General features: G+C 40.4%; 3 protein-coding genes, 1 long non-coding RNA gene and 1 pseudogene across 7 annotated transcripts; 4 read left to right on the top strand and 1 right to left on the bottom strand.

The window, feature by feature from the left end:
- The first annotated feature begins 6,171 nt into the window (after nt 1-6,171).
- LOC121394475 (uncharacterized protein K02A2.6-like) lies at nt 6,172-10,085 on the top strand. The gene has a single exon (XM_041565632.1). It carries the CDS (start codon nt 6,186-6,188, stop codon nt 9,450-9,452), a length of 3,267 nt encoding a protein of 1,088 aa, XP_041421566.1. The 5' UTR covers nt 6,172-6,185; the 3' UTR covers nt 9,453-10,085.
- Nucleotides 10,086-24,704: 14,619 nt separating this feature from the next.
- On the top strand, nt 24,705-37,327 carry LOC108715257 (rab5 GDP/GTP exchange factor-like). Of its 2 annotated transcripts, none has more exons than XM_018260267.2 (9): nt 24,705-24,857; nt 26,670-26,902; nt 27,761-27,927; nt 29,349-29,497; nt 31,570-31,639; nt 31,913-32,048; nt 32,767-32,858; nt 34,548-34,804; nt 35,432-37,327. In XM_018260267.2, exons 2-9 carry the CDS (start codon nt 26,676-26,678, stop codon nt 35,747-35,749), a joined length of 1,416 nt encoding a protein of 471 aa, XP_018115756.1. In that variant the 5' UTR covers nt 24,705-24,857; nt 26,670-26,675; the 3' UTR covers nt 35,750-37,327. The 2 variants fall into 2 exon arrangements, with proteins under 2 accessions (XP_018115756.1, XP_018115765.1); XM_018260276.2 differs by having other exon boundaries at nt 29,352-29,497.
- Nucleotides 37,296-111,587, bottom strand: morc2.L (MORC family CW-type zinc finger 2 L homeolog). Of its 2 annotated transcripts, none has more exons than XM_018260255.2 (27): nt 111,415-111,587; nt 110,737-111,147; nt 101,206-101,259; nt 88,334-88,368; nt 87,169-87,237; nt 80,212-80,302; nt 79,571-79,679; nt 73,965-74,124; nt 71,398-71,509; nt 70,691-70,816; nt 69,624-69,703; nt 68,499-68,581; nt 65,478-65,563; nt 64,510-64,650; nt 61,972-62,126; nt 61,644-61,772; nt 53,739-53,844; nt 53,330-53,462; nt 52,685-52,756; nt 52,240-52,611; nt 51,634-51,777; nt 51,000-51,048; nt 47,470-47,611; nt 46,338-46,511; nt 42,694-42,787; nt 40,198-40,386; nt 37,296-37,617 (listed from the first exon to the last, which is right to left on the bottom strand). In XM_018260255.2, the coding sequence occupies exons 2-27, from the start codon at nt 110,805-110,807 to the stop codon at nt 37,549-37,551; spliced, it is 3,045 nt and encodes a 1,014-aa protein (XP_018115744.1). In that variant the 5' UTR covers nt 110,808-111,147; nt 111,415-111,587; the 3' UTR covers nt 37,296-37,548. The 2 variants fall into 2 exon arrangements, with proteins under 2 accessions (XP_018115744.1, XP_018115724.1); XM_018260235.2 differs by having other exon boundaries at nt 51,000-51,090.
- Nucleotides 54,517-65,233, top strand: LOC121394493. Of its 2 annotated transcripts, XR_005961728.1 has the most exons (4): nt 54,517-54,568; nt 55,055-55,124; nt 56,007-56,051; nt 63,883-65,233. It is a non-coding gene; the product is annotated as an uncharacterized LOC121394493 (long non-coding RNA). The 2 variants fall into 2 exon arrangements; XR_005961727.1 differs by lacking the exon at nt 54,517-54,568 and having other exon boundaries at nt 54,791-55,124.
- LOC121394489 lies at nt 102,400-103,595 on the top strand (annotated as a pseudogene).
- Nucleotides 111,588-144,179: the final 32,592 nt, after the last annotated feature.

The following is a 144,179-nucleotide window of genomic DNA, read 5'->3' on the forward strand; positions in this document are numbered from 1 at the left end:
TCTCACTGAAACATGGGCACACATCAGAAGGTAGTTGGGTAGAAGGCAGAGACACACTTATTCTATACACAACTGCTTAAAATGAAGGCTTCTGGGATGGCTACATCCTTTTGTACTTTGAACTTATCCCTACTTTGGTTAGTGTAGTTGGGCACAAATGAATTACTACTGATGCATGCTTTTCTTTTTCTATACGTATATTTATTTTTATGTTTTACTAGTTTTGTAATCCTGTAATAATCCAATCACATACTAAATATTTTTCTACAGTTAATTTCTATGCAAAAATCAAGATTTCTGCCTAAAAGTATTGTAGTGTTCAATTTGGGTCACCATATGCTATTTGATTATTGTAAGATTTTAGAAACTGTTTGGGTACATTAGTTATTCTCTATAAATATTTACTGAAACTTTATAGCCATAATTTCCAATATATTAATGGGGCTATTTATTAAAGGTCAAGTTTGTGAGGTTTGTGAGGTTTTTTCTACCTCAAATAAACTCAAATGTTTGCTTATTTATGAAAAAACCCGAGTTTGTAGGCTAAGAGTTGTTCTCTATGGATACTCTTTTCTCTATACTTGGAAAGGTCAGTAAAGGGTAGTGATGTGTGCCCTGATTGGAATGTATTAGTGCAGAACACTGTTTATTTGTATTACCAGTCTACACCAACATGGCATTGGATGATAGTTACCATTTACAAATTAATGCCAGTCTTGAAGTCTAAATTTGTCGTGGTACAGCAAACCTAAGGCTTTCTCACCTTCTGCCAGTAAGAGTGGTCGATTTCCTGTTAATCCATAAAAGAGTATCCTGTTGATACTTTTTGTCTTGACCCACAGATGTTACCTCTACTCCCACTTCCATGACTTGGTATCTCGGAGAAGTATTCCCTGTCCCCACAGACTTAATAACCACAGCACACAAACAACATACTGTCACACAACACCACTTTTCCTTCTTTTGAATAAACTTATTAGGTTTTCAGGCAAAGCCTTGGGTGGCATGCAGTGTTTTATCTGTCCGCATAGATATACCAGCAGAGAAAAGACTGCCCTGTTCTGCCCATATTTGATCCACACTGACAGGCAAAATTTCATAGTTTATTTTTTAGTTTTATTTCACTGTTTCATTCCAAAATCCACCCTGTGCCCTTGCTGAAATGCCAATGCAGTTCTTACACAGAACGTGGCATGGGAGCAGATCTGATTTTCTCCACACATCTGCATTTTCTCCTATGGCAGTGGAAAAGGTGCTGTTTGTGCCACTGGCAAAATGCCCTTTACTTACTAAAGCATTGCCTGAAAACCTAATCTATCCATGCCAAAGGAGAAACATTGTTTGCCCCACTGGTGTAATGCAAACTTAATGGTTCATCTGTTGTCTAATCTATTTTAATATGTGATCCTCCATATTGCTCCCCAGAGTCTTTGGTTCATTTTGTTTAAGCAGCCTTTTAGAAATAGTCCCACAACTCAATGACTTCTTCGTTAAAAGTTTGTATGGCCCACTTCTCATTTTTTTTGTAGGAAGACTGAGAGAAGGCCTGAGCACAGCTACATAAAGAGGAGTGTGAAAATCCATGCTTCGCATTTTTTGTGCCAATTTCATTTGTACTTTTACTGGTACTTATAATTACTTATCTTTCTTTTAAGGTCATCTCCTATTCATATTGAAGTCTTTTATGCAAACCGCTCCTTGGTTGCTAGGGTAAACTGGGAAAAATCTAGTAATCAGATATTGGCTAAATTCCACAATGGAGAACTGGTAGACAAAAAGCTAGATTTAAAAATAAAATCCAAATTATCTCAGATTATCACTCAGAATACTAAAAGTTAATTCAAAGGTGAACTACTCCCTTTAAATGCTAAAGTCACTGTAAGACGAAGTAACATTATTTCTGTTGGGGTTAGTTCAGATTCACTCTACAGGGAATTTTCTTTGTAGGTGGTCCAGTTACTGATTTATTTATTCACCAGATATCCCCTGTGCCTGACCCCTGCAAGCAAAAGAGTATTCTCCAGAGAAACTGGTGTTTGGTTCTGAAAGGCTCCCAGGAACATTAGCCTCTACTGAGCTAAAAAAACGATGGTGTGGCTTTAAGGCAGTGGTTGGTAAACTGTAGGGCTGGCCCCCTAGGGGAATCCAAAACAGTAGAAGGAGAACCCAAAGCAATTCGGATGGGGGAGGGGCAGCTGCCAAGAAATTAGTGGATAGATGTTTATTTACTGCACTGGATATTCAAAGAACCATAGGTAACTAACTGATGTTTTAGAAAGGAACAGATCATATGTTGAAATGCAAAGGGAGGTGGAACCCAAAACAAGTACAACTTAAAGAGATACTGACACCAGGAATTTTTTTACATTTGTCATAATATTGTCTATTTATAATTTTGCCATAAAAGTATTTACAGATGCTTTTGCATTACCCATCTGATCCCCCATGTTCTTCTCTGATGGGGCTTCCATATTTGAGCTTCAGTAGTCTGTTAGCATTAGAAACTCTAACTGACATGTTGAGAAGGGACAGTCAGGTTGGCAAAACAGTCAGGTTTAGAAACTTCAAGTAACAATTACTTACAAAAGTAGCCATATCAATGAAAAACGATCAACATGAGCTATAGATAACTTTTGAGGTACATTAATATTTTGAATAATTATTTTCTAGTGTCAGTATCATTTTAAGGTACTGCTTGGGGGTTCCAGTGAACCTGAGAATGAGCAGTCATATTGTACAAGGTAAAGCTACTGTAAAAGATTTGTGCAGGGCTACTTACATTCTTTTGATCACTCAGAATTCCACTGATTATTCAAAAGTGATACACAATATTTCATGTACATGAACGCAAAAGTAAGATGCATAGTTTTCAAGGGTATTTTTACAGATACATTTTGAAGGAACACCCATATCAACATTAGTAAATATTATATATAATATATTATATTTATGGGCAGCAGAGTTGCTCAATGGGTAGAAGTTTCATTCCTGAGTTCAATCCAAGCCTGGGCACTATTGGCAAGGAGTTTGTTTGTTTGCCCCATGTCTGTGTAGGTTAGCTCAAGGTACTCTGGTTTCCTCCCACATCCAAAAATAGACTGGTTCTGACTAAATTGCCCATAGCACATGTGTGTGGATATGATAGGGAACTTAGATTGTAAACTCCACTGGGACAGGGACTAATGTAAATATGATGTATAATCTCTGTAAAACGCTGTGAAAATGTGTTGGTGCTATATAAATACCAAAAAATATATAAATAATGGAAAATAAGGAAATTACAGATCAGGATATTACTTGCTCAAGAATATTGTTAGCCGTTTTTTCAATATAGCAGCACAAGTTTGGTATTCTAAAGGTGGCCATACACGGGCAGATTTAAACTGCCAATTCAAGCCCTTAAAGGACCAGTAACATCAAAAAAATTTTTTAAAAAAATCGTTAGTACACATCAAAAAAAAAACACCACCACAAATTATAATTTAAAATCACAAAGCCTTTATTAAGAAATAACTTACAGAAACTGCACTTCCTGTCCTGTACAGAAACGGCGAAAGGGCGACCATCCATGCTGCTGGGCTCGATTTCTCCTCCCTGGCTACTCTGCTGACAGCGTGTGAAGGAGCAAGATGGATGCCTCATGTCTGCGATGCGATGAAGTGACTGCTCGAGCCCCCTCCTCCTCCTGCACTATAGATGAGAAGCGCCCACCTGGACACTGGAGGAAGCGGTGGTAGTGGAGGCGGTGGAGGGAGCTGTAAATCAATGTTGGCAGCGGCAGCCGCTACTCATCATCAGTCACTGGCCAGGCCCCTCCTCCTCCACCGCTCCCTGCCCTGGTCGCTCCTGCTCCGTTCCCTGCCAAGAGGTGTGCTAGTGCTGCAAGTATAGCACGTACTGAGTTGTGGGAAGCTTCCCCCCTCCCCATAGCATTTGTTTGAAACTGTCTGGCGCAGTGTATGCGGCAATGAGATGAGGCGACGCAATTTATACTGTGCCACAAAGCTGCCAGTGTATAGCGCTAGTGCTTCCGCTCTTCCGCTCAAACTTGCAGAGTTTCCTGCTTGGGCAGCAGCTGAAAATACACTAGCGCTATACACTGGCAGCTTTGTGGCACAGTATAAACTGCGTCGCCTCGTCTCATTGCCGCATACACTGTGCTGGACAGTTTCAAACAAATGCTATGGGGAGGGGGGAAGCTTCCCACAACTCATTACGTGCTATACTTGCAGCACTAGCACACCTCTTGGCAGGGAACGGATCAGGAGCGACCAGGGCAGGGAGCGGTGGAGGAGGAGGGGCCTGGCCAGTGACTGATGATGAGTAGCGGCTGCCGCTGCCAACATTGAATTACAGCTCCCTCCACCGCCTCCACTACCACCGCTTCCTCCAGTGTCCAGGTGGGCGCTTCTCATCTATAGTGCAGGAGGAGGAGGGGGCTCGAGCAGTCACTTCATCGCATCGCAGACATGAGGCATCCATCTTGCTCCTTCACACGCTGTCAGCAGAGTAGCCAGGGAGGAGAAATCGAGCCCAGCAGCATGGATGGTCGCCCTTTCGCCGTTTCTGTACAAGTGCAGTTTTTGTAAGTTATTTCTTAATAAAGGCTTTGTGATTTTAAATTATAATTTGTGGTGGTGTTTTTTTTGATGTGTACTAACGATTTTTTAAAAAAATTTTTTTGATGTTACTGGTCCTTTAAGGTCGAGTTGGCAGCTTATCTGCCTATGTATGGGGCCCTCCAATTGGGCTATCCGACCGATATCTGGCCAAAAAAATCGGGCAGATGTTGATCTTGATTATCACATTGGATTGCATTCGCTCGTTGATGTAGTCCTCAGCCCCAAGGCCCCTATTCCAGTTGTAGTAATTCAATCATTTGGCCCTAGTGCTCACCTTTAGTAGGCATATAGGGGGAAAGATCTGCTTGTATGGTGACCTTGGCAAACAAGCAGATCGTATAATGTATGGCCACCATAATGACTGTATTTACTGAAATTAAACAGATTCTGTTGTGGGGTAATAAATATAGATTAAATCTTCTACCAAAGCAGCAAACAGAACCGAAGGGGGTCTGAAATCCTCCTTCAGTTGACAGCAGGTAGTCTGTTAAATATGAGTTAAAGTAATTGTGCCTGTTGAATCTGCTGATGCTGTTCTAGTACTAGAGTCTTATGTATAAGGCTTCCTGTTGAATCTGCTGTTATGTTTTCTATGCTACTTTTATCTTACTGAGTTATGGAGTTTCCTTCCTGTTAAGCATTACACAATTACTCCAGCAGCTACTTGTCTGTGTGTTTCACTATATTCCATGGACATAACAGATTGGCGACGAGAATGGGATTTTAGGAAGATCTGCTAAATGTGAGACACCAAAAGCTGCAGCTAAAAAAAAAAAAAAAAAGACACAGAACAGTGGTAAGTCCCTGCAGAGAGAGTTGTATGCTATCTGGAAATATGGCTGGACATATTGGGAAAGTGGAAGCATTTGACAGCTCAATAGAGGACTGGGCTACATATATAGAGAGACTGGAACAGTATTTGGAAGTAAATGACATACCCCTAGAGAAACATGTGGCAGCATTACTCAGTGTAATAGGGGGCAAAACGTACAGCCTTGTGCGCAACTTAACAGCACCAGAAAAACCATCTTCTAAAAGCTTTAAAGAAATAGTGCAAATTGTTCAGGAACACATGTCACCTAAGCCCCTGGTTATAGCAGAAAGATTCAGATTTCACAAAAGGAGCCAGCAGGAGGGTGAGACAGTTTGTGTGTTTGCAGCAGAGTTAAGAAAACTGGCAGAACACTGTGATTTTAAGGATGGACTGAATGATGCACTAAGGGACAGATTTGTATGTGGTTTATGCAGTGAAAACATACAGAAAAGGCTGCTAACAAAGGATAACATCACATTTAAACGAGCAATAGAAATTGCAGTAGCAATGGAGACCGCTGCTAAGGACACATTAGAATTACAGAACAGAAGCAAAGCAGAAACACTAGAGAAAGCAGCAACTGATGTGCATAGAGTGGTGGCAGGTCAAAATAAAAGATATTCTAATCAGAATTCTGGATCTTGCTACAGATGTGGGAAAGGATTCCATAATGCATCAAATTCAAGAATGCTTACTGCAGAAAATGTAATAAAAAGGGCCATATCCAAGCAGTATGCCTAAGTGACAAAATGAGCTTCCCTGTTTCAAAACAGCCTTTTACAAATACACATGATGTTCATAATGCTTGTTTAGCTGATAGCACTGATTCTGAACTTGGAAGTATTGATGTGTATCATGCAGATACCGGTGACCGATCTGTCATCTGGCTAACACCAAAAATAGCTGGTATTCCAGTTAAGATGGAATTAGACACAGGGTCTGCTGTGTCAATAATAACACACCCGGAATATAAAAAAATATTTAAAGACACACCTCTTCAGAAAACAAAACTGCTACTAAAAACATACACTGGACAGAAGATAGTGCCACTTGGAGTTTTAAATGCTGAGGTAGAGTACAACAATTTTAAATGCCAGCTGGACTTATATGTGGTGGAGACAGGTGGTCCTGCATTATGGGGCCGGGAGTGGTTACACAAAATACCCATTGACTGGAAATCCATAAAAATGTTACATTCAGTGTCTGCTGATAACACCAAACCAGTGGAACAATTAAAGGCCATTTTAGCTCAAGCCTCAGAAGTATTTAAAGAAGGCATGGGTACTTTAAAACACATCAAGGCTAATATATGCCTTGAGGAAAATGCACAGCCCAAATTTCACAAAGCTCGTCTAGTGCCTTATAGTATTCGTCCAAAAGTGGAAGCAGAATTGGATCGTCTAGAACAAGATGGAGTAATTTCAAAAGTCTCTTGGAGTGACTGGGGCACACCTATTGTGCCTATTATAAAAAGGGATGGTTCAGTTAGAATATGTGGAGATTTTAAAGTTTCCATTAACCCAGTTCTACAGTCTGATAAGTATCCCTTACCTTTGATTGAGGATATATTTGCCTCTCTTGCGGGTGGACTAAAATTCAGCAAAATTGATCTTGCTCAAGCCTACTTACAAATGGAGGTAGTTGAAAATGCCAAACACTACCTTACAATCAACACGCCAAAAGGCCTATACCGATACAACAGATTAGTATTTGGCGTGGCCTCTGCACCTGCCATATGGCAAAGAGCCATGGATCAAGTTCTACAAGGCATTCCACATACTAAATGTTATCTGGATGACATAATTGTGACAGGCACAGATGATACAGAACATTTGGAAAACCTAAAGAGGGTTCTAACACGGCTGGAAGAATATGGGCTAAGAGCCAACAAAGAAAAATGTGCCTTCTTTAAGGACTCTATACAATATTGTGGACATATTATAGATGCCAATGGCTTGCACAAGTCTCCAGAGAAAATCCAAGCAGTGTTACAAGCACCACTGCCCAAGGATGTAACACAGCTCAGATCGTTTTTGGGATTTATTAATTATTACAGCCGGTTTGTTCCAAATCTTGCAACTGTGCTATACCCATTAAATCAATTGCTGCAGAAAGGTCAAAAATGGGAGTGGACTGTACAGTGTGACAAAGCCTTCAAGGAAGCAAAGACATTGGTCACGTCTGATGATGTACTTGTGCATTTCAATGCTTCCTTGCCATTAAAACTGGCATGTGATGCTTCCCCATATGGCATTGGAGCTGTGATATCTCATGTTCTCCCAGACAAAAGTGAAAGGCCGATAGCATTTGCTTCAAGATCACTCACAAGTGCAGAATGCAACTATGCACAGATAGACAAGGAAGCACTTAGCCTTATCTGGGGAGTGAAAAGATTTAATCAATTCTTATATGGCCGTAAGTTTACACTCATAACAGACCATCAGCCATTGGTTGCAATACTTCACCCAAAGAAAGGAGTTTCTGCAACAGCTGCTGCGCGCATGCAGCGCTGGGCTTTGTTTCTTGCTGGTTATGACTATGATATTGAGTTCAAGAGGACAGCTGCACACGCAAATGCAGATGGACTGTCACGTCTGCCACTACCAGATCAAGACAGTTCTGAGGAAAATTCTGAATATGTTAATGTACATCAGATTGATTGTCTTCCTCTAACCTGTAAAATGATTGAGAATGAAACCAAAAGAGATCCCACTCTAGCATGTGTCTATGAGGCAACTCTTAAAGGATGGAAGTATACATACAAGGCCCCACTAATTCCTTACTACTCACGTAGACATGAACTGACCATACATGAAGGATGTGTAATGTGGGGAGTTCGTGTTGTTATTCCCACAAAGTTGCAATCAAGAGTACTAGATGACCTGCATGAAGGCCATCTAGGCATAGTAAAAATGAAGTCACTTGCAAGGAGTTTTGTGTGGTGGCCAGGAATTGATCAACAAATAGAGCAACTAGCAAACAAGTGCATTGGATGTCAAGAGGTGCAGTCTATGCCACAACCAGCTCCAGTTCATCTGTGGGAATGGCCCTCTGCTCCTTGGCAACGTATACACATTGATTTTGCTGGACCATTTCTGGGACTGATGTTTTTCATTATTGTGGATGCTCATTCTAAATGGCCAGAGGTTTTCTGCATGAAGTCTACTAGTACCTCATATACTATTGATATATTGAGAACCTTGTTTGCAAGAACTGGAATACCTGAACAGATTGTTAGTGATAATGGTCCTCAATTCATTTCTGAAGAATTTCAATTGTTTATGAAACGCAATGGAATTAAACATTCTACTTCAAATCCATACCATCCTGCAACAAATGGTTTAGCTGAAAGATTTGTACAAACTATGAAACAGTCACTGCGGTCAATGGCACATGACAGTGGATCCCTGCAGCATAAACTGGCAAGGTTTTTGTTATCCTATCGGAATTCAATTCATACAACTACAAGCTGTACACCTGCAATGTTATTTATGGGCCGCAATCTTAGGTCTTGGTTAGACTTGCTGAAACCAGATCTCAGTCGTCATGTGAGAAACCACCAATTTAAAATCAGGGGAGGAGAGAGGAGAACCTTGCGGCAGCTTAGTGTTGGGCAAACCGTCTTGGCAAGGAACTACAGAGGGCCTAATAAATGGCTACCAGCAATTGTCACTGCTCAAAGAGGTCCATGCAGTTACACGGTAAAAGTGGCAGGCAATCTATATTGGCGTCGTCATATTGACCAGCTACGTAATACTGCAGTTACCACTGAGCAAAACCAGACACAAAGCCTTGTTGGAATTCCCTATACTAATGGGGTACCCCTTGAGCCCCAGATTGTGACATCACCAGAGGTAACAACCCCTGCAAGTCCAACCGAAATGGAGAGTACATACTCTGAAGCATCGGTGGTACCTGATTGTTCCGAGCACCAGTTTCCTTCCATAGAAGAGGGCAACATTTCTAGGCGTTACCCACAAAGAGAGCATCGACCTCCTGATAGACTTAACTTATAACTTGTGACTTTTATTAACCATTTATTTTACAGGTGTTACCACCATGAATCTTGATGGGGGAGAGAACTGTTAAATATGAGTTAAAGTAATTGTGCCTGTTGAATCTGCTGATGCTGTTCTAGTACTAGAGTCTTATGTATAAGGCTTCCTGTTGAATCTGCTGTTATGTTTTCTATGCTACTTTTATCTTACTGAGTTATGGAGTTTCCTTCCTGTTAAGCATTACACAATTACTCCAGCAGCTACTTGTCTGTGTGTTTCACTATATTCCATGGACATAACAGTAGTCATGTAAAAAAAATACAGGCTACTTTGATTTGTACTCTTATCTCTTCACTTAATTGAGTGAATATGGTTGGGGCAGATAAATGGAAGTTACTGATCCACACAGCAACATCATTTCAGAACATTTTTCTTAAATATGTATTGAACATGCTGATCCCACTGGGCCCTCTGTGGACTACCGCACTCACAGTCATTGTAGTTATGCCCCTATTTATGGATTATGTATTGGCACACAAAGTGGCTGTCACTGACTGGACTGGAGTTAAGCTGGCCATAGACATGCAGATTTACCTTCACATCGGACGAACAATCGTTCGGTGCCATCTCCTGACCTGCCACTAACCATTCAGATTAAATAAAGTAGTAAAAGAACAGATAAGACAGTGTTCTGCCCCTGACAGCAATCGTACGAAAGTTAGGTCCGACAAAAGCTGGTGACAGTCTCCCACTGATATCATCAGATAAACAACACATGCTGAGATATTATAGCCGACAGAAAGTTTCTAACCTGTCCGATTGTCTGAACGACCGATCACCATGGCACGAAAAATGTTGGGACACTCCACAAAATAATTCAATTATTTGCACCAATAACACTGTTAGATTGTTGGTGACGTCATTTTGCTGCCTTTTTTGAAAGGAAATTGTCTATATAAACCACATTTCAGTCACTTGCACTTTATCCTTGATAAAGGCCCCAACAAGGGCCGAAACATTGGAATACACGAGTGATGTATCAATAAAACTGTTTGACAAAACTGCTGGAGTGCTGGTCCATTTTGAACTATATATATATATATATATATATATATATCATCCGTTTGTGGAGCGCACACCATAAAGTAAATAATAGCCTGGGTGCCAGCCTGAAAGAAAATCATAGAGTCAATGCAAAAAAGACGGCACTCACAGGCAAAAAAAAATCAAACGATCAAATAAGGTGAAACCATGCGGTTTATTGTGATCCTACGTTTCGGTTCCTTCTTGGAACCTTCGTCAGGGAAAGAAAACAGCTGGGAACGTAGGATCACAATAAACCGCATGGTTTCACCTTATTTGATCGTTTTTTTGCCTGTGAGTGCCGTCTTTTTTGCATTGACTATATATATATATATATATATATATTATTTTGTGTGCAGGGTTCATAACCTATGACTTAGAACCCATACAATTTCGGGCCCTAAATACAGCCCGCCAGACAATAGTTATTAAAACAACATGCATGGATAATTCTAAGAATCTTGGGTCAGAAATCTGTTTTCCACACTTCATCTGCTCCCAATCAAAAAGGTTGAGAAACCCTTCTATAAGATTTATGAAGACTAAAAGGTGAAAACACTCAAACGAAATGTTTCATACAAAATCACAGTGACATTTAAGTTGGTGCTTCTTAGTACTGGTGCTCACTTTTTCACAATCCCTGTGGGTCATTTCCTAATGGCTACCAGGCAAGCTGGGTAAATCGGCACTTAATCACAGTGATCCCACATATGATGGCACTTTTATGCTGTACTGTAGCCCTACTGCTAGGAGTCACTTAACCTGCCTGTATATTTTTTACTAATGTTGGGTGATCCTTCAAAATCTATCTGTAAAAATACCTTAAAAACTGTGCATCTTAATTGAGTTATATTTTTGTCTGCTAGCACCATTGTGTTACTGGACTGTGTTGCTCAAATATGCAAACAAGTATAACACAGCACTGCCTCCATATGTTTAGTACAGACTACTGCAACTGACAGCATTCCTTTCCCAAAATTATCTGTGTACGAGCCTGTGATAAATAATTTAGATACACAGTGGGGCACATTTACTATTGGTCGAATATCAAGGGTTAATTAACCCTCGATATTCGACCATCAAAGTTAAATCCTTCGACTTCGAATATCGAAGTCGAAGGATTTACCACAATTCGTTTGATCGAACGAAAAAGCGTTAAATCCTTCGAATCGAACGATTCGAAGGATTTAATCCATCGATCGAACGATTTTCCTTCGATCACAAATTGGCTAGAAAGCCTATGGGGACCTTCCCCATAAGCTAACATTGGTGCTCGGTAGGTTTTAGGTGGCGAAGTAGGTGGTCAAAGTTTTTTTTAAAAAAAACAGTATTTCGACTATCGAGTGGTCGAATAGTCGAACAATTTTTAGTTCGAATCGTTCTATTCGAAGTCGTAGTCGAAGGGCGAAGTAGCCAATTCGATGGTTAAATTAGCCAAAAAATACTTCAAAATTCTAAGTATTTTTACTTCTAATCCTTCACTCGAGCTAAGTAAATGTGCCCCAGTGAGTTCATTTCATCACAAATTGTACTATACATTTAAACAAGAGTACCTGTACTGTTCTTTTCCAGAAATATAATGTTTATTCCAGGGTCTTTGATTTCAAATACCTCCTGTAACCGATTGCATGCCAGGGAATGTAGAATCTATGGAGCTGATACAAAAGAGGTGGTGATACAATAAATGCTATTATAGCAGTGTTTCATTTTGATTTATTCCATAATGTAAATTTACCGGCAACATATGATAAGGCAAGATCAAACGGTACTGGTGCAAGGGGTGAAAGGTTTTGTTATTGTAGTAATGGGTTTAAGATACGTGCAACCACTGCTAGAAAATGCTTCTTATAAGATACTTATAAGAATATCATGACATAAAGCAAAACTGGTGCTTTGTGAGTGATAGAAAGTAGACAACCATTTAATTACAATGACCTAAGCAAAAGAAAGGTGGGCATATAATGGTTAAAAATACAGCACTGAGGTCATTTCTGGTTAGGACACTAGGAGGTTATAAATGTTCATACTTTTTTCCCCCTAAAAATCATACATTTTAAAAATGTTTAAAAAAAAAACACACACACATTTTTAGATATTTAGTAAGAGGAAAAACATGAGATACTTGGAACCTTGGAATTTAAACAGCTTGCAAGGTCAAGAAGAAGTTAATGGAGCTGTCCTAGTCAAAAAGTAAAATACTTATGCAACTACATTCATTATATTCAGTTTTTTTAATAAATAAGTAAACATTCAAGTTTTTTTTTAAATTCCTAATTTGATAAATATGCCTCAAGATGTGTGGAGTTTGTGCAGTCCTCTGCATGTTTGTACAATCCCTTGTTACCAATATTGTAACTACTGGAGGTGTGGGGGTGCGATTGCACATGGCTGGCACCCCCCGAGGCCTGCCGGAGCAGTACAACTATAGGGAATGTGTGGAAAATGCGTGTCTGCTATGTGTGTCTGCTATGTAACGCAGTTTATAATTTATGACAGCTTTGAGTTAACCTTTAGTTTGATGTAGAGTGATATTGTGAGGTGATTTGCAATTGGTTTCCATTAACTCATATTTAGCTTTTTATTCAGCAGCTCTTGAGTTTGCATTTCCAGTCATTTGGTTGCTAGGATCCAAATTACCCTAATAACTATGCATTGATTTGAATAAGAGACTAGAATATGAAAACATCTAAAACCTGCCGAATTGCTGTTTTAGCCTATGGGGGACCCCCTAGATTTGGAGTCAAATGGTGGACTCTGAAAAATCAAAGTTCTTTTTGGGAAAAACTTCGAATCGAATTTGATCGAATGCACTATTCCTTCGATTAATATGATTCGAATTCTGACGAATACGGACCTATTCGATCGAAAACTGACCTATTCGACCAAAAAAAACTTCGACTTCATTTCGGTTGGTCTTTTTGAATTTGAATTTCAAAGTTTTTTCAATTCAAAATTCGACCCTTGATAATAATGCCACTTAAAGTTGCATTAAAGGTGAAGCACCCCTTAACTAGTTTTTTTTTTTCATCCTTATGAATCTTCTTCTCCAACAGTACACTACCATACTAAATATTAGACATTGTTTTTAGGGTCATTGTGGGCTATATAAGAACTCCAGTGTGGACAGTTTGTCAGTGTAGCAGGCAGTTATTAATTCTCCTGGTGTTAAATATATTTGCTAATAAATGTAAAAAAAAACTTTTTTTGTGTGGTTAAAATCTTTATGCAACTAGAAGACCAGTAAGGGTAATGAATTTTAAAACACTTCATCATCATCTGTCTTTACGGGGAAAAACACAGTAATTCAAACAAACTTCCCCTCCAGGAGCCTCTTCCCATTCACTTGAATTGAAGATAAGGTGCCAGATGCTTACCTGGAGGGGGGTGCAGTTTCGACAGGCAATCCTGCAATCTTCCTACCTGGTGATGGTAAAAGAGAGGGAGAGATTTAAATGTAAAACCAACAAAAATCTAAAGATAGACTCTGTCTGCACATCTGTAACAATATATCTGACTCTAAATATGTAACAAATGAGAAAAAAATAATAATATTATAATATTATAATAATATAACGGACCAGAGACCCACAGCACAATGCTGAGTATGCACAGCAACAAAAATAAACATACTTTAGGTTGCAAAGCCAAAAAAGGCTTCTATGAACAGTACTATATAACAACAGTACACTGGCCCCAGAATCATTCTTTTCAATTTACTTCTTACCTCCAATATGCCTTTAGGTTTTAAGAGAAAACCTCAAAATATGAATGAATTAAGAATAAATTGCATTTTTTTTCCATATGGACTGGTTGGAAGCATCCTTAAATAAAGTTACTCAACCTGGACCACATACATTCTAAGTCTCCCTTCCGATATTAGACAATTCACAGTTTCCACCTTCCGTTGTACCCCATGGCATGACTTAGAATGCCTACAAGGCACGAACCTATTCCTTCTAACCACAACGACTTCATATTTGCATCCAGGGAAAATAATGGGCAAGTTTAATTTTAAGTTAACTATTTTGTTTGTGTTGTTGTTATTGTTTAAAAAAAAAACATAATCTCCAGCATATATATATTACTCAGATGTGATGGTGCATATAAAAACGTAAACAGCATCACCTCATCCTAACAGATCTTGGATTTCACCATATATCTTTTCTTATATGGTTTCTTAACAACGGTTCATGTTATATATACTGGAAAAATTGAACCTTAAAGATTTTTATATAAATCAATATCTTATTGGATATGTATATGTATATAACCTTTAACAACATGAATGAATCATTGCAAAAGTGAAACCATTTGTGCTGGTCTTCTAATAAAAAACAAAAAAAAAATATGAACGAAAATAGTCCATACAAATTTTCATGTCTGAGAGGCCCAACAAACAACTATTGGTCTGGAGAATTAAGAATGAGGGGTTTTATAACTGCCAATTCTGCATAATTAGTTGAAAGCAAATTCTTGGGTCCTGAAACTGAATACTAGTTTGAATCTGGGACCTAAATATAAGGATTGCATATAAGATGAAATGATGTTGCACTTGTGAAATAATGGAAGTGCAAAAGCACAGATGAAAGCTAAGAATCTCATAGGGGTTAAATCTGATAAAAATAAGCACTACTGGGCTCCCGTGGTGTCTCTCTGGTGAATTCAGTACAATGTTCCAGGAAGTTGTATTCACTGATATTTTAAAGTAACCTTTGAAGACAGCAGAATGGCAAAGGCTCAGCATTATGTTGTTTAGAGTTTGAGACGGGAATCTAATACAATTTTGTTTCTTATTCTGCCTTCCTTTTATCAAGCAGTGTTTGATGATCAAAAGGCACTAAAAACACAAGAACTCCAGGAGCACACTCAGCATTTTCTCCACTGGCCAATCTGGAGGTCTGACAGGCATTGCATTGACCCATCAGCCAGGACCGGAACTAGGGGTAGGCGGCTGCCTAGGGCGCCATCATCGAGGGGTGCAATTTTAAGGGGATTTTTTTTCCATTTTACTTATTTAATAATTTATTTAAGTAGTAATCCTGGCCCGGCGTGGGCTGAATCCATCCATCCATCACCTCCCTCACCTTCTCCCTCCCTCTTGCCGGCAAGTAACAGCTTCTGCTGGTGCGGCGGCGCGACGTGCGTACGTAAGTCAATGATGTCATTGACACAGTTTGCCGACAGAGAGAGGCAGAGAGCTGGCGGCCTAGGCGTGTTGGTGTGGTTTGCGTGCTTCAGTGCTCTGTCTCAGCATTCACAGGCAGTTGAAGGAAGATTAATATTCTTCTATCAAGACGCTAGTCTGTGACGCTTTCAGATTTGTGGGCCATATTTTTCTATTGCTGCTTGGCTGGGCAATGGCACACGTAATAAATACTTGGGGGACAGTATGATGTGATCACAGACAGTGATCTGATTTATGCTTGGTTCAGATGCTGCTGGCACAGGTACATAATGTGGGGGCAAATTGGGCATTCATTCTGATTTATTTTTGGCTGCTGCTGGCACAGGTAAAGATTGGGGACAATATGTTGGCTGCTGGGCTTATGTGCCAGGTGCAGGAGGGCTGTATGATGGGTGGCTGCTGGGTATTCTGGCATAGGTGCAGGGGGCTGTGTGATTTATGGCTGCTGGCACAGGTACGGGGCTGTATGATGGATAGTTACTGGGCATGCTGGCACAGGTACAGGGCTGCATGATGGGTGGCTCCTGGGCATGCTGGCACAGGTACGGAGGGCTGTATGATGGATCAAATTATGATACTTTTTTGTGTTTTTTAAATTTTTCAGTTAAACATTTATTATTTATATTTATATAATGAAAAGTTTCATTTGTTAATGTGTTTTGCACTCTCTTGCTTTCTTTATTTAAAAAAGGACATGGTAAGGTAGGACATGGTAATGCAGGACGGGGGCTGATTTAAGTTCTTGCCTAGGGTGCCAGACTACCTTGGCCCGGCCCTGCCATCAGCACACACACGGGTGGATTTCAGCATGGAAATGCATAGTATTGCATTTACATGCCAAAAATCGGCGCCATGTGCTGACGCCATGCCTGACGGTGTGCACACATGAGGGGCGTAGTTTTCAGTAAAAACTCAAATTTTTGGGTTGAAAAAAAATCTAACATTTTTTAAGATTTATTATACCCGAGGCTGGAAATAACTTCCTTGTTTTGTGACAAAAAGTCACGTGAATTCCCTCTCTGTCCCTAATTTACATATGCAAATTAGGGTTAGGTTTGGCCAGGTAGAATGATTCAGCCAAATACGAATCCTGCTGAAAAAGGCTGAATCCTGCCCAAATCCTGGATTCGGTGCATCCCTAATTTGAATAAAATGGAGTCTGTAATTCTGAGCTTTCTGGATAATTGGTTTCCAGATCCCATCGCTGTACAAAATGTAAATGGTTTATTAAATTTTTTATATTAAACCACCTTTATCTACCCTGTTAAAATGAAGATCAAATTTCTATCTATCAATTGCTATCAGGGATAGATATCCCCGATCGTTTTCCCAGCTCAACACTGCCTATTTACTAGCTAATTAGGGTGAGTTTCAGGCAGGGGTTAACTGTCATTCAGGTGCAAATGACATAATGTGGGTGATGAAGCTATTGCTGCAGGTGACCAGGGGAGGAGGGCAAAACTAGAGTCCCGAAAAATCCTTGTGATTGACATGTCTGTGAACTGCATACATATTAGTGATAAATAAATGTTTGTGGAGCAGATTTGCATCAAGAACAGCTGTACATGAACAAGAAACATAAAATGGACAGAATATTATATTTTTAGCCAGCCCTGTGCCATTTTCTCTCATTTTCGACAGTAGGCAGTTTGTGGAGGAAAGAAGGACCTTAATGTTGTACAGCAGGTGGGATTCTCTGGCAGCAAAAACTTTGCTGAGAGAAGAGCAAGTGTTTAACGGGCAGCTCAGAGAACAAGACCCAGACACATCAAAATAATGGTAGCTTTTTTATGGCTGACAGAAGCTGAAGCATCAGAAGCTGTATGTGTAAAGAGAGGCATCACACATAAAAAGGCCAATGTTTCCTGTCAAGCAAGATAACAAGGATCAGTCAGTACAGAATAGTGAGCCTCTATAGTACATTAACAATCATAACACGTGCACCAAATGTGTGGATAACAAGATACACTAAGATTTATATTCAAGTACTGCAAGATCATAAATCACACACTGTTCGATTGCTAGCTCTCTGGAACAGAGCTTCTTTCTCCTTTCATTCAATTACAAGGACATCCATTTTACTTGATTTGCTTGATGGTCAGTTTCTGACAGCAGTCACAGCACAAAGCAGAGTTTTATGTTTACATTTCCTCATCATATTCAGAAGGGTTAAAAGTGATCCTTGTCTTCAGTGCAACGGCTACTAACATATTCAACATTTGAATAAGCTGCACGTGGTTCATAGCTCAGGTATACTGGGTACGAGGCACAAGAGGGAGAAATTGCATAGGGCACACATATAGCAAATCATATCATGAGTTTTAATCTATGCATTTTAATGACAGCAGACTGACTTTAAACATGCTGAAAATGTGCATTTAAGAACTAAGCAGTACTGTTGTTTGAAAGCTAATTATTCTTGACTCCAGACTCGCAGGACTAACATTAGTACAAGTGTAGATAAAGCAGCCGCCTCTGTCTGCTGGAGACTGGCATTACTTGGCCCGGCTAAGTCTGTTATCTGCATTTGATTAGTGTAGGCTCATTAGAGAATTAGTAACATATATTTTCAACCCCCAAATGAATAACTATGCATTTATTTTCACCAAATCCCTCCTGATAAAAGCTGGCCTGAAATGGTAAGATTAATCTTGCTTATTTAGCAATTTGTTTGATTGGCCACTTAAAATTTACAAGTACAGGCCACTATATAAACTAAACTAAATACATAGATACAGATCCATGCATCAACAGCAACTCCCCTTGATAAAACCATTTTTCCTTTTTAAAAGTGTTTAACATTACAGCAGTTTTAAATGCATTAAGGAAAATCCAACTGTGTGTATTAACACAGTGTTAATGCACTCTCCCATTGTTATCAATATATATATACATATATATATAAATATAAGTGATTGTAACACACTCTCAGTATTGAGGAAAATTGCCTAGGTGCATCCAAGAGAAATTATGACATGACTTAGTGAAAAAAAAATATTTTTTGTCAATGTTTCGGTCCTGCTAAGAGGACCTTTCTCAAGACACCCCAAACTCACTGGTGTTTGTCTGGCATCTTACAGAACACCCCCAAGAGCTCATATTCACCATTTACTACATTTCACTTTGCCCCCAGCCCTGTGGTTTGTGCCCCAAAGGAGCCATTCTGTACTGTATTCACAGTGGGTGGTTGGCAGGGCATAGGAATTCTCTTGGGCACCTCCTAGCTTGAGCGTCATTTCAAACCATGTAAATTGAATGTTAAATGCGTTCAAAAGTGTTTTTAGACCCATACAATATGTGCACATCATGATGGGTATGAGCAAGTAATATGCAACAATTCTGCATGAGTTTAAAATCATCCATTATCTAGGTCACATATTTTGTGAATATGGGGGGGTTTGTGGATGCACACCTAAGGCCAATTTCAAAAAGTATAATTTCAAAAAGTATAAAGCCCTGTCTAAGTAATTCAAGTAAATATGCCAGTGCATGTAATTTTGAAACAGGGTTTTTTTGTTACAAAGTTATGATCATAATATTGATAAGCCACCATACCACGTCACCATACCACGTCACCATACCACGTCACCATACCACGTCAAGCCACCTTGACGTGGTATGGTGGCTTATCAATATTATGATCATAACTTTGTAACAAAAAAACCCTGTTTCAAAATTACATGCACTGGCATATTTACTTGAATTACTTAGACAGGGCTTTATACTTTTTGAAATTATACTTTTTGAAATTGGCCTTAGGTGTGCATCCACAAACCCCCCCATATTCACATATTTTGTGAACCTTAATGATTTTTATCATTGACCATAAACTCTGTAGGGTGATGGTGCCTACACAAGTAACAAGTAGAATACACGTATAACCTGCAGGATGCTGATGCACTTCAAGGAGCACTGAATAGCTCAAATTCCTTCATGGAGTTTGTATCAGAGCTCCACAGTATAAGGGTCTGGCCACACAAGCAGACTTGTGGAGATTAGTCGCGCCAGCTTCTTCGGGGCAACAATCTCCCCCGAACTGCCTTTCCCCTGCCCTCCGCTGGCTAAAATGAAAATTGCTTGCGGCAACGCACACGCGGCACTTCGTTTTCTGAAGTTGCCTCACGAGGAAACTTCGGGTGACTTCGGGAAATGAAGCGCCACGTGTGCATTGCTGCAGATGATTTTCATTTAGGGAGGTCAGGGGGAAGGCAGTTTGGGGAGATTGTCGCCTCATTTACTTTGCAACACCAAACGCTATAGTTAAATGGCATCTCACATCATTCAGCAAATTCTGTTTTTTTCAATTGCCCATAATCAAGAATATGCTTTATCACTATATCCTCCTTTGTAAAAGAGTATTCCCCTTGATAGTTGTATTGAGAAGGGTTATTTTGGGTTCTGTAGTGAAAGTGACCACTCATATATTTACATAAAACAGAAGATAAGTGATTTATTGATGTTTAGTACAAAAGCTGAGGGACTTCCACACACTGGCTCAGCAGAGATTCCAACATAACCAGGCACTTTCCAGTCCAGGTAGAAGTCTACCGACTAACCCCCAGGAAAAGCTTTATATATGAGCTTTATAGATGATAATAAAAAGAGGATACATAATCCAGGTTGCATACTATATATGGAAAATATATGTGGTTTGTCACATCCTGTAATAGCAAGAGCCTTTAGTGCCATCTTTAAGGTTCTTAATAAGTGAATGACACATTTTACCTACAATAGTCTAGGAACCAAATACAAGAATAAAGCTGTGTGTGCATCAAGACACACTGACATGATTTGACCGTTAGCACTGCTAGATACTGAATTAAGGACAAGAAAAAGACACTAAGGCTGAAACTTTTTTGTAGCAAAAATACCGGCCTTGGGTTGGGGCAGGCAGTGATGTCATTTGGTGGCAGGGTGATGATGTAACAGGGCATGAAAACGGGTGTGGGAATGGGTGGATGGAGCGGTGAAATGGACAGGGTGGAGTGATCAGTCATGGAGAAGGTCAAGGAAGGTTAGGATTCATAAGTAGGGTTGCAACCCTTACAAATATATTGCCAGTCATTTTTTAATACCGGCACCAGCCTATACTGGTATAACTAGGCCAGGGAAATACCAGCTGGTTAGCAACCCTCCCCGACATGCCAATATGTAAGTCATCCAGTGAATAAAATAGCTGTGTTTTTTCCTCTGGCATTGTTCTCCTTTTTGGGAAAAACTGCACTGGCCTAGGGGAAAAAATTAGAGCAGTAATTTCCAATCATTAAAACAACAGTTTAATACTTTCATATAAGCATTCTCTGACTTTCATATAAGCATGCTCTCCACTCTATGACCTCTGTATTTACTAGATATAGTGGGGAATCACTCTCCAAATGATGGTAGCAGCAGACCTAAATACAGCCCTGATTGGCTGCAAAGAATGTTCCTGTGTTTTGTTTGTGAACAAATCTAGCATAGTTCACCTAGTGTAATGGTACAGGAGAACTGTGCTTTTCTGCAGTAAACATGCTGAGCAAGATTCCTGAGCTCACAGAATGAATATTTAACCAACACATACTTTATTTCATAACTGACCTATACCAAACTAGCATATGATTCATGAAAATATAGCCCTTTATATATATTTTACCTTCAGCCTCTATTTTGTAATGTTCTGGTAGAGTTTAAAGGATAAGTCACCTTTAAAATAACATATTTAGGGATACAGGTACTGTTAATATGAATGCATTTTGTTACAACAGCACCACCTGCTGGCCAGACTCTGATCATAAAGTAGTGAAGGAAGTTGTGAAGTAGTGGAGGAGAAAGAAAGAGGGCTGCTCTGACATTCTTCTGGTTAGATAAAACATTAGAAACTTCAGGTAACTTTTCTCACATCTTTCCTAAGCAAAAGGACATGTGATCAGCCCTCTTTCTGTAAAATTAGGAAAAACTTCAAATCAGGATATGTAAAATTGAACAAAAGGCTAAATCACTGATAGACCATAAAAAATTTAAACAAAGCGCAATTGCAAACTATCACTTTCTATATCATACTTAAAGGGGTTGTTCACCTTCCAATACGTTTTTCAGTTCAGTTCGTTTTAGATAGTTCACCAGAAAGAAAGAGTTTTACAATTACTTTCTATTTTCTGTGTGTGACTGTTTTTCTGATATTGATGTGTAAATCTAATTTTTCACCTTTCTAAAACTGCTCTAGGGGGGAGGTTGCAGACCCTGTAAACTGTTCTAAATTGATACATTTAGTTAATACATTTCTTTTCTTTGTCCATACTGAGCAGAATCTCTGAGTTTCATTAAAGGCATCTGTTTGAATTGATACAATAGTTGCTAATACTCCAGAGATGCTTCTGAGAAATGTATCAACTAAATGTTGCAACATTGTAACAGCACAGAATCTGCACCCGAATTACTGAGCTGTCAGATTGAAACACCAGAGACAGGCAAGTCTGAACTGGGAGTCAAAATAGGCCTTGCCATTTCAAGTACAGGTACGGGATCCCTTATACGGAAACTAGTTATCCAGAAAGCTCCAATTTACTGAAAGATTGTCTCCCACAGACTCAATTTTATCCAAATAATTCAAACTTTTAAAAATGATTTCCTTTTTCTCTGTAATAATAAAACAGTACCTGGTACTTGATCACAACTAATATATAATTTATCCTTATTAAAAACAAAACCAGCCTATTGGGTTTATTTAATATTTACATGTTTTTCTAGTAGACAAGGTATGAAGATCCAAATTACAGAAAGATCCCTTATCCAGAAAACACCAGGTCCTGAGCATTCTGGATAACAGGTCCCATACCTGTACATAGAGGCCCAAACAGCCCCCTAAATAGTGACTGTCTATGGCATCATACAGCAGCCCCTCTAGCATTTGCCAGAACCCACAGATTGCCAGTCTGGGCCTGGAGACAGGGACATTAAACTTAGATTTTAGAAAAACGGTAAAAAAATGGAAAGCAACTGAAAAAAAGTCTATTTCTGGAGAATAATCTCAAAACAACTCAACTGAAAAAGTGTTTGGAAGGTGAACACCCTTTAAAGGCAGCTGTTAGACTTGATACAATAGCTGCTAATACTTCAGAGATGCTGCTAAGAAATAAATGTTGCAGAATTGTAACAGTTTAGAACAAGGGTCCCCAACCATTTTAACCCGTGAGCCATATTCAAAAATAAAAAGAGTTGGGGAGCAACACAGGCATGCAAAACATTCCTGGGGTGCCAAATAAGGGCTATGATTGGCTATTTGGTGGCCCCTGTGTGGACTAGCAGACTACAGGAGGCTTTGTCTGGTAGTACACCTGTTTTATATGCAACAAAAACTTGCCTCCAAGCCTGGAATTCAAAAATAAGCACCTGCTTTGAGGACACTGTGAGTAACATTCAAGGGGTTGGAGAGCAACATGTTGCTCATGAGCTACTGGTTGGGGGATCACTGGTTTAGAATCTGCACCAGAATTAGTGAGCTGCCAGACTGAAACACCAGACACAATAACATTAAACTTTAAACTTAGATTTTGGAAAAACTGTAAAAAATAAAAAATGTAAATTGAAAAAAGTCTTTAATTCTGAGGAAAAATCTGAAAACAATTGAACAGTGTTTGGAAGGTGAACAACCACTTTAAAGGTGAACTAGCCCTTGAATTCTACACTTCTGGGGAAATTAGATTCTGGGGAAAAAAAACATCAGGCCCTTCTTCCCAGGTGCTAGTTCCCTGTTGGAGGATTTACTACTTCCCACCGTGTCCCAGAGATCCTCCAGCCCTGTACCATCATCGCAAAGGTCTGCCATATGTACAGTGTCGGACTGGCCCACCGGGATACCAGGAAAATTCCCAGTGGGCCAAGGTGTCATGGGGGCCCTCATGCTGCTAAACTTTTGGCCTATTTCATGGCCATTCCCTATTTCTATAAGAACAAAGAGGCTAAATAGATGGAATAATTGATTATAGTATGTAAAGAAAACAGACTAGGAGAATAGAAGTTGATTAAGGATATGAAGAATACTAGTACTGAGAGTGGCCCCTGGTCTAAGGTTTTATGGTGGGCCTTGGTCTAAGGTTTTTGGGTGGGCCCCTGGTGTCCCAGTCCAACACTGCATATGTATGCAGATTTGGATCCAAACTGCTTACCTCTGTGGTGGTTCTGAGCAAATTGCCACATTGGAGGCTCAAGCACTGGAGCAACAAATTGCAACACTGTGGGCAATTGATAATATTGAAAGGAGTCTCTTGCTCACTGAGCAGGACCTAGCGGGGTCAGATAGTTTGGGGGAAACAGAACAGCAGCAGGATGTTAAGGCAGCTAGCTGGGTAACAGTTAGAAAATCTAAGGTGGGCAAAAGGAAAACGGAGGCTGATTTGGGGTTTATACATCCCAGCAGATTTGCCAGATTGTGTGAAGAAGTTTTGTGACATTCGACGCATGCGCAGTAGAGCCGTACCGGTAAATGTTCCTACTGCGCATGTGCCAGAAGACGCCGGTCAAAGCAGGAAGAAGATGCCGTGGGAGAAGATGGCGACTGTGAACTCTGTTGACAGGACCTGCGCAGAGGGGTAACAAGTTAGGGGCATTTGCCCAGGGGGACAGGTAGGCCAGGGGGGAGGGTGGGCAACACAGGGGAGGGGTTTTGCGCCCAGGGGGTTTCCTTCTCCTTTAAAGGTACTCAAGGGATGTAACGTACATATACAGTAATGCACTTGGCAGAGCAAACAGCGAGAGACGAAACAATCCCATCCCACTGAATGGATCACTCAAGCACGCCGTTACTTTATAAGTCGCCAACCATCTAGTTCTTCTAAACAGCAGAGCCATAGGACACCTACCTCGTCCTGTCACAGGACTTTCCACAACAACGACATGAACCTGTTATTACAGGCTGGGCTTTTCCCAAACTACACTGCTCTGCTTACTGCAGATACCCGACTTCCGCAAACTCACTAGTCCTACCGCCAGCCCCCAAGCACCAAGTTCACGCTTTCCGGTCCGTGAAGCGAGCTATGATTGGTCTGAGTGCCGGAAGCGGTTGCTCAGCTGAGTAGTGGGGCACGTGACCGTTCTAAGTGAAAGATGTTGACGTTTGTTCTATACTATGGCCGCGCCTATTGCCTTCTGAACTTTTCGGGGTAGGCGTGCAGGATACTGTAAGTACTGTATATTTTTTATCACTTTTTCATTAATACATAGTATAATCCTCTGAAGCGAGGCGTCGATTCTACTGTCTCCACAAGTCTGTATAATATCTGTATAAGACGACAATTCTATTAATGCAGGGCCCTCTGAAATGTGCTTGTGTCATGCCTTAGTGTTCATTATACACCAGTGTCCTGTATAACATTGCTTGTGCCAGGCTAAAAGTCTTCTTGTGTGCGCCATAAACCAATGGACTGCCTTTGAATTGCTTCTACTTACAAATGAAATGTAAAATATAATGCACCTATCTGTTTTCTCCTCGCTGTGGGTTTATAAAGCCCGTTGTCAAGGCTAGGAAACACATATGAGCGGACAGCAGCAAAGCAGGGCAGTACCAGTGGGGAAATATGTTGGGGTGATAAGTTCGCTTTAATGTTGATCATAGAGACTTCGTTTTAAGATGAATGGGTTAAGAATCGCTCTACTCTGCAGTGCAATTTGAAGCCTGGCTCTATCACATAGAAATGACTGGAATCTGTATTCAGCTCACAGCATGTAGCTGCAGAATATATACCCCATTCCTCCTCATCTTTAGGGACCTGTCACTCAGACAATCTGTGCATACCTCCCAACTGTCCCTTTTTCGGAGGGACAGTCCCTCTTTTGACAGCTCAACCCGCAGTCCCTCATTTGTACTGAAAAGTCCCTCTTTTCTATGCACCGAACAGCCAGAAAAAGAAACAAAGTTTCTCACTTAATTGGCTTTTAGCAGAGAGCCCAGAACAGCTAACAGGTGCAAATAAGATACTTTGTAACAATTTTGAGACACGAAAACACAGTTTAGATAAGGAGAAATATTTTCAAACTTTCATAACCTGCCAAATTTTGTAAAACAAACATGGTAATTAGGGGGTGTGGCTGCAGAAAGGGGTGTGGTCAAAAAATTGCTGCGCTACATGCAGAAAAAAAAATTTTGTCCCTCTTTTTACTTCCAAAATGTTGGGAGGTATGAAGATAATAAAAGCTCATTTCAAATTAAACCAGAAACATCCATACTGATACCATACTGTCCTAGATTTCCTTCCCTTGCCTGACCACTGACAATTATTACCCTTACTGCATTTTCCACCTCCCTCCTTACTAACTTCAATCACATGATGCTACAGGCTGTAAGCCATGGTTGCCTTGATGTCACTCATTTGTTTAGTACAAATTAAGTTTATTTTGGCCAATTAACACAATAGAAGAATATTAGGAATAAATTAAGAGGGTGACGGTCCACTTTAAAAGCTTTCATGCATGAGGCAGGGTTGGAAGAATGACTTATGAGACCATATAATTGGTCTTAAGCTATCTTTCATTTGATACTTATATATCTTGGCAGAAGCTCCTTTTTAGGTCATTTTAACAGCATTACAAATATACGAAAATATAATTGTACACTGTATTTAGCCATAGTTCCTAAAATGTCTGACAGTAAATAGGGTCGCCACCTTGCAAAGGGAAAGAGACATGTCATGCTTGTTTATTTTATAGAGTCCCAAATAGGGAATAATATATCACTGACAAAAAAAAAAACAGCTAGACATTAGTGTCACCAAAGCTCAGTCTGTTGGATTGACAAACTTGAGCCATCCGTATGGCTGGTCAAATTCTACTAATTTCTGAATGGGTATTGGAAAAATTGCTCCATGTGTGGTCAGAAAGCTGACTGTTTATGGTTATCCCACATAGACATGAGGTTAAAGTGGTATATACTGTACTGTCACTGTAGATGAAATAAGATGTAAAGCAGTACTGGTCCTACTATTCTGTTTCTACAGGTTACAATGAACGTAGCACCTCCAAAGCAAGAGCCTCATCTTCCTCATTGGGGAAAGAGTCCCACATTTCTGCACCCTCAGGAAGCAGACTTGTACAAAAGAGGCTTTGTCTATCAGCCAGAGATGTGCAGAGAAAACTGTGGATATTATGGGAACCCAGCGTGGCATGGGTACTGCTCAAGATGCTGGATAAAGGAGAGACAGAAGCGTCTGACCTCTCCATTAACAGACGGGTATTGCTAGAGGAACTGACCTATATTCGCCTATATTGGAAGGAAAACTATAGCTGAAATATGTTATGCTGTATTTGTGTGCATGTTGTATAACTTATATGACAATCTCTCAGGACAATTTTTTTCTCCTCTCCTGAAGGAAAAGCCTTCTGCTCATAATGAGCAGGAATGTAATCACTGTGCATCCTTTGCGTGTTTGTTATATACATATATTCCCTTTGTTATAAAATCCAGACAGTATTATATATTGCTGGGCAACTGGCCAGTTTTACAGCCACTTCTGGCAGCTAAGAAGCATGAAAAGCAAATAAGCTTATATATTCTGACTTTGCACTGATGGTACAGGAAGAGTAGTAGACATGAGCTTCTCAGTTACGTTCCTTATAACTTTATTCCATTCAGAATAAGAGCTAAAACCCTTCAGCTTTACCCCTTGTTTGTTCATACCCACATGCATATGCCGCTGTACAATTCTTTCCTACCTATTACTTAATTCCCTCACTCCCACCCCAGTAGTTCTGAAAGAAATTAATTATTCAGTCTCAGCTGTTGGTTCCATGGAACATCTCACTGTCTCTATGTCATTGGTTGCTATAAAGCATCCAATGATCACTGTGGGTATCAGGGTATCACTCAGGATTAAGAAGACAGCATTATAAATTGTTTCTCTTTCAAGTGAAAGAAAATCAGCTCTCGACAGGGATGAATATTTTGATAGCCTCTCTCTGAGAGGAATGGGAACAGTAAAAAGCCCCACATATTACTGCAGTTCCCTTTACACAGTTTTGTCACAGGAAAAGCTTGTATCTTCTTTGAAATAGGAACTTTGATATGATTATGATTATGTTTATTTTTCAGTTTCAGGCACCATACAGGGACTCTTTTCTTGAGATCAGAGAGGGAAAACACCAGTGAGCTAAGACAAAATGCAAATACAGTCAGGGTGGTGGCCATCAACACAGACACCACGTATGTACAACATTCCCAGTCCACATACAGACACTTTCCTACAACAGATGTGACAGGTCAGTATATGAATAGATGTCCATTTTATATCAACCTCAGAGATTATTTCACTACCTGAATTGTTGTGTATTCGAATAATATCTTTCTGTTCGTGTACAAGTTCTTCAAAATATATATATATATATATATATATATATATATATATATATGGCATAGTTAAAGGACAAGGTACCAACCTAAGGGAACCACAGTCATTTAACAGGTAAGATCTGTGCCTCCAAAGATGCTCCTGCAGCTCCACATCTTCTTTACTGCTGATTTACTGCACATGCTCTGTGCTTAGGGGCCCACTCACAATATATTATATACACTATATATATATATATATATATATATATATATATTAATTAGATGTCACTGTATAAGGCTGATAAGCAAATAATTCCGATTATTGGTACATGGCAGCTCAGAAAACAGCACAATCAACATTAGAATGTAATAATCAGCCCTGTAGCATCAGCTTATATGATAGCTAAACCTCATTTTCTGCTTGCTGACAACCCCTGAGCATCAGCTGCTCGAAGCCACACTGAGGATGTGCATGTCAAAGACACTCCTAACAACATCCAAGATGGGAAACTCCTGTGACATCATTACTACTATCGAGATGCTGAATATTTAGGCTAGTTCAATACATTTAGTATATAAAATATGGCATTTATTTTTAGGGTTTAGTTCTCCTTTAAGAAACCCTGGTAAACACTGACCCTCTGCAGTTTTATCCAGAAACCTGTACAGACCGAAAGTCTTCACACAAACAGAACACCAAACACAGACTTGTTACTGATAAACCTGTTTTCTTTGTCCTGAATTCCTGTGTGTGTTTTATTAGAGATAATCTTTTGAAATATATCAGAGGTCACCTTGGATTCTTGTGATTGTTACAATATTGTTCTAAGGCTCTTGGCCGCTTCCACCAGCCTGCTGCTCAAAATTCTCTGTGAAAAGTAAGCTACATTAGATGAAGTTCAGTGTGGTTCTGTTTTTTTGGCTAAGATCAAATGTATATGTTCTTAAATATTAAAAATCTATTTTTTTTGGAGTCCATTATCACATATATATCAGCTAAATGCACATTAATCTTCCTCCTTTCCTTTTTGGCTAAGATCAAATGTAGTATCTGTTCTTAACTGTTACAATCTCTATTTTTCTGGAGTCAATAAATGTAAATGGATCTTCCCATGCTTAATGTAAAACCACTTTGTTCAATTCATATTGTTCATGTTCACGTCAGCTTAAACGCACCTTCATCTTGATAATTTAATTTTAATGCTCTAGAAATAATTTTAACATATATGTAAAATATTTGTGAATGTGTTTAAAGGGACACAGACTAGTGAAAAATGGTGTCCAATTAAGTCAATATTATGTCAGGTTGCTACATTAACAATAAGTACAAATTCTGTGCATCCTTACTCAGCAGATCCTAGGTTCTTCATTCCTTGGTCCTCCCTGGAATCCATGGCTAAAGGGGATTTTTCATGTTTTTTGAAAGCTTTGCGCAGCCAAGATGCACAGCAACTAAACACACAGTGTACAAATTTAATTCAGAGGCTGCAAGATGCAGAGGTAAGAGCTACTCAAAATGCTGTGTTCTTGTGTGTGTGTGTGTGTGTATATATATATATATATATATATATATATATATATATATATATATATATATATATATATATACACTGTTGAAATCCCTTGGAGTGCTGTCGCTGCTGCATTTTTTATTTTACTGTGTTCTGACTAGCATATATATATATATATATATATATATATATAAATATAAATGTTTGTTTGCCTGGGTGCACGATCAATATAACATCTCCATCCATCCAAAGAAGATCAGCACTCTCAGGGCTTAAAAATATGAAAAAGGTTTTATTGAAAATAACAAATACAGTATGTATGTATGTATATGTATATATATGTGTAATGTATATATGTATGTGTGTGTGTATATATGTATGTGTATATTTATATGTATTGTAAGCTGCAGGATCAACGACAGACACTTTTCTTCTTTTTAAAGGCAGTTTATTTACACACAGGGATGACCATTTCAGGATACAAAACAAACCATAAAAATAAATCAACCTTCACACATGAAGCGTTCCCTTACTAAACTGGGCCCCTTGCGGACTACCAGTAAGCAAACACATAAGTAGAGGTCACCCCTGTACTCACAAATCTTCTGGGGGATTGCTGAGCCTCCTGGCTTTCCTCAGACAGACAGACAGACAGACCCTCTGTCACTTGGTCTTTTCTCTCTGCACCTTGCAGTAGCAAATGGCACCCCCAGCCCCTCTGGGAGTTCCACAGGCAGGTGTCCTTCCTGCTCTGTGCACTGCTCTGAGAGAGATTCCTAACAGGCCCACTAGAACTTAATATCTTTCCACAGGATAGTCTTCCTATGGAAGGTGAGCTCTAATCCATGAACTGGACTTCTGGATTGGAGTACCTGGCCTGCCTGTTCTTTCCAGAATACTCCAGCTTCCAGGACCTAGCCACCAAAGCCTTTAAACAGAGAACCTATTCTCTCTTTATGAACACCCTTCCTGATGCCTACCTCTCCCACTAAGGAGAACTTAAAGGGAAAACGTTTTCCCACATTGTTTTGGTCACACTACGTACGTGTGTGTGTGTGTGTGTTTCTCCAGCTCCCAGGAATTAATGACATTAACTGCTTTGTTACTAATGCTATGAGTTGTGATTAAAGGGGTTGTTCACCTTTAAATAAACTTTCAGTGTGCTATAGAGAGTGATATTTACAGACAATTTGCAATTGGTTTTAATTTTTTTGTGTTTGAGTTATTTAGCTTTTTATTCAGCAGCTCTCTACAATTTCAGCAGCCTGGTTGCTAGGGTTTAAATTAATAAAATTGATTTCAATAATAGACTGTAATATGAATAGAAGAGGGCCTGAATAAAAAGCTGAGTAATACCAAGTAGCAGTAACAATAAATGTGTAGCCTTACAGAGCATTTGTTTTTAGATGGGGTCAGTGACCCCATTCGCAAGCTGGAAAGAGTCTGAAGAAGAAGGCAAATAATGCAAAAACAAAAATAAATAACAAAATAAATAAATAATGAAGATCAAATTGAAAAGTTGCTTAGAATTGACCATTTTATAACATACTAAAAGTTAACTTGAAGGTGAACCACCCCTTTAAGCAACTGCCCAGGCAAAGGTTAAGATGGAGAAATAAAATTTGTATATATACTTGACAGCTGGGTAGTGCAGCATACTCAAAATGTGGATAGTTGATTAATAGTTATTATAGATTAAAGATAGTTAAAGATAGTAGATGTATGGTTGGTAATCATGTTCCCAATCAGCAGGGGAGCTGCATTTTCAGCAGGGCAGACTGGTGATGTGCAAATTGACCTGAAAACTGCAGGGACCCACGGGTTTACTACCAGTTGTGTGGGTTTGGGTTAACATGTAGATGACCATTGTGGATAAGGGTTGGGTATGGGTCAGATTGGGGAAGTCTGCTCCAGAAGATTCCCTGTCTTTGATCTAGATGTGCTTACATTTTCCAGGGGGACTACGTAAAAACAGTGTAAATTCTGTGAAAACGTAAGATCTGGGAACTACTGTACACTGAAGCCCTAGTTAATAAACATTTGGTTGTGTATGTGTTGCAGAACTTAAAGCCAAACAAAATGGGAGAGCAAGTACAAGACTTCTACCACAAGATTGCAGATCACTTTCCTGGTAAAATACAATTGTCTTACCTCCATATCAGATAACCAAATAATTATTCTAGAAAATTATGTATTAAAAATGATATTAATTGACTTTTAGGAAGTATGATAGGTCCTGCCTTGTTTCCCTGTTTTATACAGAGCTAATACATGTTTTTATATTGGAAAATCATGCTGCTGTCCATCTTTTTCCTATCTGTAGTTTGCTAGTCGTGGTAAATCTCCATCTTAGATTTAGTTAGAAGTCATTGAAATATATCACAGCCTTTTCCATTATTGATAGATCACATGCCCGAGGAGCGAGACCACTTTCTGGATAACATTGAAAAGCTAGTAATGACCCGACTTTACAGATCTGTATTCTGTCTGGATGGGTCACCAGATGAACAAAAAGACCTGTCACTCCAGAGACGTATCAAGTAAGTGAGGATAATCAATAAAAATCGTATTTTGTTCTGTTAGAAGCAAAACAAAGTGCCAGCACCAGGATATCAGGTCCTGGGAATGGCACTATTGTGTTAGTTAGAAAGTCGTGTGTCCATATCACTTCTGTAGCCAGCATTGGTGCTTTTCCTTAGAAAATTATGTTGAAGTAAATAAATTACAGATATAAATCTGTAAATTACAGAAGTATTTGCAACTTTATAACTTGGCCAATACAGTTATACCTGGCCAGGATTGGAATGGCCATCGGGACTCTGGGGGAAAAAACCCAACGGGCCCTGGCTTTTGTTGGGCCCCCTGACCCATACCTGCCCCCTGGCATAGTCCTCCCACCCTTGCCCGATCACCCCGCAAGAGGGAACAAGGTGTCTGGGTGGGGGAGGTGCTGTGTGGGTGCCCCTGAATTGGAAGCCCCAGTGGGCCCTGGACTAAAGACAGCATGCTAAGCATCTCACAGCCATTGACTCTCAGAGCATCCCAACAAACTTTCCACACTTGTTATGTAATGGAAAAGAGATCAAAGGGTAGCATTACCTAACATAAGGAGTCAAGAACCCTATTAAGAAAGCACCTGAAAAATATGTTTGAGATTTAAAATATTTACAGTTCTTTTTTTCACTGTGGGACATGTCAGTTTTGAATCCGCTTTATAACTTTTGCAGTTCCATATGGTGTTTAACTTTCCACCTTTAGGTCTTTGAACTGGGTGACACCTAAGATGCTTCAGGTACCGTTAGATGAGAACATTATAGAAGTTAAAGACTGGATCTTATCTGCTGTTACTGGTGAGTAAACTTCAGAAGGTTCATTTTTATTTTTTAACCAAAGTATCTTTTGCTTCAATTTAGGGTCCTAGCTTGTTTGTAAGACTCTCCCCTTAGGTAAAGCGGTGTGTCTGCCCTTTAAAGGAGAATTCAACCCCCTAGGCGCCAAAATCCCTCCCCTGCGTAGACCCCCCTCCCTTCCGGCCTACCTCCCCCCCATGGGCAAATGCCCCTAACTTGTTACTTACCCCTCCTTCTAGGACCTCTCCAACTGAGTTCACGGCAGCCATCTTCTCCCGAGTGCTCTTCTGCCTGTATTCAGCAGCATTTGGTGGCGCATGCGCAGTAGGAGGCATTTACCAGTAAGGATCTACTGCGCATGTGCAGAAAGTCAAAGTTTCCGAAAAAAGAAATCGGAAACTTTGTGACTTTAAGGTTGCATGCGCAGTAGCTACGTACCGGCAAATGCTTCCATCTGTGCATGCGCCCGAAAGTCATAAAGTTTCCGATTTCTTTTTTTCGGAAACTTTGTGACTTTCGGCGCATGTGCAGTAGATCCTTACCGGTAAATGCCTTCTACTGCACATGTGCCACCAAACGCCGCTGAATACAGGAAGAAGAGCGCTCGGGAGAAGATGGGGTAAGTAACAAGTTAGGGGCATTTGCCCAGGGGGGAGGTAGGCCGGAAGGGAGGGGGGGGGGATTTTTGCGCCTAGGGAGTTGAATTCTCCTTTAATCTGATTTACCAGTGCAAACTGTATTTTGTGCATTTTTTAGCAAGATCCATCTATTTGTGCATGCATTACTTTTTAATGTGTGTGGAGGATGCCTTTACCCATTACCTCTTCATATGTTACAGACAGGGAAGCAACTTGCCCCTAACTTTTTACTTACCCCTCGGTGCAGATTCTCTTCCGAAATTTTCCGAATGAGACCGGTGTGGTGGCACATGTGCAGTTGGAGCAATTTTCTGCTCCGCGACAACTGCGCTTGCGCCGAAACTTACGAAAATTGCTGAATTGCCGGTCTCATTCTGAAGATTACCAAAGTGGTTGAATATGGCGCCCGTGAACTCCGATGCCTGAATCTGCACCGAGGGGTAAGTAAAAGTTAGGGCAATTTGCCCGGGGTTACACTTAGTTTTGGGGAGGAGGGTCTATGTGGGGGTAGGGGTTTTTTAAAGGAGAAATCAACCTGTTCTGAAAAAACCCGTACCCCCCACCCCAGGGAGATGCCTCATACTCCATACTTGCCCCTCGCTGCAGATTCTTCCAGCTAAGTTCCATGCGCCCAAGTCTGTGTATTTGCTTAAGTTCCATGCATCCATCTTCTGCTTCCTCGGTAAGCTGACTGCTAGGTCTCCAATTTACGTGTAATTTCTGCACATGCGCAGTTGCTCCAACTGGCAAACTGCTCCAACTGTGCATGCGCAGAAATACCGATCTCGCAGTCAGCTTACAGAACACGCAGAAGATGGATGCGTGGAACACTCTGCGGCGAGGGGTAAGTATGGAGTATGGGGCATCTCCCTGGGGGGGGGTGGTTAACCTGGAGGGAGGGAGGGGGGTCTACCTGGGGTGGGGGGTACGGTTGTTTTTCAGAACAGGTTGAATTGTCCTTTAAATCTGTAAATAAAGAAATTATTTAACCAAAGGCAAATCATTATAATTGTTTTGCCTGCAACAAACCTGGTTTGATGGTTCCTTTCAGCTATGGTGGAGATGGATTCCAAGAGAGCACCGCAAGATAAGCTGACCTGTGTTTCTAGGGCAAGCAACTGCCTCTTCAAATCTATTGGAGCTTCCAAGAAGGATCCAGCAACAACAGATGACTTCTTGTCTTGCCTGATCTATATCACACTGAGGGCTAACCCACCCAGACTTGTCTCAAATCTGGAATATATCACCAGATTCTGCAACCCAGTGCGGCTCACCACAGGGGAATGGGGTTATTGCTTCACCAACCTAGTGAGTATGAACACTTCTATGCATTTACATATTCCAAGTTGAAACACTACCACATTTACAGATCCCCAAGTTATATGCAACTATTAAATATATGGTTTTTACTGCCAATCTGTTGTGACTATGCTAGGGCAAAGCAGTTTCCTAAGAATCCTTCACATACTGCAGTTTAATGCCAAAATAAATTGTGATTTCCTGAGTTTTTCAACTTCTAACTGGGAAGTTCATTTTTGGAACAGAATAAAATGTGAAATAGTCCAGGGCAGCACAAAGATCTGTATTTGTTTTAGAAATGGCTGCTGACAAATACTGTAGCTAAAGCGGTTTATAGTGCTTGAAAGAGGTATAATTGTTACACTGGGCTTGGGTTAGGTTGGTTTATTCCATTAACTACGAGTTTGAGTTTGCAGAAGCTATGTTCAATTATCAACCTTCATTGTTTCACTGATGGACTTATTATGGTTGCCTTCTGCACCTGCACTGATTAGTCATTTATATATTTTAAATGGTTTCATGTTAAAAATTGTCAAATGGATCAAAGGACTGTGCTTTCAGTTTCCAATAGATAATCTTCCCTGAATGGTACATACTAAGAATGCTAAGGAAAAATCTGTTTCTTTGTTTTGCAAGTGCTGTGCCGTTTCATTCATCGAGACGTTAGATGCCTCATCTCTCAGCCTCACGCAGGAAGAATTTGATTGCTTGATGAAACAGCACAAAACAGAGCTCAGCACTCCGAATTTGGCTGCTCAGCAAAGCACTCTACAGCAGATGCAACATAACAAGAAGCTTTTGGCAGAGTTACAGTGTCGGCAAGACAGCCTGATCCAGAGAGCAGAGATCTTGGAAAAGGAACTGAGAGCCTGGCCTCAGTTAATTCAAGGTGAAGTCAAGGCAATAATACACAGGTTCCCTTTGGACCCATCACGTACTCCAAGCCAAAGTTAAATGGCTGAAATGTATTATTTGTTCAAGGAGGAAATATGGCTCTTCTTTCTTGAAACAAAAGGCTGCTATACAAACCATGTTATGATGTGGTTTCTAATGAAGGATACCTTGAATACATTATTAAATATCAACATATTATCATGTTATTGTGAAAGCTAATTAACAAAGGTTTTCACAAAGGTGAAAATTTAAATCTCACAAAGCTAATTAAACAGTGCTTATTGCCTATCCCTATATATTATATAAAATACCCAAGCCATGTGTAGTCTGTAAACTATACCCTTATAAATGGTGCTGAATTATTATGCATTACCTACCTATTTTGACTATAAGGATAAGAGCTTAGAGCTCCATAACCTGCTCTTGGTCTCTGACCTTGTGCCTTTTTATGGTCATTGAACTATTTGCAGACTTAGAATGTCCTATAGGGAGTATGTTATTTTTATATTAGATACAAAAGAGTGAGGCTCATTTTACCAGTAATTTATCTTGGGAATTCTGAAACAGCACATCCAATGTTTTGTTCAATTAAAATCAGCCAAATTCATGCAGATCTCTTGATACAGTCACCTACATGTTATTGCACTTAAGTGGCACTTCTGTGAATGCTGAAATACTGTATTCACTATCAATAGTGTAGCTCCTTGTAACTAAAAAAACTCCTGTTCTTTGTAACCATTATTCCTGTAATTAAGACATGAAAAGGACCACAGTTTCCATGGGGGTAAATTCTGTGTCCCACTGCATTTGAAAACAGTTTCTCCTCCCACCTTCCCCAATCCATTACATATATAGATGATAAACACTAAAAGAGTATGGAAAGAACTCAAAAATAGCAATAGTTTTACTCTAGCACTGTAACCTTGAAGTTGTCTAGTAGTAACTATGCTGCCTGTTTACATGGCAACATGTGGGACAGATAAGAGGCAACACACAAATGGATAGGGGTCACTTACACCCTGCTTAAAAATGAATGCACTACCACAACTGCACATTTATTATATAATTTAGCACAAAACCAAAATATACTGCAGAAATTATGAATTGGTTGAATTGACAGCTGCTGCCACTGCATTATAATTGCATGAAGGAATGGCAGCAACCTACTTTAAAGCACTTTTATTTGGACATGGCTATGATCCAGATAGCAGAAACATTACATTATTTATTACGTTTATGAAGCTGGTCGCGGCTAACGTCCAGGTGAATGTGGCCACCATGTGACGTGCCGAATCCTGATATTTTTTGGGCTAGTGCTGTTATTGAATATGGAACCCAATAATTGCCATGTTTCAGAACTGTACCATGACGGACTGTAATTGCCTGAAGAGAGACTCCAAAATTCTAATATGTTTAGTATATTTGCACAAGATTCTATTTATGGAGAATAAGCAGTAGAACAGTAACTATAAGAATTCCATGGTTGCTACTAAAATATGTTACGGTACCTGAGTTGTTACTCTAACTGTGAATTTGTGTTGTCTGATTTTGCACCTTCGAGAATTCCCAGCAGACTCGGAAATAAACTAACACAGAAACTGTTTACTTTCCTTTAAAAAATAAATATTTATAAACAAAGAAATGAGTTCAATAACTACAATATCTAAAACTTGGAACAGCACATGCCAGGTATATAAAAAAAAAACAAAAAAAAAACACAAACATCTACATCAAAACACTGACATCCTACTGTATCTTCCATGTGATTTCAGCTGATCCCATCAGTGTTTTGTTTTGTGGAAGCAGCAGCTTCTCTCAATGTCCATTTATAGCCAGACCATGTTTCTAATGGTATCCGTTCAGTCTCCTCTTGAGATTAAATCCTCTATATATGCATCTAGCTCATCGTCTGTATTTATATCAATATCCTAGTGAGGGAAAAGAAAGTTGCTTTTTAGAAAGAGAATTTGAATGCACTTGGATGCCAGTTATAGGAGAATGGTCTTGCATCTGGTAGTGACCAGTTATTTGCTGTTTGATTTTTTTTCTTGTTTTTGTGTACTAAATCCTTTTCTCTCACAATCTATTGGAGTGATACAAATACATATTTTGTATCAGCTCGGAAGGATTTGTCTTTCTTACCAAGAACTTTCTATATGATATCATCATGCCCAGGCTTTGCCCTTACTTGTTTCCTATTGGATGTTGATACTGCCCTCCTCCAAGTGATTCATTGGTTGCTTGTGCACTGTAACCAGTCACATAATTTGAATGGTCATTGGTTGATTACTCAATTCTAATGGCAGAGGTTAACAGACGCAGCATATAAAAAACCTGCCTTGCAACAAACAATCACACAGCCATGCAGACAATTACTGCAGAAAAGGAAGGAGCAACATTGTTCTCCCAATTCTTTTACTATCCTTCTGCCTAGGCTGTAACTGAATGGAGTGCCAAAGGGGTGCAAAGTTTTCTGGGAATAAATACCGGCTTTTCTATATTTTTATCTTTTAAAGGGAAACTATACCCCCAAAATGAATACTTAAACAACAGATAGTTTATATCAAATTGAATGACATATTAAAGAATCTTACCAAACTGGAATATATATTTACATAAATATTGCCCTTTTACATCTCTTGCCTTGAACCACCATTTCATGACTATCTGTGCAGCCTCAGAGATCACCTGACCAGAAATACTACAACACTAACTGTAACAGGAAGAAGTGAGGAAGCATAAGGCAGAACTCTGTCTGTTAATTGGCTCATGTGACCTTACATGTGGTTTGTATGTGTGCACAGTGAATCGTACGATCTCAGGGGGCGGCCCTTATTTTTTAAAATGGCAATTTTCTATTTATGATTCCGCAATGGCACATACTACTAAAAAAGTATATTATTATGATAATGGTTCATTTACATGAAGCACGGTTTTACACATGAGCTGTTTTACTCAGTATCTTTTAATAGAGACCTACATTGTTTGGGGGGTATAGTTTTCCTTTAATACCTTTGGCATTAAACATAATGTCAGTTATGTACAAAATTGCAACAAAACCAGCACTGACTTGCTTAGAAACTTATGTAACGCACACGTCAAGCAGTGACAGTAGGGTTGCCACCCCAACTCTTTAAAACCAAACACATATGGAATCCACAGCCTGCATGGCTAATTAGCAATTCATTTAGATGAATGCTGCTGACTGAACTGATGTGCAGCCATGTATCATGCATCTAAATGAATTGTTAATTAGCCATGCTGGTTGTGGATTCCATATGTGTTTCGTTTTATAGGGATGAGTTGACAGGCAGAGCAGTGTGATAAGGGCAGGTAGGTTTAACCCTTTAAGTGCATTCGGTGCAAGCTATTTTTGAAAATTTTGTGCTCTCTCCCTTTAGAGGCATTTCGGGGGGGGGGGTAGGGGGTAGTTTACCTAAGAAAACAATATCTTTTTTTCAGGAGAACCTGAGTGTTTGAGTGTTCCACTTCTAGAACAAGTTTTAGAGCTCTAAATACCAAAAAAAAAATGAAAACTGTATATTTTGCATGATATATGGTTTTATAGCAGAAAAATATTTTACTTTATGCACAAAAATTCAACTCATTTGGAAAGCCTCAAGCTCATACAAATAGTACCGAAAGTCACGTCAGCTGCTGAATAATGATTTTTCATGGGGTACACAAAATAATACATTGCCCCATCCCCCCAAAATAATATTTCTGGAAAGTACGAGTGCCATCTCCTATAGTATCCATTATAATCCAATAATTCACCTTTTTAAAAATCATTTCATTTTCTCTATAATAATAAAACAGAAGTTTGTACTTGATCCCAACTAAGATATAAAAAACCTTACTGGAAGCAAAACCAATCTATTGTCTATTGGGTTTATTTAATGTTTACATGATTTTCTAGTAGAATATATGAAAAGCCAAATTATGGAAGATCTGTTATCCGAAAAACTCCAGGTCCCAAGTACCTCAATTCCCCCGTCTGCACAGTTGAAGTCTCTGCTGCACACAGCCCACACTCCCCCTCCCTCTCACAAACTTGTAACAGTTTCTCTTCAGTACCTGAATGCTGCTCAAGTTCCCCAGTACAGGAAGCAGTGGCAGATTGACAGCAGATATAGCCAATAGGAGTTAAGTTAACTGCCAGTACAATGTGTGATGTCATAAGGAAATGGAAGTGAACACTGTAATGTTTTTGGGGGGTCAGTGACCCCTTCCCGGCACAGGGTCCATGTGGAACTGAAGGATTAGTACAGGGAATATTTCTTCAACTGTACTTTTTCTGTTAACTATTTCTATGGCAAAGTTTGTTCTAATTAATGTGAACTTTTAGATTTGTCAATTTGTTACAAAGGTGAACAACCCCTTTAAAAGTGAATCACCCCTTTGAGGCACACAGTCTGGTGTGCGGCAGGCTGATGCCTTGCAAAAAGATATTCATTTTCCCCAATGAAATAATAAACAAATATGTTTACAGGTCCCCACCCTCTCACCTCCTGTACTTTCTGCAATAAAGATACAATATTTGTTCTCAGTTTCTGCAGCTTCTCTTCTGCTTCCCTCAGCTTTTTTTCTGTATTTCGTAGGTTCTCTTCTGAAGCCTTTGCCCGACTATCTGCTCGACTTTGGTAGGAATTGCACAGGTTCTGCAGCCCGACCTCATACTGTTTGAAATAATCTTTCTGCGGAAAGAAAAGAGACAGTAAGGAATTATGAAATGAACTGATATTGCTTTGTATCCATTTGAATGCAATGTGCTCTTGTGGCACAAAGCCTGATTTCTGAGAAATTCAGTTATTTGAGAGTACAGCTTCATCCAATTCAGTCAGGTAGAGGAGTCCTGGGACTTGCTTGTGGGGGTTACCTGCAGTATGGAAACTCAGAACTGAATCATATCAATGTGACTGAAGGTGAACTGCGAGCTGTCATACATCCTGCAATTGCCATTTTAAATGAGAAAAAAAACCTTAATAAAAAAATATAAAAAACCCTCCTCCCCTGGAGCCTAGCTGACTCCCCAGGAAAAAGGTCCCTAACCTAGCCCCTTCAGTAATCTTCGGAATGAAACCCGTGCTTCGGCAATTTTCTTTAGTTTTGGGGCGTATGCTCAGTTGTCGCGAAAGAAAATTGCTCCAACTGTGCTTGCGCCGGTCTCATTCCGAAGATTACCGAAGAGAAGAAGATGGCTGCCCTGAACTCTGCTGGACAGAATCTGCACAGAGGGTTAAGTAAAGAGTAAGGGGCATTTGCCAGGGTTGGGGGAGGCAGCTAGGTGGGGGGAGTCTATATAGGGTAGGGGAGTAGGGTTTTTTTTATTAAGGGTTTGTTTCTACTTTAAGAAGAACAATCAGAGATGCTTTCCTGAGGCTCTGGTATTTAATAAGAATTATATTTCAGAGCTCAATTTTGGACAGCAAACAACAGATCATAAGAACAGTAAGATTTGGTGAAAAATCTGTTCAGAAAGATGGCCAGCACATTTCTCTTAATTCAACGACTGGAGTCAGACTCTGTATCAGGCTGTATAAGTGTCCTTTGTCTTGGTGGTTTCTGACAAGATTTCCTGCTCAGCTTCCCTTAAAGAGGTCATTCACGTTCCAAACACTTTTCTCAGTTCTGTTGTTTTCAAAATTTATAGCGAAAATTAAAATTTAATATAAGCGTTCTCATATCGAAATAAGAAAATTTCTAAATACAATCAATTAAATATTTTGCATTGTTTCTGAAATAATCAAGTTAATCTTCACCATTCTCTCAGCATCTGTTTCTCTTCATTCTGTCTTCATGCAGCAGTTGGGTGTCAGAATTATGATCTAATGTATCTTATAGGGGGCTTCCTTTAATAGCAGATGTATTAGAGCTCACTCAAATAACTGATTCCAGTACAAACAAATTAACTGCCTTTTGCACAAATTCTGCATGTAGAGAGACAGGGTCTCTTGTGATTTTAATAGAGAGAGCTCTAATACATCTAGAAAAAATGAGCCTCCCCCCATAAGATATTGGATCATTTATCTGACACCCAACTCCTGAATGAAGACATAATGAGGAGAAACAGATACTGAGAGAGAGGAATAGTAAAGATAAACTTGATTATTTTTAGAAATGGTACAACATTTTTGATTATATTAAGAAAGTTTCTTATTTTAGTATGCTGAAGCTTATATAAAATTTTCATTTTCGCAAAAGTTCCCCTTTAAAGTTTAATGTTCCTGTCTCTGGTGTTTCAGTCTGGCAGCTAAAATAATTTAGGTGGCAATTTGCTACATTAGTTGAATCCCTTGTAATTACATATAGAGGTAACATGTACAATAACCAGCAGGATTATGCTGCAAACAGCTGATGGACAGACACGGGAAGCAATGCAAGCAGTTTAGTGCTGAATGATATACAGAGAGAAGCCTTTGCACTGCATTTTATTTTTAAGTAGGTTTGTCATATCATTAACCTAGGAATCAATTAAAGGGATAGTTCACTTTTAAAGTGAACCAAACACAAAAATGTATAATAAAAGTCATTTTCAAATAAAACATAAAATCCAATTTCTATATTTTCTTAAAGCATTCATAGCTGTTTAAAATTCTCAGCTGTCAATCAAATATTGTCTGCCCCTCCTCTATGCCTTAGGCAAACCTGTAGCACCTACCTAACATGAATGACCTGGAGCAAACCTGCCTGGCATAAAAAGCCAAAATGCAAAACTGATTCATTCCTACCCCATCACATTAAAACTGTTCTTACTGCAAAATATTTTAGGGTGGAAATTACATGCTTTTCAGTGCTTTAAAATAAAAGTATAAGAATTTTAGTGTAGGATTTATTTATTCAGGAAAATGAGAATGTTGGTCAAGGGTCTAAATACTTTTGCAGAACATTGTATCTCCTGCTGGGGCTACCAGTCTTACGGCAATCTAACAACAGATGCAGTAAATATTTCCCTCTGGTCACAATCTTCATTTAGGAAGTGCCAATACATTTGATTAACTTACCAGTGGAAATCCTATGAGGTCTTCAGCACTCATGGTACTCAGTTCGTTCTTGGAGATTGGAAAGTTTGGTGGCCAGAAATATCGCAGGCAGTTTCTAAGAAGCAGAAGATAAATTACATTAGCAGGCATATTTATTCTTGTATCTATGGCCAAAAGTATTTAGACATTTCTCTGCCCAACACCTCATTCCAAAACCATAAGTATTAATGTGAAGTCATTCTTTCTTTTGATATTTTTTTTTCTTTATTAGCTGTTGCATTATGGGCCCCTGGACTCTAAGCTTAAAAGGGAAGCAGAATGCCAGATGTGATTAGTCACTCCACAATGCACATCTAATCTAAAATCTAATGGCAACAACATTTCCTTTCCACTCCAGCCAAAGAAGGCATTGCACATGGTTGTATTCATATGAAAAAGTTTGGGAACCCCTCTCAGCGTGCATAATAATTTACTCCGCCTTCAACAAAAAAGATAACAGTTTTATGTCTTTAATTTAGTCAAACACAAGAGTCCTCTGCACTCAACCCATTATCAATATATTTAAGACAGCGACATTTTGTGCATACTGCTGCTGAAAAATGCCTTACCCTTTAAACAAAACAGGGATTGTTTGTCCATATATTGCAATATATTTAAGCTGGCCAACTACGTCAAAGTCATCCCATATCTGGCCAGTCCTACGCTTAATTTTCATCTGATTCATTAAGAATTCTATTGCTTCATTATACATTTTACAAAGGGACTAAGTTTTACCTGCAACTTACTAGCTGCTTTCAAAGTAAACCTCCATACTTGGCTGCCCTTTTATTAGACACCAGTGGGATCACCTGACTATAGCTGGGAAGGGTGGGAGCTACAACATGGAGCTGGTCACTGCTCCTGTATAAACTATAACAAACAAAGGAAAGTTGTGCTCACCACTATTTTTTGCACCCCCGCCAAATGGTTTTAAAAAATAGTGGTGAGCACAACTTTCCTTTGTTTGTTATAGTTTATACAGGAGCAGTGACCAGCTCCATGTTGTAGCTCCCACCCTTCCCAGCTATAGTCAGGTGATCCCACTGGTGTCTAATAAAAGGGCAGCCAAGTATGGAGGTTTACTTTGAAAGCAGCTAGTAAGTTGCAGGTAAAACTTAGTCCCTTTGTAAAATGTATAATGAAGCAATAGAATTCTTAATGAATCAGATGAAAATTAAGCGTAGGACTGGCCAGATATGGGATGACTTTGACGTAGTTGGCCAGCTTAAATATATTGCAATATATGGACAAACAATCCCTGTTTTGTTTAAAGGGTAAGGCATTTTTTAGTAGCAGTATGCACAAAATGTCGCTGTCTTAAATATATTGATAATGGGTTGAGTGCAGAGGACTCTTGTGTTTGACTATATGTATTTTGTGGTCACAGCCTCATTGCACCCCCGCCAAATGGTTTTAAAAAATAGTGGTGAGCACAACTTTCCTTTGTTTGTTATGTCTTTAATTTCCCAGGAACCCAGGAAGTTGTATGAAATTAAATCAAATGTGAAAAACTAGCTGTGCAAAAATGTGGGTACCCTTGTAATTTTGAATGCATGTAACTGCTCAATACTGATTACTGGCAACACCAAATTGTTGGATTAGTTAAGCCTTGAACTTCATAGGCAGGTGGGTCCAATCATGAGAAAATGTATTTAAGGTGGCCAATTGCAATTTGTGCTTCTGTTTGACAGCTTGGGATCCTCAAATCAACTCTCAAAAGATCTAAAGATTCAAAGATTGTTCAGTATCATGGTTTAGGGAAAGGCTACAAAAAAACTATCTCAGAGGTTTAAACTGTCAGTTTCAACTGTACGGAATGTAATCAGGAAATGGAAGGCCAGGCCAAGAAAAATGAAGGAGCAGCATATGCGGAGGATTGTGATAATGGTTACAGACAACCCAAAGATCACCTCCAAAGACCTGCAAGAATATCTTGCTGCAGATGGTGTATCTGTACATCTTTCTACAATTCAGCTCAATTTGCACAAAGAACATCTGTATGGTATGGTGATGAGAAAGAAGCCCTTTCTGCACTCACGCCACAAACAGTCGCTTGTTGTATGCAAAAAGCTCATTTAGACAAGTCATTTTGGAACAAAGTGCTTTGGACTGATGAAACAAAAATTTAGTTATTTGGTCAAAACAAATAGCACTTTCTATGGCGGAAGAAGAATACTGCATTCCAAGAAAAACACCTGCTGCCTACTGTCAAATTTGGTGGAGGTTCCATCATGCTGTGGGGCTGTGTGGCTAGTTCAGGGACTGGGACCCTTGTTAAAGTCGAGGGTCGGATAAATTCAACCCAGTATCAACAAATTCTTCAGGATAATGTTCAAGCATCAGTCATAAAGTTGATGTTATGCAGGGGTTGGATATTCCAACAAGACAATGACCCTAAACACACTTTGAAATCTACAAAAAACATTTATGCAGAGGAAGAAGTACAATATTCTGGAATGGCCATCTTGAATATCATGGAAAATCTATGTGATGATTTAAATCAGGTTGTCCATGCTTGGCAGCCATCAAATTTAACTGAACTGGAGAGATTTTGTATGGAGGAATGGTAAAAATACCGCCATCCAGAATCCAGACACTCATCAAAGGCTATAGGAGGCGTCTAGAGACTGTTACATTTGCAAAAGGAGGCTCAGCTAAGTATTTATGTAATATCTCTGTTCGGGTGCCCACATTTATGCACCTGTCTAATTTTATTATGATGCATATTGCATATTTTCTGTTCTGTTTCCCTAAGCATAATGATATTGTTGAGAGATTGTTAACTGTTTCAAATGAAAAGGTGACTTTTATGCTTAAACACATGGATCCTTTCAGGATGTTTTTGTGGACTTTGCAACTTTGTTGCTCCCAGACATTTCTCCTGCACAGAAACTTTACTAGGAGAGTTAAAGTAGGCAGAAATTGTATCAACCGACTTGTAGGAAAGGTGCTGCTCTAGGATGATGCCATTGAAAGCAACTATGCTTTACAAAACAAAACAACATTTGGAGATTACATGACTGTGTGCTTCTGTCAAAAATGGGTGTCACTTAAAGGAGAACTAAAGCCTAACTAAAGAAGTAGCTAGAAATGTTGTACATTATGTTTTGGTCTTCTGTACCAGTCCAAGGCACCTACAGCCCTTTAGCAGGGAAGATGCCCCAGTTGCTTCCAATCTTCTGCTGATTCACTGCGCATACTCTGTGCTGCTGTCACTTACTGACAATATACAATACATAGAATATAAATGTCACAATACAACAACCCCTAAGTTTAGCTTCTCAACAGCTGCTCAGAGCCCACTGAGCATGTGAGTGTCACAGACACATTCCAAGATGGTGACCCCCTGTGAAAAGTTTGAAGTCCTGGATCATTGCTGCTATTGAGAATGGAGCAATAAGTTCAGTATGTAAAATATGGCATTTTTAGCCACATTTATTTTTAGAGTTCAGTTCTCCTTTAAACAGGCTATTCAACAAAATTAAAGGGGTATCCTGATATGTTGGTCATATTGCATTGGATTGCAGGAGATGCCTCATATCCTTAATCACCATTCAATTCTTGAGGAAAAATTCTGGCAACTGATGAAACATTAATACAAAACAGTTTTGTGAGACATTCAATACCTGAGGGTTTGTACAAGCTGTTCTAATGGTGCAGGGCTTGCACTAAGCTCTGTAGTATCTGGCTCTATTCTGGTGTTGTCTGAAGTAGAAGGATCTGCCTGCCGTGTGTCCGGTGCTTGGTGTTCTGGTGAGGGTGGCCGCATTAGTCTTACATCTTCACAGCCTTTTACGACCCTAAATGAAATTACAGTACTTAAATTAAAATTAATCTGACCTGTAAAACATAAGAATGTTAAATTTTATCTTTAACATACCCAAAAAGCATATTAATAATTTTTGAAAAAACTTATTTTAATAATAAAGTTATATGTTTATTTCTTGTGAAACCTTTGCCTGCCCTAGGCAGTAGGGTATCTGTATTTTAAAGGGGAACTACTGCAAAAGAACATTTAATATAAGCCTCATCATACTGAAAATAAGACATTTTCTAAATATAACCAATTAAAATTCTGACCCGTTTCTGAAATAATCAAGTTATTCTTCACTCTCCCACTCTCAGCTTCTGTCTGTCCTAATTCTTGGGTGTTAGATGTTTGTTTTCATTTCAGACATTTAAAGCTGAAACGTCAGATATAGGAGGTAGAAACAATAGAATTCTACCTGTACCTGACAACTCAGCAGTAAACACTGGCCGATTTTCAGGTGCCTTCAAAGGCGCCCAATCAAAATTTTCGGACTTGGCTTATCAATGAGCCGACAATATCCAAGTCTTTTGCCGATATTGGTCAGCTCGTTTGCTGCCATACACGTACTGAATACTGTACGAAACATTGTTTCCTTTGATAATATCTGTGCATCTATGGCCATCTTAACTGTCAATAAAAATCTGACACCCAACTCCTACATGAAGAGAGAATGAACAAATGTGGAGAGAGACGTAGTGAAGATAAACATGCTTATCTTTAACAACCAGTCTAATCTTTATTTTCCTATGCATTCAGGGCATTCTTCTTTTTATTGGAGCCCTATTGTACATGTTGGCAGAGCCCAACATCCAGTTGACTGGTAGGCAAATAATTAGGAGGGCCATGGTAACTTAGTAGTATGGAGCCCATGGTGAATTTTCCAGCCACTTATATATTTTGTGACTTTCAGATCATTTGTATTTAATTATGAAGCAAAATGACATTACCATCGATCCCGTGGAGTGGTGTCTGTTGGTACATAATCAAACTTTACTTTCCAGCGAACTCCCTGTTTCCCTACTTCTACAGCAGTTACACGTCCTGTAAACCATTCCTTGTTTACTCGCACTTCAACGTTCAAGCCTTTATCTGCACAGAACAAAAACCATTTATTAAGCTTTCTAGTCATAATTGTTTTCTTCACTGGGTCACTCTTCTAAATTTTTTTATACCATCATTTTTAATCATCATTGATCCAAGACTTCTCCCTGCAGACAGTGTGCTTCCAGTCCAGGGTACTTCCAACAGTATCACACAAAAAAAACTGCTACTAAAAAAGCAGTTTTGCCCCCCACAATAGATAGCAATAGATACGTTAAAATGCCTTTAATTTCTGTTAAATTTCAAATAACACCAAAAATAATATATATACTACTTATTCCAATGCTAGACGTATTAATATCTATGGGTCGGCATTAGCTTTTGATCTGACTACTGAAGGCCAAATTTGCAGCTTCTTTGCTTGTATATGAGGCCATAAAACACCCTGCACCACTGATTCAATCCTCTCCTGATGGGCCTGAACATGAACTATTAAGATCAGATTTGAACTACCCCTGGGTGGCCATACATTAGGCAAAAGTTTGCTCACTGTGGCATCCTTATCAAATAAGTGGAAATTTATTTGTATGGCCAGTTTAAGACGATATTTTTGTAGATTAAATGTATAGGGAAAAATAACAAAAAGATCCCTTATCCAGAAATCCCAATCTACTCAGCATTATGGATAAAATACCCCGTATTACTAAAATTATATAATAGTAATACTTATAATGGAATTTCATTTTCCACAGGGTAAGTTTTAAAGGAACAGTTCAGTGTGAAAATAAAAATTGTGTAAATATAGGCTGTGCAAAATAAAAAAATGTTTCTGATATAGTTAGTTAGCCAAAAATGTAATGTATAAAGACTGGAGTGACTGGATGTCTAACATAATAGCCAGAACACTACTTTCTGCTTTTCAGCTCTCTAACTCTGAGTTAATGAGTGACTTGAAGGGGGCCACATGGGACATAACTGTTCAGTGAGTTTGCAATTGATCCTCAGCATTCAGCTCAGATTCAAAAGCAACAGTTATGACCCATGTGGCCCCTCAAGTCTCAGATTGGTCTCTTGGTCTCAGAACCAAGAGAGCTGCAAAGCAAGAAGTAGTGTTCTGGCTATTATCTTACACATCCAGTCACTTTAGCCTTTATAGATTACATTTTTGGCTAACTAACTATATTAGAAACATTTTTTATTTTGCACAGCCTATCTATTTATCCAGTTTTTATTTTTATACTGAACTGTTCCTTTAAAGGGGACATATAGCATACATTTTCACAATGCCGCAAACCATGTAAAATAATAGAAATAGTTTTTATTTTAATACTTTTTGGATCAAAAACATCTGTTTTAGCTTGAAAACTGTGCTCAGCCCTCCCCCTTTGCAACTTCCTGTCTAGGACTTTCCAGTATCAGCCTCTGGAGCCACTGAGGTAGGAGTGGGCGTGTCTGTGATGTCACACTCAGTCCTTACCTGCAGACATTGATAACCCTTCCCTTCCCTGAACTGCTCTTTCTGTCCCTCTCTGTCCTGTTCCTTTCCCTTCTCCCTTCCCTGCACTATTCCCTGCACTATTCATTTATCTCCTTCTCTGCCGTGTTCATTTAACCCTCTCTCTGTTCGTTTTCCTCCCCCTTCCCTTCACTGCTTGTTCCTTGTCCTTGCCCTGCAATAATTTCGGGAAAAAAGAAAAGCAAACTTCTGTATAAATAAAACATAATCTGCTACTAAAAGTATTTTATTCTTTTCTGGGGCACTGCGTACCATAGTAATTTTCTACACTGTGTTATGTTGTATACAAAAAGCAATCAACATCTTTTCGGGTTTCCTTTGTAACTCCCTACATTTGTTATTAAAAAAGCAATCAACATCTTTTCTGTTTTCCTTTGTAACGCCCTGCATTTTTTATTATATGTTATACAATTCCAGAACATCAGCATTTATTCCCTTGCAACTCCCTGCACCTGACCATTAACATGTTCCACAACAGCTGCATTTCCCCTTGCAACTTCCTGCACCTGATCATAAATTGTTCCACAACAGCTGCATTTTTCCCTTGCAACTCCCTGCACCTGATCATATATCAATATGCAGGAAAACAAACCTACAGCTGCTGTTATGGAATATCATAACAGTAAATACTAATGTACACTATTTGTATAACTTTTATAAATTAATAGAAGCAGGGAGTTGCATAGTGTATAACAATGTATTATGGACTATAGATTATGTCCAGCTGGGCATGTACATTTGTGACTGATGCCTATTTGCTGTGGAACAAAGGAGCACACCATTGTACTTAATAAAAATATTACTATTACATTACTATTACAGTTTGTATTAAAGGAAAACTATACTCCCAAACAATGTAGGTCTCTATAAAAATATAATGCATAAAACAACTCATGAAAACTCCTGCTTCATGAAAAGAAACCATTTTCATAATATAATTTTTTAGTAGTATTAGGTAATCATAAATAGAAAATTGCCAATTTAAAAATAAGGGCCGTCCCCTTGGATCATATGATTCACTGTGCACACAAACAAACCATACATGTTAGGTCACATGAGCCAATTAACAGACAGAGTTGTGTCTTTTGCTTCCTCACTTCTTCCTGTTACAGTTAGAGTTGAAGTATTTATGGTCAGGTGATCTCTGAGACAGCACAGAGACCATCACGGAATGGTGGTTCAAGGCAAGATATGTAAAAGGGCAATATTTACTTAAATATATAAAACAGTTTGGTAAGATTTTTTTATATGCCACTTAATATGATATAAACTATCGATTGCTTAAGTATTCATTTTGGGGTCTATTGCTTTATATTGAACATTTAAGGTATAATGTTATAAGTGAATGATCAAGCAGTAGCATAAGACAGTTATGTGCAGGCTGGGAACACACAGGCAGAGGCTGGGAAGGGAGTGGTTTCCCTGCAGAGTTCAGCCTGTCAGTCAGTGCTGTGACCACTTCCTGTGAGAGAATGAACAGACACTCCCACTCTTCATTTCAGCCTAGCTTCTGACCTGTAAACATCTCTTTGCAGCTCTGATATAATGACAGTTTTAGGAGATAAAATGCTTTCAAAACATTTTTCTTTCTGCATCATTGCATGTTTTGAGGAAGGATGAGTAATATATCTGAATATGAAGGTTATATAAAATGTCTCCTTTAAACAAAACAATTCTATATTTTTTCATTTTTTATTTACTTCTCTAAAATATGAACCTTTTACTTGAATGTTATTTAAGATAGCATATTCAAGATAAAGAAATCTATTTTTTTTTTTTACCTTTTACGTCTATTGTTTTAAGAAATATGTTTTTTTTCCCTGCACTAAGAAGGGCAAAACAGGAGCTTAAGAACTGGATTTCCATTGAATGAAGATGTAACATTTTAATTCCATTACAATGCACAATATAAACATCTACCTTTTTGGGATGCTGCCAGAATTTCCTCCTCCCCTGGACTCGCTGTCAACTGCAAAGATACATCTGGGTCAGAGTGTGTGCAGGAAGTGTTCTAAAAGAATGCATGGACATAGCAGTTCACAACAGAGTATCATAGACTTTCCTAGAGTTTTGTGTTCAGTTAGACAAGGTGTTTCACACATCTGTAGTAAACAGCAGTATTATTATCTGTATCCAATGTATGTACATTAACCGAACTGAATAATTTATCTTCAGATAAAAAAACTAAGAAAATGTGAGAGGGAAGGGGCAGATTTATCAAAATGGGAAATTAGAACACAATAAAACTCACTCACTTTCTATTTATTCATATGGGATTTTTTAAAATCATATTTATAAATGGAGTTCTCCAGTTCTCCATTTGATAAATATGCTTTTAAATCCCATAAAGTGAGTGAGTTTTAATCGTGTTGAGTTCTAATTTCACATTTTGATAAATCTGCCTCTAAGTGTATGAACAAAATCCTGAGTGAAAATAGCACATTAGTTTTACTTCATATACATTGGTCTGTGCCTACACAAAAATGTCATGATATTCTTGAAAGTAATCTGTTTGTTGTCATTACATGTAACCAATAAAACTCTCCATACATACCTCCACTTCTACTTCATTTGAATCTCTCTTTTCCTGTTTCACTTCCACCAGTCTAGAACGCTTTGCTTTCTCAGGCTTACATGCTACTATTTTAATGTCCTCAGAAATGAGAGGCTGGGAGCTTCGTTTTCTGACATTACTCACCTAAACAGAAAATATACACACACTCCTAAACCAAGTTCTCAAAACTACTCAAAGACAGAGAGGACAAAATGCAGATTTAAATCGATATTTAAATCTAAAGGGCAATGACATATTAAGTAACAGCCAATTCGATTTAGCTACAAAGTCAGCGCTGACACTTCTGTGCCTCATAGAGCCTTTCTGTAACACTTTAGGCAAAGGTAACTGTCGGTTTATGCTACATGCCATTTCTCGAATGTATTCATATCTTCAGGGACAATGCATGTAGCTATGACAAAATCAGCAGTACTGTGTACTTTATATCACCCTTGACCATGCATTAAAGTGTATAAATGACAACTGTTCTGCTAAAACCGCTACAATAAGTTACATACAATTTACATAATTTTGCTGAATTACAGAAAATATGCAATGCACCACATTAACAAATAAACCCCTGAGGTTCCACAATAGTTTCCTTACGGGAGGAATCTTGCTGGGAATTGGTTTCTTCCCAGAAAAATGTTTCAAATTTTTCAAACCGGGTGAAGGAGCTGCAGTGGGTCTCAAAGGTCGAGTTTGTTGGGGTGTAGAAGGTAGCGGAGGAGGCGTTGAGGCTCTCAGAGCTGAAACTGTTCTACGAAGAATCTTTTGAGTGTTATTTGTTCTGACAGGAGTGACAATTTGGCTACTGGCTTTGGATGTGGTAGCCGCTTCAGAGTTTACTGAACTGGCTTGTGCAGCTTCAGGCTTCTTGGCCGCACTGCTACTGCGTGAAACTGGTGGAACAATATCTTTCAGCACAGCAGGCAAGGGTGGCGACCGTGGCCGAGGGCGGCTTGTGGACACTGAGGCCTGCATGGGAAGAAGAGTAAATGTCAAAAACTTAGAGACATGACAGTTATATGCAAAAGTGAGCAAGACTAACCTCTTCTGGACGGGTACTAACATCTAATGGAAGCTTTTTAAGGTCTGCAATGGAACGCACAGGAGTCACTTTCTGTAATCAAAATAACAAAGATACTTTGTTAAATCCTCAGCAATTTTTTTCTAGTACATGGCAAATGTTTTGATAGCATCTCATTTAAATAGCAAAAATATCTATATCTATTATGACACATTTTCAAGATGACTTGACTTGAATGGAGCCTTTTCTCTGCAGTTGCCAAAGAAATGCATACTTAGATAATTATCTACTTACATTTTCTTACATTTGTATCCTGCAATGTTACATTAAAAATGTGAGCCCAGATAACTCCACCACAAATCATTTATTTCCCCCTGGAGTGGGAAAGAAATTAGAGACTGCCAGGTCTACATGAATCTTTCTCTCCTCATAAGTATTTTATTGCCCAGTGTGACTAGCTTTTCTCATTTTTCAGCTTTGAATGGCTGTCCCCATGGCTACACAGCAGCTTGATTATAAAAACGATATAATGTGTTTCTGAAGCAAACACACCAGTTTTACCAGTGCAACACAACAGTACATTTTCCATTTTCATTACTTTAGGACACTTTCATTTTCTGTGTTACTGTTCCTTTAAAAATACAGTTATTCCATTTCCCCTCTAACCTGCAGGGCTTCCAACTTTTCTTGCTGCTGTCTGATTTTTTCTGTCAGCTGTTTTTTTTTCTCTTCTTGTGACAGGATATCTTTTTTCAGCATCCCAACAGGCAACTTCTGCTTCTGTTCTGTAGTCTCACACCTGCGTCCAGAATTAATGTTAGAAGCCTTAAAACACTTTTATAAATTGTGTATTTTCTTTTCCTGAAATATTGTTTTTGAATACAATAATGTAAAAAAATGTAATGAACATTTTAGCTGTGAAAACACATAGGATGCTGTTTGCAAACTTTTTATATTGCTTCACCTTGTGTATCCGAAAATAGCACATCAAATGCATAGAAAGCAACAAATTAGAAATAGTAGAGAAATTGCAAAATGCATTTTCATTAAAATAAATAAAATTATAGCTTCTGACCTGTCTTGTTCGGGATCTGGGTTCATGGCACACACCCATGTGTCAGGATACTCCTTCTCTACAGAACTCAGTTGGAATGGAAGTGTTCTCCACTTCAAACACAGATCTACCAGTAAAGAACATCATAAAAAAAAATCACAAATATAAAAAATGTCTTGTAATAACATTTACAATTCACAGATAAAGTAAAATCAGAATCTACAGCACATTCACTCATTCAGGCCCAGTTCTCCTAATTGCTACTGACTACATCAACCCTCCAGTGGAGCTGGTCCTTCATGACCAGGAGCACAAAAAACTTACCTTGAGCTATACAAAGCACTAATAAACCTGGGTACCTCACAGTTCACCAGAGCCTATCACAGATGGCAGCAGCTTCCAAGTTTGATCAATGACCAATGGAATAAAATAAGATTCAAAAATCTTGTTTTCTCTGTCGTCTTAGGGGGACACAGGGAACGATGAGGACTTAAAGCAGTCCCAGAACAGCAGGGTGGGACGAACCAGGTTTGGTAATTGGTATTTTACTACTGATTGTGACGCCTTTCGCCCCAGAGAAGCCTCAGCTGAGAAAATTGTATTGACTCTGTAGAATTTGGTACTGACGACCAGGTAGCTGCTCTGCAGATCTGCTCCAGAAGGCTCCCACTGCCTTTGTGGAGTGATCCTGGATCCCTTCTGGTGGTGTTCTTCCATTAGAAAGATAAACTTGATGATTTCTCTGATCCACCTTGCGATGGATGTTTTTTTTTTTTTTGTAAATTCTTTATTTATTTGCTTTTCATTTTATAGGGAAGGAGTTACAGAAAGAAAGGGGAAGGCATAGGAGGGTAAGTATACATGCCAAATGTCCATATAACATTATTGTACATTCCATACATTTCAACTTGGCATACCATGTTATATTCCGTTTTATCCATGTTGTTCTAATTGGTGGGGGGGGGGTTACAGCAGGGGAAGGGTTTGCATTAAACCAGAATCATTACGGATTTAATATTGTAGATAGTAACGTGAAAGAGAAGAGATAAAGGATAAAGAAAGGGAGAGAGAAAGGGGGGGGGACCTCAGTCGTTTAGCTCTCTTTTCCTCTAAAATCACCATTGTGTATCTTACTTTACAAAATCGTTGATATCACCTCCTTTTGGGGGGTCAGCCTGGGTTTGTAGGCAAGGTTCAGTATAGTTGCCTGTGTTTATTACTATATTCTATGCATGGATCCCAAATGTCTTTATAACTCCCATAAGTGCTTTGTCTCAGTGTTCTAATTTCCTCTAATTTTTTAATTTCCTCCATGGCCATCCACCATTCTTGTACAGTGGGAGGAATTCTACTCTTCCATTTTTCGGGAATTAAGGCTTTGGCTGCTTGGACCATAAACAGTGTCAGGTGATTTGTTGTCATATTATAATGTAGTGCTACCACAGAAGAAATGTACCTGTTACTAGGAAGGGGGGTCAACTTTTGAATTATTTTAAATACCTCTCCAGAATTTTTTGATCACTGGACACTCGAACCATATGTGAACAATAGAACCAATGTGAGTCATGCATCTCCAGCATTTATCTGATACATTTACAAATATTCAACTTAATTTTTGCGGGGTGTAGTACCATTGTGTTAACATTTTAAAGTTAGCTTATTGGGTCTTGGAAGCCACTGAGCTTTTATGCATCAACCTGTATATTCGCCATTTCTCTCTTGTTAAGTCAAGTCTAAGTTATTTTATCTCAGTCTGCTTCTGCTACCTTGTTGATTTCTGTTATATTTGCAATTAATCCTGTATAGAACGTAGACAGAGGTGTTTTGATTGTCTTAGCTTTTAGGATCAGTTGTTCCCACCAGGTACACTCTCTATTGAGTAATCTAATGTTTAGTGAAGATATATAATGGTACAGCTGGTTATAGCACCAAAGATCCCTTGGGTGAGTTTGCCTGGATTTCTGAATTAGTTCTAGTGATTTTATTTTCCCATCTTGCAGGAATTATCAATGCCCTGTTCCCTGTTTTGCCCCAATGGGTAAAAGCCCTACCTTCCAAGCTGGGTGCAAAATTCCAATTACCATAAATTGGGAGTAGCGCGGATGGGGTTATAGATAGGTTCCGTTTTCCCATGTTGCTTCTCCATACCTGGATGGTGGCCCCAATTAGTGGGTGTCTATGACACTCCCTTGGGGTGTTGTGTGTTGAGGCCCATATCACATTTTACAAAGGTGCTTTGGAGAAGTGTTATTCCGTATTATACCAATGTTTTCCCTTTTCTTTCCCTAGGTACCATTGTTGGATGCGAGTCAGGTGGATTGCAACATAATACAGGTATGTATCTGGGACGCCTTGTCCCCCTTGTTGTTTACTCTTAGTTAGTATGCTGTATTTTTGTCTTGGTTTTTTGTTTTTCCATATGTAGTTCGAGAAAACGGACTGAAGAAAACTAACGTTTTAATTATCTGTATTCTGCCAAACCATGTTGTATGTGTCTGGTTCCATCTATTTAGTGAGTTGGTTATGTCTTCTATAAGAGGGACGAAGTTGTATCTATATATGGTCTGTAGGTCACTAGGTATGTATGTGCCCAGATATTTAATTATGTTTTTAACCCACCTAAATATGACATTTCCTTCAATTCTCTTTACTTCCCCTTCAGGCAGGTTATTGTTTAATGCTTCAGATTTGCTGGCATTTATTTTAAAGTTAGACACCTCTCCAAACTTGCTGAGGAGGTTCATTAGGTTGGGGAGTGAAATATGGGGTTTGGTTATTACTAAGAGCAAAAGCTATTGATTTATGTTCTGTTGTTCCCATTGTTATGCCAGTTATGTCTACCTGAGCTCTGATATGGCAGAGCAGGACTTCCATCACCATGATGAACAAGATTGGGTAAAGAGGACATCCCTGTCTTGTTCCGTTCCTAATTTGTACAGTTGGGGAGAGGGTTCCGTTTATCCTTATCCTGGCTGTGGGGTTTTGGTAAAGGGCTAGAATTTTCTTGGTGGTGTATTCCCCTATTCCAAAGCCTTCTAATGTGTGTTTTTTAGTAAATCCCACGATACCCTGTGGAATGCTTTTTCAGCATCCGTCGTTAAAAGCATACACGGAATTTTCCAATATTTGCATGATGTATGAGGGATATAATCCTTGCTGTATTGTCCTTACCTTCTCTGGCTGGGACAAACCCTGATTGATCTTGGTGTATGAGTAAGTGGATAATTTTTCTAAAGCGATATGCAATCATTTTAGCATATATCTTTAAATCTATATTAATCAGTGAGATTGGCCTATAGTTTGTGCATATATGTTTATCTTTCTTTGGCTTTGGTATTATTGTGATGTGGGCCTCTTTAGCTTGTTGAGGGAATGGGTATTCTTTGTTGGCATAATTACAGTACCTTATTTAATATTCTTCTATATGTTCTTTAAATACATTATAGTAAGAGGCCCCGAACCCATCAGGACCTGGGCTATTATTATTATTATTGGGAAGAATTTCTATAGTTTTGGGATCTCTTGGACTGTAAATGGAGCATCTAACTGTTGGGCTTGTGTTTTGTTAAGTTGTGGTAGTTTCGCTTTTTGTACAAATTGTTTGATTTTTTCTGTCAATTGAGGTGAGTTAGGCTGGTTTTTTATATTGTAAAGGTCTTGGTAGTACTCTTGGAAACATTGTGCTATTTGTTTTGTTCCATATTGTAGATTTTGTTTTTTGTCTTTTATGGCTGAGATGTATGTTCTATCTTGTTGCTTTTTCAATTGGTTCAAAAAAAAAATGTGTTGCACTTACTGTTGTATGCATAAAACTTTTGTTTGGTTCCTAAGTACGCTTTATAGGTTTTTATATCCAACAGTGCTTTTAGGGTCTCTCTTTTGGCTTCTAATTGGCCTTGTACTTGTGCTAGAGATAATTTATGAACTTTTTCTAATTTGCAGATATCTTGTATTAAACTCTCAATTTCTTTGTTCCTATCCTTTCACAAAGCAATCACATACCCTCTAAGTACACAGTTGTGCGTTTCCCACAACGTTCCTGGGTTGATTGTAGGTGTATCATTATCTGTAAATGTATTCTGTATCTGTTTCCTAATTGCTTCTCTATTTTCTTTACTCAGGAGTACATGTTCATTTAACTTCCAAATAAACTCGGGTTAGAGAGTGTTGGGGATTCTGAATTCCAGTGTAATAGGTGCGTGATCTGATATTGCTATGTGTTCTATTGTTGCTGATTTCAAGAAGTGAAGCCAATTTTGGGAAATAAATAGATAGTCCAATCTGGCATAAGTCCACTACCTGCAAGTTTTGTAAAATGCTTTTTACATTCTTTAAAGTTCTATAAGAAGTATTTTATTTACCAGATAATGTGTCTTGTAGGGGATTAAAAGATATATTCATATCACCTCCTACAAATAGCAGGCCTTCCGTGAATGTCGTCAGCTTGGTTGCTATTTCAGTGAGAAGGTTCAGTTGACCCTGGTTAGGGAGATATATGTTGGCTAGTGTGACCATATTGTTGGCTAATTTGCCTTTAATTATTAAATAACTTCCCTCTTTATCTTTCAAGATATCTACACATGTAAAAGGTAAGTCCTCATGTATCATTATCATTACCCCTAGAGCCTTCTTATCAGGATTGTTATTGATGTAGCTTTGTGAGAAAATGTTGTTACTAATAATGGGTTGCTTTCCCTCTTTAAAATGGGTCGCCTGTAGAAATATAATTTTTGCTCCCAGTCTATTATATTCATGGAAGACCTGTGCTCTTTTACAAGGTTCATTCATTCCGTTAGCATTAAAAGATACTAGAATACATTTTGTGTTAACCATTATTAATGCAAAGTATTGTTCTTATTTTACCTCCGCTTCCAAGTATTATAGTAACCTTAGGCTGTACATGATGTTGTTTGTGCGACTGTTGAGGTACATAGAGATATGAACAAAACATATAAGTATGTAACTTTAAACAGATAAGGTATGAACTAGTTAACCAAATTACTGAGGTCATATAACCACTTTCTCCAATGGGGGGTGTTGTTGGCCATTGAGAAAATATGAGTGGTAGGATAACTTATCTTTGGGGGACTGTGATAGTCCACAAGACTGTCAAGGCTCGGTGAGCTCGTAAATGTTGGTATTCCACATCTCTTACCGTCCACCTTATAGCCACCTTGGAATAACAATGAAATGTCTTACTTGGGGGATGCTGGGCAAGTCTCCGAAAAACAAACACAGGTGAATACTTTGTTCTTAGGTGATTCTCAAAACGGGGTCTTTGTCATTTTCCTTTAATCTTTTTAGGTGTTGAGTTGTAATCTCTGATTGTGCGGTGCTTGGCTGTCCGGGTAGTCTCTGTGAGGATGCTACCTCTCTCCATTCTGTGTCTGTCTCTATATCGCTTTGGGGAAGGTCAGCCTCTTCCTCCATCGATCCTTGTAGTTGGATTTCCTCAATTTGCAGCTTTGAAGGGATTTCCTTTGTCTCTTTTGGATTCCTGAGTGTTATCTGCTGTCCATTCTGGGTTAAAACCAAACCGAACAGATAACCCCATTGGTACTGGATGTTATTTGCCTTTAGCATATCAGTTAGCAGTTTTAGTTGTTTCCGTTTAGTTAGGGTGTACCAGAAAAGGTCTTGGAAGAGAGAGATTGTTTTGTCCCCAAAAGTTATTTTGGCCATAGACCTGTCTTTTGCTCAAAATTTCCTCCTTCAGTTGAAAATCATGAATGCAGCATAATATATCTCTTGGGACCTCAGCTGGTGCATTTCTGGGTTTAAACACTCTATGTTCCCAATCTATTTTTATTTCAGTGTGTGCCTCTCTGCTGAGCACGCTGTTAAAGATCTGTAGGAGAGTGTTATGTATTTCCTCCCTTGGGACTGACTCAGGTACCCCTCTGACACGTAGATTGTTCCTTCTACTTCTATTTTCGATATCACCTATGTGTCTTTTATTTTCTTCTATTTGTGCCTTTTGTTTTTGTATGGTTTGTATAAGTGCTTTTTGGTTGTGCAGCAGTTTACCTTATTTCCTCTCGACTGCGTATGTTCTTTCCACCATATTGGAGAGGTCCGTCTTTATTTCCTGCAGCTCAGCTCTGATGTTGTCAACTGATTCACATAGCAGATTTTTGATGTCCTCTTTAGTTGGCAGTGCTTTTAGGTAAGTGTGAAGATCTGTTTCTACTTCACTCTCAGCGTTGGATGAATCTCGGTCATGCTGGTCACTCAGCTCTGGCGCATCCTCCCTTGCGGATGCCATTTTGGAACGTGCGTGGTCCGATCTTAATTGCTTAAAAATCGGTGCCACAGGTGTGTGCCTTGTACCGAGTGTTGCTTCTCCTTATCCGCTGGTGGTTTTCAGCGCGGTGTTGTGTGGAGCTCTGTTACCATGCGGCCATCTAGCTTGCAGGCTAGCCACGCCCCCTGCAATGGATGTTTTTCATGCCACCTGTCCCTTGTGGGGCCCAGATGGAAGAATGAACGGCGGAAGGGTTTGAATGTTCTAAGTACCATCTAAGTGATCTGACTACATCCAGACTGTGCAGTTGACGCTCTTTGACATCCTTAGGATCTGGACAGAGAGATGGCACTTCAATTTCTTGATTTACGTGAAAGGAAGACACAACCTTGGGTAAAAAGGATGGAACTGTACACAGTCCTTGTTCCACATACATTGATGGAACTGTTCCACATACTTGTGGAAAAACAGAAACGCAGCCTCACAGGAAAGCGCACTCAATTCAGAGACACTTCGGGTTGATGAGATCGCCATTAGAAATACCACATTCCATGTAAGCCATGTTTCCGAGATTGAACTCAGCGGTTCGAATGGAGGATCAATCAAGTGTTTCAAAAAGTGGTCTTTCCTCCTGTTGCCTGGGGAATTATTTTCTCCAGTTCTGCTCCAAATAGCCATTGTCTCTTGAAGGGCAGCAAAGTTAGTGTCTTCTTGGAGCTAAGGTCCACTGACCAATTTTTAAGCCATAGTGTTCTAGGTGCTGCTATGGACAGAGCTGAGGTACGAGTCTGAGATTAATCCAGGGTGGCACACAGGTAAGATGATGCCTCTCTGATACTTGTGCAGATGATAGAAGATCTGCTCTGTGTACTCCTTCCTGTATATTCTTGCAGAGAGTTTCCGATCCAGACTTGGATGGCCCTGAACACCCAAGCGGAGGCCAGACCTTCCAACCGTCAGTCCAACAGATCCTTGAATGCCGCTGCATCTGTGACCTTTAGGGTGGTAGATTTAGACTGCCTTGACACTGGCGCGTCTACTGCCGGGGGGGTTGGACCACTTGTCAACCAGTTCCTTAGGAAAGGGATAAGACCTGGCAAATGTCTTTGTAGCCTGAAACTTCTGTTCAGGAGAATTCCATTTGTCCTAAATTATACTAAGTAGTTGCTCATGCTGTGGGAAGCAGATTGCGGATTTGTGCTGCCACTTGAACAGACTTGATGTCTCTGCTTGTTGTTTCTGAAATATTCAGAACCTCCAGCACTCCCTTAATAATGCCATCAATGTCATGCTGGATGTCTCTCTCTTTCTCCTGTAGTGGTCATGAACTGGATGGGTAGTGCCACCCTACTGTCCCACAGACAAAAATTTTGTGAATGTATCCCTTTCCTCAATAATGCAATAAGGCTACCTTACTAAATTTGAAAAGGTTTTGTCTCCTTGGGTTGATGCCAATCTCACAGCTCATGTTTGAATCCTCATATTGCACATTGCATTATGACACTCTGGTAATCTCTCTCTTTCTTGCTTATACATATCTGTTGAAACTAATGTCTGTATTTGAGGGAACAGTAACTTTGCAACAGAAATCATATGATTCCCACTTTATTTCTACCCCACATCACTGAAATATAATTATTTTATTATTAATAGCAGTACTAATGGTACTAACAGGTACTTACCACACTGTATTGTTGTGGGTATCTCCATTGCACGTCTGCGTTTATACCTTAGTTCACAAGAAGGAGGTTGGTTCCAGTTTGCCGATATATAGCCAAATTCATCCCAGAATTTTATAATACCTTTCTGTGCTGAGGACAACAAATAAAAACCAAATAATCAGCTACAATTATATTTTAATGTATAAAATATAATAACACAAAAACGAAATCATGATGTCTATATAGGACAGGAAGAAACCAAACAATAGCTACAACAAAGAACATATGAAGCACATGAGAGAAAAACTAAAAGTTGACACTTTTACACAAAGATATGAGATATACTTACCTATACCTACATCCTTCCAGTACTGTGCCAAATGCTCTCCCATAGCCTTCAGTAAGTGTCTGTATTCTTTAGCATCAGCAAAGTCTTGCTTGTTATGTGTGGGTTCAAGGACAAGGTATGGAACGTCCACTACACCTACTACTCCTCCACAGGCCCTGAAAAGAATACATAAAATTGACATGTCTAAAAGATTTATTTTAAAAAATACAGACAATTAGAGTTTACAGTTAAATAAACAACACTATAAAATATTTAACACTGATATACTTCAAAATCAGTCCTAGATTACCTAGGGGCCCATTGCAACTCAGAACCTGACAGAAAAAAAAAACGTGTTGTATTGGCAACCACTCCACCTAAAATTAATTCCTCTGGCTAGTGTTAAGCACTTGTCTTACACACAAATCAAGGGCAGGAATATGTGCTAAAGTCATTATATAATAAATTGGCAGAGCTGTGTCTTTTACTAATTTTTACACACTTGTTAACTTTACAGTTAGAACCTGCAGTTTTTCCATGTCTGTTGATCAGTAAGGAAGTACATCATAAAATGGTGGCTTAAGGGGTGATTCACCTTTGGGTTAACTTTTAGTACATTATAGAATTGGCCATTATAAGCAATTTTTAATTGGTCTTCATTACTTATTTTTTATCGTTTTGAGTATTATTTGCATTTTTCTAGTAACTCTTTCCAGCTTTCAAATGGGGGTCAATGACCCCATCTAAAAAATAAATGTGCTGTAAGGCTACACATTTATTGTTATTGCTACTTTTTATTACTCATCTTTCTATTCAGGCCCTTCCATATTCATATTCCAGCCTCTTATTCGTATCAATGCATGGTTGCTAGTGTAAAGTGGACCCTAGCAACCAGATTGCTAAAACTGCAAACTGGAGAACTGCTGAATTAAAAGCTAAATTACTAAAAACTGCAAAAAATAAAAACCAGTAGCAAATTGTTGCAACATGTTGCTCTCCAACTCCTTGCATGTTGCTCCCAGTGGCCTCAAAGCAGGTGCTTATTTTTGAATTCCAGACTTGGAGACAAGTTTTGGTTGTATAAAAACCAGGTAAACTGCCAAACAGAGCCTCAATGTAGGTTGACAATCCACATAAGGGCTACCAAATGGCCAATCACAGCACTTATTTGGCACCCCAAGAACATTTTTCATGCTGGTGTTGCTCCCCAACTCCTTTTACTTCTGCATGTTGCTCACAGGTTTAAAAGGTTGGGGATCCCTGCTCTACATCATACTAAAAGTTAACTCAAAATTGAACAACCCCTTTAAAGGGCATGTAAAGTCTAAAATAGAATAAGGCTAGAAATGCTGTATTTTGTATACTAAATATAAACATGAACTTACTGCACTACAAGCCTAATCAAACAAATTATTTATGCTTTCAAAGTTGGCTACAGGGGGTCACCATCTTGTAACTTTGTTAAACATCTTTGCAAGACTAAGACTGTGCACATGCTCAGTGTGGTCTGTGCTGCTTAGGGATCGTCATAAACAAAGCTGCTTGAGTTCTGCATGGCTGGGAAGTAAGGCGGGGGCTCCCCCTGCTGTTCATAAGTACGATTGTTTCCCTGCTCAGTAGTTAGGGACCATCTGACAATTCCTATCCACAGCAGTAAATGAAGGGAGAATTTCACTGCATACAGTCAGGTTTCTTATAAAAACGGTACACATTTTTTAATTAAAGTATATTGGAGATAGGTTTCTTTTTCATTAAAGAAAGTAAAAATGGGATTTTATTTTTTTGCCTTTACATGCCCTTTAAGGTAAAAAAAAATGATGTAAAGGGCTACATTTACTGGTGCATTTCTATATTTCTTTTTTTTTGGTGACAAGACCATTAACACTACAGTTCATAGGCAAGATAACATGTGTAACAAAATTCTCTTTGCAGGTTAACTGAAGACAGCAAGTGTGAAAGTGACAAGTCAGAGGATTGTTCATTCTTGTACTGCTTCTAACCTGAATCGAGATCCTGTCAAATTTTGCCTATGTCTATCTTGTTTCTGATGTAAGTTCAATAAGAGTAATTGTTTGTTGACCAGTCATTTCCATCTTTTGATAGATGGTGGCAGAGCACCCATCCAGTGCATGGCAATGTTTTTTCTTGCACAGAAAATTTAGGATTGGAATCTATTAATAGAATAAATGGTCATTATGAGGACTCCAATATTACAAGGCAGGATCACATCATGTGATAAAAGGTGGTTGGTGATGCATTGCATCAGGGGCAAGAGGGGTCAGGTCTCCTCCCAATAATTTCTGGCCTACTTGGTGTAATATACATATTCATCTAGGGGATGTCAGCAAGCACTGATGCATTTCCATGTTTGATAAGATTATTTTATGACTCTCACAAAACAATTTCATAAGAGATTTTCAGCAAATGAAGGCATAAGTGATCATGTAAACGTATCAAAGTAAGAATGTGTTTTTATGGTCAGGTCTTTCTACGGCAGATATATATATAGATATATGGCAAATGTGGAATTTATAATATATTTACAAAAAGAAAACTTACATTCCTCCTTCCAGTTGAGGTCCAACCTTTTCATACATTTTGATCAAGCGACTGCAGTTATATACAAACATTCCATCAAGTTCTCTTTGCTCAATATTCACACCAAAGATAAAATTTAACTCTTTTGGTTCTTTGAGGGCTCTGCATATAGGAAACACAAATATATTTCCGGAACAACAATTCAGAAACAAAAATATAAATACATTTATTTCAGTGATTAAGAATACATCTATTCTACAAACAGTAAATGTTTAACATATGGCATTCCTTTCCTGACAGTAAAGTACATTGTAGGCAGTAAATGGGTTAAAAGAAACCTTATGAATTCTTTAGGGCTGATGCCTTCCTTAACCCTCCACACTTCTTTCGCACTAGAGCTGGGCGAGAGGGGCCAAATTTAAGACCAGTGTCAGAATTGTGATAAAACTATAACTACTATATAACTACTTTGGTGCCATCAGCATACTCACTGCTGGAGAAAAAAAATTGTGATTTTAATGGTTACAATAAAGGTTAAATTTAAACAATCCACAGATTGTATGTTCTTTACATTTCTTCTTTGTTAATCTGAATATTTAAACATAAAAGGTGCACTACTTGAGGGATTTGTTGCCGAGGTTTTTTTACCTATACCCAGACTGTCAAACACCAAATCATTTCTAAAAGTTCTCTTTAGGGCCAATTATTGATTGATGTAGTTTGATACAATACAAAAAAAATCCTCATGCTTGTTTTGATTGGATTAGGAGTCTTAAAATGTGCAGTCTCAATTGGATTAGCACCTCAGTATTACTTAACTGGGTGTGCACCTTCCAAATTCTAGTTCAATAAGAATAAAATACAGTATACACCAGAGACAAAATTTCCTTGCATTAATCCCATTAAACACATTACAGTTATATGTACCATCCAAACATGCAGTGACCCCCTGAAATTTCCTTAAATTGGAGTTCTGACTCAATCCTCACCTTTGTTTGGCTTCCTTAATGCGTTTCTTTACATCTGCTTCTCTACGAAAAGTTATTGCTGCATTTTGTACTTGTCGGAGTGCAGCCTGATAAAACAGTATGAAAAGTATGCATCAAAATATGGTAATGGAAGCTTAGAATCTGAGAAAAAAACCCAGAGCAATGTGATGTACAGAAAGCATTGTATTGTACTGGCAGCTTATTCCTTTCCAGTTATTTAAAAGGCTGATTCACCTTCAAGTTAATTTTTTGTATATTATAGAATGTCTAATCAACTTTTCAATTGGTCTTCACTATTTATTTATTTTTACAGCTTTTTAATTATTTAGCTTTTTATTCTCCCTCTTTTCAGCTTTCAAATGGGGGTTACTGACCCCATCTAAAAACAAATGCTCTGAAAGGCTACAAATTTACTGTTACTGCTACTTGCTATTACTCATCTTTCTTTTCAGGTCATCTCCTATTCATATTCCAGTCTATTATTTAAATCAATGCATGGTTGCTAGAGCAATTTGGACTCTGATTTCAGAAACTGCAAACTGGAGAGCTGATGAATAAAAAGCTAAATAACTCAAAAATCACAAATAATAAAAATGAAAATCAATTGTAAATTGTCTCAGAATATCACACTCTAGATTCTAGATCGTACTAAAAGTTAACTCAAACTTGAACAACATGCCCACATCAGTTTTCTTCTCCCCTAAGTCTATCTTTCTGTGCCATCTGCTTTCTACATTTTGAAGTTCTCCGTGGGCCCCTTTTTAGATATCACCAACTGGGACAAGTACCCACAAAATGGCAAACTTGTGAAATGCATGCTAAAAAAAACTGCATTTGGACCTAACACACCTTAAAGGGGACCCATTGCCCAAAAAAATATTCTAAATACTATATTAGCAAAAAAAATTAACTTTACTTACACTGTATTAATTATTTCAATCTTGTTTCCATCAGTCTGGGAATTCATAATTATAGCAAGCCAGCAGGAGCCATTTTGTGGCCACTGTTATTAAGGCAAGTCTTGCATCATCTCAAAATCTTGTTTGTGCACCAGAATGGGGGACCTGATATCCATCCCCATGCACTGGCTACACAATTAAATGGTAAAGAGAGAGGGGGAATGTGGGGAGGGCAGTGACATCTAGGAATTGCTGAATGGAAAGTGAAAGTGATTGCTTGCCCAACCTCTATGCCTAGGCATAGAGGAGGGGCAGGCAATATTTGATTGACAGCTGAGATTTTTAAATGAGTTTACAACAGCTATGAATTCTTAAATAAAAAAAAAAGAATTTGGATTTCATGTTTAATTTAAAAAAGGACTTTTATTATACAGCTTTTTATATCTGGGTGACAGGTCCACTTTAAAGGAACAGTAAAACCCAAAAAAATAAGTGTTCAAAATTAATTAAAATATAATGTACTTTGCCCTGCACTGGTAAAATGGGTGTGTTTGCTTCAGAACGGCTATAATAGTTTATATAAACCAAGTACTGTGTAGCCATGGGACAGCCATTCAAGGCTCAAGTTACATAGCAGATAATAGATGTACTTTGTAGAATCCCATAGTATTCTATTACAGAGATTATCAGTTACTGTATCTGTTAAAGGACCAGTAACATTAAAAATTTTTTTTTCAAAATTCGTTAGTATAGAACGAAAAATAAACATCAAGGCAAATTAAACTTTTAAATTGCAAAGCCTTTATTAAGATATAACTTACCAAAACTCCACTTCCTGTCCTCTTCTAAAACGGCGAAAGGGCGACCATCCATGCAGCCGTGTTCAACTTCTCCTCCCTGGCTATTCTAGTGACAGTATGTGAAGGAGGCAGAGGTCCGCTCTGCAGCGCTTCCCCTATTCCCAGCAGTCGGACTTTGACTCCAGCCTTTCCTCGTCCGGCGAAAAAGAAGAAGAGGAGGAGGGCAGCCTCTCGCAAGTGTTGTCTGCAGGCGCACCGATCTGCTGAAGAATATCCCCAGAACTACAGTGCACAAGCGCATGGACAAACCCCTTGTTCCCCTGATGTTTCCACCTGAGTGTGCCTGGGGCTGGCAGTCCCTGCTGCTGCAGGAGCAGGCGGCGATTTTAGATTCCAGTTGCGCCGAACCACTTGCTATCCATCGATGCGCTACGATTGCGGGCTACGAGCCGGTAGCACTCCCGGCTCAAAGGAGCGGAATGCCACGGTTTGCAGGAGCTGTGTACTTGGCCGCCTGGAAAGCCTTGTGTTTGCGCAGCTCCTCCACGTCGCACTGATCCATGCGCTTGGGGATATTCTTCAGCAGATCAGTGCGCCTGCAGACAACACTTGCCGCTGGAGAGTCAAAGGCTGCCCTCCTCCTCTTCTTCTTCCTCGCCGGACGAGGAAAGGCTGGATTCAAAGTCTGACTGCTGGGAATAGGCGAAGCGCTGCAGAGAGAATAGCCAGGGAGGAGAAGTTGAACACCGCTGCATGGATGGTCGCCCTTTCGCCGTTTTAGAAGAGGACAGGAAGTGGAGTTTTGGTAAGTTATATCTTAATAAAGGCTTTGCAATTTAAAAGTTTTATTTGCCTTGGTGTTGATTTTTCGTTCTATACTAACGAATTTTTAACAATTTTTTTTTAATGTTACTGGTCCTTTAAGTAACCTGTGCCCTTTCTCCTTTTCAGCTTAAATGCTGCCCCCATGGCTACACATCAGCTTGTTTATATAAACTATAGTAGTCTTTCTAAAGCAAACATACAAGCTTTTACCAACGCAGGGCAACAGTACATGATATTAGAATTATTTTAAAATACTTTCATATTTTGGTGTTACTGTTCCTTTATGAACCCTCACTAACATCACATTGTACTTTAGTGTAATTTGTCTGCTGTGAATTTAACTCCCAAACTCCCCTGGATAGAATAGAGTCCAATAATCAACCTGTATATAACAGCATCAGAGATAACAAGGGATATCAGGACACCTTACACTTTACATAAATGTAACCAAAAGACACAGTTTCAGATATAGATCAAAATTTCAGTAAAAATCGCACCCTGCTTTCCCGAGCTAGGTCATTCCCAAGGTGCAACTCCATGGCTCGTGCTTTGCTTTCTGCTTCCCGCGCCTTCTCCTCCGCTATAAGACAGTTAAAGATTATTTGTAAGGCTTACTATAAACCATCAGAACTTGATGGATACAATTATACATTCAGAATCCATGAACATAAGAGTAGCACATGTAAAGTACTGTTTACAGCCCCCCCAAAAAGTACCAAATTCAGGCATTCTAACCTCAAACAATTTCTACTGAATGGTATGGTACTAAAGAGGAATGCATGTGCTAGACATTGTTTTATATTTTCCTTATACATGCTATGAACAAACTGCAGAGGGAGGCAGGGTGCCTTCTTGTTGCCTTTTTGGGGGATACTGTAACACTGCCCCAAGACTGAAACAGTATCACACATATGAATGACAGCACAATGGCATATCAAACCATGCTTTATCTTATAAGTAATGTTTTGTAAGCAGTGCCCTTGATTTAGCTCATTCAATTCTGAAGTAAAGGATAGTTTCCAGTACCAAACATTTATAGTGTGTATGGTATGCCCAGATGTCGCTTCAGTTATTATTACAGATGTATTCATTATTTTTGCATTTGAAAAAAATAAAAAGTTGAAAAGTAAAAAATCCCTTACCAAGTTCACTTCCCATACAATATAATGTTAATCGGCACTACTAGAACTTATTCCATTCAACTGAATGGATTCTATTATATTGTGGGTTGTTGTGTTGCAGATTAAAAAGACATGTACAGGTATGGTATCCGTTATCCAGAAAGCTCCGAATTCCGGAAAGGCCATTTCCCACAGACTCCATTTTATCCAAATAATCCAAGTTTTTAAAAATGACTTCCCTTTTATCTGTAATAATAAAACAGTACCTTTTACTTGATCCAAACTAAGATATAATTAACCTGTATTGGGTTTTATTTAATTCATTACATCTAAATTACAGAAAGTTATCCGGAAAACATCAGGTCCCGAGCATTTTGGATAACAGGTCCCATACCTGTATTGATAAATGCTAAAACATATTATACAGTATTAATTCATAAATTAAACGATTCTATCAGCCTTTTGCACCCCTTATTTTATGCTTATCCATTGTTTTCTTACCAATTTTAGCCATGTGTTCTGCTTTCTTCACCTCCTGCTCAGCTCGTGTTTTGAACCGGTTTGATGTGTATTTATACATTCTGCAAAAAGAAAAAGAAACTATAGCACATCCACATATGCTGTTTAAAGCTTAAAGGAGAAAGAAAGTTGAACCCCAAATCAAGACACCAAAAGGTTACTGGAAATAATTCCAAAAGCACCTACTTTTATGCTTTTTTACGTCACCTGCCTTAGAGGTCCCTTCACATTGATTCCTTTCCTGCACTATGTGCTTATCTCATTCCCTGTTCCTAATGTCCACTTTTTTGTCCTCTGCACAGAGCATGTAAAGTGTCCCCCAGTATTTCCCACCTACTGTAATTCAGCATATACAAATTTTCTGAAGGGCCATTTTTTTTCTTTCATACTCCCTTGTACTTACCTAAGTTAAGGTGGCCATACACGGAGAGATCTGCTCGTTTGGCGATGTTGCCAAACGAGCGGATCTCTCCCCGATATGCCCACCTTGAGGTGGGCAATATCGGGCTGATCCGATAGTGGGCCCTAGGGCCCAACGATCGGATCCTAAAAGTGGCTTTACGGGCGTCGGATTGCGGGACCGCATCAACGAACAGATGCGACGGGATTTTTAGTGTCATCCGATCGAGATCTGGCCGACTTTCGGCCAGATCTCAATCGGGGAAGCCATACACAGGCCAATAAGCTGCCGACTCGGTCTGTCGGCAGCTTTTATCGGCCCGTATATGGCCAACTTTAGTATAAATATAGACAATTAACTCTTTATAAACAATAAAAAACTGTAGGCCAATTTTAATTAAGACAATTTGTAAAACACATTTACAATGCCTCTTTAAATATTTATATAGCCTAAAACACAAGCTATAGTATGCACTCTTTAGAATACTCCTAATACTAAACATTGTAGTCACTACTCAAAATGTGTTTACAATTTAATTTAGATTGAATTAAAAATTAATAATATCCTACCTGTAGACTTAGCTATATATTGTATACAAATGGCTACATTTTGTCCCCAGTACAGAAGATGATTCCCTGCATAACTGTACCTGGGTTTGTAAAGGCAACAAGACAGTCGTTTTGTTTGCACCTTGTGTCCATGAAGGTAAATTCTCATTCTTGGATCAATATACAGAACAGCAGCATATGCTCGAAACGATCGCCGCTCAGGTTTTCTATTCAAAAGGAAAAGGTTATTTGTTATAACACCACCATAATTTAAACAGGGAGCACAATATATCAACATCTAAAATACCATTCAAAACATTTGCACTTGCCAATAATTTAATAGTTTGTGCGTGTATGTTTCTTTGTGGTTATTTTTTTTTTTGTTAAAACACTTTGCAATAGTCTAAGGATTCTAAGTGATAATGACACTAAAAACTACTCTTTAAAATGTTAATGTACATTTAAAGTTACCTATAGGTCATTGTTACTTGAATTCAAGTGAATACACAAGGGTGAGGGCACCCGTTGTAAAGCATTGGTGTAGAAGAAACAATAGCTTATATAAAAGGTGTTCCATTGTGAAGCACTGACTCTTTCTGAAAGCACAGGATCAGACACCGTGACCTGAGAATGAAAATGTTAAACAGTGGGAGATTCCTCATTGTGAGACATCCCCAGTGACTTAAATCTTCTTCCCTGGACTGGCTTACCCGTTTTTTAAAAAATGCCTGGCCCTGTGAACTTTTGTCCAGAGGGGATTTATTTCCACTATGCACCAATAGAGAAAAGCAGTAATCTTCTCACTTACGCTCTTTCTGGCGAAGTCCCTGCCATCTGAATATCTTTAGGGTCAGTGACCACATCCAGCTCCGGTTCACCAGAGTCCATTAGTTTCAAGTTGAAAACTACAACCAGGGTTCCTATGCCAGAAAATACATAAACTGCTATATGTTATCAAGTAAAATACATTAAATTAATTTAAATTAAAAATACATTGTATAATATAATATATGTACAGCAGTATTCAAAGATAATTTGTCTTTTGTTTTTTAGTTTTCGAATAACAGTTCTTACAATCTAGGAACTCCATGTTATCTGGCTACTAGAATTGAATTACCATAACAAAAAAGTTAGCAATATAAGGTTACCAGATTTTAAGAGTAAAATTCGGGGACACGGCAAAATTATTTTGCCATGGCTACTCTTTGTTCTTACCCCTGTAAACCACTTGCCATTGTTTAGAAAGAATCCCCAACTCATAAGTAAGAGCAACTAGAAAACTGCAGGTACAAAACACCCCAGGGCACTTGCCCACAGCTTTGTACAGATATTCATAAAATAATATTGTACTCATTTTTTTTGTTGTTGTTTTATGCTTTCTGCCTTTCCTTCTATTTACTATCCCTTAGTATTTTTCTTCTTAATGCAGCATCTCTAATCTTCTTGTTCTTTATGTTTCATCACTTTTTTCCATTAATTAACACTAATTCATCTTAAATTAACCCCTCTTCCTGCGATCACCCTACTCTGTTCCCCTCTTTTTCATTTTTCTGCTGTCTTCTACGATAATATTCTCTCTTCTCAAGAACACTCTTTATTCTCATTTCTTAATGCTTCATCAGCTCACCACTTTTTTCCTTTTTCTATAGCTCATGTCCTCTAACATTTGGCTTATTTCCTTAACCCTTTATTTTCCTTCTACAAGTTTCTTTCTCTAATTTTTTAATCTTCCCCTTTTTATACAGTCTCTTTTACACTCCCATTTTTATTCCTCTCTTCATTTATGTCCAGGTTCATGCTGACAAACTATTATTAAGATAGAGCAGACACTTTTGCCTCTCATTATCTACATCACCTGCTTCACGCTAGTTTCCCACATTTCTTCATGGTGAAAATTCTCTGGAGGAGTATGGAGGGAAATACACCAACAGATTTTTACAGACAGAAAAATTTCACAAGAGAAATCCAGCATATTTCTCTCGCAAAAGTGTATTATGATTTTTAGGGGGAAATTTAATAACATTTCCAAAAAGAACACATTTGCACACAAATAAGAATAAAATGTGAGTGTCATAATGTAATATTCTTCATTAGACTTTTATTGCACTGCAAATCTTGCACACTTTTTTTTCAAAAAGGTTTTTATTTTGCATTTTTACAACCAAAACAAAAAAATAAATACATTTAAAATAAAGAAAAATGAACAATCATGCTTGGCACTTACAAAAGAACTGACAACAGTTGCTCAATTCACAATTGTAATTGTCAAAAAGCAGAGGGAGGCACGGACCATCCGAATATCAGGGTATAATACACAAAAGCCATGAATATCTTGTAAATTATATCCTTATAAACGGTGAGTTCTGATGTCATCAGTTATAAACGGTGAGTTCTGATGTCATTTCAGTCACATGACTCACTGAAATTTGTGTATTATAATAAATAAAGTACCCCCAGTTGTAAAATATGAGGATATTAGAAGTTACCTCGGAGTTCCATTACCTGTATAAATGTATATGGTCATGAAACTCCTCGGTAACTTATAATATCCTTATATTTTACAAGAGGAGGTACTTTATTCACTATATATATATACCAAGTTATACATCCAAAGTAGTCTTCTGGTAGAGATATCTGGGGGTTGGCATCCAACCAGGTTCCCATATTGTCTTAAATTTTGCAGGTGTTCCATGGGCGTTGTATGTCATTTTATTTAAATATTGCACACTTTTAAGACATGCTTGAAGATGGCGTATATTTTTGGAGCAAACGTTTTTCAGTATGACGTTTTATTACATACACTGTCCCATGAGGAGCAAACATTTCATAAAATGTTTGTTACATTTTTGTAAACTATGAAATTCACAATCTCTAACCTACTGTCACAGGGGGGCAAAGGGTTTGCAAAATGTTCTTTACATTTTCGCAATGTGAATATTTATTAGCACTGCAAAAATTTTTTCGATTACAGACCTATATTACATTGCCCCATTAGTCAATAGCGTTGTGAATTCACACATAAGTAAACATGCTACACAGTGGGTTCTTTGCTGGTACAGATCAAAACTGCCCCTGATGTCTTCTATTGACTATGTCACCTGGAAGAGACAGTTTAGCAGTTGTCTTTCAAAAAACATGTACTAGAACACTTTTGGGCCTTGCACTGCCAGTGGAGACAGGACAAGCGGTGTCAAGCAATTATACATCAGAGAATACACTTTCTTTATCTTCAGTCTTAGCGATACATATCTACACTTAATTTCTTATACACACACACACACAGATTCCCTATCATTGTATTAAATTATCCCTGGAAACTTGCACTGGTACTTCTATTAATTAAAAGTATGAACAGTTCCTTGGCTGTTTTCTTACCTGTGTCTTCTGTGATTTTTCTAAACTGGTCCATGAGATCCTTTTGGGAATGAAATGGAGAATACTTATAGATGAGTTCGGTTTCAATTGCAAATTTTTCCATATTGTCTGTTATAGGTTCACCAGTTTTCGAATTCCAAGTTGGAAGAGGAACAATAACCTTTGGTACAGTAAAAAAAAAACAAAAAAAACAGTCTGTAAAGAACATGATGTTTTACGAATCTGTAAACATTGTCATAATTTTCTTCAAATTAATTTTCAACACAAAATAATAGAAAAAAATAATCATTCATAAGTGTATTTTGTAAATTATTATGATGCAATAGTGGTCATTTCTGTCAATCCTAAAACTGATTGGTAAGATAGAAACATAAGTATTTTTGTTTTGCATTTAAAGGACAACTAAAAACATTTAAATGTAAATGTGGTAAAGTACAAAGGAAAATAATTCTGTACACACAAACTTACATTACGTAAAACATTGGGTTTCATGGTCTCAAATGACACCTATTAGAATCATACAGTTTACTATTCAGTGTGTACTGTACTTATAGCATGATTATTACATAGTTGTATACATTTTAAAAAAAATATGTGAATAACCACACAACAGAATGTCTACTACAGGCCTGTTATCAAGATAGCTATGAATTACAGGAAAGCCATCTCCTATAGAGCCCATTTTAAGCAAATAATTAAACATTTTAAAAATAAATTCCCTTTTCTTTGTAATAGTAAAACAGTACTTTTTATGTGATCCTAACGTTGCTGCATAAATCCATATTGGTGCATAGCAATCCTACTGGGTTTATTTAATATTGAATTTTATTTATTAAAAATGTGTGTTTTAACAGTAACTGATTGTGAATTTGGATAGTTTAGCAGAAGAGGTTAGTAAAGTGGGAGAGGTAAGTAAGAGAGGTAAGAGAGGTAAGGAGGTAAGAAGAGACCTCTCATCCAATTTGTAAGTCATATTACTTATTCAGGCAGTTAAACAGATAATATGATTATCAAAGCGTTTTGCCATTAAGGTAAGTCCATCTCTTTTGCCCAGCGAGTCAAAGGAATCTAATTAGTTATGAGTCTGATAAGGTTGATGTGCTCCATGTGGTATTGTTGCATAAAACTGTTCATACTTGAGTATTCGTTGAAGTTCCATTTTTATATCCTCCTTGGATGGCAGTAAGGGCTTTTTCCAACTCCTGGTTAGGAGAGATCTGCCCACACAGACAGTTAAGAGAACTATATGTATATTCTATTTATCAATGGGGAGAATGTCCAAGAGTGAAGGTTGGAGCTGGAATGCTGCTTTGTTGTAGGTGGAGATCATCCTCTCTATGTTGGTCCAGAATTCCTGAACAATTGTGCATGACCACCAAATGTGGAAAAGTGATCCCACTTTTGAGTTACATCTCCAGCAGTATGGCGATGAGTTGAGGCAGACCGCATGATTTTTTTCAGCAGTCCAATACCATCTGTACATAAGCTTGATCGTCATCTCTTGGCTTTGCAGAGATTTGGAATATTTAGCTGTTTGACAAAAGATCCAGTCCCAAAGTTGCCCGTCTATGGACATTTTTAAGTCTTGTTCCCAATGCATCTTGGCGGTAGGATCTCGTTTACAATGTATCTGCATGAGGGTATTGTAGGCCATAACGATTCCTTACTTTTTTGTCGGATTCAGTTTGAATGGGGTTGGAGGGTTGATCACTATCATTTTCTTGAAGATACAAAAGTTACGCATTCGTATATATATGTGTTAAATTGGTTGCTTGGGAGGACATAATTGATTTGGAGACTGAAAAATGGCTTTGTGCCATTCTGTCAAGGAGGCTTTGAGTGGGGTTGGAAGTTGCCCCCCGACTGTCTGGTCTTGTTCTACGCATAGCCATAAGTTTGCTGGTAAAGTTTTCCCAGTGAGTGTTCTGTATTACCAGCACTTTAGGTCTACCCAACTTTTAGTTTCGGGTTTTAAGTGCCAATCTGCTATTTGGTCTAGAACAGTTGCTCTGTAGTAGATTTAGATGTTCAGACAAGCTAGGCCTGCCTTCTTTTTGTTGGTGTACCTTATATCAATAGGCAGTCTGGCTTTTTTTGAGTTCAAATACAGGACATCAATAGTCGTCGTCGTTGTGGTTTAAAGAAGGTATTATGTAGTGTAATCAGTGGCGCTAGGAATTTGTATAGGATTCTAGGCAAGACTAGCATCTTTATAGTGTTTATCTGCCCCAGCCATGAAATAAAGTTGGTCCACTATGACTGCAGATAATTTTTTGTCTAGTAGAGCATGGTAGCATTGTTACATTGATAAAGATGGTTAGGGTCCGCTGTTGTATTCACTCCTAGATACTTAATAGCAGTATTTTGGCAGTCTAGGCTGTAAGATTGTTTCAGTTGCTGCATAATATTGTTTGGTAGGTGTTTTGGCAATGCCTGGGTTTAAGCTACAACGAGTTTACAATGTGATAATTTGCCAAACTCTGAATGTAAATTAAAGATATGTTGCAGTGCATTATCAGGATTTGTTGTTAACAGCGCCAATTTTTATTCCTCGAATAAGGGGGAGCTGTTTAATTTTCTGTGTGTACGGGTTCCATACCTAAGATACAGAGCAGAGGGGACAATGGGCACCCCTGCCTAGTGCCATTTGTCAGAAGGAATGACTTGGATAAAAACCTGTGCACATTGACCTGGGCTTCAGGAAGTGAATAAAGAGCCATGATAATTGTAATAAAAGCAGTTGGTATCTCAATCTTATTAAGTGCTTGTTTTATGTACAACCAATTCATGCAGTCGAACACTTTTTCAGCGCTGAGTGCCAATAGCAGCAAGGGTATTTTATGGCTATGTAGCCATTTGGTTAAATGAATGAGTCGCCTGGCATAATCATGTAATTGCCACCCTTTCCCAAATCCAGATTTGTCACAACATATAAGTTTGGGTAGCAGAGGTCACCATTCAAAAGTGATACCAGTCTGTAATTTGCACAGTTAGAGTCCCATTTATCAAAATTTATCTCAATATTTTCTGGAAAAACCCCATAAAAAGACCAAATCCACAATTTTTTTCACCTTATTTATTAATATACTTTTCCAAAAATTTTGCTTGCGGGAAAAAACTCGAAAAAATCGTGAAAAATACAAATCATAGGAAAAACTCAGATTGTATGAAACCCAGTACAGATCAAAAATCTTTGGGACTGCTCCCATTGACATATATGCAACCTCGGCAGGTCTGACAGCCCAGATTTTCAGAATCTGACTATTTACAGTACATCTTCAGGGTATAATAAATCCCGAAAAAGTTGTTTTTTTGTTTGTTTTTTCTAAAAATTTGGATAATAAATATTTCTCAGATTTTTAGCATTCGGAGTTTAGTAAACAACCCCCTACGTGTAATCTTTACCTGGTTTAGGAATCTTAGTTATATATCATAGGATAATCTCTTTTGTGAAGGAGCCAGTAGTAGCAGCATGATTAAGAGTTCTAGTGAGGAATGGGACTATTATATTAGTAAATGTTTAGTAGTATTTACTAGTGAACCCATCTGGGCCACGAGGAAACTTTGGGCAACTTCGGAAAATGAATCGCCACATATGTTTAGCGCCAGCGATTTTTCATTTTAGCCAGAGCAAGAGAGAGGGAAGGCGTTTGGGGAGATTGGTCGCCACAAAGATGAGGCGACTAAATCTCCCCAAAACGTTCAGTGTGACCTTACCCTTAGGGTCTTGGAAAAGTAAATTATCCAGTCTCCAAAGTGGGCAGTTATTGAACTGGTACTTTTTTTGATGCATAAACATGACCGAATGGTCAGTCCAAGAAGTGGTTAATATTGAGATATGTTTTATAGAGTTTAAGGTTTGTGGGTGCTCTAGAAACATGTATATCCTAGTGAACAAGTTGTGATAAGAAAAGTAATACGAGTAGTGTCGTTGAACGTTCATTGTCAGAGAGGTCTCAGAAGGGAGCCACTTCCCTTCTGCCATCTGGTCCCGACAAACTGCTCCCCAGACATCGACACTAGAATCCGTGGTTAGGATTGTCCCAGTGGTGTAACTACTGGGGGAGCAGGGGGTGCGATTGGGCCAGGACCCGCACCCCCTCAGGGCCCCCCAGCAGCTGCGTACCACTGATTTCGGGCGTACGGATGGGGCGGTGGCCCCAGCTGCACATCCCACGCCAGGGCCCGCCCCCCTCTAGTTACGTTGTTGGATGGTCCAGTCGAATATTGCAAAGGGCCTGCCTTAAAAGAGTCGAGCAGGTTGGTTCACCAAGCCAGAGAACTCCTCTGGGGGATGCTTATCAGAGAGTCTAATGATGACCCTGGGTGCAACTGGCAGACAACTGAGGTATAAAGAGGATGAGTGTATAATTGGGCACTGTTTCTATCATGGACACCAGGGAGGCAAGTGCTGAGTGAGGCCCCGGGGGAAGAGGCTAGGGACAGATTTGCCCCAAAAGGGTCTGGGTCTTGTCCGGCAGATAGGATTGCCCACTTGGCAAGTATTTTACTGGCCTGGCCTGTATTTTACTGCCATGGCCGGTAAAAATGTTGCTTGATCGCAAATGTTATTTATAGGAAAAACCCATAAAAATATAGGCAGGCCGGTATTTTTTTCCAGAAAAGGTGGCAACCCTACCAGCGGATGAGCCATCAGAGATATGACCCTCTTCTGCCAGTTCTGACTCCTCATCAGAGTCCAGAAGGAATGGTGGAAGTCATAAGTTTGCCTGATTTAACAGTGGCGGGTTGGGAAGCAAGCTGGGTGAGGAACTTGTCCAGTTTTTACAGAAGCTTGGCAAGTCACTGTAAGGCAGAGACAGAGTGGGCTAATTCCTGAGTCCAGATGGGTTCAGGCATGGTAATGGAACTACCAGGGGCATTGTGGTGGCTGGGGGAGGCTGAGGCGAAGGGTGTGCAGAGAGGATAGGGTGCCCTAGGAAGCCTGGCACCAGAACGAAAATATGCAAGAAAGACACCTGTGTACTGAAAGCAGAAACTTTGGAGCCTGCCTCCCTGAAGGGATCTGCCATGCTTGTAGGGGAAAAAAAACAATGAGGTAGGAACCCCTGCAGACCAAAGGATGAGATAAGCTAGAGATTGAGGACTGAAGGACAAACCAGTTTAATTGGACAATACTGGCCTAAGACCCAGGGGTATCAGAGTATGTGAAATTGAGGTTTCACTATATTATTAATCTTAGAACAGAGACTGCTGTGCTGCTTCTCACAACAGCAGCCCCATGACTCATATTTACAGCCACCTTAACATCTTTCATTTCACCTGCACATTTTCACCATCAAATGTACTGCAGCACCCAAGAGTGCATGTGCATACACATCAGCACCCTTGGCAGATCAGTGTGCATGCACATATATGAGGCTAGGTTAAAAAGAGGTACACTGTAAGAACACAGACTTATTAAATTTACTAGGCTTTAGTTAAGCCATTCTGCATTATATTAGACAAGTAGACAGTATAGCTGTCATAATTTTCGATTTTTTATACTGCCAATGCATGACATTTTGCAAAATGAATAGTTGCGAGTAAGACCCTATTTAATAATAATAATACACCAATACGGAATATCAAACCAATTTTCAAACCTCATCAATGCCTTCCTCCTCGTGAAAAGTACGAGACAGAAAAAGGCAGGTCATTGAATCTCCCTTCTTGGTGAAAAGGATGAAATCTTTTCCAATTCTCATAGAACCCCTAGAAAGGAACACAATGAAAGTAAGTAAATAAATTTATGAAATTTATGAAATATTTGATTCTACTGTAATTAACATAATAGTAACCTAATAATACATATACATACTAAGTGGTCACATTATACAGACCTAACAGAAAACTCTGTAAAGAAGGGCAAAAGAAGGTCAGTAGCTAGCATCCTTGCAAGGAGTAGGTTAAAATCAGTGTTGCTATGTTATCTTTTGCCTTCTCACTATGAATAATATATACAATCTATTGGTAACCCCCTTTATTCATCAGAAAGTACTGAAAAATAAATCATGAATGCCTTTAGAGGCAGATGAACCTTAATACTGTGGTCATTCAATTTTTGCATGAAACTTTCTATTTATTACAATTGGATAGTTTTAATTATATTGTTTTCCGTTATAGTTATAAATGAAGCATATAGAAAATATAAGATTTTTATTATAATACTGGAAGTTTTGCATATACCTTTTGCATGTTAGTCATCAGTGTGCTTGTATTAGCAAATTATTGTTGAAGTACTTACGACTTTAAACCATTTCCATATTGCCCAATTTGGATAGATTCAGGAGTCCTTTTAGCAGATCGACCAAACTGAATAACACTTGCTGCTTCACCTAATACAGACAAATAATGAGTAGCAATAAAGAATTAGTCACGCTGCCCTGACCTTAAATATAATTATCTCTCTTCCTAGTGGAGTAACTAGACCCCTAAGGGCCCTAGTACAGAAATTTACAACTGGGCCCCCCTACCACCCAAGCAACCCCAAGCACATTCGGCTGGAACACAGCATTACTGACATACTATGATAAGAGCAGTTCAACTCTGATCAATATGGTTGCTCATCACATACATATATACCTATTCAGAATACTAGTTCAGGCTATAAAATCCTCTTGTGGGAGAGCTTTTCAATGCAACACCATTCCCCTCTATAGTATGTGCTGTTATGTAGCAGTATGTATAGAGATGCAATGAGATGAAGCACTAGTACACAGGGATGCCTGCAGGCATGTTTTGCAACAGATGAATGAAATCTCAATATCATTAAGAGAAAGCCCAGTATGCAAATTTTGTAGACCATCTAATAGGGGTTCTGTGCTTGGTCCAAAAGGGCACCCCTTTTCATTTAACATTCTGCGCAAGACACACAATACTTGTAAATGAACAGCAACATCTATGGTCAAACCATCTGCATGAGGTATAGCTAATTGATAGTCTTATAGCAAAGGGACATCTGTGGCCAAAGTCAGGCACTCTGACAGGATGATGAATACAGTTTGCAATCATGACCACATCTAACAGCATTGGCATGCAGAGCTGCTTGGCACTGGGGGCAGAGTAGTACAATTCTGCATTCTGCACAGTCCCCCAGTCCCATTCACAAAAGTCGACTCAGCAGTCAGAACTTTCCAGCTGGCACTGCCCCTGCGCACCCGAGCCTCAGTGCAGCCACAGTTCCTCTGCTCCACAACCAGAAGACAAAGTCGCACTGTGCCGATGCCCCGCCCCCCACCCACAGACACCATACCTCCTTAAATTCCTTAGCTAGTATCCTTCAGATCTCTCAGGACTAATTCCAAATCATCCACAATAATCTTGATCTGCTCCTTCACCTTGGCTTTGGAGGCTGGCCCCTCTGCTGGAGAGGTTGTGGCTTAAACTTGGCTGACATGCTGCAGCAGTGCAACTCAGGGGAGCTTCAGAAGAGGATGTCTGCGCCCAGCCCTACCTGAGCCGATCTTCCCCCACATTTTCTCACTCACTTCTTTCTCATCTCCCTGTTTGCACTGTAGTGCCATCAACTCCCGACAAACACACAGGGAAAGAGCTGCAGACTAGTGGCCAGCGATTGCCTGCATCACTGCGCACTCTTGACCCAAAGGAGGGAAAAGTCCATAGAGCTGCTTCAGCTCGCCTCACACACAAGCACGCTGTCACGCACAATGCGCTACGGAAAACAGCACAATCGAATATTAAAAGCAATTTCTCTTCAGGGATACGGGCCCCATCAGAGAGGCAGGGGCACGGTCCCTGGTGCGGCTGCACCATCTACACCCCTGGTAGTTCTGCCACTGGCCTCTTCCTCCTTTTCTACTGTAAGTGTCCCCTAACATTATGAAGAGAAACATTTCTACTGAAGCAGACTTATTAAGATATTCCTGATCTGTTTTCTGGTTGTTGATTTGTGGCTGCTTTAGTAACACAGAACTTGTAGTAACACAATTTATAGTTGTCTGTTCAAAATGAATTGCAACCAGCTCTGCATAGTGAGTTGAAACGTCAATCGACTGAACACACCACAGAAACATATCTTCCTTTAGAGCGAACTTCGAAAACATAGAGCTTCAATTGCCTTTATCCAGGAAACAGACATCAAAGATGGAGATGCTCCCAGGTGGAACAACAGGTACTAGCCAGAGATATACATTAGCAGATACCAGAGATATTGTTGATACATGACTGTGGTTTTGTTTTATCAGACAAAAAAGCAGAAAAAAATCTGGCCACAATGGGGCATACGAACACTGGGGAATTTGCTCGAGGATAGGAAAATTCTCCCCAAGAATGAGATAAAACATACTCAAACTCACCAGGTCCTCCCCTGGTTCTCCTACTTTCAACTGAGACAGGCTCCACAAACAACTGCAGGGGAACAATACTCCCCTTACAATTACAAAAATAGAATCAACCCTGAGGGCTCCCTCAACTAAGAAACTAGTCACCATGCTATACGCATGTCTCCACTCTACTGTCAAATCCCCATTCAATACAGCAGGGGCCACCTGGACTTGGGACATCCCAGATCTGGAGGAGGATGATTGGGAAGAGGCAACGGATAGGGCCTATGATTACCTGGTCTCTACCAAAGACAAGTTAATCCAATTCAAAATTCTAAATATACTACATCTAACCCCAACCCTGCTGTTCCGCATGAACAGACGCGAATCATCCCAATGCATCTCATTTGGTCATGCCCTATAATTCAAGCATTCTGGTCACAAGTCCTAACTTATATTCAGGGGAAAACAACACTCCCCAAAATACTGACTCCCAAGGTATGTCTTTTAGGTGTAATAGATGAGGTCGCACCAAGGACAGCAATGAGAATTCTATATCGCACTCTACTGTTCTATGCAAGGAAATGTGTTCTCCTGAATTGGATGTCCCCCCAGCCCCTGACACTCCAAGGCTGGCTTAACCTAATAAGGATAACACTCCCGCTGATACAACTTACCTATGCGGCAAGAGGGTGCCCCGAGAAATATGAAGTGGTATGGCGGTGCTGGTTAGATGCCACAGAGCAATTATTACCTCCAGACATGCTAAGCCAATAATACCCAACTAAAGTTAAGGGTTTTTTTTTTTGTTTTTTTTCCCCAGCAGGGAGCATTAAGTAAGAGCCGAGGAGTCTGACCCAAAAGAGGTCAATATTTCAATGGATGGGAAACTGAATAGATACACATGACACTGAAATTGAAATGACAAAGAAAGCAACCATGAAAATCGTATTCTAATGTTTATTGTTGTGTTGTTTAAAATGCAAAAATAAAAACCTTTTTAAAAAAAAGGTACCATTGCAGGGAAAAAATATACACTTGCCAATCTATATCTTCCTAACACAGACCGAATCACTCATCTCTCATCAATTCTTACTATGGTCTTCTCATTTACAGAGGGGACTTTAATCCTGGGAGCGGACTTTAAATGTCCTATAGAACCCCTATTAGACATGAGCACAGGGAAATCTAGCATCCCTGGAAAACAACTCACACTGTTGAAAAATATACTACATGGTCTTAAACTGGTAGATATTTGGTATATATCTAAATGAGGCTTTACTCAAAGACACCAAAATAACAGCTGCTTAAAAAAAACAAAAACACAAACATATTTTAAGGTAAATTCCACTACTGACAGGCAATTACTATCTCACATCACAGGATTTATGAACAGACAAATGTAAGCATCTTCTAGCCCATGTCTTGAAGAGCAAACAAGAAAAAAATTATATATCAGCGAGACACAAAGGGAGAAAAGACCCACCATTTTACTGATAAAATAGTGGGTACTTTTGAACAATACTATGTTAAGCTATATCAATTGAAGGACCCCCCCCCCATAAAAACTGACACATATATAATACAGGACTACTTGACCAAATCTAAAACCCCAAAATTAAGACGGAAAGACATTCTAAAATTCCAAAATGTACTGATGCCACATTTTACAAAAGCAATGGCTGACAATAAAGATAAGAAACAATACAGAAACCTAGCAAGAATTCCTTAGATCCCGGGAACTACTGCCCCATTTCCCTAACCAATATTGATGTAAAGCTACTTGGCAAAATAATAGTGACTAGATTACAGAAATACTTCATAGACCAAGAACAGGTGGGATTTGTGTCTGGTAGAGAGGCCTGTGATAATACCACAAGACTCCTAAACCTCCTTCATATAGGCAAACAAAGACAGAACCAATTATTACTTCACTCTACTGATGCAGATAAGGCGTTCAATAGGGTTACTTGGTCCTATATGATGTAATGTTTAAGATTCTATGGAATAGGCCTGAACATGGTAACTTGGATAAAACACTTTACAAACCCTATTGCTCGAAGGTCAGTGCCTCCCTCTTACAACCAATCCACAATAGAAATGACACTAGACAGGGCTGCCCTCTCTCCCCCTTTCTCTTTATTCTATCACTTGAACTCCTTCTAAATACAATAAGGCAAAATCCAAAGTTATATGCCGCTTGAAAATTCTAGCACAAAATCCTAGCTTACGCAGATGATCTGTTATTTACCCTTAAAGGGGAACTATCGCGAAAATTATTTAATATAAGCTTCAGCATACTGAAAAATTAAGTTTACTAAATATAATCAATTAAACATTTGGAAATAATCAAGTTTATCTTCACTATACCTTTATCAGCATCTGTTTCTCTTCATTCTCTCTTCAGCCGGAATTGGGTGTCAGATATTCATTGACAGTTAAATCCAATAAATCTTATAGGGGGGGCTCCCTTTGCCTAGATGATATATTAGAGCTCATTATATTAATATCACCATAAATCCTGTCTCTCTACATGCAGAATTTGTGCAAAAGGCAGTTATTTTGTTAGATTTAGTTTGTAATGGAATCAGTTATTTGAGGGAGTTCCAATTCATCTGCTAGGAAAAGAAAGCCCCCGCTATAAGATATATTGGATCTAATTGTCAATGAACACTCAACTGATTCAAGAAGACAGAATGAAGAGAAACAGATGCTCAGAGAGGTATAGTGAAGATAAACATGATTATTTCAGCAACGATGCAGAATATTTAATTTATTGTATTTCGGAAAAATTTTTTATTTCAGTGTGATGAAGTTTTTATTAAATTTTCTTTTTCGCTATAGTTCCCCTTTAAAAAAACCAACCAAATCTATCCTACACCTAAATAAGGCATTGGAGGAATTTGAGACTCAACCAAAGCAAATCTATAGCTCTAAACATTCTCTACCCAAGAAGTAATTACTTCCATGCAACCTTACTTCCCCTACATATGGACATTAAACATGCAAACATACTTAGGCATAAAAATATTTTTTAAAAAAACTATACAGAATGGATAGATATAAAACTGAAAGACCTCAAAAACAAACTTAAAAAAGATCTTAACCCCTGTCATGCTTACCCAATTTTCTGGTTTGGGCATATCAATTTGGTACAAATGAATATACTCCCAAGAATGCTCTATATTTTGCAGGCAATACCTATGCCTGTATCGGATTCATACATTAAAAATATAGGAGCCCTACTCTACATTTGGTTAGGGAAAAAACCCAGGGTGAGCTGGAAAATACTGAACAGACGACATCAAAAAAGAGGTACAGGTCTCCGAATATTCAACACTATCACTATGCAGCAATAATAGACTGGTTGCATCACATGAAACTAAATTCTTGGTAGAATTAGAACAGACCTCCAGTACCCATTTGTCAAACCTCTCTATGCCATACATAGGAGAATACTACACTAAGACCATCCCCTGGTATCGCATACACTTAAGATCTGGGATAACCTCAAGATATCATATTACTTAACCAAATAATTTTCACCATTAATACCATTGTTAAAAAACCCAGCCTCCCCCGTGAGTCTTGAACCGGGATATTTCCAGCAGTGGCTAATACATAGGAATTTACAATTATTTCACTTGATTAAAAAGGGCTAATTTGTTAGCAAACAAAAAAAACTTTGACCCTATGGATTAAATATATCTATATCTAAAATGCTCACAAATTACACATTTCCGTGCACTAGGGGAACAGCAACACTATCCTAACCACTAACAACTTTTGAAAAATATTGTAAACTTAATGATCTGCCCAGAAACAATATCACCATGATCTCCAGAAATCTGATGATTTATCGAACCTGCACTTTATCTGCTCATGAAAACTACCTGTTGTTCCACATGGAGAAATAGATTTCCACCTTTAAAAAAAAACCTTTAGAATCTTACTTACTAAACGCTGCAAAATACCTCATTCCCCTACACAAAGCAGTACAAATCTTTTATCTAAATTAAAGTGGACCTGTCACCCAGACACAAAAAGCTGTATAATAAAAGTCCTTTTCAAATTAAACATAAAATCCAATTTCTATTTTTTATTAAAGCATTCATAGCTGTTGCAAGCTCATTTAAAAATCTCAGCTGTCAATCAAATACTGTCTGCCCCTCATAGAGGCGGGGCAGACAATTACTTTCACTTTCCATTTAGCACTTCCTATATGTCACTGCTCTCCCCACATTCCCCTGTTCTCTTCACCTTTTAATTGTGTAGCCAAGGCATGGGGATGAACATTAGGTCCCCAATTCTGGTGCACAAACAAGAATTCCCAGACTGAAATAAACAAAATTCTAATAATTTATATAGTGTCATTAAAGTTAATTTTGCTTGAGTAATGTGATAAAATAGGATTTAGAATATTTGTCCCCTCCCTCTCCCCCTTCTTTCCTTTCCCTACCCCGCCCTCTGATTATTTTACTGCTATAAGAAACCATCATATTGATTCTGTGAGATTGCCTTCACTTGATGTTCAATATTATTGTAAAACTTCAATAGAAATCATAATCTAAAAATGAATTGCAAATGGTTTGTTTATTGGTAGTAACACAGCTAGCACAGTGCTTGGTAAGGTACGAGAGAGAGAGAGAGAGAGAGAGAGAGAGAGAGAGAGAGAGAGAGAGAGAGAGAGAGAGAGAGAGAGAGAGTGAGTGAGAGAGTGAGAGAGTGAGAGAGTGAGAGTGTGTGTGTGTGTGTGTGTGTGTAGTTTTTCAACTACAATACAGCAGATCACACCAGCCCACTAAAGTTCTCCATCCACTGCAAATAAGTGAGCAATGAATGGGAGGTTGACAAACTGGGCAAGGGGGCTGGAAGGCGTGGGGAGCTTGTGCCTAAAGGTGTTGATGTTTTTTACTTACTAGGATCCATTCCTGCTCCATCATCAAGAAAGCAAAGCATGAAGCCACCTCTAAGTTCTTCTCTTTTTACTGAAAATTAGCAAGAAATATTTTCAAATTCCAAAAATATTTAGCAATGTATCCATTTTAACAGACTGAACCTCATCTCTTATAATTGGTTTGAAGTATTTTGGCTACCATTTAAGTACTGTTTCAAAGAAGATATTAGACTTCAACCAAACTGTACTGTATATGAATATGGGTACAATCCTTAAATATATATTGTTTATATACACTCACAAGTATAGGACAATGGCACAAAAGCTGATTTTTAGACATTTTGCCCAGTGCAATTTTTAGTAGCCCAAACACATGGCAAGAAAAGGCCAAAATTGGCCTCTGTTTTAAGATATTAAAAATGTGTTGGGAACACACCCTCAGTGGAGGGCAACCCCCTGTGTAGTCAACTTCTATATTCACTTGTGCCGGAATCAGTTATACAGTATGCTGGAATATTGTTTACATCTGGTCTGGAGGATAGCATTAATCCACTGCACCCAGCCCATTTTATTACTGATCAACATGTAAATGTGTTAGAAATTGGAGAACCAGTCTTCATTCTAAATCATGGGAGTTTTAAAAAAAAATTAAAAATTGAGTGGTCACTCAAGTAGTGTTTCCACAACAATGTATTGGGTATAAAAATATGGTTTTATATTGCTAGCTTGTGGTCTCTTTCCCCAAGTGACCAACAGGGGCTCTTTATATTCTAATGGTCTTGCAGTCTCTGGATGGTGATGTTTTTTTGGGTTTTTTTGCACCCCCACTGACCACATTCACCCAAACAAAACTTTCTCTCAAGATCCCTGACACAAGGGTAGCTACTTACAGCCTCCCAGCCCTGATATTGTACCACACTGGAGGAAGTTCTGGGTTCCTCCTATGCAGGCTTTGGGACCCACATACAGTATTTTCACCCCATGGCCTTTAATCACCTTGCTATAGCTCTCGACATGTTATATGACCATATAAAAAGTATTAACTACTTCTCACGATTGACACCCGTTTATAAAGTCCTTTAGCTTGCATCAGTTTCTGCATTTATATATTTTATCTTCATGCATCCAGATAAATTATGGCCCGCAACATTTTGAAAATATCTTTCTTTATTCTAACAAGTACTTACCGATAAAAATATCAATTCTTGTGGCATCAGCATCCCTGGTTGAAAGAAAAGTTACAGGCTTCAGTAAACAGTTTTTGATGTGAGGAGGTTATTTTAATGACATTGTATATCCTATAACAGGCATGTCCAAAGTCTGGCCCGGGGGCCAATTGCAGCCCCCTTTTTGAAATTTACACCAGCCCGCAGCCTCTGTCATGAAATTAATAATAATGAGGCCTGCCAGCACAGTGTGATCAGGAATCGCATAGCCATAGCAGTAATATTTGGGCACATTAGTGAAATGATCTGGCACTTGGTCTATACTACTGCTTGTGTGCTGAAGGTGTTAGCAATAGACATATACTGGCATGTAATGACGCACTGCTCTCGTATACTTCTTTAGTTTACTGTACTGGCAATTCAGTATGTCTATTGACACCTTCAGCCCTAAAGAAGTATGCAAAATCAGCACGTCACTATATGCCAGTACATGTCTATTGCTAACACCTTCAGCACACAGGCAGCAGTATAGACCAAGTGGCAGATCATTTCACTAATGTGCCCAAATATTACGGCTATGTGATTCCTTGTTTAAATGATTTAAATGATGTTAATGGTTCAAAGAATGTCAGGCTGAATGGTCGGCCCCTACACATTTTCACTTCACCAAATCTGGCCCTCGTTGCAAAAAGTTTAGGCACCCCTGTCCTATAACAACAGCAAAATACTGATGTCAAAATATATTTGTATATAAGGCAAAAACATTTTAACAAATTTGGATGTTTAAAGAAATCAATAAATAAAACAACTTGAATGTTGAAGATACACTTCCCATTGGCTTCTTTAAGGATGAGGTCACACATGGCGTTTTTACATTGCAGTTTTAAAACGTGCAGCCGAGCGTAAATATGCATAAAATAAAGCCCTATTGAAAATAATGTAATATGCACTATAGCGTTTTTAAAGAATGCAACGTAAAAACGTCATGTGTGACCTTGCCCTATAGCTCACCAAGTTATATCTGCTAAATGTTTTCATTCAAAGTTTCAAAAACTGAAATGTAAAAAATTCAGGTATTTCTTAAAATCACAGCAAAAATGCAATCTTGAATTTTAATACATTTTCCACTTAGAAATATATCCTTTTTTTTTGTACTTTATTATTTGAACCCAACGGATTACGGTGTCTGTTTAAAAAAAATCATACAAATAAACTAAATAATCGAGTCAACATGAGGACACAGGAGACCTATGGGTAAATCTCTATCCTCCAAGAAGCAGGACACTTGATTGACAGATCAAAGAGGGCGTGCCAGGACTACTCAGGCTTTACCCTTAGCACTTCCTCTTTAACCTCAGTTGGTACCAAAGTCTGGACACCTGAAGAAAGCAGAACAAGAACGCTATTGGCATGAAAACTATACTCATAGAAACAGATATAACGGTGAGTACATAAATCCTATGACAGAATAGAGTGGATTCGACCAGACTGTTCAATCACTAAGCCTCCGTCCAATGAAGCCAATATCAAATACAACAAGAAAGTGATGAATTTCAGTCCAACGCAGTGGGTTGCTGCAAAATCAGTGCTTTATGTCGAATAAAGCACTGATTTTGCAGCAACCCACTGCGTTGGACTGAAATTCATCACTTTCTTGTTGTATTACATAAATCCTATTTTCTATGACGTCTCCAGGAGACACAGGAGACCTATGGGGACTTACCAAAGTAGCCCCAACAGCAACGGGTGGGTTAACAATGTAAGTTAGTGCTCGGCAACTAGACCTGCACTACTGCTTGCAGCACTCTTCGGCCAAAGGCCGCCTTTGCAGAAGAAAATGTATTTGAATGGTAGATTTTTGTAAATATGTGTGGATAGACAACCAGGCTGTCACTCTACAGATCTGCTCCACCGAGACTCAATATTGTTGTCTTGGATGCTGACTGCCCTTCCCGATTGGATAACAAACAGTGATTCTAAGCGTCTCAACTCTTGGGTACGCTTGACATAGATCCTAAGAGCTCTGACTACATCTAGCTCATGGAGGAGCTTTTCCTTGGGATTCTTCGGATCAGGACACAGAAATGGTACTACTATCTCCTAGTCGAGGTGGAAAGCTGACACCACCTTAGGTAGGAATGAAGGTTTGGTCCATAGGACTACTTTATCCTTGTGACAAACTATTTGATTATGGTTGCATGATAGCGCTCCCAGCTTTGAAGTTCTACATGCCAATGAGATAGCGACCCGGAATACCACCTTCCATGTAAACCATTGAAGATTCACAGACTAGAGCAGTTTAAATGGAGGTTCTAGCAACATTGTTTACACTAGGTTTAAATCCCAGGTAGGTGTTGGAAGCCACTGTGGTGGGACCACATGTGCCTGGATAAACTCCCTCACTGTGCTGTCATAAGTCCGTTTCTGCTGAAACAATAGTGAGAGAGATGAAATCTGTACTTTAAGGGAGTTGAGCTGCAGTCCCAAGTCTAAGCCCTTTTGGAGGAAGGATAGTATCGTCAAAATTGAAAAACATTCAAATAAGACGTTATTCTCTTGACACCATGACCAATAACTCTTCCAGACTCTGTGGTAGATTTTTGAAGAAACTGGTTTTCTGGCCAAATCAAGGTGGCGATCACCACTTCTGAAAATCCCTTGCTTCTCCAGATGGACTCCTCAACAGCCATGCCATCAAATTGAAGAGGGCTGAATCGGAATGAAGGCTTGGTCCTTGCTGCAGTAGGCTCAGCCTGCGAGGAAGAGGACTGGGCACTGCCACTGACATATCTTGTAGGTGGGGAAACCAGGTTCTTCGTAGCCAAAACGTGGCTATCACAATTGTCAGTAGATCTAAGTGACAAATTTTCTTGAGTACTCTGGTCAGCATGGGAATCGGGGGAAATATGTATGCCAGATTGAAGTTCCATATCTGTGTCATGGCATCGATCCCCTCTGCTTGTGGATCTCTGTACCCTGAGAAAATTTGATCTACTTTGCAGTTGGTCCTAGAAGCCATGAGATCTTTCTCTGGATGCCCCCATTGTCGAGTCAGTGGCTGGAACACTTCTTGGTGCAATTCCCATTCTCCCGGATCTATTCGATGTCTGCTTAGGAAGTCTGCTTAGACGTTGGACACTCCTGGAATGTGTGTTGCCGATATTTGTATGGCATTTGATTCTGCCCAGTGTATGATCTTCTCAGTCTCCTTCAGGGCTCCTTTGCTCCTAATGCCTCCCTTACGGTTGATATATGCCACGACTGTGGCATGGTCACACTGTACTCTAAGAGTAGGGTGACACTGGGCGATTTGGGGAGATTAATCGTCTGGGGACTAATCACCCCGTCTTTGCGTCAACCAATCTCTCCGAATGCCTTACCTCGGTCTTGCGCTGGCTAAAATGAAAAGTAGCCTGCGGCATGGCACACACTTCGCTTAGTATTCTGAAGTCGCCCAAAGTTTCCTCGCGAGGCAACTTCGGAATATAAAGCGACGCGTGTGCCATGCCACAGGCGATTTTTAATTTTAGCAGGCGCAAGACAGAGGTAAGGCATTCGGGGAGATTGGTTGATTAGTCACCAGGCAACTAAATCTCCCCAAATCGCCCAGTGTGACCTTAACCTTGCGGCTTGACTTTTTAGTTCTGCTGCCCAGTAGGCTAGTGCTAGCCGTATCGCCCTCAGCTCCAGCACATTGATAGACATCTTGGACTCCTCTTGTGACCACACTCCTTGTGCCGAATTTCAATGCCATGTTGCCCCCCATCCAGTCAGTCTGGCATCCATTGTCAATATTGTCCATTCTGGGGTGGCCCATGATCGACCCATAGCCAGTGTGTTTGGACGAAGCAACCACCTCAAGGAGGAACTGGTCTCCTTGGACAGAGGAAATTTTTGCATGAGGGATCCTCTTTTCCACCAGCGCAGAATATCAGTCTGCAATGGACGAAGGTGGATCTGAGCAAACGGTACCGCTTCTATCGTGGACACCATTGACCCCAACGCTCATGGCCTGTTGAATCATCGAATGCTGGAATCATGAAGTTGAGGACTTGTTTCTGTAGTTTGGACTGTTTTTCCTGCGGGAGATATACAGTGGTGTGAAAAACTATTTGCCCCTTCCTGATTTCTTATTCTTTTGCATGTTTGTCACACTTAAATGTTTCTGCTCATCAAAAACCGTTAACTATTAGTCAACGATAACATAATTGAACACAAAATGCAGTTTTTAAATGAAGGTTTACGTTATTAAGGGAGAAAAAAAACTCCAAATCTACATGGGCTTGTGTGAAAAAGTGATTGCCCCCCTTGTTAAAAAATAACTTAACTGTGGTTTATCACACCTGAGTTCAATTTCAAAGGTTATAAAGCCATTTCTAAAGCTTTGGGACTCCAGCGAACCACAGTGAGAGCCATTATCCACAAATGGCAAAAACATGGAACAGTGGTGAACCTTCCCAGGAGTGGCCAGCCGACCAAAATTACCCCAAGAGCGCAGAGACAACTCATCCGAGAGGCCACAAAAGACCCCAGGACAACATCTAAAGAACTGCAGGCCTCACTTGCCTCAATTAAGGTCAGTGTTCACGACTCCACCATAAGAAAGAGACTGGGCAAAAACGCCCTGCATGGCAGATTTCCAAGGCGCAAATAACTTTTAAGCAAAAAAGAACATTAAGGCTCGTCTCAATTTTGCAAAAAAACATCTCAATGATTGCCAAGACTTTTGGGAAAATACCTTGTGGACCGACGAGACAAAAGTTGAACTTTTTGGAAGGTGCGCGTCCCGTTACATCTGGCGTAAAAGTAACACAGCATTTCAGAAAAAGAACATCATACCAACAGTAAAATATGGTGGTGGTAGTGTGATGGTCTGGGGTTGTTTTGCTGCTTCAGGACCTGGAAGACTTGCTGTGATAGATGGAACCATGAATTCTACTGTCTACCAAAAAATCCTGAAGGAGAATGTCCGGCCATCTGTTCGTCAACTCAAGCTGAAGCGATCTTGGATGCTGCAGCAGGACAATGACCCAAAACACACCAGCAAATCCACCTCTGAATGGCTGAAGAAAAACAAAACGAAGACTTTGGAGTGACCTAGTCAAAGTCCTGCCCTGAATCCTATTGAGATGTTGTGGCATGACCTTAAAAAGGCGGTTCATGCTAGAAAACCCTCAAATAAAGCTGAATTACAATTCTGCAAAGATGAGTGGGCCAAAATTCCTCCAGAGCGCTGTAAAAGACTCGTTGCAAGTTATCGCAAACGCTTGATTGGAGTTATTGCTGCTAAGGGTGGCCCAACCAGTTATTAGGTTCAGGGGGCAATTACTTTTTCACACAGGTTTGGATTTCTTTTCTCCCTAAATAATAAAAACCCTCATTTAAAAACTGCATTTTGTGTTTACTTTGTGTTTGTTTTGTGTTATCTTTGACTAATAGTTAAATGTGTTTGATGATCAGAAACATTTTGTGTGACAAACATGCAAAAGAATAAGAAATCAGGAGGGGGCAAATAGTTTTTCACACCACTGTACACTCTGTGAGGTTGTATCAAACGCCAATCCCAAGAATATCATTTTGTGCGATGGCTGCACTTGGGATTTGTCCCAGTTGATCTACCATCTGAACAGTTGAATCTGTTTGATTGCCTGATTTAAGCTTACCTGAGCTTGATCCTGTGTGTTGGCTTTGAGAAGGAGATTGTCCAGTTATGGCATCACCATAATTGGTAAACCCTCCCTTCAAGCACCTTGTAATCACCTTTATAAACACGTTTGTTACACATTTTGTCAGGCTTGATAAAGGGCTGGAATAGCCCGAAACGTTACCGTTGTTGAACGAATTAAAAGTTTTTGATCAAACATCGGAGTGCTGCTGCAATTGTTTAGTCCAGTTATGGCATCACCGATATTCCTTTGAGACTCAGTGCCGCCGGCATGACTGCCACTAGCTTTGTGAACACACTTGGGGCTGAAGATAGGCCAAATGGCAGATATTTTTGGTGCGCTGACCAGATTGGAACGTGCAGATATGCGTCCTTGATGTCCAGGGACATGAGCAGTTCATTCGGTTCCATACCTCGTATAACCAACCGTAATGTCTCCATCTTGAACTTGACAGCTCTGATGTATCGATTAAAGCCTTTGAGATCGAGGACTGGTCGAAAATTTTTGTCCTTTTTCAGGACTATAAACAAATTGGAATAAAAACTGTAAAATTTTTGCTGATGTGGTACTGGCACAATCACCCCCTTCCTCTGCAGAGTTGTTACACACTTATGAAATGTTTGCGCCTTGATCAGATCAATAGATACTGTTGACATGAAAATCTTTCGAGGAGGGGCTGCCGAAAGGTCTAGATGATCTCCATCGGTCACTATTTCTCAAACCCAGGCATCGGAGGAATGGAGCATCCAACCCCTCAGAACCGCAGCTATATCCCTCCTAATGTTTTCATGCTGAACTGGGCTTATCCTGATGGGACTTGCTGTCAAGCTTACCAGTATAATCCAGTCGTAGAAGGAGCTGGAGCTGTAGATATTGAACCCACAAGCGCCTCACAAAACCGCTACCCACCTGGAGTGGAACAGGGAGCAGGGTTGTGGAGAGTAGCCAATGAGACGATCAAGCGAAGTACAAAAGGATTAGGCAAAGTCGTGGTCAGGAGGTCCGAGGTCAGAAGGCAGGCAGCGATATTCGTAAACGATGAGACAGGCCGAAGAGTCGAGACAGGCAGAAGAAATCGTAGTCCAGGTACAGGCAAGGGTCGGTAACAAGAATTCAGGAGTATAAGACGCTAGGGTTTCAGTCAAACAACCTAATAACCAGGCAATGCATCTTAGTCTGGATCTGGTTTAAATATTGTTATTTTGGCGCCAACTGGCGTCTTTGCGCTGGCGTTGCGGAACTGATGCCAGCACGTCTGTCTCAGGGGTTTCCGCCCGTGTCCTTGCGCCAGCGACCGCCGCCGGCGTCCCGCGCCGGACAGGACGCATGCGTAAATTCTCACATTGCCCCCCATCAAGGAGCGGCCTCAGGACGCGACAACCAGAAGGCTTACCAGGATAAGTTCCATGGAATTTTTCCAGCAACTCCGGAGCGTGGATGTTAGAAGCTGGTTCCCAAGAATTCTCTTCCGGACCATAACCCTTCCATCTCACCAGGTACTGGAGACGTTTACCTCTTAATCTGGAATCTAGGATCTCCTCAACCTCAAATTCTTCTTGACCATCGACCACAACAGGAAGAGGAGGAGGAGCCGTACGCCCAGGAAAACGAAACGTTGAGGCCGGCTTCAGAAGTGCAGCATGAAATACTGGATGAATGTGCCAGGATGCTGGAAGTTTAAGCTGGAAGGCCACAGGATTGACTTGACGAATAATAGGAAAGGGACCCAGGAAACGTTGACCCAACTTCCTACTGGGACAAGAGAGCTTAAGGTTAACAGTTGACAACCATACACAGTCACCCACCTTGAACTCTGGGTCACCTCTCCGATCAGCATAAGTTTTGAAATTTTGTTGAGCCTTCTTCACATTTTCTTGAAGTTTTTGAAAATTGTTGGACAAAAAGGTTAGTCGGTCCTTGACAGCAGGAACTAAAATGTCAGCAACAATGGCAGAAGGAAAAGTCACTGGATGAAGACCATAGTTTGCGAAGAAAGGGGACTGATTGATTGAAGAATGGTGGGAATTATTATAAGCAAACTCTGCAAGAGGAAGAAGATTCACCCAATCGTCTTGGAGGTACGAAGAATAACATCTCAGATATTGCTCGAGAGTCTGGTTAGTTCGCTCGGTCTGGCCATTGGACTGGGGATGAAAAGCAGAAGAAAGGGACAACGAAATCTTGAGTGCTCCACACAACGATTTCCAAAACTGTGATGTGAATTGCGGTCCCCGATCCGACACCACCTCATCTGGAAGACCATGAAGTCTTACTACTTCCTTAATGAAGGTATCGGCCGTCTCAGAAGCAGAAGGAAGTCTTGGTAACGACTTAAAATGAGCCATCTTGGTTAAACGGTCCACAAAAACAACAATGGTGGAACAATCACAGGACAATGGTAAATCAGAAATAAAGTCCAAAGAAACTGAACCCCATGGACGAGAAGGCACTGGCAGTGGTTGAAGAAGACCAATAGGCTTAGAATGAGAGTCCTTGGATCTGGTGCAAACTTCACATGATGAAACAAACTTAAAACTTAGCCATCCCAGGCCACCAAAATAATCTCTTAGCCGAGATAATGGTCTTCTTGATACCTGGATGACCCGCCAATTCAGAATCATGAATATTCTTAAGGACCTCTAAACGCATTTGTTCTGGAACAAAAATTTTACCTTGATGAAGAAGAAACCCCTCCTTGGGAACTAATGATGGTTCCGAGAAGTTTATGGATGCGTCCTTAATTCCATCTATAAGAGTAGACTGTAGCAGGAGGAAATTGTTAGAGTTTAAAATCGTCTCAGGAGCCAGAGGAACCTCGTCTTCAGGAGAGAACATTCGAGATAACGCATCTGCTTTAACGTTCTTTGACCCAGGACGGTATGTGAGATGAAAATTAAATCTCATGAAAAATAAAGCCCACCTTGCTTGTCTAGGTCTCAACCTCTTGGCCGAACGTAGATACTCTAGATTCCTATGATCCGTAAAGATGAGAATCGGATGTTTAGACCCTTCAAGGAGATACCTCCACTCTTCAAGAGCTAGCTTGATTGCAAGTAATTCACGGTCAGCTACATCGTAATTACATTCACTCTTGGCCAACTTACGAGAAAAAAAAGCAACAGGATGAAGATCCTCTTGAATCCCAGTTCTCTGCGACAACACAGCACCCACCGCAAGTTCTGAAGCGTCAACCTCCAAAATGAAAGGAAGGGAGACGTCCGGATGATGAAGAATTGGGCCTGAAGTGAAGAGAGTCTTCAGTTTCTCAAAAGCCCCCTGAGCCTGTGTGGACCAAAAAAACTTTTGATTATTGCGAGTCAACTCAGTAATTGGAAGGATGACTTGAGAAAAATTCTTTATAAATTTTCTGTAAAAATTTGCAAAACCAATAAAACGTTGAACAGCTTTTTTGGAAGATGGAATTGGCCAGTTAAGAATTGCAGAAATTTTTCTGGAGTCCATCTGGATACCCTGAGGAGAAATGAAGAAGCCCAAAAAGTCCACAGATGATTGTTCAAACACACATTTCTCAATCTTGGCATACAGCTGATGAGTGCGCAAACGTGCCAGGACCCTCTTTAAATGTAGTCTGTGTTCTTCCAAAGAATTAGAAAAAACAAGAATATCATCTAAATATATGATGACGAATATATCAAGGAAGTCTCTGAATACGTCATTAACAAAATGTTGAAATGTTGCAGGGGCGTTGCAGAGACCAAAGGGCATGACTAGGTATTCAAAATGCCCATAACGAGTACGAAAGGCCGTCTTCCATTCATCGCCTTCTCTTATTCTGACCAGATTGTAAGCGCCCCGGAGATCCATCTTAGAAAAGATCTTAGCTTCCGCCAAACGTTGAAATAGTTCAGGAATGAGAGGAAGTGGGTAACGATTTTTGACTGTGATTTTGTTCAAATCCCGGTAGTCGATGCAAGGTCTTAAAGAATGATCCTTCTTCTCAACAAAGAAAATCCCGGCTCCTGCTGGAGAAGAAGACTGTCTAATGAAACCTTTAGCCAGATTCTCATCTAAATAAGAACGAAGCTCCACGAGTTCAGACTCGGATAAAGGATAAACTCGTCCAAAAGGAATCTGAGCCCCAGGAAGAAGGTTAATAGGGCAATCGTAAATACGATGAGGAGGTAACTTGTCAGCCCCTCTTTTGTTGAAAACGTCCGAAAATTCCCAGTAAACCTGAGGAAGAAGGTCCTGGATTTCAGAGGCAGGGGATAAGGAACAGACTCTATTTGAAGAAGAAATACATTGAGAAGAACAAAAATTCGAAAGAAAGTTTACTTCACCGGTAGCCCAGTTGATGGACGGGTTGTGTTTCTGCAACCAGGGTAATCCCAGGATGACGGGGAATAAAGGAGAAGAAACCACATCAAAGTTCATGACTTCAGCATGCCCTTTATTCAACAAAACAAAAAGTGAGACAGTCTCTTGCACCACAGGGCCTGAGGTAATCAGAGAGCCATCTGCCACACGGAGAGCTATGGGATTCTTCTTGGTCTGGAGCGGTATCTGAAACTGTAGTGCCACTCTATTGTCCAAAAAACACCCGCTGGCCCCAGAGTCAAGGATTGCTTGGAGTTCTACCCGCTTGTCTCCCCACTGTAAAGACAAAGAAACTGTCAGGAGAGGCACAGGAACATGGCAAGAGGTAAAGTCTTTTTCAAGCGACTTCTTACCCGCTGGACGGGTCGGACAACCCCGAAGCAAATGACCAGCTTGTCCACAGTAGAGGCAGAGGTTGAGTCTGCGACGCCTGATACGCTCCTCTGGAGTTAATGTAGATCTAATGGCTCCAATCTGCATGGGTTCCGGAGCTGTACTGAAGACGGGTGGAGGCATAGCTGGAGAAAATGTAGAAGGCATTCGGACTGGAGGAGGAGCGGATGGTAACATCCAAGTCTGAGGTGGAAGGCCCGCTTTCTCAGCCCTTTCTTCCTCTCTGCGTTCCCTGAGCCTCTGAGCTAATTGGATAGAAAGGAGGATGAGGTCCTCCAAACTGTCGGGGATGCCAGTACGGGCTAGCTCATTCTTTAGTTCGGATGAAAGTCCAAAACGATACTGATTCTTTAGTGCTGCTGGGTTCCATTCAGTATCGTCCGCCCATTGCCGGAACTCCAGCGTGTAATCTTCCGCTGGACGGGTCCCTTGCTTCAGGGCACGCAAGGCAGCCTCGGCGGTAGTGGCTCTGTGAGGATCATCAAAAATGACCGCCATTGCGTCAAACAAAGAATCCACTGTGGCTAATACAGGACTGTGGCGATCCATGAGACGAAAAGCCCAAGTCTGTGGTTCTCCCGTGAGGAAAGAAATAATAACCCCAACTCGGGTTTGCTCAGTAGGGTATGTGTGGGGTTTGAGTGAGAACAGCAGCTTACAGTTGCTCCTGAAGTTCCGGAACACCTTTCGGTCACCAGCGAATTTTTCCGGAAAGGCCACCTTGGGTTCCGAGATTTCCGAGGTAATCACCTGGACTTCTGCTGGAGCAGGAGGAGTTGTAGCAGCCGTGGAAGGGAGTACAGCTGGCGGATGCGTTCTAATGTGCTCCTGTAGCTGCGAGTAGCCACTTTGCAGCTCCTGAACAGCTTGCGTGAGGGTAGACAGCTGCTGGGTCAGGACAGCAAACGGAGATGCTCCTTCAGCTGGATCCATCTTGGCCTGGTTATACTGTCAAGTTTACCAGTATAATCCAGTCGTAGAAGGAGCTGGAGCTGTAGATATTGAACCCACAAGCGCCTCACACAACCGCTACCCACCTGGAGTGGAACAGGGAGCAGGGTTGTGGAGAGTAGCCAATGAGACGATCAAGCGAAGTACAAAAGGATTAGGCAAAGTCGTGGTCAGGAGGTCCGAGGTCAGAAGGCAGGCAGCGATATTCGTAAACGATGAGACAGGCCGAAGAGTCGAGACAGGCAGAAGAAATCGTAGTCCAGGTACAGGCAAGGGTCGGTAACAAGAATTCAGGAGTATAAGACGCTAGGGTTTCAGTCAAACAACCTAATAACCAGGCAATGCATCTTAGTCTGGATCTGGTTTAAATATTGTTATTTTGGCGCCAACTGGCGTCTTTGCGCTGGCGTTGCGGAACTGATGCCAGCACGTCCGTCTCAGGCGTTTCCGCCCGCGTCCTTGCGCCAGTGACCGCCGCCGGCGCCTTCGCGCCCGCGCGCATTAGCGCGCCCGCGCCGGACAGGACGCATGCGTAAATTCTCACACTTGCCCTGGGTTTTGCCTGACTTCCAATTTGGTCGGGGCTTGTCGGAGAATCTGTTGCGAAACATAGTTCTGCGTGGCGAGGTTGACCGCTTTGTTGGTCTGTTATTTTGACCTCCAAAAAATTTCCATCTGTGAAAGGTATTGGCAGACCTAGCCCCCCTGCCCTACCTTCCGCCATGTGTCCAGACCAGGTGCTGAGGTAGGGTTGAAGGACGTTGGCCACTGCTAACTAATAAGCACGGATTCTAGATGGCTAGGCCTGTCTATCTCTTCTTTTCCTCACAAAAAAAAACCATTCCTTCACCTCTCGCTGTTTTCTTTATATATATATATATATATATTAGCCCTCCGCTTGTAACTAGGGGCCAACAGGGGTTAATAGTACTGTGCTGCCCTCCTCCTGTGTCCTTTCCAGCGGGACCACACCCATTTTTATGACCACCCCCTAATTACCATGTTCATTTTACAAAATTTCGCAGGTTATAAAAGTTTGAACATATTTCTGTGTTTTTGTTTTTCAGTTATTACAGTTTTGTGCCCTTTAAGCTGTGAGTCTAACATTTCCCAAGGGACCGGTTATCTTATATCGTTACAATTACTTATTTGCTTATCTAGATTGCTTATCTAGATACATTTGAATTGTTACAAATGTATCTTATCTTCTATTGTGGCTGTTGTGGGCTCTCTGCCAAATGCCGATTTAAGTTAGAAACTTTGTTTCTTTTTCTGGCTGTTCAGTGCAGAGAAAAACTGGACTTTCCAGTAAAAATAAGAGACTGCAGGTTGAGCTGTCAAAAGAGCGACTGTCCCTCTAAAACGGGACAGTTGGGAGGTATGGAGAAAATAAAATTTGCATGAATATTTTCTTTGAAATAAATTTAGAGAAATATATTCTATGATCTTTTCTATATTATTGTTAATGGTTATGTAATCTTTGTTTCAAGATTATATAAAATTATCACACCAAAAGCTAAAGCTTATAACATGAAGTATACATACCTTGCATTATCTACTAGCTCAGCCAACGCACCAAACAAAAACTCATGTGTAGTGCTACAATGAAAAATAACATGTAAATAAACGTGGTTTGTTTCTATATAACATTTTACATTACTGACCATAGTTTAATGAGGCTACATTACTTTGCATTGTTCAATATAGTATGCTAAAAAAAAACAACATAAATCATGCACATCCTGAAATTATTAAGAAACAGTTGTAATAGACATTATTGTGACAAAAGAAAACTGTTCAATAATTATTATACATATTTTAAAATTAACATTTACAATATGGGCCAATATGGATTGTTTGCACCAACATTGAGTAAGATCACGTATAGGTTCTATTATCCAAAACCAGTTATCCAGGAAGCTCTGACTTATGGAAAGGCCCTCCCCCATAGACTCAATTTCCATCAAATAATTAATTTTTTTTTTAAATGATTTCCCTTTTCTCTGTAATATAAAACATCACAGGAATGGGGCCTGTTATCTAGGATGCTCAGGACCTGGTATTTTTTTGCCAAAATCGGTTGTTTTGTTAAATTTTGATTGTACTGGAACCAGTTATTTGAGTTTGCTCTAATACATCTGTTAGATATATTGGATCTAAAGGTCCCCATAGACGCAAAGATTTCTCTTGCCGAACAACCGATTTTAGCGAAGTCCGCCCAATCCTTCTAAATTATCGTGCGGTTAGTGGGATTTGAACGATCAAACATCTTACGATTCCTGGCAAATTGGTCTTTTTAGTTGATGGACAATTCGTATGATCGTACGATCGTTTCAAGATAATTGTGGTCTCACGATGACGATCGGATCTTATTAAAAATCTTAACATCTATGGCCAGCTTGACTGTCAATAAAAATCTGACACCGAACTCCTGCTTAAAGACAGAATAAAGATAAACTTGATTATTTCAGAAATTATACCGAAATTTTGAATTTATTGTATTTAGAAAGTTTCTTATTTCAGTATGATGCTTATATTAAAGTTAAATTTTCATTATAGTTTCTTTATAAAGAAAAAACCCTTATCATGTCCCTAGCATTCTGGATAACAGGTCCCATACCTGTACTGTCTTATTATTGTAGAGAAAAAAGTTCAATCAGTGAAATGGCATTCCTGTATTTTGGAGATTTCTGAATAAAATGTGAGAATAAAACAATGGATCCCATACCTGTATTTGGATGGTTTTTTTAAAAAATTAGGATGAAAGGTAACACCTCGTTACATATACCTTCACTTAGGGGGTTATTTATCAAAGGCTGAAGGACCGAATTTCTAATCCCAAACAATGAAGCAAACCCCAAGTAGCCCTGATAACATTGCCATGAAGGATAACTTTGGCTGCGCGGTGGAAAACCGCTTTCACCAGCTTCTAGATGACGAGTCTGATCCTTTAGACTTTCTGTATCAATCTGCTGTAGAGGTTACCCATCGCAAAAAGAAAGAGTTAATGGCTGCAAAGAAAAATGCTAACCAAAAATCAGGAAAAAGGGAATCTCAACAAGACAGGAGGGCTGTCGTTGTTCGAGGGAGCACAGATGTTAAAGCGACTCAACAAACATGGCAGAAGCGCGCACCAAAGAATACGGAAAAAGTTAGTCAAAACGAAAATGTTGACTCGCAAGTTAAAATTGACTGTACCGAACGAAGAACTGCCTTCAGGGAAGTCCGTCCCAATATTATGGATAGATCGACTGAGTACAGTATTGAAAAACCAATGGAAATCATGGACCAAGATAAACAAATGAGAAACTCTGGTGGAAGAGAAGGCATGTGAGGCAGAGGAAGAGGTGGCTTTCCAAGGAATACAGAGAATGACAATTTAAGAGGGAAATCGTGAGTTTGACCGATATAGTGGCAGTGATTGAGCAATAAGACCAGAAGACAAGAGGGGCGGAAGTGGATCTTGCAACTGGGGCTCTATAAAAGAAGCTTTCAGTGCAGCAGTTCCAGTGGAAAAGCAAGCTGAGACTACTGAAACAGAAGCAACAGAGGAACATGGCAAAGTTTCTGAAGAAATAAATGATGATGGATTTTCCCAAGAAATGTCCCTTGATGAGTGGAAATTGCTCCAGGATCAGAACAGGTCAAAGACCAAACTTAACTTGCGGATTTCGAATTTATGTGAATTTACTGTCATAAATTTGAATGTAAATACAACTCGAATGGGAGGTTATTTATGAAAAAAACTTGAATGTCTAATATTCGATGGAATAGTCCCGACCCGAAAATTCAAATTGAATTGAAATCGAGTTTTCCTTCGAAAAAAACCATCAAATGTCAGGAAGGCAATTTAAATTATTCAAATGGTTCAATGGACCTCTGCCATTGACTTGTATATGAAATCGGCAAGTTTTAGGTGGCGAATATTGGAATTAGAACTTTTAACATGGCCGAGGTATGATAAATCTTACATTCAAATTTACTTTAGAGTTGGTGATTTTAAATTCGAATTTGTGAGTTTTGACAAAAAAAATCTAATTCAAATTTACCATTAAAACTTAAATAAATCTGCCTCTTACAACATTTTTCTGAAGTCGGATTGCTGTGCGTTTTGAAGTTTTTTAGATGTGGAGATCTGAATGTTAGTGTAGGGAGAGGTATTTTCAGGAGATTTGCAGGGTTTTTATCAGTGTAAAATGGTAACCTTAATATTGACAAACAGATGAAAGTTGCATTCAACCTTTTCTGGGCATCATTTGGGAGGGGTCTGCTTGTACAGTTACATGCATATTAGTGCAAATACAGTGGGAAACTTCTTTTGTGCCTGATAAATGGCATGTGTCAAGTACAGGGCTCCTATATTCCTCCATGTGGTACGCCTTATTCTTATCAACTGGTTTTTTTTTTTTCTCCATAACTTAAACTGAAGCTTATTTCAAAATACAGACATTTGAAAAAATATAGCTGTATTCTCCCATACAGTGTTACAAATATTTAGGATTATTTTCTTTTTAGTGTTCTCTCTATTTAAGATGTTGAGAAAGTTGAACCTTTGCAGTCCACTTTATTTAGTCACTATTTGAGCAATCTCTTGTAGTATCATTCAAGTTTTTTCTCATATTTATAAAAAACAAAAAATGACATATACCTATGTTTTCTATCGTATTTTCAAAAAAGTTTGAGTAGCAACCTATTTAAGTGCCTATTTACAATGCTGGGACATTTCTCTAGCTTAGAGGTATCCAAAAGAAATTCATAGGCACTTTTATAGATAACATATTTAAAGGTGGCCATGCAGGTAACAATTACAATATTTCCTGAGACCACTCACTTCATAGAGTTTTTTGTAAGCCATCATTCTTTTAATATGATCTCTCCTTCGAACATTTGGTTTGCCGCATATTAGCCAACAAAAGAGACAGCACTGATTTAAAGTTAGAATAAAAAACAAGGTCAAAATAAGTAAGAAAACATTCTGTTATACATCATGTTTTCATTCTCCAAAATTGCTCCAGTTATCCAATTATCTATATGACTCAGCTCACATGTTTGTTGTATCAAGTTATTTTCATGGTAAAGCAAAGTGTACTTGTGTGGCACTATAAAAATATAATTTCCTTCAGTCGAAAAAAAAAAATTTGGGGGCCAGATCAGCAACTTCCCATGGAAAGGAAACTCAAAGACATTCTCAGAGTTTAACAAAGGAAGTTGTTTTTTCATGCTGTGATGCTTTAATTTGATGCAGTTATGAGGAACACTGTGACAGCCTCCTCAAAAATTGTTGCTGTTAGTTATCCAAATTTTAAATAAAGAAAATCCTATTTTAAAATTGGTGCCAGTGTGTATGCCAAAAACAGGAAATTGTTTATACATACCGTAATTTCTGTTTCCTGGTAACTCCCCATGGAAGCATTCACCAATGGGTTAAATTCCCCGTGGGCCAGCAGACAGGACCTCCCCCAAAAGGTTGCACCTCCTTTCTTCCCTCTAAGCTCTAAGTATAAAGCTGTCCTCCAAATAGGGTGGGAAACTCCCTGGTGAATGCTGCCATGGAGAGTGACCAGGAAACAGAAATTACGGTATGTATAAACAATTTCCTGTTTTCCCATAGTCACCCATGGTCAGCATTCACCAATGGGAATTCCCTAAGCTTAAATGAGGGCGGGAAAACAATTGCATAACAGAAGTTTTTAATCAACATAATGTAATACAGATTGGAACACTTTTCTCCCAAATGCAGCTTATTGGGAGGCCAAAACATCTAATTTATAATGTTTCACAAACATGTTGATTGAAGACCACCTTGCTGATTTACAGATGTTATCTGGCGACAACCTGGCCTCTGTCGCCCAGGAACTCACCAATGCCCTGGTAGAGTGTGCCTTCAACCCTTTGGGAACCTTCCTGCCTGCCACATTGTATGCCTTAGCGATGGCTGCAACAATCCAGGAACCGATGGTTCTTTTTGTCGGAGCTTGACCTTTCCTTGAACCATTAGGAATCACAAACAGTTTCTCTGATCTTCTACATGATTCTGTTCTTTCCACATAGATTTTTATGGCTATTACTAATTCTAAAGTATGCCATACATCCTCTTCTGGTGACTTAGGATCTGGCCAAAAGGACGGAAGAATTACCTCCAAATCTGAGTGAAATTTTGAAAAGACTTTCGGTAAAAACCCAAATGCAGGTCTTAACACCACCTTGTCTTCAAATATCACAGTATGCGAATCTGAGGCTGCTTAAGCCGATATCTCTCTGCAGGCCAGGGTTACTGCCACTAGCAGGACTACTTTTAACATCATGTTCCATGATGAGGACTTTTCCAATGGTTCAAATGGTGCTCCAGTCAGAACTCTCAAAACAAAAGGAAAAATTAACCATTGGTTTTACCCTTATTAGGGCATTAAAGAATCTCTTCACTAGTGGTTCTTCTGCCCACGTCCTACCAACCAGTTAGGCCTGAAATCGCCGACACCTGGCCTCTCAATGTACTTAATTGTAGATTTTTCTCATATCCTGAGAATAAATACCCTACCAACACTGCAGGAAATGGGAACAACAGATCCTCTCCCTTCTTTGTGACAAATTCCGCAAACTTCTCCCATACTTTATAATACTGAGAGGAAGTACTATATTTCCTTGACTTTAGTAATAGACTTATGACTTCATCTGTAAGCGAGAGGCGTTTCAACCTTTCCCTCTCAACCGCCAAGCCATCAAAGATAAATGATTGTGCTCTTGGATCTGGATTGCTCCCTGTGACAACCATCCTGGAAAGTTTGGAATTGTCATTGGTTCCTCTATCGCCAACTTCTGAAGGAGAGGAAACCAAGGCCTCCTGGGCCAGAAAGTAATCACTGCGATTGCCTCCACTTTCTTTCTCTTTATCTTCTTCAGTACTCTCCAAATTAATGGAAATGGAGGAAAAATGTAGATTAAGCCCTCTGACCAACTCTGTCTTGGGCCATCCATTGTCCAAGTCCCCTTGCAGCGGAATCTTGAATTGGTGACATGTCTTGTTCTGTGGCGATGCCATGACATCTATCGTTGGCTTCCCCCCCATATTTCTTTGAAAATGTTTTAATGTAGACTCCACTCCCCTGGATCGATCACTGTCCTGCTTAGGAAGTCTGCTTTTAAATGTTCTTTCCCTGGCCGGTGAATCGCTGTCAACCCTTCCAGCAAACTTTCTGCCCATTGAAACAGGGGTTTCACTTCTTCCATCAGTGACATGCTCCTGGTGCCTCCTTGTTTTAACTTGAGTTTGCCACTACCAGGATATCGTCCAGATAATGATATACTGCCAATCCCTCCTTCCTTAGTTCTGTGATGAGTGTCACTAGCACCTTTGTAAAAACTCTCGGAAAATGGGATAGACCAAATGGTAGGCATCTGAACTGCACATGTACATCTCCCACTGCAAATCTCATAAATTTTATGTGCACCTTTGACACAGGTATGTGAAAATAAGCATCTTTCAGATCTATGCTTGTCAGCCGCTCTCCTACCGAGACTGCTTGCATAATGGAAGCTAGAGACTCCATCTTGAACCTTCTTGCTTGCAAGAATTTGTTCACTCTTCTCATATCTATTACCGGTCTTAAGATTCCTGATGCTTTCTTTATCAGAAAAAGTCTTGAGTAATGGCCTTTGAAATTTTTCCTCTGGAAGAACTGGTTCTATTGCCTTTGACTCGAATAGCTGGTTTAAGTACTCTTGTACCACCTTTGTGTTTGCATCTCCCTCTTTGAAGACTGAATTGATGAAAAAATCTTTTCTGGGTACTGACTTGAATTCCAGTAGAAACCCTGACTCTTATCACTTTTTGGACCCAGACATCTTGAATGGTTCTGGCCCAGACATGCAAAAATTCGGTTAATCTGCCCCCTACCATGTTGTGGGCCCTGCCACCTTCATTGTTGATTGGATGTAGAAGGGGTGGAGGAAAAACCTCCCGATCTTCTCGATGTACCTCTAAAATTTTGCCGACCTGATCTCCACGAGGTTTGCCTAGAGTTCCCAGGTTTATATTGCCTGGAGGTTTTAAATGTTTTGTCCCTAGCTCTCCCACAGCTAGGTTCATAGCGGCCTTTCTTAGCTAGGTTCTCCTGTGGAAGAAAAAACGTATACCTCGAATACTCTTTTTAAAATAGGATCCAGCTTCTCACTGAACATCTCCCCTTTGAATGGCAGCTGGCATAGATTAGACTTGGCTGCAGTATCAGCTGCCCAAGCTTTCAACCATAGTGCTCTCCTGGCTGCTACTGATAGAGCCATAGATCTGACCAACAAATGGACTAGATCAATTGAAGCTTCTGACATAAATTCTGTCGCCATCTTACAGTCCAATAGCATTTCCAACAGCTTCGGCCTTTTTACATTCAATGAAATCACATCACCAAGCTCAGACAGCCATACTTTTAACGCTCTAGACACAGATGTTAGTGTGACCGCTGGCTTACAGGCTGCCCCTGCTGCTCCAAATGCTTTCCTCAAATTAAATTCCATTTTTTTTCTCCATTGGCTCTCTAAATAATGCCCCGTCATCCACTGGAAGGGTTGTCTTTTTAGCCAATCTGACTATGGTTGCATCCACCTTTGGTGGCGACTCCCAAAACTTTGACTCTTGTTCAAAGGTCTTCTTCCATTCTGCCATGATAATCTCTTTTATAGACGAATGTACTGGAAAACCTACCGCCTTCTTCCTTGAAGAGGGAAATAGCTTATCTGCTGAAGAGACTTTAGCTGCTTCTGTAGGAAAAGTTAGGGTCTGTCTAACTGCTTTAATCAGTGGATCAATTACCGCAATATCAAAAGTGGATTCCTCCTCTGACTCCACTTTTTCAGGATCCTCTGACAAATCTCCTTCCGAAACCTCAGACAATGATTCTGTCTTGTATGTCTAGGCCTCTTTCTGGAGGTTGATACTTCCTGGAATCCCTGAATAACTGCCTGTTTTATCAGAGGCCAAGGATTCCGCAAACAGCTGATTTTCCTGTGACAAAAAAGTCCCCGGTTCTTGACGTGTTTCTACGGAGGCTGAAGGCTTTTCTGGTGACTTGTCTTTCTTTCCATCTGAGGCAGGAAGGCTGAACACGAGTAAAAATATATTAAAATCAAGCCTTTTTTCCACATAATTGCCTCATCCTCTTCCATCCTCACCTTTCCCTCTGGGTTGGGAGGTTTTCCCAGTCATACCAGGTTCCATTGTTGAACTAGGTAAAGAGAGTAAAAAATTCAGCAACTTTCCCTAAAAGAGGGGTTTCTAGCTGAAAATCCAAAAGGAAATATCACGTACCTGTAACCAGTGTGTGGCAAAATGGCACTTACAGGAAGTGTGCTCTTGCTAAATAGCTGAGGTTGAACTCTGCATACCTCATAATCTTTCTCCCCAGGGAATGCAACATGACTATCCATCCTTGCGCCAGCAAAAATGCCATTTCTTCTGTTTTTTGGCACCACTTGCCAATTCCATTTTTTTCACCATTTTCCATTTTCCAAAATGGCCGCCCGGCCACTTCCGCCATCACTTGCTATGCGTCTTTCCCTTACCAAGATGGCCGTCGGGAAAATGTTCTGACGCTCTCTCGACAACGCGCTCAACTCTGGGGCATATTGGCTTCCCCTAACCCATATGCGAGGAGGATTGCCGCTGTTCCTCTCCTTACAGAAATCCCCTGAAATGCAAGCAGGAGGAGAGATCTTACTCAGGTAATTTAACCCATGCTGACCCCTGAAAGGGGAACTCCTAGGCCTTACCCTTCCCGTTTTTCCATAGTTAGTCTTGTTTCCTAAGACTTCTCTGTCCACTGGCACGGACAGGACAAAAAAGACTGAGGGAAGAACGGAGGTGCAACCTTTTGAATTGTTGGGGGCGGTCCTGTCTGCTGGCCTACGGGGAAGTTAACCCATTGGTGAATGCTGACCATGGGTGACTATGGGAAAGTTTTATATATAAGTTTTATATAATAATATATTATTAATATATATATATATTAATTAATATACTTGGTGTTTTGCGGGCCATTATATAAACTACATATGTAGATGAAGATGGAATTATGCTTTTTTCCGATGTTAGATATTAAATAAAAGTAGGTTACGAGATGCCCCTAATCATCAAAGTGATGTCTGGATTCCCAGCTGCGGATACAACATAGTATTTCTCCCAAATGATGCCATCTGGACAGATTGATGAAATGAGTTGTTTAAAAGGAGTTCAAGCTTTAAAAAAAAACACACACACACACACAAAAATACAACTATGAGGGAGTTTTAGTATTCATCCTTTCCCTTCCTTGGTTTGTACGACTAAAAATATACTATTTTTCTTGCAGTTCTTTTAAGTCCAGAAAAACAACTCTTTAGACACAATTTTGTAGAATTTTTTTATTTTCCAAGGTGGTTTCTTGGTATTATATGGAGTACTTATGGGTTGATGATGTTTCCACTGTTTATGCTGTGATCCAGATTTACAAGGCTGAAAGCTTGCAATGTTGCAGCTAGTTCTATCCCCATTACATTTTCTGGGCTAAACAAAGAACTGCCTGATCTTTACAACGGATTCGCCAAAGCTTCTTGCAGGTTGGATCAGGTCAAAATGAAGGTGTCATGCGAGAAATCTATCGATCCCCATGGATAGGCTGTGTGCGCAAAAAAAATCCCTTGGCATGCTGCATCTGTTCTTTGGAACCAAAAAATCCCTTGGTGTGCAGTATCTGGTCTATGGAACCAAGAACGCAAAAAAATGGGTCCAGAAATGTCTTCATTGATCGCATTCAGAGATTAATGGAAACAATGGAGAATAAACTTCCAGAAAACGTTGATCCTTCTCTAGAATCTGACTATGAGATCAGATGAGTTACATTTGCAGAAACCCCCTTACTGTTATGCACTGATTACATTTTAAAATAAAATTACATTTTCTAGAAACCAATAGTTTAAGCAATTCTCTCTTAATAACAATATACCATATTTTATGTTCAGGTATCCGGAATGAATAAGTGAAAGTAATACAGTGTATACTCAAAACATTAAATAATTTGTTTTTGTCAATGGATGAAGCATACTCACGAGTTAGTATGTAGATATTCAAAAGTCAACTGTGCCCGGTTTAGACTGCTGTAGTTTGTAAATGCCATCATTCACGATGTTACAGCAACTGCCAATGGTAACATACAAGTTCAACCACTCCTACTCTTTTTTTTTTTTTTTCCTTTGTATATGGTGGACGATCGTAAACCACAAGTATCCTCAAAATTAATTCTCTTTCTGCAGATTTTTAAAGCTTTACAATGATTCTTGAGAAAAAAAAAAACTCCAAAAAGTAATCTTCCCGCCTTATATTTTACCGAGGGGCAAAATTACTCCAACAGCATTCAGCGCATCAAAAAATAAAAAAGGCCAAATGAAAAGATGTCCTCCCATTATTTTAAAATGGGTAAGCAGAATAAATCCAATTGCAGTTATCTCCTGCCTTAGTATCTGGAAAAAAAATGAATAAAAATGATCTTACAGAATTTCAAGTACCTTAAACTACAAACAATATTTTCTCTTAAGGTGGCTTCATTTCACCCACAAGAACCCCAAACAATTACACTTTGCAGGGGCTTTACATTTGCCTCACAGCAAACCTCAAATATATCGAATCTATGTGGAATCACAGCCTCTTCAAGTCCCCTCCCAAAGAGAAAATATCTCTATTCACTTCACACTACATCCACTTATATAAAAAGGCACCATTTTGCATACCACACAACACTTCAATTTTCATAACACAACTTGCAGTCCCGGATCGCTGTTTAAGTGTCTCGCAACACCGTTTATATATTTAGCTGGTCGGTTCCTGTCGCCCACCTCACCCAGACGGAACACATCAGGATCACACATCTCATCTCGCGAGACTGTGACATCAAGACTTCAAGGGAATAAGCGCCGTGACGTGACACGTAGTCGCTTGTGGGGAAAGACGCCCAAGGACGGAGTGTATCGGTGGCTTTGAAGTATCGATAGCTGTTAATACGCGTTGTTCTGAATTGCGCACAACAGGCTACGGTCGGCGGTCACAAATATTTCCCCTCATCTTACATCTCCTACTGTTGACATATTTTGTGTTGGCAGCAGCTATACCAACTGCCAGCAGATCCTCTGACTAAAGCTAAATATTGTTTTCTCTGCTCGGTAAAACTATTGCGTCTGCAAGGGAACAGCAAAGAGTAGCCTTGATTCCCCCCCCTTGTTTGCTACGTTATCGACTGCAACAGGCTCTTTTTATGATTTGTATTTTTTGCTTAGGTCCTGGACTGTAAGTATAAAAGGATTGGGGGTTAATGTCTCCCTTCTAGAGGGAGAGCAAACGTTTTATAAAATTAGAACAAATCCTCCTGTGCAGGGGCGATCCTGGCCCCTCCACCGCCTGAAGCAGCAGCCATTGCTGCCACCGCCCCCATGCGCTTACTTTTATGTGCCTGAGGGGGTCCACGAGAGCGACAGAGAGGGCCAATACGCTAGCCCAGAGTGCCTAATTGCGCTCTCAGCGCTAGAAAACTGGAAATTCGGCTCTTAAAGTACCAGGAGCGGCATTTTTGCTGCCCCTGGTACCTAGTGAGGCGCTGCTGCCTGAGGCGACAGCCTCAACTCGCCTCATTGGCGAAGCGCTCCTGGTCCTGTGTCTCCTTTCATCCTGTATTTATAATGTTTATCGCAAAAGAACAGCAGATGTAGCCATCCTGAGTGCTCCTGTTGAGAGGGCCCTGCTAAAGATGAATTCCCATATTGATGGTGAGTTTTCCCCTTCTCTGGATGAGCCCTCTAATCCGTGGATTGAGACACCCAATTTGTGTCTTATTTTAAGTGTGGATCACGCGTGAGCTCCACCCCAGGTAACACACTTCTCTGTGCTGTGTTCATTGACTTTATTGTCTGGCCTGCTTTCACGTGTAAGCAAGTTTGTGTGCGCTACATGTGGGGCTTACTTAGGATGACAAGCGGTAATTTCTTTTCAATAGTGTATCAGAGAAGATGACTCGGCTGCTGAAAAGATTTGCTCTTCCATTTTCTTGTTGGAAGCTTTGCTGCACTGAAAGCGACATCACCAGAGCCATATTTATCTCACGCAATGCAGTGCACATGTTCTCCACTGGAACACACTAGTATATTGCACACCAGCCATGGCAGACACAGAAGATGCATGGGATTTCATACTCGAGACATCTGCTGTTGAGGTCAATCACAAACAACACAAAAGGACAAACTTCTTAACGCAGAAAGAGAGAATCTAATATATCTCGTCTTCACATCTCCTTTTCATCTCTTCTTTACGAAGGATGCAGTACAGCCTTTGAGCTCAGAGTCTGATACACCATAAACAAACAGTGATGACCAACAATGTGCTAACGCCTATGCATGTATAAAACATGCTCAACAAGTACTTTGAATTTCACCAAAGTCACATTCTACGTCTGACCAGCCCTAAAGGTTACCATCACAACCCAGTGTTTTTGGGTTAAAACATTCTACCTCCTCATAGGCTTCTGGTCCATTTGAGGAACTAAAGGTGGCCATACACAGATTTAGTTGGCGCTCTTTGAACAATCTTATCTTAATGATCGTGTGAATGAGCATTTCACTCATCCACAGTATTCAATATATGAGAAGACTTTAGTCTTATCTTTGTCGTGTAGGCTGCAAAATCTTGCATATATTAACAGATGGTTGTCTGTCGCTGTGTTTACTCTCGCAAAAGGCATGCACAGTGAACGACCATATTATCCGACTGTACAATCCACTGATGATTTTGGCATCTCACAACGAAAATTTATAAACCTGTCTGAACAACTGTAGGGCCGATTTTGACCGAACAATACAAATGTTTGCACCCCATCAATGTAACGATAAGTAGACCCTTTTATTGGATCATGCTAAAATCAGTTGTTTCACACAGCAAAATCTGCCCTTGCATGGCTACACTTAATCAAGCAAAGCAGCAAGTTACACAATTCCTAGGCTGACTTCAGAAGTACATTCATTGGTCAAATTAAGCCTTTGCAAAGATTCCTGTTAAACAACCTTCTAAGTATGTATGCCTCATAAAAAGGATCAACTTCTCTCATCAGAATCCTCCGCTATTCATTTATCCTCACTTATATGCTCTTTACTAAAGAATCCTCATCTGACAATTCTTGGTATGCTGACACTGATGCTCTCAAGCAACCTCAGGAAGTAAATACCCTTCAGACTCACCTGTGTAACTCACCTATGTAACAACCTCTCTATAGAGACTGCTGAACAATGGACAGATCTACATAAGAGTTTATGCAGAGAAATTCAGCAGTAAATATGCTGTAGCTTAAGAAATTAAATAGATATGGGATACTTCTCCAAAGACAGATTCAGCAAATTTTCAGGCTCTTGTGTAACGCCACACTTACTACAGAAGATGCAGAATCATTTATGGATCCTGTGGATAGGAAAATTGAATCAGCTCTTCAAAAAGAATTCTTTCATGTAGCAGCTATCTTACATCATACTTAAATTTGAACACTTGCAGCTACTTGTAACTTAATAAAAGAATATTATTGTGGATATCACAGAAAGTAGTGTTTCTTCAAGGCTGTAGAAATAGAGACACATAATTATGTGATCATGGAATTTCTCTAATAGAAACTTTAAAAGAAGAAAACAGAATTTCTCAGTTCTCCAAAAGAAGATTCACACATTGACAATCTCAATCCAAACCTGCTATCAAATGGGGTCCATCCAGGGTTTTTGACTCTCCTTATGCAACACCAAATTTTCAGAGACATTTTTCTGAGGACTGGAAGGACTTCCATCAAAAATCCAAAAAAGCAAGAGATGTTGAACGTTCTGTCATATCTTCTAGACAAATAACTCATTGGTCAAGTACCGGCCACAAAACAAATCCATGGATTTTTAATTCAAACCTATTTGGTATGGGGGATGATGACGCCAGGCCTCTCCTCAACACTCTCAACAAATATATCAAATAATAACAATTTAAAATACAATCCTTCAAATCCATCACTGCATCCATCCCCAAATGACATAACAAAGGTGGATGTAGAGGATACTGTACTTATCTTCACATTCGAATCTAGCCAGATCACTAAAAAAAAAGTCCACTGTGTCCAGCAGTGGCAAAGCAATGGCCAAATCAAGTACTGCAAGTGTTAAGAATATACTAAGAATTTGGGTCTAATGAATTCCTGCATAGAAAAAGTGCCTGATGCCAAATTTCACTTAAAGGACATGTAAACCCCCATGCAAAAATGTAATCACTGAAGAGTCTCTTTGAAATCTTTAAATACCTGGCACTCTGCTTGTTCAAAGGTGAATAGTTAGGCTGCAGCATCCCCTTAATCACTTAGGATTCCTTCTGCTCCGTTAACCCACTCTGTCCCCTCAGGAATTTCCTTTGGCTGTTGGCTAATGAGCATGCTCAGTTCTTCTCAACTCAGATTAATAAACACACCCTCCCGTCTAACAGCCAATGAAGACACAGCATTGCTGGTTCCCATAGAAACTCTGCTGTAGTTATCTGCTCCTATTTTTAAATCCTAACCCCCTCTCGCGAGCTCAGCATAACTAGTGCTCAATCCAAGCAGGACTTCATCATAGTAAACTTTCTGTGTTAGCCTGCATTCTTCAATTGCATGAACTTTACATGGCATATGTGCTGTTTGCAGATATAAATGCACTGATGATGTGTCAGAGGCAAAATGGCCCCCGGGTGAAAGCTATTTGTTTTTTGGGGAAATGTAATGAGGCTGGCAAAAGGAAGGGATGTTTGCAGTACAAATAATTCCATTAGGGTGGGGAAGATGTGCCCAACTTAAATACTTGGTAGGAAAATGTAGGCTTTACATGTCCTGCAGAGCACATTCCTGAAACAGAAATTAACTCAGTCTCTTACGACTTATTTACCTTCCATCCATTAACACAAGTTGCTTATGATGGACACACAAGAGCAACCTTTTTAAAGGTAAGAGGTGGAACCTCTAAGAACCAACACACTTAAGCCTTTTAGGTTGGCTGTTGGTTTAGCAGCATCTTAAGAGCAGGATTCTGGTCTTCAGCATGTGACAACCTGCCTGGAGTTGAACCAGGAACCTGGTGTTCTTGTGCTTTCTGTGTTACCACTGCTCTATACGAGCAGACCGCTAAGGTTGTCTGGTTCCCTCCTATGCTTGCTATTACTAGGAAGAATGGCTTGTTTCACCTGTTGCCAAGTTAGCCATAGGTGATTTATATAAGCCATTTGACTGGATATAAAAACCTCAGACTCATTGCCCAGTATAGGTCTACTTTGCTAGTTCCTGGGTGCAAATTGTTGTTGTTAAACCGTGTTTGATCTTGCCTGTCCCTGTTCTTGATTTGTCTGCTGCCTGTCCTTACCCTTGCCTGAACTTTGAATATTCTTCGGATCCTGATTTAGTGTTGCACTTCTGAGCTGTGTTTGACCTGTGACTTCAACTATGCTTCAGCTTCCTGATTTGGTACTGTATTGTCTGTTTGTTTTTTGACCCGGCTTGTCCCTTGACCACACTCCTTGTTCTTCGTCCTATCTGTATACTTTACGGTTCCCTTGCCTGCCCAGAGCTTCCCCCTTGGTTCTCTCACGTTAAATCCTGGTGGCATCTGAGTAGCTGAGGGCTCCTCCCGAAGCCAAAGGCGGCTGTTATCGACAGAAGAGTGAGCCAAGACCAGGACCTTGGTGTTTGCTCTGGTTTTTGGGATACCATTACACAGCAGAGAAGCACCTTCATATCAATGTCCTACAACTCCGTTATCTTCAGTGCACTGTTGAACCACATATCTAGAACAATTTCATAAGTATCCAGTTGTATGACTGCACAGCAATAGCCTATTTAAACAAAAAATTAGATACAAAACCTAGCTACAGCCATGCTCAAGAATACTTTTTGAGCAGGAAAATATGCAGTACATCTGATGGGTTTTTTTTTTATCTAACACAAATTTCTCTCCTGGTGTGAGTCAAGCAGTGAATTGAAAAACCAGTCAATCCCCAGAAATTAGCACACATAACTATCACAAACAAGATCCAGCACTGAAGCCGCAGACGCATTCTACCATTACTTTACAGGCCTTACTTCTAGATGCATGGACAGATGCTTTTTAAAAAGCAGCAACATGGTCTTCTATGTACCACATTCTATCAACCACAGCCACAGATTTTGGCAGGAAAGTACTATGACAAGTAGTACACTAGTTAGATGCCTGTTTAGTAGTAGTTGTAGTATGACTATGAAGATTTTCATTCATCCAGGTCATGGTATATCTAGTATAGGTCAATCTATAAACAACTGGACTTGCTGAGTAATCAATGAAGACGTTTCACTACTCATCCGAGCAGCTTCTTCAGTTCAACTAACTGGGAATATCTCAAATCCATCAAGAAAAAATATGTTTGGGGGTTGAGGTAGTAATTGAATGAACTGTATAGAAAAAACAGTTCATTCAGTTACTACCTCAACCCCCAACCAGTACTGTGTTGGGGGTTACTATCACAGTAACTACACAGAATCTACACGTCTGTAAATTTCTTCAGATGTCACCTCTTTGAAGAGTTACAATGCCATTGTGATTGGATTAGTGGAAGAGTTTATATGCCGAGAACTTCCCACACCAGTCAGTTAAACTGAAGAAGCTGCTCGGATGAGTAGTGAAACGTCTTCATTGATTACTCAGCAAGTCCAGTTGTTTTTAGATTGACCTATACTAGATAGTAGTAGTAGTAGTAGTAGTGTTGTTTTTTCTATACAGTTCATTCAGTTACTACCTCAACCCCCAACCATATTTTTTCTTGATGGATTTGAGATATTCCCAGTCATGTTCCACTGACAATTGGGAAGAATGGCGAACACCACTCTAAATCCAATAAAAGTTCAAACTCAGGTTTGTAGTTTGAAAATAAGCTGATTGGGTGTGTTTTTTCCCTTGGTGTCCCAAGCCACATTGAAACCAGAAAAAAAACAATAATCGAACACCACAGCACAGAGCAATGCTCAAAAACTTGAATTTTTATTGCTACAAAGACATGCCACAGCATTAAATCCCCAAAGCGTTCAGAAAATTCTGTCTTTAAAGAGACTGTAACATTCAAAATATCTTTTCTAAATACTTTTACTAGCAAATATATTATAGAAATTTCAAAAGTATACGTTTTTTTGAAAAAATTAACCTTTACCGTTGATTTATTGAGGCTGCAGACCACATCTCATAGCATGTATCCGTTCTGCTCCAAAAATGCAGCAAATTAACTTCCAGTTTGAACTGGAAGTCAAGCGGTCGCCACATTGTATTTTCAAGCTTTGCCCTATAAATCAGTGGTAATGTATCTTATTTTAAAATGTTGATTTTTTGTGAAATATCTTAATAAAAGTATTTAGAAGGTATATATTTAAATTGAAAAAACTGTTACTGTTCATTTAATCATAGGCATAACAAGGATAATATATAAACATAGCACCGCCATCTGCTGGCACTTATCCATACATATTATAAAGGCAAAGTAAAACATAATCCAATATACAACCATTTGAAACATAATACAAGATTTTTTTACAAAAATCTCCATAAAAAATTTAAGAAAGTAATAAATTAACCAGTCAAAAGGCAAAACAAAAGAAAAAACTAAAGACTATAAATGCTAGACAAAATGGGTAATGTCAAATCAAGTTTTGAAACCCAAAGGGGTACATGTGCCCCTGTGAAAATCCAATATACCTCATGCAAATTTAATGAGTATTGTCACCCCCTCTTAAAGGGGTCCTCACTCTTTCAAAGATTTTCATAGCTAGCTTAGTCACCCCACGTTTGCCACATTCACTAAAAAGTGATTTACTTTGACTTGTGTTTATGGCACTTACGCGCTCACGAATTCTTTCTTTAAGAGGACAGACCGCACGTCCAACATATTTGGAGTGGAGCAGCATTGACACTCCAATAAATATATTACGATAGCAGTACATTTCAGTCTTATAAACCTTGCAAGTTAAATAAACCCCAATATAACTGGAATTGGATACAGGAAGTGTTTTTGTAAATAGAACATTCAGGAGCAGACACTAAACTAGGTGCTATTTTAATCCTTTTTGAAATATTTTCAATGGGCTATTAGACATAATTTCTTTTAGTGTAGGGTCATTATATAACCTATATACTGGCCGGTTGTCACAGTTACGCTATCTCAGATGCACATGATTTTAGGTGTGGCTATAAGGGGTCAGTCTCTTCCACACAGGTTAGACTAGCACAACAGCACCGCAAAGACCAACCAACACTCACAAAACCCACACAACTCACTACCACCACTCTCCGACTATAGCTGATGAGAGAATCATGCCAAGTACTCTGGTATTAAAAGGATTAAGATAACTGAAAAAACACACTCTTCCTACCAGAAGTCTTAATCAGCACGCAGAGGGCTAAGACACACACCGTATATATTTGAGTATAAGCCGAGTTTTTCAGCACCCAAAATTTGCTGAAAAACTCTACCTCGGCTTATACTCGAGTCAGTACGCAGAAGGCTGCAAAACAGGCTGCGCTTCATGAGCTCCTCCGTGTCCTCTGCACCCCTGATGGGGCCCCGCATCCGTGGGGTCGGCAAGACTGCCCTTATCCAGCGCTTCCTACCGTAAGTACCGGCGCACAGTAGAGGAGATGCACTATTCAGGGGTGCAACCTGCGGCCCGGGATGGAGATCAATGCGGCACCTATTGAAACGCTCCGTTGCCGAGTTGCACTTCCGGGAATCAAAGACAGTGCAGTGATTTTGTCTCCCGCTCCCTGAGATTTTATTCTCTGCAGCAGACTTTTCTTTTCACAGCTTCCCTTGCTGCTGCTCCTCCTCCCTTGTCACAGACTCTGCTGCAGGATCAAATTACTTCGGCTGTGACAAGGAGAAGGAGAGAGCGCTACCAGCAGCTGTGGAGCATCTGATTGGCCAGCAGCACCAAGGAAGCAAGGAAAGAGCTGCTACTATAACATTAGCACTGCAGTCTGCAGCCTTCTCACCACTTTTCCACCCACATGGTCAGTCAGTGCCTCTGTTAAGTTGTCCCTGGGTTATTGTGCTGGTCACTGGTCCACTTTCTAGTTAAAGCCAGAGAGCAGTGCAGGCATTAAATCTGTGCCATTCTGCTATGATATCTGGAGGTATTATACATGTACTTGCTGTTGTGCCATCTTTTTGTGAGCTCTGGGGGTATTTAGTAATAGAGTGCCAAGTCTCCATTCTACCAGTCTATCATTTCTCAGCCTAGGCTTATACTCGAGTCAATACGTTTACCCAGTTTTTCTAGGTAAAATTAGGTAACTTGGCTTATACTTTGGTCGGCTTATACTCAAGTATATACAGTATGCACTCTCAGGCTAGGGGTTCGTTTAGAGCAGGGGTCCTCAACCTTTTGTACTCGTAAGACACATTCAATTATAAAAAAAATTGTTGGACAGCAGCACAAGCATGAAAAAAGTTCCTGGGGTGCCAAATAAGGGCTCTGATTAGCTATTTGGTAGCCCCTATGTGAACTGGTAGCCTGTAGGTATCTCTGTTTAGCAGTACACGTGGTTTTTGTCAAAGTTTTTTTTATAACATCCTGTATAGACTGGACAAAGAATACAATGACCATAACTCCTTATGGCAACGTAGTAGAAAATTATGTATTCATTGGTCATGTTTTTTCCCCACTGGTTCCATACACTAAACATCAAATGTTGTGTGGCCTGCCCCTGCCCAGATATTTCCACCTGATAAACTGAGTACAAAATCGAGTCATGTTTGGATTCTGGGATGATAAATGTGTTTGAGTTTATATTGTAGTGTGACCTCCTCACCACCTTTGAGGGGTCTGGACTTTCACTCCCCCACATGACAGGGCTCTTATCAGTCTTATCTTAAGACACATGTGTGTGGATTGTACCAACATTCTTTGTACCATGGAAATTGGTTGTTTTATCAACAGGTTAGAAAATTTCTGTCGGCTAATGATAATATCTCTGCATGTATTGCCTATCTGCTGATATCAATGGGTGACTGTCACTACTATTTGTTGGACATAACTTTCCTAGTTGTTTGTCAATTAATGGCCAGAACATTGTCTGATTTGTATTTTATACTACTTATTTAATCTGAATGGTTAGTTGTAGGTTGGGAGATTGCAACACACGATCAGTTGTCAACATAAGGATAAAATCTGCACATCTATGGCTATCTTAATTAAGGCTAGTGTCTGGCATCCTGTCCTTCCTGCACCTGGAACAATTGTGATGGCCTAGGTCCAGGCACACATAGCTGATTTTGGCAAAGCCAAGCAAGACTTACCACAAAAATCAGCTATGTGTTCCTGCACCCGCGCCAGCACAATTGTTCCAGGTGTATTCATAATAGGATGCTAATGCCAGCGTAGTGGCTGAGGCACAGTATACGTATTTCAGCAGGCCAATTTTCAGGCCCCTCTGGTATTCGCCTTAGAGCAGAGCATCACCGGTTTTGACCCCTTTACACATGGCTGGTGCCAGACCTTAGGGAACAGAGCCTAAAGTTTCTGGTACTGGAAAAATGTTTTTGAATACATTGGCCTGTTTTATTAACTTTTACAGGCCTGTATCATGACCCAGGTGTTTACAGATAATACTGTAGATATCAATAAACACAATGCTAAATTCTGTATTGAAATTAATTGGATAATCTCAAAATGTCTTATTTCGAAAATGTATTTTTCTGTTTTAACCCAATTACAAGACTGACCTAGCACATGATTGATTATAAACCGTTTCCATTAAATCCATAGGATAGCCTTTTTGACTAAATGTATTCTTTAGGACAGTTGCCTGAACATCAAAAACTTTAAAAAAACATATAAACCCCTCCACAAAAATGTAGTCAGTGAACAGTTTGCTTTGGCTGTTGACTTATGAGCATGCTCAGTTCTTCTCAGCTCAGATTACTAAAGTCACCCTACAGTCTAACAGCCAATGAAGAGATAGCATTGCTTATCGCCATATAAACTCTGCTCTAGCTGTCTGATCCTATTTTTTTTCTCCTGACCACCTCTCCTGAGCTCAGCTTAACCATTACAGTACTCAACCCCAGCAGAACTTTTATCAGAGTATGTGCCTGTGTAAACCTGCATTCTGCATTGCCTAGGTAATTGCCCCATGTTGCTCTATGAGGGGGGCTGCCGTGTGCAGTAGTATTTCGTTAGAAACTGACAGGTTTTATCTATCCCTATAGTTTAGGAACTGTAGAAGAAAGTGTTGCTGGAGGCCACTAGAGGTGGTGTCCTAGATGGCACACTATGCATCTGGGCTCAGCCAAGCTTCGATAAATTGCTCCAGATACCTTTTCAGGTACACCCGCAATGCAAATGTTATCCCTAAAGAGAGTGTCATTTACAACCCAGTTCAGTGTGCAAAGTGCAATTTCAGATGCTATTAGCCATAGCTAATGCAGCATTTCCCCCACAATTTCAGTGTAAACCCATGTATTAGGGTGAATTACAGTTGAAATAATTGTGGCCTATTCATTAAAATGTGTGCAACTATATCTCCACAATAATAGGATTCAACAAAAAAGAAGGAATCATCTGGACGGATTACTTATAGTAACATTAATTATCCTTCTTTTGTTGCTACTTTCATTCATTTGTAACAATCATTGCAAAGTTATTTAAACTTTTATCTTCTTTGTTAAAACTTGTAAGATCAATTATTAATGTCCTTTTATTCCTTAATCAAACACAGCTAAATCCAAATTAGTATTCAGACTGCCGGCTGTAATGAATTTAACCTATTCATCCAAAAAGTTTCCCTTTGTCTCGATTTCAGTAGCCTTTCTTCTCCTTTCAGTTTATGACTTATTTGTTTCAAAACTACCAACTTCATATCTTAAGAATCACTGTTGTGTACTTGTACAAATATTTGGGGACACTAAGGTCTGTTTTCTTTTTGTAGATGCTCTGCAGCCCTACAATTGTTCTGCCCATACATATAGTACATTGGTCATTATGTAGGTTGTAAACAGTTTAGGCATAGGGAGACCCATGTTTGTCAAGGGAAAGGTCAGTGGGATTACTATTGCACACACTCTTGCACCTTTTACTATGGCAAGTAAAATGTGCTGTAATTTTTTACAACAGGTTAGGCACATGTACCAAATTTTTTCTTTGCTTTACTTGTGTGACAGGGTGTCACAATGTTTAGCAGAGAAAGTGCTGGTTGGTGTATACATTGTACCAGAATTCCAGCACTTCATGTGTTAAAAGGCTCCAGGAATGTTTTGGGTTTTACCTGTCTGTGTGCTGATCACACAGGTGCAGTATTTAGGTCAGCGGGCCTGACACAGAGCTCTCTTCCTATATGCAGGCTGCCTGAAAGCTGGAAGGAAAGGAGCTCTGGGAGTGATTTTCAAATTCCCTGAAAACGATGAAACCGTAAGTTCCTCTGTTTTTGCCATTGACTGTGATCATTATATTTGTGTTGCTAGTATAGATAGGGCCACTGAGTGAGATAGGCAGGAGCCAGACGGCTATGTTTTATTTTCGTTTTATTTGTTATTTTGAGCAACTTACAAATAAAGCCTGAGCGGCTGAACAGTTTTATGACACAAACTTGTCAGCACTCCTATTTCTGCTCGACTGATCCCTGCAAGAGTGTGTAACCAGTCACACTTGTCTAACATTTTTTAATTTACTATTTTTAGTTTATCCCGGTCTGTACCTCAATAAATTAGAAGAGTTTTCTTGGATAAGAAACTATTTTATTTCATTTTTAATATTAAAGTATTGGTAGCATGAATTATATAGCTGCAGTGGCTTGCTACTTCATTAGTAATTCCCACGGAAAGTACTAGTAAACGTAGACTAATGAATATGCATTCACCAACTCTTCTCTTTTTTGTATGAATATGAGTAGGAAAAAAAGCTTTTTTTTTAGCATTTTTTTCTACATATGATTTCTTATTCATAGTCTTTATTCTCTCCACTACTAATAACCTTACTCGGTTTCAGTAGTGTTTTTAACATAGTGACTGATATGCCCCTTAAGTCCTGTTTAACTTAAAAATCATTATCCTTCACCATTGCTGGCCCCACAACTTATCACATTGGGCATACGCCCTGGGCCTTTCTGATTTCTGGTGCTGGAAATATGTCAAAGACAAGGTATATTCCTGCCACTCCCTATCCGCACCTGACATACATCCACTAGTGGAGCACAATCCCTATAAGACCCCTCCAATTTTCACTCCAATGGCTCCCTCTTTCCCTCAAAATAAACTGTAGTGCTTGACCCCCCTTTGGCTCAAACACCCAGACATAGCAGAAGCACATGGTAAAGTTTACCTAGACTAAAGCTGGCCACATACACAAGGTAAAAGTTGTACAAATGTTCATTTTGTATGATTTTCAAGTGTGGATTGTTCCGTCATTTTTTGTGCCATGGCAATCGGTCGTTTAGTCGATCAGACAGGTTAGAAGATAATATCTCGCCATGTGTTGACGATATGACAATGACTGTCACTACTATATGTGGGACATAACTTTTGTACGATTGCTGTCTTTCAATATTGGCCAGAATATTGTCTGATTTGTTCTTTTTACTAGTTTATTTAATCTGAATGGTTAGTGGTAGGTTGGGACATTGCAACAAGCGAGCATTCATCGGACATAAGGATATATAGTATATGCACGTCTACGCCAAATTTTACGTAGACTACTTTCAACTGAACTCAGGGTTGGCCCCCAAAAGAATAATCTGGAAAGCAGCTAATCAAGGCTCCCTGATCACCCTTGTTGCCCAAAGGAAGGGAATGAAGCCTGGCACGGGTCAGAGTCAGCAGCAGTCAAAGGTGAATACAAAAGAATAGTCAGGAACAAGCCAGAAATCAGAACCAGGAATCAGATCTCAATCAGGTATGTTCAGTGTCAATCAGAAGACAATCACCTCGCACTGGATTGAGGGCCTTGGCATCTATTTACTCGCTGTCTGCATACATCAGGACGTGCGCAAGAAATTGGCAAAGCGCACATAGACGTGAGTGTGCCGAGAGATGAGAAAGGGAGCAAATTGACGAGCATGCACAGATGATCCAAACCTACACAAGTAATACGAGATGACTGACATTGCCCCTCCATCCCCCAAGGCACGGCCTCAGACTGGGCCCCAGTTTCTAAGGATTAGCCTTGTGAAAGTCCCTTGTTAGCAGACGAGCATGGTCATTACATGCAGGATCCCAGGAACTCTCTTGTGGCAGATAACCCTTCCAGTGGACCAAATACTGAAGCTGACTCCTCCAATATCTGGAATACAAAATTGCACTGACTTCAAATTCTTCGATTCCCTGGAGCTGGAGGAGAAGATGTTCAGCCAACAAATGAATTCTTGAAAACAAATTTAGTAAAGCAACATGAAATAAAGGATGAATAAACCTTTAAAATAAGTGAATGTCAAATTGATTAGGGTGCTATTCTAAGTACTTTTGCAATGTACATTCATTGTTTTCATGTACATAACATGAATGAATTTGGTTACAACAGCACCACCTGCTGGTCAGTTTCCAATCATTCTGACCACCAAGTAGTTAAGGAAGTTATAAGGAGAAAGAAAGAGGCCTGCTCTAATGGAAACATTCCTGGATAGGAAAAAAAATAAACCTTTCTCAAATCTTTCCTAACCATAAGAACATCAGAGCAGCCCTCTACTGAGATTGACCCCCAAATTTTATCAGGAACTGATAATGGATGGAGAAGTCACAGGGGTTTTAAATGAGAGTTTTGAAACTAGCACAAGTCTCACATGAAAAGACAAAAATGTTGCAATCTTTAATCAATTTAGGCCAATAAGAGTCTTTTAGCCAAGTTAATTTTCGGACCCCCCATATAACCAGCTATTGATGGTTGTGAACTAATTGAAGAACCTCCAAATATAACTCTTCAAGGACAAAAATGTTATCTTTGAAGAAAAGAAGGCCAGCCTTGGACTGCACATTTGAAGAAATAGGCAAAGATAAAGTCTCTTTAAACTTGGAAACTTGAGGACAAAGAATGGTATGAGGTTGCTCAAGCGAAGCATCATCAGTAGGATACGTACTGGAAAGGGCATCAGCCTTATGGTTTTGGGCAACTGGTCTGTAATGATATGAAAATTAAAATGGGAGAAGAACAAAGCCCACCTTGCTTGATGAGGTCTAAGATGCTTGGCTGTACATAGATATTCTAGGTTTCTGTGGTCAGAGAAAATGAGAATGGGGTGCAAGGAACCTTCTGATAATGCCACCATTCCTCAAAAGCTGCTTTAATGGCGTGCAGTTCTCTATCAGAGACATCATAGTTTTTTTTAGTGAAAAAAGCTACAGGATGGAGGAACCCTTGGACACTGGATCTTTGTGAAAGTATAGCTCCAATTGCAATTTCTAAGACAAAAGCAGGATCCGAATGCTTGAGAATTGGTGCAGAAGTGAGGAGTTCTTTTAATCTTTGAAAAGCTGACTGTCCTTGGGAAGTAGAGAAGGCATTTGGAGGAGCTGGTAAGATCTGTGATAGGAGCTATAATCTTTGAGATGTCCTTAATAAATGTCCTGTAAACGTTTGCAAAGCCTATAAATCTCTGTACCTACAAACCTGATTTTTAGGAACAGGCCAATCCAGAATAGCTGAAACTTTCTTTAAATTCATGCAAACACCTTGAGTGGAAATGACAAATCCCAAAAATTTAATAGAAGATTTGTTAAACTCACACTTCTCTAATTTATCAAAGAGACCATCGGTACTAAACATGTTAAAAACCTTCCTCATTTGCACAATATGTTCCTCATAAGAAGTGTAAAAGATGAATATATCATCCACATATATAATGACAAATTGATTGTCAAGACCGCCGGGAGCGCGAGGAGTCGCGTCCGCTCCCGGCGGCGAAGATTCCAAGATGGCGGCGCCCAGGCAAACCACGTGGGTTCCGACGCCGGCGCCGTGACGTCAGCGCGGCGCGACGGTCGCAGGCGCGCTGGCGCAAGGGCGCCAAATTCAAACATAAAAGGACGCCTGAGGCGCCAAGATGGCGCCCGAAAATAGAATTCTGTTCCCTGAGAGTTTCCTGGGTTCCCTTGCTGTTTTCCCTGCTTATATCTGCCTGATTCCTTGTTGTGACCGCTTGCCTGGACCTGGACTTCGCTGATACTCTGCCTGCCATTGACCCCCTGCCTGACTCTGGACTTTGTTTGTATTCCGCCTGTCTTTTGACCTGTGCTTGGACTTTGATTATTCTCTTGTCTTACCCCTGGATACCACGACCCTGATCCCTCCTGAGGGGCTTCCTCCTAGATCCGGACTACTCCCCAGAGGGGGCTCCCGGCTCCCTGACATTATTTTCGGGCCATGGATCCTTCTGAGGAAGCCACACCTCATGTCGGACGAGCGCTCCGCGGACTGGCATCCCGCATGGAGGACTACGAAAACCAGCAGGTTCGCATTGGGCAAGCACTCGATGTCCTGCTAGCTCAAGTGCCTTCTACGCCCTCCGCTGCTCCACTTACTGGAGATCCCCCCATGGCGGCAGCCTCTACGAACGCAAGCTACCCGACAGGTGAGCCTCGCATTCCACCTCCCCCTCGCTTCAGTGGGGACCCACAAGCCTGCAGGGGATTTGCCACACAATGCCAAATTCAATTTGAGTTCCAACCCACACAGTTTCCAAGTGAGCGTTCCAAGGTGGGTTATGTGATGTCTCGATTGGAAGGCAAGCCACTGGAGTGGGCAACGTCTCTTTGGGAGAAGAATTCCCCGGTGACTTATGATGTTAAAGACTTTCTCCAAGCTTTTCGCACAGTCTTTGATGCTCCAGGTCGGGTTACGAACGCCCCTGCCCGCCTCTTGCAGCTCCGGCAGGGAAGCCGCAGTGTCAATGAGTACGCTATAGACTTCCGAACACTGATGGCGGAGACTTCCTGGTGTGATGACGCTTACAAGGCCGTATACTACCAAGGCCTATCCATCCGCATCAAAGATGATCTCGTCTCCAGAGAGACTCCTGACACCCTGGAAGGACTGATTGCTCTATCTATTAAGGTGGACATTCGTCTCAGAGAACACCAGGTGGAGAGAGAGCGCAGCAGACGATTTTCTCCCATGTTGGCCCCTCGCTTTCAAAGGCCGATTCTACAAGCACCCACTGTCCCTGTGACTCATGTGTCCACGTCTCCCCTGGAGGAACCTATGCAAGTAGGAAAGGCTCGCCTCTCCGAGCAGGAAAGACTCCGAAGACGTATGGCAGGTCTCTGTTTGTACTGTGGTGGGCATTCCCATTTTGCCAACGCCTGTCCTGCCAAAGCCAAGAGTTTTGTACCCCGAGGTATGTCTCAGGTTTCTCATGTAGGGGGCATCACTCGAAGGCCTCAGGAGAAGTATCAAGAAAATTCACGCAGACTTCTCCTTCCTTTGCAGATTCATCTGGCAAGTAAGTCTATCTTCGAAAGGGCCTTCCTTGACTCCGGAGCAGATGGCAATTTCATGGACGCCTTCTTTGCCGAACGCATGAAGATTCCCCTGCTTCCATTGTCTTCACCCCTGCGAATTACCGCCATAGATGACAAACCCCTGGAGTTTGAATTCGTCACAATGTTCACGGCGGAACTATCTGTACAAGTTGGGGCGCTGCATCAAGAAAAACTTTCTTTCTTCATCATTCCCTGCCCTTCTACTCCAGTAATATTGGGTCTTCCGTGGTTACGTCTGCACAACCCCACCATAGACTGGTCCACTGGGCAGATCTCTCGTTGGAGTTTATTTTGCCTGCAACATTGCCTTCCGCCAAGACCCCTTGAGAAGGTGAATGTCTCCACTGCGGAACTAAAGACTTTGCCCTCCACTTACAAGGGATTTTCCGATGTGTTTTGTAAAAAGTCTGCAGAGTTCCTTCCCCCACATCGCTCCTACGACTGTCCGGTTGAACTCCTGCCAGGAGCTATGCCCACCAGAGGGCGCACCTACCCTCTCTCTCCTGCAGAGACTACCGCTATGAAGGAGTACATCCAAGAAAATCTCCAGCGGGGGTTTATCCGCCCTTCTACCTCTTCTGCAGGGGCTGGGTTCTTCTTCGTGGAGAAGAAGGACGGAGGCCTTCGGCCTTGTATAGACTATCGGGGTCTGAATAAGATCACCGTGAAAAACAGATACCCTCTGCCCCTGATTGCCGAGCTCTTTGACCAGCTGAAAGGGGCAAAGATTTTCTCCAAGTTGGATCTCCGGGGGGCCTACAACCTCATTCGCATCCGGGAGGGTGACGAATGGAAGACGGCATTCAACACTCGGGATGGGCACTATGAATATCTCGTTATGCCCTTCGGCCTATGCAATGCCCCTGCCGTCTTCCAGGAGTTTGTTAATGATGTGTTCCGAGATCTCCTAGGAAGGTTCGTAGTCGTATACTTGGACGACATCCTGATCTTTTCCAAGGACCTTGAAAGTCATCGCTCCCAGGTGAAGGAGGTACTCTCTTGTTTGAGGAAGAACTCTCTCTTCGCCAAGTTGGAGAAGTGTGTCTTCGAGGTATCCAAGATCCCCTTCCTAGGATACATTATCTCTCCAGAGGGATTTGAGATGGACCCCGTGAAAGTGTCGGCCATCCAGGAGTGGCCTCTCCCACTGAGTACCAAGGCAATCCAGAGATTCATCGGATTTGCCAATTATTATCGACAGTTCATCCGGGGGTTCTCTTCCCGTATTGCACCTATCCTGGCCCTCATCCGGAAAGGGGGTAAACCCAGCCTGTGGCCTCCATCTGCCATAGAAGCCTTTCAGTCCTTGAAAGAGGCCTTCACGTCCGCTCCTGTTCTCCGACATCCCAATCCTGCACTACCCTTCTGCATCGAAGTTGATGCTTCTGAAGTCTGAGCCGGAGCTATCCTGTCTCAGAGACACTCCACTGATGGAAAATTGCACCCCTGTGCGTTTTTCTCCAAGAAGTTCTCATCCGCAGAGCAGAACTATGATGTCGGAAATCGAGAACTCTTAGCGGTCAAGCTTGCCCTTGAAGAATGGCGTCACCTCCTGGAGGGCTCTGAAATTCCTGTCCAGATTTTCACAGATCACAAGAATCTGGAGTTTATACAGTCCCTCAAGAGGCTAAATCCCAGACAAGCCAGATGGGCCCTTTTCTTTTCCCGATTTAACTTTGTTTTAACTTATCGCCCAGGTTCCAAGAATCTGAAGGCCGATGCCTTGTCTCGTAGCTTCACTCCGGTGGACCGTGACCCTGAGAGGCAGGAACCAATCATTCCACCAGTCAAGATCATTGCCTCTCTGTATCCCCAATTTGCCGACCAGATTCTGGCTGGGCAGTCTTCGGCTCCTCAAGATACTCCGATTGGCATGGCCTTCGTCCCTCCAGAACTTCGCCTGGCCATCCTGCAACAAACCCAATGCTCCAGGCAAGCTGGACATCCTGGTCCGGCCAAGACCCTTGAACTCTTGAGGCGCCTAGTCTGGTGGCCTGATATCCGCAAGGATGTAAAGGACTTTGTGGCTGCTTGTAATGTCTGTGCCACTTCTAAGCCTAGCCATTCCCGCCCCAGCGGGTTGTTACAGCCTTTGCCGGTTCCCTCTCGTCCGTGGACGCACCTCTCTATGGACTTTATTGTCGAACTTCCTCCCTCCGGTGGGAATACTGTGATCTGGGTTGTCATTGACCGCTTCAGCAAAATGGCCCATTTCATCCCTTTGAAGAAGTTACCCTCTGCGGTGGAATTATCCCAACTCTTTATTAAGTACATCTTCCGCCTGCATGGTTTCCCGGTGGAGATCGTCTCCGACAGAGGCACCCAGTTTACCGCCAAGTTCTGGCGTTCTCTATGTAAAGACTTGGGAATAACACTTAAATTTTCGTCTGCCTACCACCCGCAGACGAATGGGGCAGCTGAACGTGTGAACCAAGCCTTAGAACAGTTCCTGAGGAACCACGTGTCTCTTTGCCAGGACGATTGGTCTGACCTCCTCCCGTGGGCGGAGTTTGCTCATAATAATGCATGTCATTCCTCCACAGGAAGGTCTCCATTTATGGTGGTGTATGGACAGCACCCTCAAGCCTTTCCTCAGGACTTCGTGTTGTCGGACGTCCCGGCTGCAGATGATCTGGCAGCCCATATGCTTGCTATTTGGGCTGCAACCAAGTCTAATCTGGAGAAGTGTGCTCTAGTCCACAAGACTTTCGCGGATCGCCGTAGAAGGCCCTCTCCTCCCTACAAGGTGGGTGATAGTGTCTGGCTCTCTTCCAGGAATATTCGCTTGAAGGTGCCATCTCCCAAGTTGGGTCCGAAGTTCCTGGGTCCGTTCCCCATCTTGGAGATAATTAACCCTGTAGCCATCAGACTTCAACTCCCACCAGAGATGAGAATCCCCAACGTGTTCCACGTCTCCCTGGTGAAGCCCACCATCTCTAACCGTTTCTCTGATGTCCAATCTCCTCCTCCTGCCGTCTCTGTGGAGGGTCAACAAGAATTCGAGGTGGAGAGAATCCTTGATTCCAGAATCTCCAGAGGGTCCCTTCAGTACCTCATCCATTGGAAGGGCTTTGGCCCCGAAGAATGCTCTTGGGAGGGACACCGTGATGTGCATGCTCCTCGTTTGGTAAGAGACTTCCACTCCAAGTTTCCCCAGAAACCAAGTCCCGGTGGTCCTGAGGCCCCCCGTGAGGGGGGGGTACTGTCAAGACCGCCGGGAGCGCGAGGAGTCGCGTCCGCTCCCGGCGGCGAAGATTCCAAGATGGCGGCGCCCAGGCAAACCACGTGGGTTCCGACGCCGGCGCCGTGACGTCAGCGTGGCGCGACGGTCGCAGGCGCGCTGACGCTGGCGCAAGGGCGCCAAATTCAAACATAAAAGGACGCCTGAGGCGCTAAGATGGCGCTGAAAATAGGATTCTGTTCCCTGAGAGTTTCCTGGGTTCCCTTGCTGTTTTCCCTGCTAATATCTGCCTGATTCCTTGTTGTGACCCCTTGCCTGGACCTGGACTTCGCTGATACTCTGCCTGCCATTGACCCCCTGCCTGACTCTGGACTTTGTTTGTATTCCGCCTGTCTTTTGACCTGTGCTTGGACTTTGATTATTCTCTTGTCTTACCCCTGGATACCACGACCCTGATCCCTCCTGAGGGGCTTCCTCCTAGATCCGGACTACTCCCCAGAGGGGGCTCCCGGCTCCCTGACATTGATCCAAGAAGTCTCTGGAAAAATTATTGACAAAATGGCGCTGGTGCGTGGCATAGGCCAAGAGTCATTACCAGATATTCAAAATTTCCTGTATCCTTACCAGGTCATAGGCCCCACTTAGATTAGAGAATAGTTTGACGCGTCGAAGATTTTGGAAGGGTTCAGGGATGAGAGGAATGGTGTAACAATTTTTGACAGTAATTTGGTTAAGTTGCCTGTACTCGATGTAAGGATGCATATAGTGATCCTTCTTTTCCACAAGGAATAAGGCTGCTCCAACAGGAGAAAGAAGGACAAATAAACCCTTTTTTCAAATTCTCATCAATGTATTCTTGTATTCTTTAAACAAAGAAAGTTCTGGTTCAGCTGCAATGTACAGTACCAGTGTGCAAGTTTATTGAAGGATTATGATACTTCAACTAGGGGAGACCACGGATAAGAGGGGAAAGTGGGGAGGACACCACATAGAAAACAATTGTTTCTGTGTGATGAGAGTTTACAGAAAACACTAGTGGAGCTGTTTCACGGATGACCGATCCAAAAGCAAGAGGTGAACCATCAGCATTCTCATTATTTAGGGAAGTTGCTTGAGACTGGTAGGAATTCCATGCTTTCTGGCAAACTCAATGCCAAGAAAACAGTCACTAGCCCGAAAATCTATGATGGTTGATGTTCTTATGGTCCTTTGGAGCCACTGCAGAGAAATGGGGACAGAGGCAAAAAAATAAAATCCCATTTTTACATTCTTTAATGAACAAGAAACCTATCTCCAATATAATTTTAATTAAAAAATGTCTACTGTTTTTATAAGAAACCTGACTGTATACAGTGAAATTCTCCCTTAATTGGCTTGCTCTAACTCCTGAGCAACCATGTAGAGATTCATATCTGCAGAAGTCAGAGCAAGTAAATAAATGGGGAAATCACTGCATACAGTCAAGTTTCTTATAAAAACTGTTTAGATTTTTTAATTGAAGTATATTGGGAAATGGTTTCTTTTTCAGTTAATAAAGAAAAAATTGTATTTTATTTTTGCCTTTACGTCCTCTTTAATGTTTCCAACTCCAGCTGCAGGGAGAAAGATCATGGAGCCAGATTTAAACTGGGATTCTATTTGGATGATTTTTTTTTGCTTCAGCCACTGGTTTTGGAGAGTTAGAGAAAGTTTGTATTAAACAATACAGAAACTATCCCACATTCGATTGCATTACAACTAGGGATGTAGCGAACTGCCGATTTGGTGTTCGCAAACGCCGTTCGCGAACACCGGCAAAAAATGCGAACGTTCGCGAACAGTTCGCGAACTTCGAACACCCGCTAAAATCGTTCGATTCGAACGATCGAAGGATTTTAATCGTTCGATCGAACGATTTTCATTCGAATCGAACGATCGAAGCATTCGATCGAATGCTTTTCATTCGATCGAATGCTTTTCATTCGATCGAATGCTTACAATCGTTCGAACGAATGGAAATCGTTCGATTTTTAGCGGTCGAAGGAATTCGAATGGTCGAACGATTTGTATTCGAATCGAACGCGAACTCAAAATGCGAACGTCGCGCGACGTTCGCGAACATTCGGCGGACGCGAACGGTCGAAGTTCGCGCGAACAAGTTCGCCGGCGAACAGTTCGCTACATCCCTAATGACAACACAGGACCCAGTGCAGTCTGCATATTCTAATTATTGCTATATCTGCTTTCATAGATATTGTTTGACTTTTGCTGTTTTGATAATTTATGATGATTCCTAAGCAGTAGCCCAGACCACACTGAGTATGTGCATGGTCTTGGTCTTGCAAAGATGTTTAACAGAGTTACAAGATGGTGACTCACTGTGCCCAACTTTGAAAGCATAAATTATTTGTTTAATTAGGCTTCTGGTGCAGTAATTTCATGTTATGTTTAGTATACAAAATACAGCAATTCAAGTATAATTCTATTTTAGACTTTAGTTTCCCTTTAATAGGGTATGCTCCCTAGTGGAGGCACTGGTTGGAAGGAAAGAAGAGTTCAAATTATCTAAAGGAAGAGTTGGACAATCCTTGTCCAGATGTCCAGATAAGCAACAATATAAACAAGAGCTTCAACTGATGTCTACAAAGTATTTCTTGTCTTTTAAGGCATCATAAAGTCCAATACGAAATTGGTGTCTAAGTGCTTTGTCATTTCAATCTGTGTCTGCAGCATATCTGCAAAATTCTGCAATAAGCAACAATATAAACAAGAGGTTCAACTGATGTCTACAAAGTATTTCTTGTCTTTTAAGGCATCATAAAGTCCAATACGAAATTGGTGTCTAAGTGCTTTGTCATTTCACTCTGTGTCTGCAGCATATCTGCAAAATTCTGCAATATTATCCTCCATGGGACATCTACCTTGGCTCAAACAGCAGATAGTGGCTTCAGCAGATACATACCTCCTAGGGTTATCATAGATTTGTGCTACAGCACAGAAAAAGTATTAGAATCATTCAGGTGTGGAATTTGGGCTTCCATCAGGCAATGTACACAGGCTTGAGGTTTGCCTGACAACAAGAAAATAATTACCTCGACTTTCACTTGTTCAGAAGCGTAGGTGGGGCTTCAGACAAAATACTAATCAGCCTGAAATTGTTTCCCGTCATTAGTGAATTAATCCAGGAGCTCCACCTTGGGTTCAGTCACAGATGGAGCAGAAGATGAAGCTTGAGGCACAGAAGCAGCAGAAGAAGGATTAGCAGTGGGAGTAAGACCAAAGGAACAGTAACACCAATAAATTAAAGTGTTAAAGTGTTTTAAAGTAATGTAAATACCACGTACTGTTGCCCTGCTTTGGCAAAACTGATGTGTTTGCTTCAGAAACACTACTATAGTTCATATAAACAAGCGGCTATGCAGCAATGGCGGAAATTTAAAAAAGGCTATATGGCACAGGTTAAATAGTGGATAAAAACTAACACCATTATGTTATACAGGTAAGTGAGGATCATGACAACATAATATTAACATGGTCCTCCAACCCTCTAATCTTCAAGGACCTTGGTATATAACCCTACAAGCACACCTTTGACATGGACTTGTCTGACTCCACACACAGCATGGACCACAGCCCTGAAGCTTCTGGGCCACCCTCTACTGTATTTATTGCCAAACCTCGCACTGTGGTTTTGTATACCACAGAGAGTACTTTACACTGCCCCTCTCCTGACAAACCCTTATCCAGGCTTTATAAAAATGTCATGGAGATAATCAAACCACCTTTTGATCAAGCCTATAACCTCTGGACACAGGCCATTCCAGATCTCCACACTGCCTATAATCTCAATAAAGACAGACTTATACAATACAATTTCCTCCATCAGGTTTATATAACCCCTCTTAGACTGAAAGGTTTTGGCAAAAGAAAGGATGACCTGTGTTCCCCATGTAAATTCCAAGATGCTAACTTTATTCATGATCTGGTCTTGTCCCTCTATCCAAAAATTTGGGGCTACCACAATACAATGGAGGCCTTAGCCACTGAACTGGGTACACCACAAATAGTTGACCCAGTGGTCTCCTTACTAAGGGTTATTAATGACATATTACCCACAAATGTGGCCAGAATTCAGCTGTGATCCCTCGTGTTTTATGCCAAGAAGGTTTATGCATTGGATAGGAGATACACCTCCTCTATATTTTTCTAGAGGGAGCTAGTAAATGGGGCTCTCACACTTATTAAATTAACATGAAATAAGGGAAATCAAAGATAAGTTTGACAAGGTGTGGGGAGGAGGGGCTTGTGATTCTCTGGAGCTGTAATCGTACCTTTTGGGTCTTTGTGACCTGCATCTCACAGTTATAAAATGCTTCCATGTATATACATACCTACAATGACTAGCAACAATATCCTGTTCTCTGATCAAGACTGTATTTGAAGCAGCACACATCAACACTACTGTACCTGATATTGATGTATATGGTTCTTTTCAGTTGTAATTTGTTGTATTAGTCTGTCCTTGTCTGGTTTGTTAAAATAAATAAAGCTTACCTATAAAAAAATTATTCACAGCTCCTTAGAATCATGGATGGGTTCTGTCCCTTGCTTTTCTTAATCTAAAACAGCATGGCTCTTCCAACATCAAAAACAACTTCACTCTGGGATTTTTGATACTCATGTGGGATTAAAAGGCAGTGTGTTATGGGAGCTGTAAACTTAGAAAGAAGATAGTTCAGTGAGCTGTTGATCAAATCTAGTTAATATTCCAAAATGTTTTCATGTTTTCACCAAACTTGGGTGGGAAGGGAAGTCTCTCAATAGTTTGATCTTTCCAAAGATTAATATCAAAAGTTCACCCGTCAAAAGGTTTTCCACTGTCATCTTTTTGTGAATATTGACCTGCCCCCCTCCAGCTTGTGCCACAATAACACCTTGTTCCACTTGCATATTGAAATGATGCAAAGTCAAGAAGCAGGGTTGAATGGAGTCATTTCACACTTTTGTGTAAGCGATCAGTGCACATGCTTGGTGTCTGTAATCACTTTGTTAGAAAAGATTTAGATGCACATGATGGTCAACTCTACTCAGCTACTCTGCTTCTTCTCTACTTATAAAGTTAAAGGGCCATTGATTGAAGTCAAGCTGATGTGGTTCAGGGTGGTAGCGCTGAGTGCAACTAGGGTTTGATTAACAAATGAGGGAAAATTGCGGGGGGTGCAACTGTACTCGTGGCCATAAATGAGTGAATGAGTTGGACAAACTTTGGACATGTTATTACATCGTAGTGTTCTCCCCAGAAATATTTTCCATTCAGGTGGGGAATTAATATATGGATGAATAATCACATGAGACTGCTGATTTCTGAAGCTGTGTGTCACGGCCGGCACCCAATACCAGAACAGGTGCTAAGTACCCTGGTCTCGGCTCGGCTTCACCAGTAGTGTGACCACTGTTGGGCTTCGGGAGGAGCCCTCCTCTTACTTGGTGCCACCTGGACTAAACGAGGGGTACAAAGCGAGATGTTCTGGCTAGCAGAGGGGCACGGCAGGTAGAGAGTCTTTTGGGCCGAAGGTCACGGTACAAATGGAGCAGGCAAGAGAATCGTCAGACAAGCAGAGTCGAGGCAGGTGGATATCAGAATCGTCAGGCAGGCAAGGGTCAAACCGGGTTGTCAATCAAGGGGTTAAGCAGGAAGAGTTGTCGTAGGCAGGCAAGGGTCAGGATACAGATTTCAGAATAGTCAGGATACAGGCAAGGTCAAACACGGATAATCAGACAGACGAGATTCAGATCAGATGCACAAGGCTCAGGAAGCCACTAGAAACAAGTTCTATCACGGGCACTGGCTGGGAGTATGAATGGGCCTTAAATACTTTCAAATTTCGCGCCAAAACGTGCGCCAATGCGCGCTGGCGTAATCACGCCAGCGCGCCTGTACCTTTAAGAGGCGCGCCCTAGCAGACCAAGATGGCGCCGGCGCTGGAGACAGGGGAAGGAGCGCGGCGGCGTGGCGGCCGTCCACGCCGCCGCACCACTAGACCACCAGGTAATTTTATTACATTACCCCCCCTCTAGGGGGGGCCACTAGACCCCCAGGCTTCCCAGGAAATTTCTTATGGAATTTCTTTCTGAGTTGATCAGCTTTGATATCATCGACTGAGACCCAGGAGTTCTCCTCAGAGCCATAGCCCTTCCATTTAATAAGATACTGGAGCTTACCCCGTACCAGACGAGAATCGAGGAACTCCTGGATCTCAAATTCAGGCTGACCTTCAACTAACACTGGGAGAGGAACAGGAATATGACGAACTTGAGTGGCTGGTTTGAGAAGAGAAACATGAAAAGAATTAGATATTTTAAATTCTGCAGGTAATTGGAGACGAACAGAAGAGGAATTGATTATTTCAGTTATTGGGTATGGACCAATAAACCTGGGCCCCAGTTTGAGAGAGGGGACCTTCAACTTAATATTTTTGGTAGATAGCCAAACAGAATCTCCCACTTTGTATTGAGGAGCCACTCTACGAGATCTATCTGCAGCTTTCTTTTGAGCAGAGGAAGCTGCAGAAAGAGAATGATGAACTTGAGCCCAAACCTTAGAAAAATGGTTGACAGAGGAATTAGCAGAGGGTACAGAGGAATCAGCAGAGGGTACAGAGGAATCTAAACCAGAAAAAGAAAATGCTTTTGGATGTAGCCCATTTACAATAAAGAAAGGAGACTCCCCAGAGGAGGAGTGAGTGGCATTATTGTAGGCAAACTCTGCCCAGGGCAACAATTCAGCCCAAGAGGACTGGTTATCAGAAACGTAACACCTGAGATATTGCTCAAGGGATTGATTCACTCTCTCCGTTTGTCCGTTGGTTTGGGGATGGTAAGCAGTTGAGAAGGATAAATCAATCCCAACTAACGAGCAGAAAGCTCTCCAAAACTTTGAGACAAACTGAACCCCTCTGTCAGATACAATGTTAACAGGGAACCCATGTAACCTGAAAATATGAGAAATAAACAGATCGGCTAAGGTTTTGGCAGAAGGGAGGTGTGGAAGGGGAACAAAATGGCTCATTTTACTAAACCTATCCACCACCACCCAAATTACAGTTTTACCCAGGGAAGGAGGCAGATCTACAATGAAATCCATCGAAAGATGGGACCATGGCTTCTCAGGGATTGGTAACGGATTCAACAGACCTTGTGACAATTGACGAGAGGATTTAGACCTTTGACAAATTGGACAAGAATTTACAAAAACCTTAGCATCCAGTTTAAAAGAAGGCCACCACACATGACGGGCTAACAAAGAAATAGTTTTGGAAATGCCAGGATGCCCAGCCATTTTGGAGTTATGAACCTCTTCGAGAACTTGTTCCCTCAACTCCTCAGGCACAAACATTCTCCCAGAAGGAGTGTCTGCAGGAGCAGAAGATTGGACAGGGAACAACAAGGTGGAGAGGTCAGAATCCAATGCGGCTACAATCAACTCCCTAGGAATGATGGGGATGCACTCACTAGAGTCAGAGGAGGTAGATTCAAAACTCCTAGAGAGTGCATCAGCTTTGGTGTTTTTAGATCCAGGCCTATATGTTAAAGAAAAATTAAACCTGGTGAAGAACAATGCCCATCTAGCTTGCCTAGGGTTTAGACGTGTGGCTGATTCAATGTAAAGCAGGTTTTTATGGTCTGTATATACGGTTACCATATGTTTAGCACCTTCAAGTAGATGCCGCCATTCCTTAAAGGCCCACTTGATAGCTAACAATTCCCTGTTCCCAATGTCATAGTTTGCCTCTGCAGGCGAAAACTTCCTAGAAAAAAAGGCGCAGGGATGTAATTTGTTGGTAATCGGGTGCCTTTGGGAAAGGACTGCCCCAGCACCCACCTCAGAGGCATCTACCTCCACAATGAATGGTAAAGCAGTATCAGGATGCTGCAAAATAGGGGCAGAACTGAACTCTTTTTTGAGGCGTTCGAAAGCTTGAACTGCCTCAGGGGGCCAAATACTAGGGTCAGCACCCTTCTTGGTCAAATTGGTGATTGGGGCAACTACCAGGGAAAAATTCTTGATGAATTGGCGGTAATAATTTGCAAAACCGAGGAATCTTTGGGTTGCTCGTAAAGAAAGGGGTTGGGTCCATTCCAGGACTGCTCTCACCTTCCCTGGATCCATCTCAAGACCCTTGTTAGAAATGTTAAAACCCAAAAATTGAACAGAGGTAACTTCAAAAGTACACTTCTCAAGTTTTGCATACAGATTATTTTCTCTCAGTCTACGTAAAACCTCACAAACATGATTCCTATGTTCAACTAGATTAGAAGAGAAAATAAGAATGTCATCAAGATAGACCACTACGAATATCCCCAGCAGGTCCCGAAAGATGTCATTGACAAATTCCTGGTACACTGCGGGGGCGTTACAAAGACCGAATGGCATTACCAAGTACTCGTAGTGGCCATCCCTGGTGTTGAACGCTGTTTTCCACTCATCCCCCTCCCTGATTCGAATCAAGTTATAAGCCCCCCTAAGATCAAGCTTGGTAAAGACTTTTGCACTTTTAACTTGATCGAAAAGTTCAGAAATTAGAGGGAGAGGATAGCGATTTTTTATGGTAATCTTATTAAGCCCCCTATAATCAATACAGGGGCGAAGACCACCATCTTTTTTCCCAACGAAAAAGAAGCCCGCCCCCGCAGGGGAACTAGATGGTCTGATAAAACCCCTTTCTAGGTTCTCTTTTATATACTCTTTCATTGCCTGGGCTTCGGGCAATGAAAGAGGATAGGTTCTACCACGAGGAAGAGTTGACCCAGGGACCAGATCAATTGGGCAGTCATACTGCCGGTGTGGGGGTAAGGTTTCTGCTGCCTTTTTAGAGAAGACATCAGTGAAGTCTGCATATGCAGCAGGTAACCCTTCTAGTGAAGTAGTTGCAACTACAGAGGGAAAACATACCCCACCACACATAGTACCCCATTGAACCACCTCCCTTGAGACCCAGTCAATCAGAGGGTTATGCCTCTGGAGCCACGGTAACCCCAAAATAAGAGGAGAGGAAGCACCCTCTATGAGGTAAAAAGCTATCTCCTCACAATGCAAGTTATTAATACACATGGAAAGAGTTACCGTATCCTTAGAGATTACACCTGACCCTAAGGGTCTTCTGTCCACAGCCATTATTCTCATGGGGGCACTAAGAGGAACTACAGGGATACAGAATTTAGCTGCAAAAGCAGTATCCAGAAAATTACCCTCCGCCCCAGAGTCCACAAATGCGGACAGTTCAACAGAGCCCGTAGGCCAAGTTAGTTTAATTGGTAACAAAATTTTAGAGGCAGATTGGGGAGAGGAAACTCCTGCACCCAAATGGAGCTCCCCTTCTCCATTTAGGCTTCGGAGTTTCCCGGCCTCTTAACACATTGGTTCAGAAAATGTCCCTTTTCACCACAGTACATACAGAGACCCATGGAACGCCTGCGTGCCTTTTCCTCAGGAGTTAGGTGGGATATGCCTAATTGCATAGGCTCCTCCTGAGGCAGAGGCACAGAGGGGTTAGGAGATTTCACATTAGTCACCACATTGGATCTTATATTGGTAACCCCAGGGAAGTTTGTACTCCTCTCACCCCTTCTCTCCCTTTGCCTTCTATCAACCTGGATGGCGAGGGACATAAGACCATCCAGGTTAGAAGGCAGGGGATAATTAACCAGACTATCCTTTACAGAATCGGATAACCCCAACCGGAATTGACTCCTTAGAGCCAAATCATTCCACCCAGTCTCCACTGCCCACCGGCGGAATTCGGTGCAGTACACCTCCGCATCCCTTTTCCCTTGGCGCAACTTACGAATCGCGGTATCGGCAGATGATGCACGATCCGGGTCATCGTAAAGAATGGCCATGCTGTTAAAGAAGGTGACTAGGGAACAACGAGCAGGGTCTGAGGAAGGCAGCCTGAGGGCCCAAATTTGGGGGTCACCCAAAAGCAGGGTCATTATGAACCTTACTTTCTCCTCATCAGATTGGAAAGAATGAGGAAAGAAACTAAGGTACAGCTTACATGCCTCTTTGAAAACGAAAAATTTAGTACGATCCCCACTGAACCTTTCGGGGAACACAATTTTGGGTTCATGGGGTTTAGATGAGTCTCCCCAATTGGCAGAGGAACCCACAGAAGGTGTTGGAACAGGAACAGATTGCTGCCGCGAAGCTTGCGTACCCTCCAGCTGTCGGGTTAGATTGTGGAAACCTTGCAGGAGGTAATTTTGCTTCTGTTCATGATCCTCCAAGCGCTGTAACAGAGTGGTAAGCAGCACTTCGGTGGTAGTTGGAGGAGCAGCAGCGGCAGCAGCTTCATCGTGACTTTCGTCCTCCATGGCCCGTGATAATGTCACGGCCGGCACCCAATACCAGAACAGGTGCTAAGTACCCTGGTCTCGGCTCGGCTTCACCAGTAGTGTGACCACTGTTGGGCTTCGGGAGGAGCCCTCAGCTTACTTGGGTGCCACCTGGACTTAACGAGGGGTACAAAGCGAGATGTTCTGGCTAGCAGAGGGGCACGGCAGGTAGAGAGTCTTTTGGGCCGAAGGTCACGGTACAAATGGAGCAGGCAAGAGAATCGTCAGACAAGCAGAGTCGAGGCAGGCGGATATCAGAATCGTCAGGCAGGCAAGGGTCAAACCGGGTTGTCAATCAAGGGGTTAAGCAGTAAGAGTTGTCGTAGGCAGGCAAGGGTCAGGATACAGATTTCAGAATAGTCAGGATACAGGCAAGGTCGAACACGGATAATCAGACAGACGAGATTCAGATCAGATGCACAAGGCTCAGGAAACCACTAGAAACAAGTTCTATCACAGGCACTGGCTGGGAGTATGAATGGGCCTTAAATACTTTCAAATTTCGCGCCAAAACGTGCGCCAATGCGCGCTGGCGTAATCACGCCAGCGCGCCTGTACCTTTAAGAGGCGCGCAGGAGACCCTAGGAGACCAAGATGGCGCCGGCGCTGGAGACAGGGGAAGGAGCACGGCGGCGTGGCGGCCGTCCACGCCGCACCACTAGACCACCAGGTAATTTTATTACACTGTGTTAAGCTGAAAGCTGACAACATCATGGTGCCCATGGTCATAAAGCAGATGCAGAACAGCTTTGTAATGCCTATGTTAGCCCAAAACACACACAAACCTGACTTCTTTAACGAGGAGTATAGGTCCTACAGGAATGAATTTAGTGGAAAAACAATATATTAAACAATTCACTGCATCTTTACTCTCACATAATTGCCTTTATAGGCTGTTTGGGCTGTAATTTTCTTGATATTTTGTCTTCTGCATATGTTGAACCTATCTAAATATATTTTAGTATTTAAAAAATACATTGTTTAACTGTATATATTCACTACACAATGTTTAGTGATATGGAATAAAATTATTTAGTATGTTGTTTGCATTTACAGAAATGCATTGGATCACTTGAGTACTATAAAAAAACAGCTCATTACATTGCTGGGAATCTTTTTCTACTATTTGAAAATGTTTAATGAAAATCTAAAATTAAAAGAAACAGAGGATTGACATGAGATATACTTTGTTAGATAAGAAGGGGGACAACATTAATTTCTTACATTATGCTATACTTGTTACTCTCCTCCAGATCCTGGAACAAGAATACTATTTTCAGAGCCAGAGCATGGTACAGTAATTTAAATTATTAATCTAGAAGAGGATGCTGCTGACAGTAAATGCAAATAAATCTACCCATTAATATTAGTGTAGTAATATATAACGTATAATCTACATGAGCCCCCCATAACGACTAAATTGGCCTTTCTAATTCATTATTATGTAGAGCTTTTCCAAAAAGTCCTTAAAAACTAAATCTATAGAGATCCTTTAGAATTGCAGTTAAATTGAAAAACAATATTTAAACAATCCACGTACTGTTATTATTTTACTGCCTCTTTACTTTCACTAAATTGCCTTATTAGGCTGTTTTGGCAGTAAGAAGTCATCTTGACATTGTGCCTTTTCTCTAGATGCTAAAGCTTCCTAAAATGTATTTTAGTATTTCAACAAAACAGTTTCTAACTAGATACATCCTCTGCTCTAAAATATGCATATAGGAAAAGGGAACGTTTTACTCACCACTAAACAATTCAAATGTATTAACTAGAGGGGTGCAATGTATGAGGGTGTGACCACAATATTCATATGTAGAGACCCTGAGATTTGGTTGTATTTATCTCAGGCATTTCCCTTGCTAAAGGACACCTAAGGGCCCTTTAGTTAACTCAGGCAGCTATGTCCCTTGCTGGGTCCAAATTAGTTCACGGAGATTGTCCACTAGATGGCACTGTGTGTCAATATAAAAGGGTTTAGCACCATGCGGTCTGGGTCTGTCCTGGGACTTTGCCTCACTGTGAGGTACTACAGGTCCTGGTCTGCTGGGAAAGCTAGTTAAGTGTAAGATAGTGATAGTAATATAGTAATAGTCGGTCTAGGAGTGAAAGTCAGCACAGGGTAGCTAGTGAGCAGATGTGGCTCCAACGAGGAGAAATAGTGGGGTTAGGACCCCATGGTATTTGAACCACTAGAGCAGGGACTACAGTGCGTGAGTTGAGGACCAAGTCCGGTGCCAAGATACAAGACCCCAGGCTGAGAAACTCATCCCTTAGTGCTTCACCAGAGGGATAGTGCCCAGTGAGAGTGGTAACTATTCCCCAAGTCTATTGTTGCTGTTACTTTGAGATCTATTGAATATTAGCCCATCTGATGTACCTTGTACCCCCCTGGAGTGAATACTACTGTTTGAAGCTACTCTATGATTACTG

This window comes from Xenopus laevis, chromosome 1L (assembly GCF_017654675.1).
Source record: "Xenopus laevis strain J_2021 chromosome 1L, Xenopus_laevis_v10.1, whole genome shotgun sequence".
Taxonomy (NCBI): domain Eukaryota; kingdom Metazoa; phylum Chordata; class Amphibia; order Anura; family Pipidae; genus Xenopus; species Xenopus laevis.

Excerpts from the sequence above, each read along its gene's own strand:
- LOC121394475 (XM_041565632.1), top strand. The coding sequence starts at position 6,186 with ATGAGCTTCCCTGTTTCAAAACAGCCTTTTACAAATACACATGATGTT.
- morc2.L (XM_018260235.2), bottom strand. The coding sequence starts at position 110,807 with ATGATGGCATTTACAAACTACAGCAGTCTAAACCGGGCACAGTTGACT. Across the intron at positions 80,303-87,168 it reads TGGAGCAGGAATGGATCCTA|GTGAAGCAGCAAGTGTTATT; the intron begins GTAAGTAAAAAA and ends TGTCTGTATTAG. Across the intron at positions 65,564-68,498 it reads ACCTAGCTCGGGAAAGCAGG|GCTGCACTCCGACAAGTACA; the intron begins GTGCGATTTTTA and ends CTGTTTTATCAG.
- LOC108715257 (XM_018260267.2), top strand. The coding sequence starts at position 26,676 with ATGAACGTAGCACCTCCAAAGCAAGAGCCTCATCTTCCTCATTGGGGA. Across the intron at positions 31,640-31,912 it reads GATTGCAGATCACTTTCCTG|ATCACATGCCCGAGGAGCGA; the intron begins GTAAAATACAAT and ends CATTATTGATAG. Across the intron at positions 34,805-35,431 it reads GTTATTGCTTCACCAACCTA|TGCTGTGCCGTTTCATTCAT; the intron begins GTGAGTATGAAC and ends TTGTTTTGCAAG.